Here is a 144179-nt window from a genome sequence, read left to right as displayed (position 1 = left end):
TATTGTTTTTGTTTTTTTTCATACACCGGGCTGAATTTTTTAACTTAATAAAAACATCCTACGGCTTCGCTAGCAGCGGGAGCGGGAACCTAGTAGCTTCGCTAGCACGCTGAACATAAAGACTGTGTGAATAACAGAAACAGTACATAACCAAAAGAAAAGAAAAAACGGAGAAAGAAGCAATCGGAACATTATATATACAAAATTTCAAACAAACATCCTTTTCCCAACTGCATCAACTCGTAAAAAAATATATTCCACTCACCCTTCATCCATTTAAATATTTTCTGTTCATATTCACATTAAAAAAAAGAAAGAAGAAAATAACTATTAATTATAAGCGTAACTTTCTTTATTTAATAAATTTTAATTATAATAAAGAGCAAAATTGAAATCTTTAATCGATATTTTTTTAATATTTTTAATTTAACATTTTTTATAATATAGTTGTAGTTTATGTAAAACTCAACCATTGCAAAAAGTGGTAAACAAAACAGCATTAGGGTTGCTAGAAAAGCATTCCGATATTGGCGACAAACTCGGGTGCACACAAATCTTCACTTAATCCAAAATAGTATATGGTATTGAATCTGCATTTTCATTTACATTTAATTCTAATAGTACGTGAATTTAGAATTTTGTATTTTAAAATATATTGCAAATATTTTTGATCATCAAAGATGCCAACTGGTGAATAAGATAATAGAAACAGAATGCTGGAGATCTTAACATGAGAACAGCACTTCTGGAACTTATATTATTATATGATTGCAGCATATGACTTTGATATAAGCCATCATAAATTTGTCAGAAATTATTAAAGATTTGTAAGAAAAACATAAAATTAAAATCTAAAATTATCCACATAAAAAAGATTATATTATGTTTGTATCAATTAGTTATTAAATTATTCGTTGTTTAAAGAAATTACTTATACGAACTCGTCCATCAATATTCATTTCTTAAAAAAGTACCAACTATTTCGTAAAATGTTGTATTTATCTTAAAAATTAATAACAATTATTTTTCAATCACTTACTTAAAGATTCCTGCTTAAAATCTTTGAAAAATTAACTTCGTTCATTGCTGTTTATGTATTTAAAATATGCACGTGTGTTCAGTGTACTATAAAATAAATCATACTACATAAAGAGCCACTTCCTGCCCTGCATTTCGGCAAATTTGGCCTTTCAAGTTCAGAGCGATTCCCCTATAACGATCTACCATCATGTCGTTATTTATCTTTAGCACTAACTGCACATGGAGGAAATTCGTATTTTGCAAAAACCTGCATCTAAGTCGGTGAAAGTAGCAATTAACTTCCGGTATAGCCAATATATAATATAAATCTGAAATCTTTTGGCTTTCCGTTGAATAATATTAATCCATATTAATAATAGTTTTTTGTATAATTAGCTAACTTTTCAAAAATTGTACACCGTCATTAACCGCACAAAAATTGGTGTATTAAAAATTAATTACAGTTGAAATGCATAAATTTACGCTTCTTCATATCTTGACCTATAAATTCCAAGTCGCCATTGCAATTTTTCGTTATAGAATTGGTGATTTACCTTTCGATTTGGAATCATAATATATTTTCGGAATTTATGAAATGGCTCTTAATGACAAGGCTAGAGGTCAAAAGTTTATATAAACCTGTGAAATTGGACCCAGGGTCGGTCTAGGCGACTACTTCATTCGCTGTCTTTATTATTTTAGATCTATAGTTCAGGGAAAAATTGTGTACGAAAATAAAATTGTTTTATATGGACAGTTTTTTTCTTTTCATTTCAGGGAATTGAAAATGATTTTATTGCAATAATATTCGCCAAAGTAAACAAGAAGAAAGTTTACATTTTAAATGGTTTCTAATTGAAAAAAAATCATTAAAATATCAAAAGAAAATCCTTTTTATTGGGCACTAAACGGTAATTACATGCTCTTTGATAGGCTAATTTGATAAATACGCCTTATAGGACAAATCAAACGATCTGTTCTATAATGCGTACTCAGCCGTATTTTCAATCATGTATCTGCTTATTTATACATAGTATGGAAGCTTATAAACATTACATGTTATCAAAAATTTGTTTAAAAGTTTTGTTTATCGAATATTATTACAATATTGATTAGTGATTCATATTTATTAAACTGAGACAGAAAAGCTTCCTTTATCGAATCTGTTTTTAACTATGCACAGAATATTTAAGGGGTATGGACAAAAAAAGACAAATAGAACATATATTTAAGAAAAGGATCATTTTTGAAAAATTAAAGCTATTAAGGCATTAAATAAAATAATTTTTTTTTTTTTTTTTGCTTCACCCAGCAGATTTTTCTATGCATTAGAAAATCTTTTAATCCTACATAACAAAGTTCATTTTAACACTTTAAAATTTTAGTGTATTTAAAAAGTAAAGAAATCTTTAAGAAGAATCTGTCGATATAAAGATACTACATTACTAGTTTTTCTTTTTCTTACACAAAAACAAGATATTGTTGCGAATCTGTTATATTGCTTCCCTGCGCGGTAAGTCTTATACTAATAAAGAGAGTTTTACAGATATCTATGACGGATAATGAATGGATATCGAGTTAACGACTCTCGGCCTTCGTGTGTCAAGCTTAGTCGACTGTTGAGCGGAAAATGTGACAACATTGTCAAAAATAATGAGGAATCTCGAATTTGTTAGAATTTTAGCAGTATTCTTTATTAGGAATCAAAATACGGGATCCTTATAGCAATGTAATATCACGGGAGCTATAAAAGCGTAGCACAGACGCTAGAATGAATCGGGTGAATTCTCATTTGTGTCTGTTTTCCATTGAGCACTTTGTGGCCATTTAATAAAAAATGGTAATTTCTGTATACTTATTTAATTTTGAAAATACTGTTCTTCTGGGCGTATTCCTGATGTGTTTTGCTATCTGTGTTTCATGTGTTCCTTTGGAATACTTGAAATACAGATATCAAAACGCTTCGTAATGCGTTATTGAACCTGTTGGACTTAAATGTCCTATTCCCAGCGAATGGGTTTACCGTAATAATATGGTAATAATAATCAAAACCTTTGATCTCGTAATTTGGATGAATTTCATATTTTATATCTTCCTTTGTTCGAAACACACATTTTTGGAATTATATATGAATGCCTGTATGCAACACAGTATTTCATTGAACTAGAATAATGAAATTTGGTCAGCAATCATAACACAAATTTGTAGGGTTTTTTAAAATTTTGGAGGGAACTTTGGAAAACCGACGTCTGTTAGTGTATCTGTTCACAAATGAACAGCCTTGCCAAATTGCGATGCAGAAGTGGGGGAGGGGCTTAGATGTAGAAGTGGGGGAAGGGCACTCATACCAACAGACGAGCAGAACTTTTATAGTTTCCCGTACCCTCCATAATACTATAATTTCATTAAATGATCAGAAAATGCAGAGTATGATAATAGGTGAGCAAGAAAGGTGATGCTAGATTGTCTTAGTAAACGCCAATTGGTTTAAAGTTTGAATTGATTTTTCATTGAACTCAGAAAGGAGGACTGAAAAAACTTTTCTATATTTACTCTGAGTTTAATTTTCTACTAATTAAAACTTATATTATCGAAGTATTTATAGATAAAAGTAATATAGATTTTGTGAATTATTACCACGGCTTTATCGTATATTCAATATAAAGAAATATGAACCATATATACATACGCTCATAGTCATTGCAATTATATACGATAATTTTCTTTGAGACATTGGATCCCAAATGTGATAAACACCCTCCAATATTGGTATCAAAAACATCGAATAAATTTCACTTTTTCTTGCTGCTCATGTTTCTAAGTTATAGCACATGGTTAGAAAAATCGTCTGTAAACAGTAACCATTTACCAGAGTAGATTCAAATTTAGATACAAATTGGTATTTTGGTGCTGATACTTAATAAAAAACTTCATAAACCTAGATCATTTTATTTTCAATATGCGCATGCATAGGGAAGGACAGATACAGCTCCAGTTGACTGATTTCGTCTGTAAAGACGACGTATATATTTCAATCATCCAAATATTTTAGTATACCTCGTTCAAAGAAAAACGTTTTTCATACAAAGAATTGATTCCAAATAGATTTTTGTAGTTCAAGGAAGTTTAACCTTAAATATAACTTGCTGCCAATTGTCTACATCCAGTCCCACTTTATTTTATTCAAAAACCCTTTCCGAATGCACGCTGATAACCATATACCTATATCATGTGTGAAAAGTTGACATTACTTTTGGCGGATAAGTTATATCGTTTTTTTTTTTTTTTTTTTTTTTTTTTTTTTTTTTTTTTTTACACACTTGAATGTGGTGGATGATGAAGTTCAGTGCGTTACTTGAAGAGTTATTTTTATTATCGTGTTCCCTATAAAAGCTTAATCTATCTAATTGTTAAAAAAATGATTTATCACTTGTTGTCAGATAAGCTATCAATATTTGGTGTTGAATTTGAAAATTATATTAGATACAAGCGAGATTTTCGGAAATACTATAAGTTGCCAAAAGTCTACATACAACTTTTTTTCAAAATAAATATATTATATTATTACCTAGGCTTTTTTTTTTACGTAACCTATGACTATTTTCCTATAATAAACGATTTTTTTAAATAAAAAATAAATAATCATGCATTTAAGGATTAAAAAGTGAAAATTCATGAAAACTTGCTTTGGGTTTTTATAACGATTCGATTACTTTTTATATTCTTCCAATTTGGTAAAGTAAAATGATAATGATAATAAATCTTGTTCTACCAATCTCATAAAAAACTGTCAAACTCAAAAAAAGAATTAAATAAAAATTCCCAAAATCTAATAAGTTAGCAATGACATAAGAAAAAAAAACCTCAAATGGCAATACTGCATTTTATTTAATTCATCGTTTTCGCTATTTACTTGACAACAAACTATCAAAACTAATATCGCCCAGTCATGCCCTTTTAACTAGCTAGCTCTTCCAATTGGATGAAAACATTGCCAAATCTTTATTTCCCAGCTAAAGGCCAGAAGGATATCAGGTCACGAATGGAGATAAACCCACAAACAGTGACAAAACGAAGCACAAAACCGAACAGTAATGAAAGCGAAAAGAAAAAAAAAACCGCATCATCTAAAGTAAATAATCGTACCCCGACGAATGTCAGATAAACAATCAGATCCCAGCCCGCAAAATGGAATGCAGGCTGGTGGGGAAGAAGGTGAAGGGTAGGGACTTCAATACAGATCATTCCTTTGGTCAGAAAGGGAAAGTGTCAAAGAGACGACCGGACACAAGAGAATGATTCATGGTAGCAAAGTCGGGCCATCACTGTACAAATAGTGGCCGGCACACAGAAAGGCACCGGGTGCAGACATAACAGATGATTATTTTGTGGCTAATTCGTTAAAGCGATAACGCTGACTGTTGCTGCAAAATTGGAGCGCCGTCGTTTAAACACTTTCCTAATCAGATTGCAAGTATTTAATTTGTTTGTTTAACAATGATGGAGTGGTGTGTTTCATCCGCTAAAAGCCCGTTTGATATCAGCGAGTGCAGGATGCTCGGAAAATCAACAAGGGGATTGTTTAACAAGGATGCTGAGTTATTTAAAATAAATATTTTGGAACCAGGTTCCTGAACCGTAAAAGGGGATTACAGCCACAATTTTATTATTAAGAGTGCGAAACATATTTATAGATCCAGAATTTTCAAAAGCTATATTCAAACTTATTTTAGCTAATAAGAAATTTGGATTGATTCTTCCAATTCCATGCCTTATTGATTTTACCGAATGTTGTTATAATTATTGAAAAATGAAATAAGAGTCCACTTTTATTTTAAATATTATATGCTTAGTTCTTCAATTCCCTTATGTAATAAAAGATACTGTACTTTGACGAAAAACCATCTCTTTCTTGGTCAAAGGCATGCTAATTTTGAGATCTGATTCCATGAAACCTCCCCTTGTCGACTTGGTGTATATTAACCTTATGATGGTAGATTGAACCTTTCGGGAGATAAGATACTTATCATTTAGAGACAATACAACTGTTATTATTCAGATGTCATTTATATAGAGGCTATTTTGTAGTTAAAAGCTAAATTTGGCAATTAGAGTCAAGCAATCTCTAGGTAGTATTTAAGCAATCTCTAGCTAACTATTTTGGAACCAAGTTTATGAATCATAAAAGGAGTTTACAACCACAATTTTATTATTTAGAGTGCTAAACATATTTAAGGAACCGAAATGTTCAAAAGCGATGTTTGATCTTATTTTAGTAAGAAGAAATTTGGATTGATTCTTTCAATCCCTTGCCTCATTGATTTGTCTATGTGGCTTTTACAGAAATTGCTTATGTATTGGAAAATGAAGTAAGTGCTCCTTTATATTTTAACCTTTTGCACTCGGATAGTGAATTATTTTACCGTTTTATTTGCTTATTCTTTAATTTAAATTATTAAAAATACCTACAAAATGGTAAGAAGTTGTGGAAAATATAAATTAAAACAATTATATATGTTTTTCGAAGCAACCAACTTCTTGTCTTAAATGAACAAATATGCATCGAATTACTTTTCCTAGTGAAAAAGGTTAATCATTGTATGCGTAATTCTTTAATTCCCTTATGCAATATAAAATACTATGACCGGAAGAAATGTCCTTACTTAAGTGGCCAAGAAGTACTAGTTTTGAATCCAGTTCCAAGAAACCTCTCATATATCGATTTGACCTTATGATGATGATTCAGACAATTTCGGGAGATAATTATCATTTAGAGGCAATACGACGCTTATCATTCAGATGTCATTCACGTAGAGCCCATTTTGTTAGTTAAAAGGCTAAATCTGGTACCTAATCAAGTAATCTCTATTAAACTATAGAGGAAATTTAAATAGGTGATTAGTAAGGCTATTAATCATTTTCGTCTTCTGCCTATAGTTTAAAAATTATGAGATTTCAATTGAAATGGGACATGGATTCGTGGTAAAATTAGACAGAATGCAATTAAATTAAAAAGCACAGTTTTTAAGAAAAATGTTATTTGATTATCTAATTCAAAAAAATGTCAAAACAACATTTGCTTTGATTTCTATACTTAGACTATTCAATAGAAAAATAAATTTGTGTATTTTCTTTCTTTTTATCAAAATAATATTCTTTCTTATCAATTTTATTTTAATACCTAGAGGTCTATTACTTTATATGACGTGGAAGTGATAAAATCAAATGTCCTTCTAAAACATTTATTTTAACCCTGTCCACTGGAATGTCTTCTCTCAGGCACCATTGAAGATGGCGTGGTGAATGAGATCCAGGATAAGATGAATCACTTAAGTTGTCAGTATGAGGAAAGTGGTATGGAAATTGGTACCAATATTGGCTTTTATATATACGCAGATACATATTACAGTTACAGCTAAGATATGGGTATGAAAACTTTAGATGGAATGCTGGTGGAAAACAGGTGGTAAATCATTAAGATTCGAATCCAAAGTCCGAAACTGTAGATCCCTTCAACAGTTAACCGTTTTGACGTTTTATTTATTTCTTGAATTATGATTGATAAAAATATCTATAGAATGGTAAGAAAATGTAGATTAATTCTTCCGGGAAATTCAACTTAAAACAATTAGTATATATTCGTTTTTCGGAGCAATAAACAAGTCCTTAAATAGCGTTCATACGAGGCCAACTAATGCGCGCAATTGAAGGAACAACTATTTGCCACTGTCCCATTGCGATCACGTGATCTTTCTGAAGTAGGTGTGGCTTTTGATTGCGCACAATAATTGACCTCCTGTGAAACTTGCTTTATATTAGGTGATTAATTATGAATCTATTTAGTTTTCTGAGTGAAAAGAGGGTTAACCAGTTGTGGTGGCAACTGGTTAACCCTGCAAGAAAGTCACATTAAAGGTGGGTTTTCACGAGGCTAACAGTTGCGCGCAATTGTTGTCTCTCTGCTGTTGTCCCTGAATTGTCCCCGTGTGAACTTTTGAGACAACGTCGATGGGACAACGGCTAATAGTTGTCTCTACGGGACAACCATTTGCCACTGCCCCGTTGCAGTCACGTGATTTTTCTGAAGTAGGCGTGACCTTCTATTGCGCGCAATAGTTGGCTTCGTGTGAACCCACCTTTAGTATTCGGTATCTTACGGAAATCGTGAAACGTTTTATATGTTCTAAATCGACATTTATCAGCATTATTGGAACATTCTGCTTTTATTTCTATTTGGATTCCTTGGGTGCATGTTTGGAATTAGGTAAGTAATTTGGATTTGAATGATTGAAAATTGTATTTATTAGACTAAAATTGTATAAGTATCAAGATGTCGACTTTTAATACTATTAACGCTTAATATTTGCATGTTCAGCTCTCAAGCTATTCAAGTTTTATTTTATGTCATTAACATATTTAAAGCTGTTTCAATGTGAGATGTGAAAATAATACGGATGTTGTTGTTCAGTTAATCCTAAACCTCAAATATTTTGCGTTTCTATCAAAACCTCGCCTGTTTCGGAAACTTAATTTCGTGGTTTGGGGAGTTTATTCAAAGTATAGCCTTAAACCCAGAAACCTATGATATGTAATTATAGTATTCTGAATAATGGTATTGAAAAGTTCTTGTTGAAACTTTATTCGTTACTTCAGAAAATTACGTGCGGTGCTCACTGATCATATATTTTATTAAATTTTGTTATTTAAAAATTGTTTATTTATAAATTGTTATTTAAAAATTGCTTATTTATAAATTGTTATTTAAAAATAGTTTATTTATAAATTGTTATTTAAAATTGTTTATTTATAAATTGTTATTTAAAAATTGCTTATTTATAAATTGTTATTTAAAAATTGCTTATTTATAAATTGTTATTTAAAAATAGTTTATTTATAAATTGTTATTTATAAATTGTTATTTAAAAATTGTTTATTTATAAATTGTTATTTAAAAATTGCTTATTTATAAATTGTTATTTAAAAATTGCTTATTTATAAATTGTTATTTAAAAATAGTTTATTTATAAATTGTTATTTAAAATTGTTTATTTATAAATTGTTATTTAAAACTGTTTATTTATAAATTGTTTATTCATAAATTGTTTATTCATAAATTATTTAAATTGTTTAAAAGTGAAATTTTTTATGACTGACTAATTTAAATCATCTTGGATTGTAAGAATCACCTGCGAACATTTAAATAATTTCAATGAATCAAGAAATGATGTAAATAATTCGGTCATTATGGCACGCAAGATTATTGAATTCGTTCCCTTACCGTTTGTAAACTACTGATATTATAATGAAATATCCAAAAATTTAAATTGGGAACAAGAAGTTTTAGATTCAAGCCAAAAAGTTTTAAGGTGTACGTACACACTAGCAGATTTTTTTTAAAATTTTAACTTTAAAAATCCAGTTTTTTCACAGTAGGTCATGAATATAGGTTTAAACTCATTTCAGTGAGAAAAAACCATATTACACTCATTATTAATTAAATAATATTTAATGAGCTAATTAGCCTATTTTTTGAAACATGATGTCTTAAATTCTAATTTGTACAGACACACAATTCTAATTGGAAATCATGCCTAATATTTGTCTTCATGTTGTCTGCCTCAATCAAGTTATAAAAATATATAGTTTTTTTAAACAATTTTTTCATCACCGATGAATAGAAAAAGCGAGATTTTTTCTGTCATTTTAACTTTTAAATGGCTATTAAAAATTTATTTCTATAAATATAACTTTGATTGAGGCACAAAACATCCGCTATTTCATACAAATTATTTTTATATATAAATAACTGTATTTGATTAATTTTTGTTGAGTTATGATTGTTTGAATGAAGCAACATAATGGTAAAATATCATTCTTCTTAATATGAGTTTTAAAAACACCGTAACTAGAGTTTTTAATGAAAGTACCACAAGAAAAATAATTATAACTCGAGAAATATTTCGAATATTGACAACATCTTGGTATCGTTTGAAAGCTAAAGGATCAGAGAACATTATTAAGCAATAAAAAAATATTCGATATTTTGAACGATTTTCGAAGTTTCAAGTGTGTACATATACCTTAAGCTTCTAATATTGTCTGAAGAATTTGGAATCAAGTTAGATATACATTTGGTGCCACCTGACTTTTTATGTTATTGTTCACATCATAAAAGAAGAATGTGAAACCATAGTATAGATTTTAGAGCAGCTGATTAGAAGCTTATTTAAGAATTTAAAAGGTAAGAAAGCATGTCACAATTCAGTTGATGTAAATTTCGTATATCATTGGATCACGTATATGTTTTTAAGTTTTCATATATTATTCGATTTTATATATGTTTTATTTGAGTTTAAAAAGTAAGAAAGTATATCATAAATCAGTTAGTGATCATAATTTTCATATATTAGTTAATCTTCTATATGCTTTTATTTACCTTAATTAAAGGTCAAACTTTATGTTGATCCATTTCGATATGTTACCAGTAATTGAACTGAATTTTTTTAAATGCAAAATTTAAATAAATTGATAAAAGTATGTTTTTACATTGTTGCTTGTTAGTAGAAGGATTTATTTTGGTATGGTCATGACATTTTATAGAAATGGTCATATTTTCGGTAAAAGTGTAGTTTAGTGCCCCTACTTTGCCAAGTCACTAAAAAACATGGCTGACAAAATAAACAAACACTTCTGCAAAACAGTTACGGTTTCCACTTTCTACATTAAAATTATGATCTTTACTGATAAGTATTGTTTTATCAATTTTTTTAATCCTTGGGATCACTATTGTTGCTTATCTTAACAATTTTGAAATAAAGAAGTTTTTCAAACCGGTTGCGCCGGTCTGTTGTGTAGAGTAAAATATAGAGCATGTGATGCCTTCGGCATTTGGAGAAGGCACCAGGCAGAATTTTTGAACTTAAAAGAACGTCCTACGGCTTCGCTAATAGCGAGAACGGGATCCTTCGCTAGCTCATTGAACATAAGTACTGTGTGGATAACAGGAACAGTACATAATCAAAAGAAAAGAAAGAACGGAGAAAGAAGCAATCAAATCATTCTCCATACAAACTTTCAAAAGAGCATCCTTTTCCCAACTTCATCATCCCGCAAATATATATATATATATATATATATATATATATATATAACAGGTTCAAAATATTTCCTGCCATCCCATTCACCACACATCCGTTCTTGAACAATGAGTGACATAACGAGTTATCAATAAAACCGTCAGATCAGAAAAAGAATTACGAAAGGTCCAAGGAATTCCACTGCAGATGATTTCTTAAATTCGTAATTCAAACGATTTCTAAAGCGCATAGCACACCGGCAGTTAAGTATTGCAAAAGAATACATATTATCTGTTAGTATTCACATGAAAAATAATATTTGTCTTATTAGCATTACAAAACTAAATTGAAATCTTTGGCATTTATTATTTTTAATTTAACATCTTTGATAAAATAGTCGTAGTTCATGTACAACTTAACTACTGTAAAAAGTAGTAAACAAAACAGCATTAAGGTTGCTATACGATTGTGGTGACAAACTCGGAGGCACACTAAACTAAATTTTTACCACAGTTTCATATACATTAGTCATGTATTTGTTTCCTTTTCAAATGTGTATGATATTTGGATATTCGTATAAAGAATTATTAAAAGTTCCACTAATGAATTAAAAGTTGTTACACCAGTAACATAATAAGCTACGTACATTTATTTCTGAGGCACAATCTTTTGCAAATAGACACATCATTTGAAAATGTATTAAATCTACAGGCCACACGGAGCTGCATATGAGGCACTTTGGTACGGAATTTGCATTGATATGAAATTTTTAAGGGATAAGAATTTTTTGATTTTTTTTTATCCTTTCCTATGTATTGAGAAACGCATCTAAGTAATAATACTTTATATATAATAATAATATCTTCATTTGTAATAAATAACTTTTCCATTTAGTCGACTACTTTCCTTTCCTTGTTTATATTTCTAATTTTCACACACACTACATGAACACTAAATAACAAAGCTTTTTAAGTTCAGCCGATCAAAAAAAAAAAAAAAAAATATTCCCTTATTTCGTCATGCCAAAAATACCAATTTAATCAAATCCGAACAGCCGCGGCGAGGATTCAAAAGTTGATATCCAATACCTCAAGCGAAAGCTGATGGCAGAAGCATCTGCGCCGACTGACTCACCAATCAAAAGATTCAAAAGAGGGAGGGTTCTTTCATAACCTCGCGAAAACAATCCCCTGATGAGGAGTTATAATCTTTTGGATCAATAAAGGACAGCGTTGTCGGGGAGGACACAATTCATAATCCATGTTCAGCAACGTGTAATATCTGTCAGTCAATGCTATCGGAGCGGACCTTTGGCTCAAACATGTTTGACTAGCCCAGTTCGCCACTATCCTTCCTCGGCTCGATTAGATCTGTTGCTCACCATCTATAACGCATCAGGAGTTGGCGTTTGTTATTTATTGCCTGGGTCAAAAGGAATAGAGGGGATTCATGACTTGCTTGGTGCCAGACAAGACCTAGACGGGAAGCAGAAGTAGACAATCAGAGAAGAAATATTATGTGCAGCTATTGGGCAGTGCCGAATAAAAATGGATAACCCGAAATTGATTATGTTCATTTGAGTTGAAGTCATATCCAATTAAATTACAGAAATTTATAGTTTTAAGCCTACCTTTAAGCTTTTCTAATGCTATATTCTTTTCGCATCTTATTATTGTCTCGGAGCTAAATTTGTCAAGTCACTTTTTTTTTCACTTACTTATCCATTAACATGATGCATTGGTGTTTATCAATGTAGTGAAGAAAGCTGGATTTTTATTGGATATTGGGTATTAATGCATTTATTTCTTGGGTCAAAAAGAATGGAGGGGATTCATGACTTGCTTGATGCCAAGAAAGACCTAGACGGGAAGCAGAAGTAGACAATCAGAGAAGAAATATTATGTTCAGCTATTGGCAGTGCCAAATGAAAGTGGATAACTCGAAATTGATTATTATGTTCATTTGAATTGAGATTGTATTCAGTTAAACTAAGGAATTTCAGTTTTAATCTTTCCTTTGTTAATTTTTTTTTAAATGTTATAGTATACTTTCGTTTCTTTCCATCATCTGTAGAGCTAAATCTATGAAAGAGTCTTTCATAGATTTCGATATTTTCCTATTTTTCGATATTTTTATTTCATATTTTTCATATTTTGATATTTTTTCGATATTTTCATTTACTTAACCATCAACATATCTCTTTTTATTTTCTTCTTCAAAATTTAAAGTTGACTATTTATTGAATACTGGATATTAATGTATTTGTTTGGATTAAACGAAATGGGAAGGAAATCCATGACTTGCTTGACGCCAAACAAATCCTAGACGGGATTCAGAAGTAGACAGCCAGAGAAAAAAAATGTTATGTTTATCTATTAGGCAAAATCAAATAAAAATGCATAACCCGACACTGGTTAATATGTTCATTTGATACAAAATTGTATCCAAGGATATTTATATTTCAAACATACCTTTAAAATATAAAAAGACTAAATAATCTCCTTTACTTAATTGTTCTATAATGTTATACTCTTTTCAGAGCTAATTCTATGAATATCACTCTCTTCTAAATTCTCATTTACTTTTCAACGGACATGTTCATTTTATATTTATCCTCAAAGTGTTTTCCACCGGTGAGGGGGGGCACTTCAGATATGAAAATGAGAACCTTCCAGTATGGTGTTTAATTCTCTCCACCCAGATGAGCACAGAAATGATATGGGGTCGGCTATCACCTACGATGACGAGACGTATCTCCCGTGAAAGAGTTATACCATAGCAGTTAGGGCCCTTAGGACTCAACCTTAGTTCCCACTAATGATGTCGTGGCGGACCGGTCATTCAGTTTTTTCCTTGTACCTTATTGAAGGGGTTGGAGTAGCCAATGTGTGATTATCCTCAAAGTATAGCGAAGGAAGTTGACTATGTCTTTCGATTCCTCCCTTCCGATCTATTAGGTAAATAATTTCACATAAATGAATAGTTGTATAAATTATATGTCAAATTTCGTATACTTAGTTTTTTTTTTTTTTTTTTTTTTTTTTTTTTGTTGATTAGAGTTATTGCTGCCATAGACAGATAGACGTAATTGCAAAAATGAGTTTTCAAAACCCGAAAAAAATAAAATTAAATAGCTATAAAATGCAAATTAACTTGATAAGGATGGAAAATATAATTTAGAAATATGCATTCTTCATTAGTTCAGATACACATTTTTTTAAATATAGTTTTTTAAATATATGCATTGAGCCATCCTATAATATTTGGAATTATATTTTCTGCCATTTGTTTAAGAGAGGATTGAAAATTTAATGTAATCCAAAAAAGATGTGCAACACTATGCAATAAAACACGAAGATTACTCATTCAAATTCATTATTCATTCAAATTATGATATATTCTATTGTTATTACTTTAAGCATTTTATATTTCCTCATTATAAATTTCTAGTAACAAGAAAAGGTTCTTTCCTAAAGTAACAATATTTTTTTCGAATTTTCAGCTTGAATTTTTCATCAGATGAAATCTTTCAGAAAATTAGAAATTAATATCCTCACTTTCGGAATAAAATTATAATTTCAAACAATAATGAACAGACAAAATGCATAAGAAATTAAAATAATTTACGGGAAAACTTTTGAATTCATAAACATGGTTTGAGACAGTAAGTATTATCCTGGTGCAAGATCCATTTTTTTAGATGGCTTTGGAACTAGATGAAAACTTGAACGTTACGTCTTAAAACTATACAAATATATAAAAAAATTATAATTATATATTAGAAATGCTGTTATAAATTAAGAGCAATGATAAGAAGGTATAAACGTATCAAATTTCTGTGACAAATATGCTTTCTTTAAATAAAGGAAAATGTTAAAATGTGATTTATGTCTAATTAAAAACTGAACATAAGGAACCACTGGGTCAAAATATTTGAGACGCAATGAGTTCAGAGATTGACATTCAATAAAAACATGTCGGAAAGTTAAAGCATGATTTGAAATATTATGTCTTTAATATCAACGTTAAACTTATTTTTTTTTATTTAAACAATATTATAGCCTCGTGTTCTGAATTATTACATTTCAAATAATAAACAAAATTAATTTTGATAAAATTTTTTCTTAAAAGCAGCGATTTAATTAAATGAGAATTATAGCATTTACATAAATATACCAATAATGTACACTGCAATAAGAATTTAAAAAAAAAATCTATTAGCATATTATATAAATATTTTCTATTACAATTAGACGTTTCTACATGGCCATTGCATCTGCTTACTTTTGTATAGCGCAGGACATTTCGTTTAACAAATGTTCTTTACCTAAGTAAGCCCCCATTAAACATCCAGCACTTCAGCTGCTTGTGGAGTAATAAGAAAGTTAACAGCCTAGAAACTAAATTCAGGAGGCACACACACACCACACCCGGAAGAAATTAACTAGACGTCCCCTTACTTAAATATATTTATCCCTTCCCCTTTTTTTATCGTTTGGACCCGCATATGGAAGTCCCATAACTCGAACCCTACAATCCCCTGAATAGCACACCTCTTCCTCCCACCCCCACCGGATAAATGGGGTGGTTGAAGTCCCTACCATGGCCATTACGGGTCTAAGGTGGCAAACGATAAAACACAGGCCATTCCAAGCCGAAGGGAGAGCAAAAGAAAAGGAAATTGATAGAAGGATAAAATCATTGCATGAATGGACCAACAGGAGAAATGGGGTCCGAATGAGGAAAGAAAACTAAAAAAGGAAAGAAATAGAAAGAAAAAAAGAAAAAAAAAATTGCCAGTGGAGATAAATAGAAGAGAAAGAACAGTAAAGAAAAAAAAAAAGGAATCGTAAAGGGGGGATAGGGCGTGCTGCCGAAAAAGAAAGCCCCAACTAGCGGTCAATCACTGTTTCCATTAGTTTGGTAACTTAGAGGATGAGAAAAAAACTATGAATTAAAGAAATGGTTTTCTTGGAAGGTAATAGTTTCCTTTTCTTCCTTAACTATGTCTACTTAATGTAGCTTTTTGAATAAAATTCATGCATTTGTTCGGGTTTTTTTTCTTCTTTTTATTTTTGCTGTTGCAAAGTGAGTTTTCTTAAAATTGGATTTGGAGCTTTATTTTTTTTTTCCTCTGTTCATTGTGAAGTTGTTTATCTGATTCAGGATTAAAGTAGTTTTTAACAAAGGGTGAGGTTTTTTTATAAGAGTGAGGTAAGTATAAACTAAAACATGCTTTATTTTAAATGGGGGATACATGTAATAAATGTTAAGTTCTCTTTAATCACAGACATAAAAATGCCTGTAAGTATGCTTTTGATTTAAGAAAATGACTTTTAGATTAATATACTCATTATATATAATGTGCAAATGCATGATAAAAATTGAAGGTGAAAATTCAATTTAGATTTAATAAAAGTTGATCTTATCAATATTTTTAGCTAAACTGACGTTACAAAGAAATTAGTTTTATAAATTCAGTCCGAATAAATACTCCTTATGCGGTAGAAAAGAGCGCATTATGAAACACAAATATATACATTACGTTTGATTAAAAAAAGAAATGCTAGTTTTAAGTTTAAATATTTTTATTTTGGGTAACCCCTAATAAATCTTATAAATGTTTGTATACATTATTACTTTATAAGACGGCGAAGTCTAGATTGGTTGCTATTCTGATAACAAAAGCTTGGATATGATTGCCAGAGATTAACTAACAGAGGTTTTAGAACAAAATCTCGCGCATTTTGGTCGAGTGTTTAAGAAATAAAAAAAACACATTATTTGTAGTACATTTTAGCTGTAAATATAAAATAATATTAGAAATTTTGATTTTTTTTCTGTGGATTCTTTTCTAGCCTTATGACATAGCTTCACCAATACTGGCCCTTTAGTCGTAAAAAAATCAATCAATCGCTATCTACAAAGCAATATTCACGCACCCTCAAATCAAAAGTGATAACTAAAATTGGTTTAAAACAATAGTGATCCACTAATAAAAAATGCAATACCAAACATAAAATCATAATGCTTAAAAAAATATTAAAAGTAACCTCGAAATGAAGTGAACATATTATGAATCAGCAGACATTAGCTCATTGATTTTTGCTACAATTCAACATTTAGAAAATGTAAATAAAACTTTCGATCCCCAGAATAGTTCATATTTATTATTTACCCTTATAAAAAGAAGTGAATATCATTAGACGCCAAAGCAGCGAAGCAGACATTGGTTAACAATTATATGTTGATATATCTTCCTTATTTTCTGAAATTGAGTTGATATTCGTATTTCTTTCACATGGTAGAATTAAGCATGTAGCAATAACAAATTATACAGTCTATTAAATATAAATATAAATATATCTATAAAATAATGCAGTTTATTGAACGCCTTCCTGTTTAGCCTTTGAAATGTATTAATAGTTGTAATGGCAACGTGGCCATCGATTAACTTAAATTATGAAATAAAATTTGTATTTTACAGCCAGTGACTGCAATAAGACTTCATTGACTTTTAAGGTAATATTTAAAGAAAATTGTTTTTATTTTATCTGTTTTTACGAGTGACAATACATTGTTTTTCTTTTCTAAGTTTCCTTAAAATAAAATCTGCAGAATGTTGGATTTGGGTCATGTTTGTCTCTGCCATTGTGGATATTAATCTAATATTTAATTAACATATATTAGTTGAGAATTTAGAATTATAATTATTTAAATAACTGCCAAATTCTTTCCCTTTAGTTAAATGAAATTGAAAAACCATGGCGCGTGCTTTGTACGTTAGATAGACTGGTTCATACAGGTTTAGTTGGTAGGGAGATTTTCTAAGATCACTCAAAGTATATCCTGTTTGTCAGCCTTTTTTTATATTCACCCCTTCAGATCCAGGCTGCAATGACGGTTTTTTAAGAGGGGGGAGTAAAAATCTTTTTAGGAGAAACTTGGGCGTTCCAATATTCAAAGGCATCTAGATTAAGATGATCTTAAGAATGTGAGGGTTAATTGTCATTTGACAACAGCTCACACATTCAGGTCTCTACATGTTTACCTCGACGGAAAATCTGAGACAAAGCTGTATTTTTTTTTGGGGGGGGGATAGTACGAGAAAAAATGATTTAAAACAGAACAGTTGTATGATATAAAGAATTTTTTTTAACAAATTTAAACAGATCCAATCTGAAATGCAGGAAATAAGAGTAAAGCAATTTTGTTTGAGAGAAGTTCTCGAACTATAGGAAAGTGGTTGTTGAACTGTGACACACAATTCGGTATTCTATGCTTGGCAGATGTATTGGAAAAAGAATTAAAATCAAGTGGAAAATACATGAAATGTTATTACCATAAAATAATTGTTTTGGAAAATCTGTTGAACCCGTTGAAAATATTGAAGGATTTAATAATAAGTGTTTAATTCAAATAAAAAGAAATTTTCTTATGTGCATAAATAAATATAACTTTGCTTTAACATTTTCTTCCATGTGTTTAAAAACTAAATCTTCTCCTGAAAGTGGTCCAAATTTCAAAAAGATTCACGTCATTTGTACCATAGGGTTTCCTTTTTATGCAGTGGATATAATGAACCAGAGTCTGATCAATTTAAGCTTTCAATGCTACTAAAAAAACGCATGAAGTAAAAGGAACAATGTTTACTCTTTGATATGGGAAAATTGGGTTCTACTTTGAGGGCATTAACTCCATTCATAAAAAAAATTACCTTCAGGTTCAACTGGTAATTGAATCAAATCTAGCTATAAATATCTGAATTGAATTTAAGAACACATAACTATATGGCAAGAGAGCTGAGATCACGCTGTGATTTCAAAAGAAACGCGACACTATTCTTTGATATTGTTGAGCGGAGAGAGCAGGAAGTGTAAACCCATAGTAGGTTTATATTCTAAGAAGCAAAAGGTTTCGTATTATCTGCGGGTAAACCCGAGTTGAACATCTGCAGTGGAAAATGTTTCCTCTTCCACAAATTTTTCTATTCTTTTGCTGGGAATTCGAATTAAATACTTCACGAGTAATATTCATAACATAAAAGGGACTTTTTATGCGACAGTATTTATAATCTACTTCTTTATAGGCAATATTTGATATCAAAATGCCATCTTCTTTGCATTTTATGGTCTACAGATAATCCATTTCGGTAATTGTCTGAAGATAATTTTCAATGACGATGATTTCACTATGAAATTATGTTGTAATGAAATGATTTTTATTTTATTTCCATAATCACATTTATTTATTTACTTAAACTAACATACATTTATTTATTTACTTAAACTAACATACATTTTTTGCATATAAACGAAAAGAAACATGATAAATTTATTATTTTGATTTCTGTTAGAAAATGGTATAGTAAAACGCATAGTAAAACGTATAATGATCTTTTATTTGGTCCTTTGATTTCGACTTGGCCTCAACATATTTTAAACATCTTGAAATTTATGAATATTTTTGAATTTTTACTAAAATTGTAATTCAAACTGCAATTTGCCACTATTTATTACTCATGACGAATAAATTCATCACAGTGCAAAATGTTGTACTTTTCCCATTACGAGTATACTCATCAAAAACAATTAACTCTTTAGGTACATTTGACATATCACAACGTAATGCATTTTTTTAAAATTTGTTTTCTAAAAAAATTTTTTTAATACTAAATACTCTAAGTTATTTCAATATCATGAATAGTATGAAATAAATGAATTTTGATATAAAATGTACTGCTATTGAATGTCCAATATATTCTGCTCTAATTGCAAAAGAAAAGATAAGAATGTGTACCCACAGGGCTAACTGGTTAAAAAATAAAAATTTTAAGTTCATGGAAAGATAAAAGTATACCTCTTGTAGGTGTCTATATTTATCACATGATAAATATTATTGTGGAAACACCATTGTTATCTGTATTGACAAACCACCAAGGCATTATTAGCTCCCCCCAAATACCTGCAGTGTGATAAATTCGCCAATCTGTCAGCCAGCGCAGTGGAGAGATGCACCAGCTCGCGTGCAAAGGGACGTGTGAATACGCGGTAGGTGGTGTTCTACGACACGATGTATCTGAAACACGCAAACGACCGCACCCTCAGAAACATCGATAGATAGGCATTATTTTTTTTTCTTTCTCCCTCTCACACACAGCGTTCTCTTTTCCCATTGATTACATAATGAATGTTAAAGCAATGAATAGGTGTTGCCTTGATTTTCGTTTGTAATCACCCACCCCCCATTCCCCTAGCTTTGTTTAGATTTTAAGTGATGTTCTCGTGAGGGCAGATGAGTGGTCTGGGGGTGTGGGAGGAGATTGTGGTGATGGGCACTCTTCACGCGCGCCGAGGGTGGGATGAAAAAAATTGACCCGCACCTGTTCCAGAGAGGGAATGTTGCGAGCAATCCAACAAGTTACGTTCTGATTGATTCTTGTCGTGCGAGAATGGTAAAGGGACAGTGAATGTATGTCCTGAGGGTTGTTGTTTGAGTTGTTGATTTTGGTTTTCAACATTGTGCCTCTATGCACGCACGCACTGTTTAAATCAGTTTGCTTATTGTCGTGACAGATATATATACTATAAAGCAAATGTGGAATATCTATTGTTTTGTTAAATCTGTTGGTTTTCAATGAGATAAAGAGAATTACAAAGATTTATTTCAATTTTTTAATTCTATTAAATGCTATAATACGAGATTTTTTAATTCAAAGTATTCAATATAATATATGGTATACGTCATAAATTTGAATATCGAGATTTTCACGCATTTCCATGTTATGAGTAATGGGATTCGAAAAAAAATCGTTTGTGTCTGTGGGGTGGGGATTTTGTTTGTTTATAGGTCTCGGTGAGATATAAATCAACAATCAGTCAAATTGGTATCAAAAATTTAAATCTGTACCATAGTTTGTAAAATCATTTAAGAGAATAATCAATCGTCTGTTAGCTCATGTATCTATCAAAATTGTAATTTTGTATTTTTATTTTTTGTATACAGTAAAATTGTAATTTTTAATCAAGTCATTTAATGGTGTAATCATCCGTCTGTTGGTTCATGTATATACGAACGCAATTAGGTAAACACAACGAGTTGTACGGATGAATTTTGGTATTCCATTTTTGCATCCTAACTATAAATCTACGCTAAATCTAGAATCTAAAAATATAGTTACAAATGGCAAACCGAATCCTCCTATTTCATGATAATTTATCAGAATATGCATGAGTTAGTGAAGATAATTAGAAAATGTTAAGAAATAAATGAACAAAACTCATTGATGTTCACAATTGATTTTGCAATTAAGTTAGGAAAAGATGTTTGTTTTATATTAGCCATAAGCTGATTTGACATTAAAAACGATTAAATTTTCGATTATTTTTGGTTGGAATGCATTGAGACGACAAAATTCGAAATTGTCTGAGGTTAAAATTACAAATATTATCTCATTGATTTCATTAAAATACATGATTACAAAATATTACATCACTCAAATCATTACAGTTTAGCATTTACCATATTAAAGATATCAGTAACTTGATTCTATTTAGCAAATAAAATGAAAAAAATCATAAATCCTAAAATAGAATTTTAGAACTTTATTCTTCAAGAAATGTTCTCTATGACGGCCAATAAAAAACTGGAGAGAATATGATTACTGCTGTTCTTGCATTCTTTCTTCGGAATATTATATGTAAAGAAAACATTTAAAATACTTTTGCAAATAATAATTTTATTTATTAAATGAAACTTTTTTAATAATTTATATTTACAATGCTAATCAAAATTCTGAAGGATTAACTGCAACGAGAAATATCTTTATCTTGTATATACAAGTAATGATGCTTTGTGTAATATTTCAATAGCTTTTCACACATTATCAATTTTTTTAAAAAAATGCGGCATTATTACGAAATATGTATCAATAATCTTCATTTTTACTTTTCTGTTTTTATGAAAAAAGAATTTTTTTTTCATAAAAAATATCGTGTAGCTTTGGAACGAGTCATCAAAATTCAATCGAAAATATATTTTTAGCATATGATTCTACAATAGTTATAACAAAAGCATCGTATTAGGAAGAGTATATAATGTTGCGACATTTTTCTGTGCATTCTTATCTATTCATTATCTATTCCTCGTTATATAATATCGCATTAAATCTTTTTAGCATGCAAAACTGAAGGAACATTATTTTATATTATAAACTCCATTTCAACAAATATGTATCTATGACTTTAACATTAATATATCATTCGTTCCTCTAATTTTACATTCAATGCATTATTTTATAAATAGTATTGAGTCTATTACTTAATTCTTCTCAAAGAACAATATTTAAATGAAAATATTAAAACAGGAAACTATAAAAATTTAAAATAATGTATTTCATTCTAAACATGAGTATGAAATCAATCTTTCACTTCAACATTTTTCCAGATTTGAAATGGTGCTAGTCTGTACCTGTTTCTTTCTTTTTTCCCTGTCCTAAGTTGGGGAAATTCTCTTCTTATTCTCTCGTTGAAAATAATTTAAAACAAACTCTTTTTAGAGAATTCAAATTGGCAAAGCAGCACCGTGAATTTTTCTGTGCTATAATAAAGATAAAAATGAGTATTCAATGTATTAAGGAATTAGGTTTTTAAAAAATTCAAGTTTCTGTCAAATAAATACAGGAAATATGGAATTTACTTTTGTCAAATTGCTATAAAGTCTTTACATCCTTTCATGCAGTGATAATTCTGAAATTACTATCAAATGTCTTATTCTTTTATTTATAAGTTAGTATTTCCATCAAAGTAAAGTATCATTAGTAAATGCATCATTCTAAAGTTTTTGATGTTTATAGTTCCTCAAGTGTAACATACATCATTTTTAAATCAAATTCATTATTATTTGCATGAATTAATATATCTAGGTTCTTTAACCAACTTGGACGTGCCAAGATTTTGTTCTATCTAAAATCAATATTCTTGCATCATATAATCTTTTACATATAGCATTTTTGATAAAAATCATTTTATTGAAATTTCCAGTTCCACATTCCCATTTGATTTATTGTTGATTCTTTCTTGCAAATCCAAAATATATTATACATGAACCATACAAACATCAATTCAAATTGCCTGGCATTAAGTCCATTCTTACAAGTATTGTGGATGTGTAACATCCATTCACCAAATATCATATTCTTTAAGTCATTTATGGGTAAATATTTCAGTTTCTACTCCCTACTGATTCTCCCACAAACCTGTTCAAATAAAGCACCCCGAAGAAAAATAACAAGCATTGTTCATCCATTCCCATCAGGGTCAGTGGTAAATCGGCCCTTTACTTCAACAGTTCCCCAGATCTGAACCCATGCCAAACTCTACCCATCTTCTTGTTGGAAAACCCTGACCCCACCCTGCAAAAACCCCTCATTGCGTGCAGTCTTCGAGACGATCAAAAATGGATGATCTCTGCCGACCATTGGGCGAGACTTGGAGAGAAGAGATAGAGCTTCGGCAGGTGTTAGACAACCTCCGGGTCCAACCTGCAGTGGAGGATTTTTTTTTCTTCCTCCTTTATTTTTTTGTATTTTCCTTTAATTTTTTTTCTCCTCCTTTTGTTCCTGTGGCGGGATATTATTTTTTTATTTCCCGAAAACCGCGAGCGTTTTATCTAAGTCAGGGAGACGCGCCAAAAAACTTTATCGCTTAGGGCTTTAGCGAAGGAATTTCTTCTCTCTGGTCTTTTATTTTTTTTTTTCAACTTTTTGTTTGTTTGTTTTACAACTCTCGATTTGTTCAGCCAGAGGAAGTGGTTGTTTTTATGGTTACTTTTCATTCTTTCTTTCTTCTGGATTTTTTCGTCCCCTTCTTTTATCTTTCCAGCCCTTCCGTCAGCTTAGGATAAGAAGGAACGTTGGTAATAAAAGTCAAAGGCTTATTCTCCCCCACATATTTGTACATGATGTCTTGTATTGTTTTGAAATTTGACAACTTTTGATGCCGAAAATTCAACCCTGTGGATTTTCAATAAATAAACGAGCACACTCGCATATTCTTTTTTTTGTTAGCTTATATTTTCTGGGTAATAGTCTATATTTTGTTGTGCTTCTTGTAAAGATGGGGAAACAGAAATCGCGTGTACGGATTTGCATCATGTCTATACTACAAAACAAAATCGTAGCTGATGTGACTTTTCATCCTGTACAAAATGTTATTTCCTTCTATAATAACAATTGTAATGTCCTCAGAATTGGTTTGCAACATTTTTCAAAGCTGATTTTATAGCTGAAGATGAAATATTTCTATTCACAATTGAAATAGCACTATATTGATATAATTCAGAATCGTATAAGTTTTGTATCCAATATTAAATGAAAAAAATGAATTCGAAACATGTATTTCTTAAAACGCAGTATAAAACCAATGGTTTTTACATGTATTACACTATCTAGAGACTATTTTCTCAAATAAAGATGGCAAATGTGTTTTGAATTTGATAAGATAAGCAGAATTGGATACAATATTAGGACTAAAATGTTCTTTGACTTAATATCGATATTATGCATTTTATTATTTGGCATATATATTTGAAAATCAATGCAAATGGTTACAATAATAGTTGTAATTTAACTTTAGAATTTCTTTATAGCAACTTCAAAAGAATTAGCATTCAGATTCAATGAAGCATTCGATTGAAAAAAAGAACTTAATTGGTTTCATTAAATCTCGGATATATTAAATACAAGAACACAAATATTTTGTTTAATATTTTTAAATTGTGGCTATATAGAGTTTCCATACACTATTGTAATATTAAATGTCGGGAAATATTATTGATTGTGGTATCCTAAAGGTAGGATTTTGTCTTTTGAAATCAAAGGGTTTCGAGTTCCAAACATATATACATTAGATATGTAATGCATGTTGACCAGTACGAGCTCAGTCTTTAAATCGTGAGGCAAGCTTTCCCTCGCTGCTATGGTGAGGAATATGGAGACCGAGGTATCAGCTCAAATGTCAATTTCGTTGTTTGACTGCGGCTCAAAACTATGAACTCCGTCCTAAAATAATCCTTGGATTGATTAAAAATTTGATGTTGATATAACTATACTTGGAAAAGTATTCTTCGCGTTTTCAAAATAATAGTATTTCTCTGCCGATATATTTTTATAATTCTAAAGAGCATCATAGTTTAAAAATTTGTCCAAATTAAGGAGATTTACAATTCTAATTCATTCATTTTCATCATTTCCAAAAATTAACATATTTTTTATATTTTATATATAATGTTAAATGCTATCGTGAAATCTCTATAATAATGAAAATCAATACTATTTAAATCGAAAGGCAGAGATACTACTAATGCAATGCCATTATTTCATTGATATAGCAATAAGTCACAACGGTAAATCCCAATTACTTCAGAAAAGAGTCCGCATATATTATTTAAAGCTTTCAAGTTTCATAAGTCCTAATATTTATAAGAATAATCAATAAGCAATCACTTTTAGAACCCACTAATGATAAAAATGGATTTACTTATCATTTATGTACCATAAAGAGTGCTGAAGGGTTCCCTTAATGATAAAATCCTACTATATGAATATTTTGATAAAAATGATAGATGATTTAATGGAGGGTTAATACTGATTAATGGTAGAAATGCAATAACTCTAAATATGCAATCGCAGAAAATCTGCATTATATATAAATGAATACGTTCTTGTTATTACCTTAAATATTTAGTAATACGTAATCGTATAATGTACATTTTATTAATAAAAAATAGGAAGCCCCTATGTTTAGCATCAAATGCTTAAGAGCATTTATTTCTAAAGAATGTAGTAATTTTTTATACTATATAGCAAATTCAGAAATTTAAAATATTGCAATAAGCAGCTATTGGTGATAAAATTGTTGGAATGAAGATTGATTCTGGTATGTAAAATTATTCATCAAGTTAATATTTAATCGTTTTATATTTGGAAAAACTTAAAACATGGATTTAATGTAATTGGTTTAAAACAAATTACAGTGAGCGCAAATTAAAAATAAATGCATACATAGCGAAATGAATATGAAACTATAATCCTATGTCAGAACAAATGCTGAAATAAAGCAATTTATATAAATTTGGACACAATTGAATGATTGATGAAATTACTTTGAACTTCATTATCATAATAAAAGCATTGTTATAAATTGTTTATTAAGTAGAAGTTTTTAAATATCTTAAAAATAGCTATTAAATATATCATTAAATGTAAAATTTTTATAAGGAAATTTTTTAGGCAGAGATAACTGAAAACTGAGTAAAATGTATTTAATTTAATTAAACATATTTTATTTAAATTTTGGACTTTGAAAATATTAACAATAATCTTCCTCTTGGATTTTTTTTTTTTTTTAAATTTTACTAAAAATTTAGATTTGTGAAAAAGACACACAAACATTCTACTTTATAATTACCTAAAGATTATTTATACAAAAGGCATACTAGAAGTTTTTATATGCTTTTTATATACATGCGAACTGAAATTAATTATTAGAAAACTATAGTCAATAAAGCCTTTTTTTTTCACAAATTATCTATCACTAAATTCAATCACTGTGATTTCAGATTTAATTTTAAAAATTACTCCTGAAATATGTGTCATTTAAAAAGAAAATTACTCCTTGAATTCAAAATGTCTTGTTTCAAAGATATTGAAGATTTTTATGTATTATAGCGATAAAAAAGTAGATTCAATGAAATAAAATGTCACTGCGATCAGCATATTATAAAACTTTGGTTTAGATTGATATAGCAAATAAATTAATAAGCAAATTCCTGAATAATAAAATCATAAGGGTAATTCGAAAATTGAATAAAACAAATTATTTGTAAGGCATTAAAGCTTATTGACAAAACAGATGAAGAAATGAAATTTGTAATATTGGTGACATAAATATCTCTTACGAAATTAGCATATTTCATGTCTACAAATTGCATTTAAACTTGCTATACTAGCTCAAAATTCATTTATTAATGAATATAGGCTATGTAGAAAAGGAACACAAACATTAAAGTTTCAAATTTATAAAATTTTAACAATTTAAAAATTGAAAAGTCATAAATCAAATATAAAATGTTAATAATTATAAGGTGTAAATAATTTAATAATTATAAAATTTGAAAAAAATTATCATTATTAACCCATTAATGTTTGTGTCCTTGAGATTCATGGCCATTGTATTATAACTTCTCAAACTCATTAGATGAAAATAATTTAGTTAAAGGCCCTATAATGCGATACAAATGTCACTTACTGTAATCCATACACACTTCTCAAACACTTGATTCAACTTCTTAATTGAATCATTAAGATAGATGACATCTTTCCTTTAAGGAATATGCTAATTTAATTACGAAAAAAAAAACAACTTAATTGAAGGGTAAAATATTTATATAAAAAACAGTTGTATGTGTCTTATTTATAAAATTCGATTCTAGTTAGGGCATCTGAATACCAATAAATTACTAACATGTCCGAATAAACCACGAATATCTCTCATTTCATTCAAAAATATTCTTCTCATAAGTATTTTAAACACTATCAACAATTTGCAGTTTTAGAACTCGTAATCAAACTTGGTTCTTTTCTGCTTGATTTGGAATTCCAAAGAATAAATCACGAATGCAATTGTTCCACTTCTAAGAGCTTGAATTGATCAAACACAGAGAATCCCTTGGGCTGTAGATCCCTTTATTAGCCCAAATTCTAATCGTAAGGGACATGCAGCCCGATGCATTGAATTCATTGGACAAAGACTAACGATTTATCTTGTAGCAGTTCGATGGGGAAAGTGCTAGATGACGCTATCTTCATTAGAATAATTAATTTCTACGAAATCATTGCCGGACGTAAAGAAATGAAATCCTCTACCAATGAAAGATATAATTTGTTTTTTGGTCTATTTTAGTTCATTAGGCCAAATTCGAATCGAAATAGACATGTAGCTCGATGCATTAAATTCGTTTGGCAGAAACTAACGATTTATTTTTGGCGGGAAAAACCGCAATGCGATGCCATCTTCATTAGAATAATTAATTTCCACGAAGTTACAGCAAAATTTGACGAAATGAAATTCGGGACATTGTTTTAATTGAGAGTTTGACGAATGTTTTTGGTCGATTCTCTTGAATTCTATTATATGATGTTTGATTAGAAGATTTTTTATAACTATTTGATAAGAGAAAGGGAACGGTAAATAAGGCAGTTGTTATTCATATTTTTGCTGTGATAGTTCCAGGAACAAATAAAAAAATGAATTCTATCAAGTTAAGATAACATTATAACATTTCCTTCTACTTTATTTTAGTATTCTACATCTCAGAGTAGATTACTATTTTATTACTCTTTTTAAAGCTGAATAAAGGATTTTATAAAAATTTTATCGAGAAAAACGATTTGTAGAATAATGAAAATATTAAAAAATTGGTTATTGACGCATATTGGAGGAAAGATTGGCATTAATTGTTTCTTATTTATTTTATTTTTACAAAAAAAATGATTTATGAAATGAAACTCGGATATAATTTTACGTTGCAAATAGTGCTCATGATAATGAAAATCGTTTCCATACCCAATATAATGCACAAATTTGTAAATTATCGTATGATATTAGACTATTCAATATTCAACAATATTTAATATTGTGCAATATAAGTGGACTACTGGCGATAATTAATAACCAAAGAATTGAATTGCGTTATGAAAAATTGATAATTTAATTTTTGGTATCAGGTGTTAATAAATGCATCAACAATAGGTTTGACAGTCTAACGACCAGTAACTTTCATACTTATACAAAAGGCTTTCTGAAGTTGATAATTTGTTATAAATTAATATAAATTTCTTTTTAAATAGGTCAGGATCATAAAAAAATAACTTCTTATTTTTAAATGTATAAAATGTATATAAACAACGAAATCATAAAATATTAAACACTGTTTCCTTCCAAAAAAAATAATAACATCCCTCTTTAGCACCTTGTTTATATAAATTTGATTTATATTACTCTTTTTTATGTTAAGTTTGAATATTCTTTATGAGTTTAATTTAAATAAACAATTGAAAAGTTTTTAGTCATTAATTTCTACGATTTACAACGAATTTTTATGTTTATCTCCCTTGGATTGAACACCAATTCAAACTAAGACAAGGGATCGAAGAAAGAAGGGGGCAGTAGCTTCTGGGGGTAAAGACCCCTTAACACCCGAGGGCAGAAGTCTGACTTTATCTCATATGAAGATGACACTCATACACTCGCTTGCACAACCCATTTCACAAGGGGGCTCTTTCACACACCTCGCAGATAGAACACAGGGTAGAGAACAACCATGTCTGAACCCGGGCTCGAACCCGGGACGACAAGCCAGGATTAATTTTCAGAATATGAAATGGACATTGACATGAAAGCTGTAGTTTTAATAAAGGATATAAAGTGTTAATAACTATGTATTTCAGCATACTTAAATTTTTCATTACAGTGATATGAAATTTTAAAATATGCATCCGAATTCTAATTACCGATGAATTTATTGAACTATTGATAACATTTTAAAATATATCGGAAAGCACATGCTAAACTTTGACAGATTCACCAAATGCATACTTTTTGAATTGATTTCTGTAAACGTCAAAAGTAAATAAAACCTTACATAAATTGAAAAATTAACACACATAAAGTTCTTGCTGCCAACATTTAATTTCAATTTGCTGGAAATGAGTTTCATAACAATTTTTAAATAATCCAATGGAAAGATTTGAAAGCTTCAACATAAAACGGCATAGATCCGATTCAGCCAATTTTTAGTGATTGATTATTCACAGTGTTTCTAATTTGTACAAATTTTCTTATCATATATAGGAAAAAGAGCCAATAAAAGGCCGAATTTTCTTCATATCTCCTCCAAGATTCATTAAAATTTATTATCTAGTCATGAACCAACAATAACAATGCGTTTGGGTATTCACTGAGATGAATATTAATCGAATCAATTCGTCTTTTATTTATTTGTATCTAAATGAATTTTGAAGAGTTATTCTGATTTTTAGAATTTCGTAAAAAAGGATGAAAATGTCCGAACGAAGTAAAATCTCTAGATTGACTCGTAATTATAAACTTGAATCAAGCGAAAAAAAACCCATAAAATTGACTCTTCTTAGAACTTTGAGATTGTAAAATCGTGTAATTGTGTTCATTTTCATTCTGCTAAATTAATAAATAAGAAATTAAAGCCTCTTATAATACAAATATTCTTAGTCTTTCTCTTAAATACTCTCTCCTTCATCATTGATGTGATCTTACAGTACGAGGAATAAATATCTGAACAAATATTATTTGTTGGTTGTAATAAGTGAATTCAAAGTACGAGTCACAAGTAGAAATTTAATTTTTATTTGCGACTCTCATTTTAATGCATATAAAGATACACAGCTTTTTAATCAAGGTAATTAAAAGATTTGATTTGATTAATGTAAGATTATTATTTTGTCGTGTTTAAATTTAAATTGTTATAGTTCGGAGATTGTGATCCCTCGAGGTCATGCCCTCCACAGACTCTCTTCCTCATCATAATGTGATCTTGCGGAACAAAGAATAAATATATGAATTTTTATATATAAATTTTAGGAAAATATATTTACTTTATGAAATTTTCATGGAAAAAAGGAGTATCTCGCCTTTTATATTAAAACTTTGTAGATTTTTTTTGTTATTATAGTTTAAATAATTTAGTATCAATGAATGTTCATTATCCTTTTTCATTAAAAACTGGAATCGAAATCTACACACCATCCGAGAATACCTTATATTGAAATTTGCTCCTTTAATCTGTTACAAGTTAATATATCGCTTAGTGAATATTCCTTATTAGCCATCGTATAATGTCTTCACAATGTTATTCGACAATCTGAATGGAATAAAATATAATGAAGATATCGTAATAATATTGTGGAACCTTTTGTGTTGATAGGAATTGTTGAAGTTGGACATTTTGTATTGATTGTCTTGATCATAGAGTAAGAAGACATGATTTTCAAAGGAATAGCTCTAGAATGACTCTAGAATGGCTTAATAAGACTCATAAACAATTTTTGTTTCAATGACTGTAAATTTTGCTGCTAATCCTGTTGACTGACTGCGTAAAGACTGTCAAATACTATGTAGACTAAGCCAAAATGGGAACTATTCTGCAAACTAATCTACAGAATCGCTTTGTTTTTGAAAAGCTGACACTCACTGAAGGTGTAGTGGGATATGATTTTGTGTTATACGCGTTATAGACCACACGCACATTTGAATATGCTTCATAGTGCCAAAGTTAACCAGTACCTGGAGACAGGAGCTTAAATGATTCCGCGTTGTTCATTAGCTCCAATTATCATGTGGTATTTTGTCCTTGAATATTATAACCTCCTCAGTACCTTCAGGTTGCTCTTTCAGCAGTATTTTGGCAAAAGTCTAAGTATGAACACTTGCATTTAACGGAGTGATTCTTTTTCAAAGTTTTTGTTTCTATTTATCGAGTCTCTGAAACTGCTTTTAATTTGAATAATGCAAAAAAAAATAAAGAATTATTCACAATGATAATTTAAAATATTGCATTCTTCATTTTTGTTTGTTGAATTATGTCAGTTATTAAAATTAGTGTAATTCCGTAATAACTAAACGAAGTAAATAGTCATTAAAAGATTGTTTAGGTTTTTTTCTTACAATATCTTTCCGACATTTAATATTATAACATTTAACATTTTAAATATTAATATTTTTGGTAACTACAAGATTTTCAGTATGTATTGTGGTTCCAAAATAAATTCCAATGCTGTTTGCAAAAGACAAAAGGAAAAAATAACTATGGAGTCATTTTGACTCCATGTCTCTGGCCGCGTGTGGAAATTCTTGTTAAGTTAGGGGTTAAGGATAGCCACAGCTGAAGTATATCAATGTCATTAGTGGTAAGCACATATAATTGTCCTTAATTTTTAGTTTAAAGTTAATTAAAATGGAGGACACAATCTCTTGCTTTCCTAGCTGGAAGCCCCCGAATCCTTTCATCCATACAGTCACTTAACTAATTCATTACAAACCCCGGATCTTAATCAAGCAACCATCTACCAATCAGAATTGGGGGGGAGGACTAGATCTCACCTGGTGATCAAAGTGGGTGATCACGCCTGATTTAAAATCAAAGCTACCGCAAATTTCTGCAAAAAGTGATTTCTAAGAAAGGAAGGAAGAAGTAAAAGTAAAAAGAAAAAAAAAGAAACTTTCATTACTTTAATGACAATGGTTGAAGAAATGGGTGGACCGAAAAAGTCTGTCTTTTGCACCCTTCCTTCCGGCTCCCCCCCTCCCCATCTTCCCTACGTACCCACATTCCACCATCCTTTCACATCAAACCCCCTGTTCAACAGTTGCAGAGGCAGCAAGTCTCCATGGGAGAAAGATTCAAGGGAAGCAAGCGAAAAAAAAAAAAAAAAAGACAGCAGTTCCCCTGAAAAATAAGAGATAAAGTAGAAAGAGGAGTAGCCAAAAAGACGTGTTAGAGAAGGGTGTTTAAATTTACAGCGCTCTAGTGAAATTCATTTACTTAAGTGAAAAGAACTTTTTTCTTGACCTTATTTTATTCCACGTGCTGTTTTTTTTTATTTTTGTCCTCCCCCTACCCTTTTTGTTCACTTGTTCCTGTATTTTAAGAGGAAAACGTTGGCAACGTGGGAGTTTAAGAACGGGTCTACCAGATGGAGAGTCGATTCCGGATCAACACAAGAGCAAGTGGTGACATTTGATCTGCTAATACTCGAATGTCAACAGGGCTCTTCGAGAATTTTCTAGATCTCTGTATTAAAAGAGTAAACAGACTTAAAAGAGCGAATGCGATATCGTTTTCTCTGGGTCGGATTTGGTAGGTTAAGTGAGTGGAAAAGGAATTCTGAATTTTATATATAAAATACTAGATATTTTAAATAATCCATTATGATCGATAGCACAGTATATTTAAAAAAAAAAAAACTTGTTTTGATTCTTATGTAAATTATATTAAATACTATTTTTAACACGTGCTTTTTTTTTCTCTCTAAGTTTATCAAAGAAATCAAATGTTATTTTTCTGGGTTTCTTTTTTAAGTTAAAACTAATTGTTATGAAAAGACATAAATTTCAATTCTTCCTCACTTTTAGCCATTTAATGAGGAAACAGAAAATTATTTTATTACAAACATTATGTTTATTATAAATATTCTTATACCGCTTACAATCGAAGTAATTCCAGCTCGCATATTGTGCGATAAATGCGTCTTGTTAATTTAAATTTTGAAAAGGGAAACAGTTACTTGGAAAAAGAACACTACGTTCCAGCATAGCGTCTTAAGTCAATACTAAAAAATTCTAAATATTACTTACATGTATAACAGGCATAATTTACTATCGAAGCAATTTATAACACGGTATTTTCATGTTATGAATCAATTATTTTCATTTTAGAAAAAAAGATAATCCTGAAAAAAATTATTTCTCGAAAGCTTTGGTATATAGTTTATAATAAATATGTTTTTGTATTATTAATCGCATTCCGTTGGTGAAAAATAATTTCGAAAGTGCCTATTAGTGTGCTATCTTTGAAGATTAACCGCTGGGATACGGTTAATACGCAAGCATAGGAAAACTAAATGGTTATTTTTGGACGGCTTTTGCATGATTGATTAAAACCAAAATTCAACTCAGAACTAAAGTTGGAGTCGCAAAATTGATTATTAAATTTTATATATTTGATTTAATGTTTACGAGCTTGTGAAAACAGACTGAAAAAAGCAAGATAAGAAAAGTAGCTTAATGGACAGATCACAAATCCTTTTTTTATAACATTCGAATGAATTTTCATATCACAATGTGTGATTTTGCTTGATATCTGTAAAGAAAAAAAGTCGTATCGTGGGGAGATTTTCAGGGATATTTAAGTTCTGATTTTATAAAAACTGCAGGGAAATTTTAAGCAATAACAGTTTAGGAATTTGAAATTTATCAATACCATAGCATGTACAATTTCTTAATGAATGATGAATGAACAAATTATATTCGTTTCATTAATTATTTGAATTGATTTAAAGATCTTGCTCTTGATAGTCGATTCAAAGAAAGATTTGCTGTGTATATGGATTTTTGTAGCCTTTGATCAATTCCAAATGTTAGTAAAGAGCTTATCAGCATGCTGTCTTTAATGATATTTTATAATTAATCGCTGGGATGCTGTTGATAGTCAAATATAAGAAAACTCATTCGTATTTTTGACGCTTTTTAACCGATAGAAATATACATTTGGCACGGAAACGCAATTCTAGATACACAATGATTTGTATATGGATCTTTTGTAGCCTTTGATTAAATGCAAATGTTAGTTAGTAAAGAGCTTATCAGCATGAAGTCTTTAATGATATTTTATAATTAATCACTGAGATGCTGTTGATAGTCAAATATCAGAAAACTCATTCGGATTTTTGACGCTTTTTAACCAATATAAATATGCATTTGACACGGAAACAAAGTTGCAGATACAAATTGATTACCAAATTTCATATATTCAAGTCGTTGCGTTTTTTTATTTAGCATATTAACAAGCTCCTGAAAATACAGATTGACAAAAAATCCTCTGATTAAATTAAATCCAAATTTACACTTGACATGCTAAATGTATGCACGAAATATTATTTATCTAGTTCTGTTCGTTTGTATTTGTCGTGTTAACTGGCATTCAAGTATCCAGACAGATATTTTTTTTTAATGTATTACCTTCAAACTTTAATAGATGTCTACAAGTTTGCTGTTTTGACCTTGAGTCAAATTTTTTGTCATCAAAGTATTGTTTGAGTTATTGTACAAAGAGACATAATTCCAAAAATGTTTTTCCCATTGAGAGTTTCAAAAGATAGATTCAAATCTTAATTCGAACATTTTGAAAATTGCAATAATTTCATATACTTCATAGATGAGGAAATAAAATTGGAAATGATAACTCAAGATTTTAGGCTTATCTAAATAAAGTTTGCGTTCTACATTAATAGCGATGTCTTCAGTATCAAAATTTTTGTAAATTCTTCTGTTTCCACGCTCAAGTGAGACTCATCATGAAATGCGATGGAGTTAATATCTCTTTTCAAAGATATTCATAGAATGTATTTGGGATGAATGAAATAACTTTGAACTGTCTTCTGACTATGAGGCATAATTATATTTATGATAAATTTTTGGGAAAATGGTTATATGATCCGAAGAAATAGTAAATCCCTCAAATAAAATGTGTTATACAATTAAGAAAATTAAAACTTTACGTTAAGAGGTTGATCTTGCAAATTATTGTAGGTACAGATTTTTTTGCATGAGTTTCACCCATTTAGCCTATTTGCACAATGGATTCCAAATTAATAATGATTGAAAGGTTTTGACAGATAATGAATTAAACTTTATTTGGTATTCACAGGAGTATTAAATAATCTGAGTCATCTGTTAGTATTCCATCTGAAAAAACTTCAGATATAAAATTTAGGGGAAATCTGGGAATCACTCTTCAAAATTTAAATTCTGGAGCAATTATAAAAAAATTATTATTATTATTATTATTTTACTTTTTTTTTATCCATAGGCAACCACTCTCAACTATATGATCCACCCCGGATACTTAATACATTTTAGTCTTAATCTGGCAATGTACATACTAACTGTAAGAGAAATGCAGTACACTGATAGAATACAAGCTCGCAACTATAAGATCCACCCCGGATACTTAATAAATCTTATTCCTAATCTGGCAATGTATACCTTGATATTGGAGCAAATTCCGAGTGATATAAAAGTTACTAAGCATCTTCATTAAAAGGGCAAAACGAAAAGAAGTATGAAATGTTACTTCACAATCTTAGTATAAATCTTTTTTAACTCTTCTTTTTCACAACATTCTAGAACACACGAAAGAATCCCCATCTCGCAATATGATTTTCCACAAACTCAGCAAAAAAGAGAGTGGATGGGAGGGGAGGGGGAGGGCGAAAGTATCATCCCTGAAATCTTGACGTGACACACTACATACAAGAGACACGGGGGGAATTTTCTGTCCGAAATGTCAAACGTTACGTTTGGGGATCAGATTTCGGGTAATCCGCCCTATATGGAATGCCTGGAAATCAAAGGAAAGGCATTTTATTGGAGACTGGTCGATCGGCACTCATATCCCTTTCAAGCAGCAACACTTTTCCTTTCAATATCGCTCCACTCGTTTCGGGAGATCGCTCCGGGATGAAAGGGTTGCAATTCTTGGCTGATTATCGCCCTTCTGATCTATAGAACTAGAATGTGATTGCAGCTTTTATTTCCTTGCATTTCCAATAGCCACCATCTATTTACACAAAATGCCCATATAATAATCTGTTTCTGTTAATAATATAGGGGAATACGTGTTTGTCTGTGCATGGGTGTTCGTTACGCTAGGCATGGAAGCCCTTTCGACATACAACTTGGCATTTAATGCCGAGGTGATGGGAACATGCAGTTTGGGACGAATTAAATGCAAATTTTAATTAACTGAAAATTAAGTGAGATATTCGGAATAACTTTTGAAAATATTGTAGAGCATTTTTTTACATCTTAAAACTCTAAAAATGATCCTTTTATTGATATCAGTTGAAATAATCTGTAATTTTTCCTTAATTTGGCAGTTTGCGAAAAATATTTTTTGCCTGATTTCCAACAATAAATGACATCATTCTACCAAAATTGAAACTTTCATTGTTTCATCAAATATATAATCATGTTGATTCCTTCTATTACTGAAAACTCGGAAAGAAGGACTTTGTTCAATACTTATAATAAAAATCATAATTAAACAATATTATAATTAAAATTTTGTTCATTATTTATATGAAAATAAAAAATGTACCTAGAAAGTTAGAGCAATTACATTTTTAAGAGTTATGTTGTCATGGGACTTGATTCTGTGTCGATGGTTAAACAGATAAGAAAAAGAACAAATATTAGTCCATTAAACATACATAGCGTTAATTTAACAATTTCATTCTTCAAAACGTCTTCCTGAGGAAATCATGAATGTTAAATTATGCATGTAATTTAATTAAAAGCAAATAAAAAAATTCTTCAAATCCCTATCGAGGCGGTCAATCTTCAAAAGTGACAAAAAATTAATAATAAAGAAAAATGTGTGTCTGTATTTTGGACGTTTGGTATAAAATTACCAAAATTGGTTCACAAATATATTAGAAGACGATAATTGCATTTTGGTGTATTTTTATTTTTAATAAATTAAAAATTATTCAGGGTCGTGCCAATTAACAAAGTACCTTTGTCCAAAAATTGTTTTTACTTTTTTTTTAATTTTAAAATATATTTCTTTATTATACTAATTTAGTTAACAACAATGTTGTCAAATTTTCAAAAAAAATATTAGCTTAACTTGTTTTGTCATAATACTTTTCATTATTGTGATATAATTTAAACTGTTTTTGTTGTTCCAACAAATATTTCAATCTCAAAAGTGCATAAAATTACTATCGGATATATATACACATTTGGCGACCACTATACCTAATAATACATTAAAAACATGAGTCGCCTGTAAAAGTATTTAAGTTTACAATCTAGCTTAGATGTATTTTTTAAAATTATTTTGTTATCATTCTAAACTTAGTAACTGGCTAAAATGAAAGCTACAGTCTTCTAACAACAAATGACGACTTCCCTCCATAAAAATCATAATCTAGATTTCGAGATAATTAAAATAATTTGAAACAAATACATGTACTTGATTAGCAATGTAAACTCCATTTTATATGTAACCACACAATAAAGTTGCCGATTAATTTTGTAATATGAATTTACGGTTTCAAAGCATCCTTAACGTAAAACATTTTTTAATGCCTATGTTTATTACAGAACTAAAAATTAGAATTTTATTTTCGTTATATTCTACATTTTAGGCTTTAATTTCTAATTCCTCATTATAAATATTATATAAAATAATATTTTAGATTTTTCTAAAATATGATCTCTTTCTTCGGAAATTTGATTTGATTATTCAACAATGGGTCTAAAGATATTAAATTAATATTTTATCTTCTAAAATACATGAGTGTACAAAGTTTCAAATCGTTAGTACATCAGTAAGACAGTGAAATTCTATTAAGATTCCTTCATCACAAACATGAAACAAGACAAGTTAAATAAAATAAAAAAAAGCCACATCCAATTTTTTATGTTGCCATGACAAGATAGCAAAATAAGTGTTTGAAGCATTTAATGAATTGCTGTGAACTATGATTTTTTTTCAATTTTAGTGGGAGTTTAGACATTTTAATAAAAGTATATAAGCCTGAAATGTTCTATGGGTAAGTCATCGATTTCAGAATACACAAGAACCAGGATTCGAAAACAGATTCCGTTTAGATCTGCGATATATATGGATCAACTGTTATGGTATTTCAAAATTGTTGATTGTTGTCCGAAAATCACGCTTTTATATAACTAAATTATATATACTTCTGTTACAGACAAGACCTTTGTTAAATTATATTCTATTTGGGTATTAAAAAACCATAATTCTTATAATAACCTTATATTAATCCTTATATTATTATAGAAGAAAACGGATTTCGCTGATAATACTGCTTATGAAGGAGCTGCTACTGAATGATAGACTAAAATTCTTGTGTGGGATTTTAGCGGGTCATAGAGTGATCCAGTTACACCAGGGATGACTAAAGAATTCAGTAAAACTTTTCTCAAGTTATTAATGCCTAATGAACACATTTACAAATCATATGTACAGTTACAGCATCGTCAAATTAGAGGCGATGTCCACCCTACTATGCCTATAGTAATAGCAATGTCCACAGGCACAATAACATACATAGCCTAAAGATACATAGTAAAGACAAGCGCATGCACTCTGATAAAATTCAGTAGATCTACATCTCATTTGTAATTATCATATAGACAAAATCACATGATTTCAAATAAATATTATAGATTTAGAATCAGGTGAAGTGATAATTCAAAGTAAAGACGTAAAACCTTGAGAAAAGAGTTCTTAGAAGCTTATAATAAAAAGTAGGAGTGGAAATATGAATTTAGAAATAAAAGTAAGCTATATCATAATTTAATTGAAAAAAATTCCTAATAATTTCTTTTGCTCTCTGAATTTTATCTTTTCGAATCCATCATTTACTCAAAATCTTGTAAAAAATGATGTTGATGGAATGATGTAATATAAGTAAGGAATAATGTAGATAGAAACAAATTCACGCACTCATACTTTTGGTTTTTATAAGGAAATCAAATGTTTGCTGAAAATCTGTTATATCGTAATGTTCCATAAAGCATAAATAAAAAGTAATGATTTATAGATAATGATTATTTTTTATTTTTTTCATATTAGGGGAATTGAATGATATTGAGGGAAATAACCAAAAATGCCTTTAATTTATTAGCATCAGCCACTATCAGTATTTCTTGAAATAATAAAAGTCTACCAATTCATTTTTAGATGATAATATAAAGTGGATGAAATAAGAATGATGATTACTTATTTTTCCAAAACTCAAGAATTATTCATTTAAAAAAAAGTATCTCAAGTCATTTTTCTGGTTTTATTCTTGGACAGCTAATGACTTAAAATAGCAATTCTCTTACATCTTAAGAATAATGATAAAATAAACTCGGGAAAAGTGTTCTTTTCACTTTTTACATCTGAATTTTCTTCAATAAATTTTAAATTGAATGGTAATTTTACCAATCTAATCAAACTTTAGTAATTAATTTGTAATGCCAATTAATCATCATTAATTATCATATTTCAGAAATGACTGCAGTCGTAAATAAGCAATTCGAAACATTATTGCCGTCAGAAATAATTAAAAAGCTCAATTATGAGGTGAAACAAATTATCCTTCCGACAAATTATCTGCATAACCATGGTAACTGTGGTATTGGCAGTAAGTCATGGAAAAAATATTGAAATTTCCCCTTATGTTTAACTTTGTAATATTTTGACATTATAAATTTTTTTTTTATCATACAAACATTTCATATTGAGCATTAATAATTTGAAATGTCCTTTGTCGAATTGTCTTTAAAAGCATTAGGTCTTAAGAAAAAAGTATTTCCTAAATAAGGACTAAATTCAATTACTACATAAACTCAGTTTTAAAAAGGGGAGAGGGTAAACAAGAAGTTATTACATTTTAAATAATTTATTTTAAATTATGTTCACTTTTTCTTGTTTTTATCAATATACCGACTTTTAAATGGGGCTGTTGTTTTATATTGCTTAAATGCCAATTTTTTCCAGAATTGAAAATGTGAAACTTTTAATTATCTTACTTTGGACATTTTCAAAGTATACACGTATACAACTAAGCAAGAATCAACTTGAAACAGCTAATAACATTAATCTTTTTTCCATTTCTGAATTTTTGAAATGTAAATCTATGGATATTTTCTAAAGATTAATAGTTCGATTTTTTCTGAATTTTCCTTTTAATTTTTAAACTGTAAATCAATCTAAAATTTTCAAGAATGTGCTTAGTCAAATTATAGGAAGTGCGCGGACTAGCATAAACTTCGGTAATTGAAAGATTTCCTAATTATGAGTCGTATTCAACTGACCTAAGCTAACAGTTACAACATCACATTTTTTCTTCAAAATCATAACAAAGTGTTTAACTGGATAAACTTATTAAGCAACTTCTTTCAGACTCATCTTTCGCCAGCGCATAACTAATATGATGTTATGTGGTAAATTTTAAAGTCTTATATTTAAAAGACAGAGAATTATATCATAAAATGTTTTAGGGTCTACTGTGATGTTCAACATATAACAATGTTCACCTTAATGCGATGTTTAAATATGCAATCATATGAAAACGAATAGCATTTGATTTTCGTCTTCATCAATAGCACTGAAAAAAATTTATTTTTCACCACAATTTTAGAATAAATTATGTAATCTTGCATTATTGACTACCAAATCAATCCTCCAACCTACAATTAGTCTTTAACCTCCTTTTATATGTCCCTTTCATTCCTACTTAAATATCTTCTTATTAAGGATTGTGCAAAAATAAAGTCTGAATTCCATGTCATTTTTAAGCAGAAATATAATATTTTATGTCGTAATTAATATAATAATTATAATTAAGCACATGGAATTCCTCTGTCGAATTATTGTGTTTTTTAGGTTGAATAAGGTTTTTATATCGAACGACATTTGATTTATCTAGTTCCAAGCTATACGTTTAAAAATGCGGTATTCAGGCTCCTGAATAATGCACAGACACGACATTTAAAGATTTAAATATACCTCTTGAGGAAAGGTTATTGAAGTTATCTACATGATAGTGAACAGATTTTTTTTTTATTTACGCATATTAACATGATAAAAAAGAATATATCATTTATCTACATTGGTGTGCAAAACTTAAGCAACAATATAATTTTTAAGCAGGTAGCAATGAAATTGCAGAAAAGGGGTTATTACGATCAGTACAATGAACCCCCGATTCAGTAGAAAGGTGATGTGTATGCAAATGTCAGGAACAAAACATCATAGGCGTCCTGAGTGTACGCGTACATTCGGCCCGCGCAGCTCACAATTACAAGGAAAGGAAGAACGGAGGCGGAATTAAAGACATTCGCTGAAAGTGCAAGTGAGTTCTTTCATGAAATATGGGTAGAAGAAATCACCTGAACGTCCTCACACGTGCAAGAATGATCGGAAAGCTGGAGGAAGGGCGCAGTTGGACCAGTTTAACTGAAGAGTTCGGAATCGACAAAAGTGTTATTTCGCGTTGGAAAGCCTTCCAAATCATAGGTGCAGTTTTTTAGAAAGGTTGGTGGTGGCCACTCTCGGTAAACAACTGCAGTGTATGACCGATATATCGTCCTGCAGATGAAACGATCCTGATACCATTCAGCAAGTGCCCTTGCTCAGCAACTGTGTACAGCAACAGGACAAGTGTCGCGGTTTACTGTAGCCAAACGCCTTCACAAAGGTGGCATATTCGCCCACCGTCCTGAACGCTACATCCCTTAGAAGGTGACCATTGGTGGCACCGTTTAGAGTGGTGTAAGGAGCTCAAAAACTGGATATCTAATCAATGGAGTCGCGTTCTCTTTACGGATGAGTCATTTCAGCACCACAAGTGATTTTGAATGCCAGTTGATTTAGAGAGAGGTCTGGACACTGTTTAACCCAGTAATGTCACGTAAAGAGACTACTATGGTGGTCCTGGAGTTATCAGCGGGGAGGCATTATGCTGAACAAGCGGACTGAGCTCCACGTTTTAGACAGAAGTTCTGTAACCGGAGATCGTTATTGTAAGGAGGTGCTCCTTCCCCATGCGCATCTGTTCCGAGGTGCTATTGGACCGCACTTCGTTTTTATGGACGACAATGCATGGTCACACCGAACTACTGATGTTCGGCAGCTACTGGAAAGTGAAAATATCATTCGAATGGATTGGCCAGAATTATCTCCGGGTTTAAATCCCATAGAACATGTATGGGATGCTTTGGGGAGACGTCTTGCGGCACGATTACATCCTCCTGGGAGCAGCCAATAACTGAAACAGATGCTTATTGAGAAACGGGCTCTCTTACCTTAAGAATTGTTGGTCAATCTGGTGTTTAGTATGGAGAGACGATGCGAAGCAATCATTGCAGAATGGGAGGGCATATTCTATACTAAGGAACATCTGCTTACTGTTCTTCTTCTTGGACAGACAATTATTTATAGCGATACTATGAGTTGAATAAAGCCCCCCCCTTTTTTTTTAGTCTATACTATATGCATTGTATTAATTTTTGCGCAACTATGCTTTCGTCATCGTTTAAGTACAAAATGTTGTTTCTCAATTGAATTCTCATGGAGTTATGGCAAGAAACGCACCTGTTGCATAAGTTTTGCACACCAGTGTATATTGTATCAACTTACTGTTGCGAATCTGTGCTTTTGTTTTCTTGAGATGTTAAAAAGATTTGCAAATACAATTAATGGATATTTTTTTATTTAATTATTAATGGATACCAGATCAATGTCCCCTACTTTACCATCGAGTTTGGTAATTGAATTCCCCTACTTTATCAACGATTTTGGTAATTTTGACGATAAAAATAAAGATTTTACAAAATATAAGATTTATCACGATATCTATATTCAAAACCAAGATCTAGAGATTCTTATTGAAAATTCAGTGCCCTCTGCTGAACTATAAAATGCTAAGAGTACACACGAGGAGTTAATTCTCTCCTTGGAGTATTGTTTGCAGTTCCAGTTTCTCTAACTGTGCACTATTGTCTTTTTCTAATTAGATGTTTTCTGCCTGCCTGTGTTTCAAGTTTGTATTATTGTGTTCTTTGTGAACGCGTCTTTGTTTTATTTGCTAGCCAGATTTTTTTCTAGAATAAAACGTCATCATCCATTAACAAACTTGTACGTTTTGTACCTTATATATCTGTTCAATTATTACAGAAACAATATAAGAGCTTTAATTTCACAACCTACACTGACATACCTGATCAAATTGAAGAAATTTCATATTTAAATTGCAGTTGACTCAAAATAACAATCAATTTAAATGAAAAATTAAGTATCGCTGGTGCTATTTTTGATTCTATTTTTCGATTTTTTTTTTTTATTTCTATTCTTGTATTCTTTTAGAACCGAAAAAAATACTGAAGCTGGATCATCTGGTAAAATGGTTAAATTTATATTAAATGAATAAGCTCCTCTAATGAATATAGAATTTCCAAAAAATATTTGTATTATGTTCTGTTTAAAGAGTTTGTCTGAAGATAATTAAAGTCAGACAAAATACGGCCTATTATTTTTATTCAAGAATTTAAGAAAATTTTATTTAAAAGAAATTGCTTGTTGAAATTCATAATCCCATTTTTCTTTTCTTCAGTAGTCATAGTTAAATGCCAGTTCTTCCTGCTGAGAAATTTCAACATCCAATTAAATTGAAGAAAGTGTTGATTTCAGTATCTCTTAATTGCATTGAAAATCTCCACACAAAAGAGGGGAATAAAGAAGCGCCATTTCCAGACAGTAAATAAACATGAATTTTCAAAAATTTTGGTTATTAATATCTTTATATATTTGTCTTAAGCTATATTTGCTTTTTACAGATTTATATATTATTAGAACAAATTTTTGCCAAAAAAATTGTCTTGAGTTTAACTTCTTTGGTTTCAACCTTCTTTTTTTAAATAAATCATTTACACTATAAGATCCTGTCTAAATAATATAAATTTAAAAAATATATATAGGGTTTTTTTTTAATTTCTGAAAGAAATTGAATTTTTCTTTTAAAGGTATTATTTAAAATAATTTAATCGCTTTTCTTCGCTCCAACAGGTAAATTTAAATTCTAGTTTTTTTTTTCTAGTGAGGAATTTAAATAAGCACCTAATTTAAAGAAAGTATTTTTTAATTCTGCATTTTACATTGAATATCTACTAAATATGGCATTTCCGCTCATTCAATCAATCACAAAGTTTGGTATAAAGCTTTTATATATTGACTCCGAATGTGTTTGTATACTTACAGGTTATAATAAAATACTGTTCCGTCTATCATTAAAAATTGCCATTTGAGAATGAGAATTTTTGAAAATAATATTTTAACAGTTTCTTCACAAGACTTCATTTAAATATTCAAAGGATGTAGAAAAATATTTCTATTTAAATATTCAAAGAATGTAGAAAAATATTTCTTTTGAATATAAAAAAAATTATGTCACAAAAATTTTCTACATTTTAAACAAATTGATACATATTATAAATATTTGGATGCTTTTGGCAATTAGTAATAGGATACCCAACATTATCCACAACATTTTTAAAGGATTGGAAATAGCGTACACTTGTTTTGTTTTGCATCTGAATTCTACCTTTCTTCCATCATTAGTATTTTTAAATAGATTTCATATTAATATTGTATCTTCGTACTCTAATTCCTAACTCACTTCGGACATGCACTACTGAGTTTATATCCGACGACTGAATGGTGTTTTCAGAATTCGAAGAGAATTTGAGGCCCCAAAAGCGGATGTTGAGAGGGGTGTGCTCAGGATTTTCAACCTGATTGAGGGAAAAAGTGTCATTTTCAATATCCAAAATTTGGATTAGTAATTCAATGTTTTTAGATATTTAAATAAAGAGCAAAATTCATTATCCCATCAATATATACCAAATTACATAGTATACAAATATAAATACAATATACAAATATACTGATATACAAATTCACATAAGGTCACCTTCGCCTTTTACTAATTACTAATTTTACTAATTACTTTTTACTAATTACGGTTTTTCTTCTCCATACAATTATAAGCCGATCAGAACTAAAAATTTTAGGTTCATTTTTATCTCCAATTAAGACGGACTTCAATACACTTATAGATTATTTATAATTGATTTTGCGAGGGGAAGTCTAACCTGTAACCTTTTCGCAATAATAAAAGATATCACAAATGAACAACTGCGCAATCCAGCTGATTTGAACAATCCTCAAACAATTTTTGGTATTTAAATAAATCATTCACTGGGGAACCTTTTCTTACTTTAATTTCAATTCGATTTTCTTTAGAGCTCTTCACCACATGGTGTTTTATATAATTAGATACATTTTCTAATATAGTAATTTGGCGAATTGTTTTAAAATTACTATGATGATTAAAAAAATCACTTTTAGAATACTTTTTTTTACGACTACGCGCCATTTTTAAATAATAAACAGAACGCGAAGATGTAAGCAAGCAAAGAGTCAAGCCAAACTATTTTCAAAATGTCACCAAAATACAAAAATTAAAAAAAAAAAGACAGACGATAATTTTATTTTTGAACTAATCCCGAATTTTTTTCCGTGAAAGGACACTTATGTGACATGCGTTAATCCTAAATTCTTATTTTTATAATTTATAATTTAAATAATTATTTTTATTAAATATAAAGTTTATTAAATTAGAATAAAATTATTTGCTTTTTAGAAGTATGTAAAATATCACCTCGAAATGATATAGAAAAAATATTGAATTTCATATTCGAAATTAAATCCAGATTACAGTAATTTTTTTTTTCACATTTTGAAACAATTGAGGTCCACTAAGTATATGTTTCCATAAATAGTCGATTTTGAAGCATACTTACAAGTACAGATGTAAAATATCTTCTGACAATTTCACATCTTTACTATTAATTGTGCTTCAAAATGGACAATGGACTAATTAGTTAATAGATAATATTTAAGTAAGATTTATTTCTTTTGCATCTTTCAGTGCTTATCTGAATATCTTTTTCTAAAATATATCTTATTAAGTTTCATTCTTAGCTTTAATTTTTATCTGATAAATTTTATTTTCTTAAAAGGAATTCTGATGCCGAATTTGTCTATCTGAATAATATAAATAAAAAAATACTCATTCTTTTATTCATTTCTGGAAGAATTTCAGAAAATTTCATTTAAAAGGAATTATTTCAAATCGAGCACGCTCTTTCCTTCCCGCCAGCAGGCAAATTTGAATGCTGGTTCTTCCCTCTGCGAAACGTAAACATCCAAATAAATTGAAGAAAGCATGTTTTTCGCTCTCCCCTTATTGCATTGAACATCTCCAGAGCGTGCACACATACAAGAAGCGAATCAAACGTGCACCCTCTCCAGACAGTCAATAAAATTTCCTTTTTTCGGAGAAATCGAGAATTCGAAACATCGATTTTTCCTGCCTCCTGGATTTAGAATTCGAAGAATAGACAGTGAAGAACACCAACAGGTGTTCTGCCCAAGTTAAAAATATCCTCAGCAAGTGTGCGCTAAAAGTCGATATTTTTTACTGTGAACTCTTCCATGCTTTTTGATTCGTACAGAATAGGCCTTTTGTATGTAAGGGTTGCTTTCACTGTGATCTATTGGTGTGTAAATTTTTCAGTGCAAAAAAACAGGTTTGTATTGTACAGGGTTTTTTTCCTCGAGGGAAAACTTTTGGAAAGTTTTAAGCTTGTTTTTTTCCAGTGATTTTTCTCAGTATTGAAAAAGTTTTTTTTTTTTCTTTCAACAATGATGTATTTTTGGAAAAAAAAATAGGAACTATTTTTGAGGAAAATTAAAATTTCTTTTTATGTGAATATAATTTCACATTTCCTCAGCCTCTTTTATCAACAATATTTTAGTGTGAAATAAATATATGTATATTTTTTACAAAAAATAATAAAAAAGAGAAAAAAATCAACTTTTTAAGAGAAATTAAACTAAGGGCAAGAATTACATTTGATAAAAATAAGGAATAATATTCTATTGTCTTTATTCATTAGGTTTCTGTTTTATTCAATTTTCACATTAATTTTTGTGTATTTTGCAGAAGAATTAATGCGTTTAGAAAAAAAAATTAATTTTGAATTTCATTTTTTTTAAAATTACAAATCCGTTTTTCCAAAACTATTAAATTATTACTAAAACATTACCTTATTTATAAAAAAATATAACAAACATAAAAATTTCAAAAACTTAAAATAAATCTTATAAAAACAACATAAAATATTAATGGAATCTTATTTTTTTTAATTCGTTGAATTTATATCTAATTTTGATTTGTTTTTGTTAGATTACATTGGAAGACAAATGATGAATGCTGGTGATAATAACTTGATTTTTGTCATGAATGAAAATAAAAAAAAGAATCACTCTAAGAAAGATTGGATTTCTGAATACAAATATTTTACTTTAAAATAAAAAAAATATTCTATTAAATAAAAAATTTTGAATTTTATAATTGACATTTTAAATCCAAACGAACCAAAGTACCAAAGATTTTTCATATCCCTTGTAATTAAAAATGTTTTACATAGATTTAAATCAAAATAACATGAAAAAAATTATGAAAATATTTCATCATTTTTTTTTTCAAATTTGGTGTCGAAATGGAAATATACGAATGAAAATGACATAATGGAATAGTTTTTATCAGGATTGACCTTAATGACATAATTTAAAAAGCCTTTGTAAATTAGCAATATAAATTCTTTTCTGAACACATATTTAATGGAGTTTTGAAGTTGACTGGAAAATTGATAAAATCTTTCACCTATGAAAACTTGAAAATAATTTGTATAATCAGCCCTTATATAAATATGGAAATTTTTTTAAATATAGATAAAGTTGCATGTTGGTTTTGAATAAATGAAAATTTATATTAAAATATGTATTGAAAATCCCTTGGACTAAATAGTTTATTAGTCAACAAAAATAAACTAGTTATAACTGGTATTACAAAATATTTGTATAGTGTAACTTTCTTTTGTGTTAAAGATAAGAAATTTGAAGGAAAATAAATTAAAATCGTCAAATTTATTATATATAGTTTGTTAAAGTTATATTTTTTAAATATAACTTTAACAAAAGGTAAAAGCAATTTTTGAATTATGAGATCAAGAATTAAAATTATCCGTAAAGTTTTGTTTGTTTTACCGATTAGAGGAGTTAAATCTGTTGTTAAAACTGTTTTAAAATAACGCTACGAGAACTTCTAACAATAAAAATTCTTTGAATTTTAAACTATCATTTTTCTTTCTCATATGCGACAATGAGAAAATATTATAATTCTAGGAAAGTTTTAACACTTAAGTTTTGAAGAATCTCCATATTTCTGACCTTTCTGAACCCGAAAAAATACATTTTTGAGATTATGTCAATTTATGTACACGATAATTGAAAAACGATTTCAGTCAAACCGATGAATCTAATAGCTGTATTCCAGTGGCGTATCCTGTTGTTCGTGTTCAGCAAATATTGTATTATACATGTTGCATATTATCTAAATTATAAACATTACATATTAAAAGAAAGGTTTTTCTTTCATTTGATAAAACTGCGTATGTCTCGTATTTGTTTTCAAATCTGCTAATGAAATGCTTCGTACAATAATTTAAAAATATTACTAATATCTTATCTAAAATGCAATTTAAAGTTCGAGTAAATTTGCTTAAAAGAATATATATTGTCCATGAATTTCAAATGTAAAAGCTACAATAGTTACTTAGAAAACTGCTTCTATAAAAGGTTTAATTAAGCATTTCTTTCACAATGAAGGAACAGCGGGAGATTGCAAAAGCAAGTCCACATCCTGTTGAGATCGTGCTGCCATCTGGTAGGGAAGTTGATAGCGGAGCAATCTTTTTTTTATGTTTTTAGTTTTTTTTTTTTCATATAAAAAAAGTGATTGAAATAACAAATGGTAGTTATATTTCCTAAAATAAATTCTACTCCTCTTTAAGAAACTATTTCTCAGTAAAAGAGAGCTAAATGGAAAATCAATTTCTGTTGAAAGCTTAGTAACTTTATCATAAAACTAAGATATCGAGCTCTCTTTTCAGAGATGAACTCATAGCATTTATAATATTAATAAAGCTTTCTCTTGATTGCAGCATAATTCATTATTTATTAATGGTTTTTTTCTTTTTATTAAATATTGATGCCAAATATATGCTTTAATATAAGTTAATTTTTTTTTTCTAAATAGTTAGGAAATAATGGAAATCATAATTTTTCCATTCATACTATTATTTCGTATAAGACATGCTGGATATATTTCATGTAAACAGAAAAAAAAATGTTTAAATATTTTTTTTTCAGCTTCCGTGATGTTTTTTTTTTTAATTGATTTTAAAAATATTCATGTTTTACAGAATGCATAATTTTACAAATGAATTGTTAGAACTTCATGTAAAGTTGATTTAATCACTTTTCTAATTTATTAATTAATCTTAATCATCATTAACATTTATTTACAGGAAGAATATATAATACAAATTAATTCAACGTCACTTGTGCAGTTTATGTCAAAATATTTAATACTTCGGAACTCTAGAATATATACACATAATCTTCATAATCTTATTAATCATTTAAGATTTAAAATTTCTCTTTGCATTTCCACAATTGAATGTTTTATTTAAAGCATTTTGTGTTTCATTTCTGCGGTTATCCTTCAAATCAGATGAAATGTAATATGTAAACTGATATCTTTATGTAAACAGAAACTTTTTTTATATAATGCGTAAAACTTTCGATTTTCGTTCCTGTTTGTGGATTTTCTAATGAGTGTGAATTTTCTAATTTCCTGTTTGTGAATTTTCAAATGAGTGTGAATTTTCTAATTTCCTGTTTGTGAATTTTATAATTTTCTAATAATTTCTAATGAAAATCATTTCCTCACTTCTGACTTATTTTGTATGAAATTAATATATTAGTTTTTGATACAAACAATAATCTAAATAATAAATAATTCTATGCTCACATCATAAAAATAACGAATGCAATAAGATTCAGCTACTTATTTTAACAATGAAATATACTAAAATATTTGAGACTATACATTTTAAATAAGCATCTTTAGAGATAATTGTGCCTTTTATTGAATAGTAATTTTTTTAAAAAATTCTGTAGAAAAAGCATTTAGCAAAATTTTTGCATTTGCTTTTAACTATTTTATATATTCGACATCCAGAACAAAAAATAGTGGAAAATTTTCTACCTTTTTTTCTAATTTTCCAATCAAATTTTAGCATATACGAAGTAGATATATAACCAGAAATTGCATTTCAGAAAGAAATATAACTAAAATGAGAAGTTTTTTATCTCTAGGAAGAATTCGCGATTCAGGATCTAACGTTTTGCAACTAAAATGCCTATTTTTATAGTTACAATTATCCTATATATTATCTAATATGACCTAAATATTTTTAAATCAGTTTTAATAGTAGTAATTTTTATAAGATATGAATATAATCAAAAAAAAATTTTCATAAGCAAACAAATTAGGATCAAAATATTTCATTATCTTCTATTCTTATATTATAATTGAGAATCTGTAGTTTCTCATGTACCATAAGAATAAATATTTGTATATTTTCCTTACTTTTTGTCTTGAATTGGTTGGAGAGTATATCGTAACAAAATCCCAACAATGCTACAATTCATTTTTGTAATTTAACTAATCTTATTTCCAACATTAGCTAGAATTACAGAGAAACACTCAACTCACGGAGGAATCGTATTTCGGAAATATTTTAACAAATACAAACTTCAAGAGAAGCCAAATCACATGCCTTAAGTATTATCTGTACTCACGCAATAATCTTATTTTCTTCCCATTGAATACAGTTCCTCTTTAAGATGATAATAGAATTCTGGTAACAGGGACTTAATTTCTGAAGGATCGACTCTGTTGCTTTAACTTGATGCATCCAACGGAGGAAAAGTCTGGCCACCGAGACTTTATAAAAGAATTAAATTTAGTTTTTCATTGTTTGCGCAAATTTCTTTCCATACTTAAAGCAGTCAAATCGAATTTTATGTATTAAATCTGCGATAGAGCAATGCAAAGTGAGAAGCAATTTCCAAATTTAAATCCACTAAACCTGATTTTTATCGAAAACGTCTTCTCTAAAGAGGATTTTTGCAATTCTAATTTTTGGGTGGGGTTTGAGGAAGGTATTGATGAAAAATGGAGTAAGTCAGTAGCTTGCTCCCTGATGTATCGGGATTAATTTTGGAATTATCATGAATTTCGGTGGATTTAAATATAAATATTTCTATTTGTGTTTCTAATGTTTACTTACTTCTTTCAATTTAAAAAATAATTCTAAATATTTTCCTCAGAAAATATATTTTATTAAAAATTATTCCTTTGGTTTTTATTTTAAATTTTTTGAATGGTTTTATTTTCTTAAAATAATTCTGTAAGAATTAGATTATGATTTAGCTTAAAAAGGTTTGTCAGTCAACGAAGTATACTAAATACAGCATTAAAAAAAATATTCAATTCTGTTTACCGGTATTGAAGTCACTAAATAAAATCCTTCTTTTGAAAGTGTGTTGTTCCTTAAATTAACATATTGACTGCCACGTCAATCGCATGCAATTCACAATTACTTTGTAATTTGAAAACACTTTTTCTACTTCAGTTAGAAGATAGCAAAAATTCTGGAATGTAATTAGATAAATTGGTCGAAAAGCAAACATAAATCGTAGCAGCGACATATTAATATTATTTAAGATATTGTACATACAATTCAAGATTATATGTATATCATTGATAACAATACTTAAATTTTATTCTCTTTGAATCCTATTATGAACTCATGTTTCATTTTTAACTTATTCTTTAAAAACTGTTTCATATTTAAACAAAACTTCTTAGTTTGAAATTTGCAAATCAGTTCATGGCAATAACACAAAGAATTTCTATTAGAGTTTAAAAGAAATTTTATAATTTGTGCAGTTGATGTTCATAATAAGAAAATCAAAATATGTAACAAGAAATGAATTTTAAATTGTGATATTATTGCTAAACCCTTTCTTGAACTTATATTACAAAAATTGTTTTACAATGGCATCCATAAAATTAAAATATAAGTAAAATAATAAATTTTCACAAAAATAAATGTTTTAAGCATAATTATCGCATACAGATTTCATAATTTATTAAATTTTTCAAAAATATTTATATTAATAATTATAATGTGTCATTAATAGAATGTAATATACATATATTATTATGAATTTAGATTATTAATGTTATAAAATGTTCTAATAAATTAGAAACTTTGGTATTTAAATTTAAAGGAAGAAAGTATTTTTTTTTTCATTGTTGACGATAAATTAAAAATTTTCTAATTTCGGTTATTAGTAAAAACAAATACTTGCAGACGACAATTTTTCACTTTATCTGTGCATGTTTGTTATGAATATATTTATATACCGATGAAAGAACATAAAAAAAAGGAAAAGAAATATCGGCTGGTGAATTTTTTTTTTAATAATTTAGAATTTTTAGTATAAGCCGTGTTAGCAATTAACAAATGAACCTGCATTATCCGGACGCTTATTGTCACACTATAGTTGAGTTGAACTACATTCCAAGAATATATAGCAAATTGAACTGGATGTTTATTAAAACAAAATTCTATTTTATCTTGTTTAATTGTTTACACACTATTAGAATATTCGTTCGAATATTTAATGATTTAACTACTTTTTTAATAAATTATAAGATATAAAAGCTTTTCTTTGCTTAATTTCATTTTGCTTGACTCAATGTACTTTTCTCCAAAGAATATTCGAAGCTTTGTCTCTTACAGAGAATGATAAACACAACTTAATGCTGCATACGCTTGTTGAAGAAAACGATATTCAATACCTCCTATAATAAAATATAGCGCAAAGTGCCTCCAAGTTGCCGCAATGCAAGATTTAACTTAACTCTTAAAGTAACACAACCTCCTTGCCTCCCGGGAGGAATGCAGCATGCTAAGCTCTTGATGTATTTCAAAAACGCTAAAAATTAAATCAGCATCTTTTCACCCAAACTTTATACATACGAGGGAAATCGATAGCATCTTATAGGCCTAATGTATGCAGATTTGTAAAAAGCATCCACGGATAATATTTTCCGCTATTGATTTTTTTTTTGTTGTTGTTGCTGCTGGTGTTTGTTTATCCGCCGTTGCTTGAAATATTTTAATGCTAACTTTTTCATATTAAATATAAACAATTGGTTTATCTAGAAGAAAACTGAATTTGGTTTTGAAAAATCCCTTTATAATTAGGATTGCCTCTGCTTAGCAAAGAGAAAATAAATTTTTGTTCGCAAATAACTGAATTAAGATTATGTTTCAGGTCAAATGTTTTTATTCATAGAAAAACTAATAAAGATTTTCTTAAGTTTCATTTTGAGAAATTCGCTGAATTCACTTTTACTTTCTCGTATATGTAGTAAAGAGACTTTATAATAATCGTCAAATAATTCGAACTCGAGAATTTGCCGAATCGCTACATTTAGATCTTACTGAGTTCAAAAAACACACTTATGGAAATTGTCCGTCTGTCTGTCTGCGACAAAGGTAAATTTAAAAAAACCGCTTTAAGTTAGATGGTTAAAATTTGGTATATAGTCTTTATACCGAATTTGTAGACTTTTTTTTTAAATCAAATTTTGAGCAAACTCCGTTCAGAAATAGTCTATCTGTACGGCTGTTTGAATATAATTTAACACGATAAAAACGAAACGAAGAGAGCTAGATAGAAAAAAATTCAATGCACAGATTTAACATCTATAGTTTAGACAGCCATCAAACTTTGAGCCGAATACAACTAGATTGACTGTCTGTCTGTCTGTACTTTTAGAAATATATGAATGTAATAACTCAAAAACATAATGACTTCAATATATGAAATTTGGTATGTGATTTTGTGATAATAAGTACAGTTTTGTGTCAGTCGATTGGTAAAAACTCATCTGAAATACAAATTTAATTTTCGAATGCTAGATTCAATAAAAATGCTACATTAATCTCAAAGGTCAGCATTTGCGTACAATAATTACTAAATACTATGGAAGACATTTTCTGGGATAAAATATTTATTATTGTACTTGAGAGAAAGTTTTGGGGAAATCACTTGCGCTGATTTAACCCTTTAAAGGGCCATTTTTTTCTAGTCGTATTATGTTAAAATATTTTTAGGCTTGAAATTAGAATAAGAAAAGGGATTCAGTTAGCTTATTAGATAAAATTAATTAATTAATTTGGTTAACTAATAATTAAGTGACAAACCAAGACACATTTTGTGTGAGATAAAGAACTGAAGCATATAAATTTCTGTCTTTTAAAAAAAAATTCTCAGAACTTATGCCAACCTACATAATATTATACAAAGATTGATAAATTTGGTGGGAAGCATACTTCCCACGGCCTTAGAAAGGGTTAAAAGTGTAACTGGTTGAAGATTTTTGGAATTAAAAATATTTGTGTAAATTTCGAAATCCATATTAAAGTTATTTTTCCTCATATTTGTTGTGTCATAAGACACACAGTTTTAATAATCATAATATAACATTTTATTCATGGATTTTTAATAAGAATTTGTAAACTATTTATCATCAAAATATTTTGCATCATTTTTCTATAACTTTTAGGAAACACAACGATAAATTTCAAGTATATCTAAAAAGATATGTTTGGTTTGATTATGAAATCTCAGTTTTTCTTCTTCTGCTGGTGTATTTGATCAAATTACTTTTGCTAAAATGTGTAAGAACGTTCTAAAACCATTTCATACATTCATGAAACAGAAAAATATAGATAGAATTAAAAAAGATCCATAGAATATTTCGTTTAGATGATATTATTTAGCGAATAATTCATATTTGTAGCTGCCATACAGGTAGAAGTAGAAATATGGGTAAAAATCACAATTTTGTTGCTTTTGGTGAAAAAATAGAACTTGCAAAGTCTTAACAAATGAGATGGATCTAGACAATTTTTACACAGTTGATAAAAGTTCTCAACAAAATAGTAACTTTAAAAACTGAAAGTTAATCTAATTAAACTAAAATCTAGTCTTTATTAATAAATTCAGAGTTGTCACATTTGATAGTTACAATGTATATTATTCAAATAGTAATATGATATCATGAGAAGTGACAGAAAGCAAAAAATCCATAAGAATGCTGCTTATAGGTTAAGACAACCGTCTATGTCTAAGGATTTGCATTTTGTAATTTGTCCTAAAGAAAATATCAAACATCTCAATTTCAAATGGAAATAATATTATAGAAATATCATTTTTAATTGTTTGCTGCAGTAAAATTGAAAAGGCTTTTAAAGTCAGTAAAGCTGATTTCCAAGAACGTTTTATTTAGTGCTAAACTTGGTTCTTCCATAATGAGTATGGTGTATGCCCTATGTTATTACTCTTAAAAAACACACCAGAATGTAATTCTAGAGTTTTTTTAAGTATTTGATGTACTTGAGTATTTAATTTGGATAATTAATCGACATTTAGGGATGTTCATCTTCTACTAATTTCATAATATAGTACTATATACTAAATTCATAATATAGAATATAGACGAGCAAAACAACTTTATTTTTTTATGATTTGGATTATAATAGTTTTATATTTCTGAAAACTTCAGTTGACATTGATTATAGTCCTTTATATACAGGGTGTTTATAAAGTCCCGGACCCATTTTGATGTTCATTTGTATGCATGCCAGGTAGCCCGGTCCATTTTGATAACTCATAAAATAATAAAGATATAAACACACTTATGACATTTATTGATGGAATAACTCATATATTTTCCTTTTCAGGTTTGAATATTTTTACTTTTGTAAATATCGTCTGCGCGTGTGGTTAATTTCAGATAATTTCATTTTCCAGTCTAAATATCTGTACTTTTCTAAATATTGTCTGCTTATTAATTGCATTTTTCTCTCTTTTGTTTTTGTCAACTATTGCAATGTTATGTTTACTTTTGATGTGTTTGTTCTATGTAGTACTTTTGTATGTGATGTTTTATTCGAGCGGATATTAAGGAGAATGCATACACCACAAGAGAAAGCACAGATTTTATGGTGGTTCATAGAAATGAAATCGATAGTGCAAGCACAGAGAAATTTCAGAAGAATTTACCAAAAAGATCCTCCATCCAAAAACAGCATCTTGCGGTGGAAAAAGAATTTTCTAGAAATTGGAAGTATCGAAGATAAGAAACGTTCCAGACGTCCTTGCACAAGTGATTTTGATGTTGAGCGTGTCAGAGAGACATTTTTACACAATCCTAGAATATCTGTGAGATCAGCGGCAACAGAATTGGATATGCCAATTTCGACGGTGTACAAGGTTATTAAGAAAAAATTAAGACTGCATGCATACAAAGTTCAAATTGTTCAAGTTTTGGAACCGAACGATAGACCTAGGAGGATGGCCTTTGCAACAGATATGCTAAGGAGGATAGAAGATGCTGCTGATTTTCTGAAGAGCATAATGTTCTCCGATGAAGCATCCTTTCATGTTTCTGGCATTGTTAATCGCCATAAAGTGCGCAAATGGCTCTGTGGATGCCGACATGCTTGTCGCTACCTGGCGTGAAATTGACTATCGACTTGATATTCTCCGTACGACGAAGGGGGCACACGTGGAAGTTCATTGACAAGGGTCATGAAACTTTTTGAGTCTATTTAACCATTTATGTTATTAATTTAAATCTATCTTTATTATTTTATGAGTTATTAAACATCAAAATGGGTCCGGGACTTTATAAACACCCTGTATATTCGTGCAAACACTCTGTAGAATATTTATACACTGTTCAATATTTAATGTCTTCTAGAATTTCGTAATGGATTAAAAATTAGCTTGCGATAAATTGATGAGAAAGTGAATCGGAATGAATTAAGAGCGGAAATTTAAAACGCTTATCATTGTGTAAATAGACTGCATTAGCTCGGTAGTAGGATTAAATGGATAACAGTGAAATTTCCAATCGATCTTTCTGTTTGTAATCGGATAACCGAAAAATTAGTTAAAATCCCTCAGATTTCACGCTTAATCGAGTAGAAATCATTTTTAAACTGTCATGATTTCGATTTAAAGAGCCATTATAGTAATGATTGATTAAATAATTCGGGGATTAAGACTAATTTAAAGAAAGATTAATAAATAAAACAGTTCTGATTTGTTGATTTGGCTAATTAATAGTTCATTAACAAATCAAGAACACTTCATTATTGTTGCTAGATATGAAAATTTTGAGCATCAAGATTTTTATCTCATAAATCCACTTTAGCGTGAATTTGTATGAATCTGAATAATTACTTATAAAAAAATTGGTGAATTTTTTATAAAGGTTTTTATATTCCCAGAAAATATTAATCATAATTACTGATATTACTTTGATGTGAAATTCGGAACAGCAATTTTAAAGCTGAGATAATTTCTTAATGTCAAAATCAAAATTATTGACTCCAATTTTAGTAATCAATTTTTAGTTTTAATCAAAGCATTCTTATAAATAAAATATTAAATTGACTAATTAAAATTCATTAAAAAATCCAAAACACTTCATTATTGTTGCTAGATGCAAGATGTAAAATCTATATTTTTGTTCCATAAAAACCATTTTAGCGGGAATTTGTATGAATCTACATAATTACTTATAAAAAATGGTTAATTTTGTACAAAGAATGATTAATTTTGCACTTTTATAATCCAAGAAAGTATTAATCAAAATCACTACTATTCTTCTGGTGTGAAGACTTGTATATCAATTGCAATCTGATACATTAACTTAATGTCAAATCAAAATTATTAACTGCAATTTTAATAATTGATTTTTAGCTTTAATAAAAGTATTCCTTTGAATAGAAAATTGAATTGACTTGTTAATAATTCATTAACAAATCAAAACCACTTCATTATTGTTGCGAGATATTATGTAGCATTTAGACTTTTGTTTCATAATAACCGTTTTAGTGTGAATTTGTATGAATCTGCATATTTACCTATTAAAAAAATAACGAATTTTTAAGTACATTTTTATGGTTTCAGAAAGTATGAGTAAAAATTACTATTATTCTATTGTTATAAAGATATGGACAGCAATTGCAAGCTGATATATTATCTTTATATCAAATCAAAATTATTGGCTACACTTTTCATAATCGATTTTTTGTTTTAATAAAAGCACACTATTAATTAGTCAATTCAATATAAATAAAATATGGAATTGAATAATTAATAATTCATTAAAAAATCAAGAACACTTCAATATTGTTGCGAGATACAAAAATGTAGCATCTAGATTTTTGTTTCATAATTCCGTTTTAGCATGATTTTATATGAATCTGCATAATTACTTACAAAAAAAAATGATGAATTTTGAGCAAAGTATATCTTTTATGCTCCCAAAAAGTATTAATGAAAATCAGTACTATTCTATAGATGTTAAGATTTGTAGGGAAATTTCAATCTGGGTCATTAACTTAATGTCAAATCACTTTTATTAATTCGAATTTTAATAATCAATTTTTACGCTTAATAAAAGCCTTTTTTTATAAACAGAATAAATTACAAAAAAAAAAAATGTTTTCTTTATTCTAGGCCGTTACATACTCGTGCCTCAAATACTGATACAATACTCATACTTTAAATTAAGAATTTAAGTGTATTTTGAAATATCAGTTCCAGCTTTAAATAGTACAAGAAACTGTAGGCTTCAATCAACATAACTTAAAGAACTCTCTTAATTCCTGTATAATTCGAGAATATATTTCAAAATCAGGATTTACTTATAAAGACCATCATTCAGTTAAGAGTACTTATATCCCTTTTAAACTCTTTTTTCCACCCGCTGATCATTTTCCACTCTGAGAGAGGAAAAGAAAAAAGAAAAGAAATATTTTATCCTTGAAGAAAGCGGTGCTTAAAATTGATGAGGGATGTAATACTAAATGCCTATCCATAAAAAACGCAGCGTCATTTTCTACTGACCCACCAGAAAATAATATCAGATATATCAAGGAGATGCGGTAAGAAAAATCGCCCCCATGAATATTTAGTAGGACACGCATAAAGTGCAGCTGCATCTTATTAAAGTGAGGGATAGTGATGTGGTCCTGTTGTACGCGAACCACTAAATGAAAGTGATAATAATAAAATTGGAATTTAGTACTCAGGACAATGTTCAATTTTTTTTATCAGCATTAAGTGTCGATCAATATTTCTTGTGGATTTCGAAGCTGTGCTTCTTTTCTACCCACCAAAGAAGAATATGAAATATTAGTTTGAAAGGATTTTAAATATATGAAAGCAATCTATTTCTTCGAACTTATTTGTGTGGCAATTTTTTAGATGTTGCACACAATGAATCTTGTTTCTGCATTAACAATGAACATGATTTGAATGCCGCTTCACTCGAGTTACTTACTTGCAAATTTAGTGCAGAAATAGTAACTTTAGAAGGTCAACAAGTGCATTACTAGATGCAACTATCCTTTAACTTTCCTCATTGCTTTATAGGGCAATTAATTTTTATCCTAAACATAAGCATCCAATTTATTATGTTTGAGAATCATAGAAAGAATAAAAGAATTATGGGTTTTCAAAGTGGGAAATTTTTTAACCAATACTATTCAAAAATTGCTAGACCGAATTTCTTGCAGCATTTATGTCAGTGGTGTTTCTTCAAATAAAGAAAAATATGCTGTACTTCTTTCTGAAATTATTCCTGATAGACAACTAATTCCTATAATTAAATAACATAAAACATTTTAAGAGCCAAGTTAAACTGTTGCATCGTGTGGTAAGACCAGTAAAGGCAAAGTGAAATTAGAATCACAGTCATGATAAATAATCTGACTTGAGATACTGTAATTTTTATTTTTGGGATCGAAAAGATTGTTGGAGACGGACTTCCATGATAATATTGTTTATTTTCCCACTTTGTAGGAAAATAAACAAGCAATTCGACACTATAGCCTACAAAAACTGACACAATTAGATAAATTCGTAAAAAAAGATTTATAATTGGAAATTGTTATGAATTCACTCCAGATTCTTTTATGTAGCAGACTTTTTTTAAAATTAGGTCTTAAACAAATTATACTATTTCTCTAATGAGAAGGTTCTGTCTTTGTTCTGAACAAATCAGACGACGCTAGATGACGTTATATTGTATGTCACAACAATATAAGAAGCTGTATTGTATTTTGCAATATTATACATTGCTAGAAAATCTTATGATACTTAACAATTAGATTTTATGAATAGTTTAATGCAATATTGTACAATATATGTTGAAGTTGAATATGGCCTTGAGTATAAAATTTACGAACAATATATAAAAAATAATCTTGCATCAATTTATCTCGTTCTCTTCAGATATGAAATATGCAAAGAGAAAATACTGGAAACAACATGAAACGATACCAACTCGAAATTTTAAACCTCTTTTAAATCCAAAAGCTTCAAACACTTTAAATCCGTAATATTAAATATGTGAATTCTTTGTGAACACGATTTAGCAAATGGGTTTCTTCTTAAAAACCGTAGAGTTCTATTAAATTTTAAGCATAATACTATTAAGAAAATCTGTTTGTCCGACTGTACTAATTTAATACTATAACTAAAAAAACAGATTGAGCTATATGGACAACATTTGGTACACGGTTTGTAATATATATGCTTAGATATAATCCAATTTCAAACCAAATCCATCGATCAATTGACCTATTGTCTGTCTATACTTTCAAAAGCATGTAAATGTATTGTTTTAAATAAATATGTGATGTTTGGTATGTTATTTATGAGCACAAAACATCAAGTTTATGTTTTATTCGATCTTAATAAAGACGCCCAAAATACCCATTCGTTTTTTGGCTACTCGTGTATTAACAGCATTCCAAAGATTAATCACCCAAGATATGATACTCTAAAAGGCTCGTTCATAACTACTGTTTACCAATGAATTAATAAAATACATCTATAGAGAGTAAGCGAGAAAGTTCCGGTGTGACATGCTCATTCTGGCAAATTTATGATTTTAATTCAATTATTTTTGTTTTAACAAATTAAAACAGATCAAGGGGGAAAAAACCCATTTTATTTCGATATTTTCATTAATTAATCGATATTTTCGATTCTCAGTGATAATAAATCAGGAGAGATTTTCAAAAAAATTTCTAATTCGTATAGAATGAGAAATATTATCTTTGCCTGAATTCATAAGGAACATTTATTTAAAAGTATATAAATTTTTAATTGATTTCTACATGGTATACAGATTAATATTTTTTTACAGAATTTGATACTATTTTAACTTGCACGTTAACTGAGGACATTTCATGCAAACACTAATTTAAATATAAGAAGCAATTCTTTTGGAACTTATTCGCTTGACAAGTTTTAATGTTTTGTAATTCAAAAATATACATTTTCTATGTGCATCTTATTATCTCTACAATTACGAGTAAACTTTAAAAATAAAATATAATCGAATCAAGCCAAAAGTTTCAATTTTACGGGCTAGTCTTCGAAATATCTTTTAAATCTCTTTAAATAATGCCTTGCAAATATATGCAAATAAACTTAAAGGAAAGTAAGAACAATTTCAAGAATCAGAGATGGAAATACTCCAGATAAAATAATTTGAAATCTGTGATTCTTGATAAAAAAATTTAGCTTACAAATTTTTATCTTGAAATTTGAAATATATTAAATAACTATTTTATCAAATTAGATATTTTTAGGGCATTGTTATTCAAAATGAAAAAAATTATAATGTTACAAATATAAAACATAATTTAAGATTAAATATAGAAGTAAAAGCCGTCATAAAACTGTTGATATTCCTTGATAATTTGATAACTTCTTGTCCGATTTTAAAATGAAGTAGAAGTTGGTCAAGTTATGTTACTTTGAAACCGTGAATCAAATATCTTTTGTATAAGTGTAGAAATATTTTTTTAAATTTTTATTATATATTGCATCACTTATATATACCAGTGTATGCATATAATATGTACTGAGATGATTAACTCATATAAGTTATATTATGTTAAGGAATGTCTGATTTGATATTGTTTTATTTATGAATATCTGAAATAATATAAAATGGACTTCAAATACATTTTATAATTTTTTTATTATATCATGAACAAAAATTATGGTTAATAAAATTAATAAAATGTGGTTAATAAAATTAAAATTAAAGTATTCTACTACAAAAGGCTCTGTGGATTGAGATAATGAGACAAAGGTTGGTTTATTAAGATAATATTTCATTAGTTAAAGGCTTGTTAAGATGATATGATGTAATTTGAACAAAAGATTCATTTGACTGAGATAATGAGTATTATTATAAATAAAAATATGAAGCTGTACTAAATGAAAATACACTTAAAAAATAGTTTTGCATTTATTTTATTTTAGTACGACTAATGAATTCAACGATTAATTAAATGTTTTAAACTCTTTTTCTTTCATTAATTTCACATATAAAATTCATTATTTTCATGTATTCTTCAATTTTTAGTTTTAAACCCAAATTGTCAATTTTGATTTCTCTCATAATATTTTACTTTACTTACACTTATTTAGTTTGTACCTATGAAGATAAAATCGAACCTTTACGTTTTGTACTACTTTGAGAAGAAGAAATAGAAGTATTTTACTACAAAAAAAATTCCAAGTATATTTACTCAATATGGAAAGATCTTTTTTTAATCTTCGAAATATACAGGGTGTTTATAAAGTCCCGGACCCATTTTGATGTTTAATAACTCGTAAAATAATAAAGATATAAACAAACTTATGGCATTTATTGATGGAATAACTCATAAATTTTCCTTTTCAGGTTTGAATATTTTTACTTTTGTAAATATCGTCAGCACGTGTGGTTATTTTCAGATAATTTCATTTTCCAGTCTAAATATCTGTACTTTTCTAAATATTGTCTGCTTATTAATTGCATTTTTCTCTCTTTTGTTTTTGGCAACTATTGCAATGTTATGTTTACTTTTGATGTGTTTGTTCTATGTAGTACTTTTGTATGTGATGTTTTATTCGAGTGGATATTAAGGAGAATGAAAACACCACAAGAGAAAGCACAGATTTTATGGTGGTTCATAGAAATGAAATCGATAGTGCAAGTACAGAGAAATTTCAGAAGAATTTACCAAAGAGATCCTCCATCCAAAAACAGCATCTTGCAGTGGAAAAAGAATTTTCTAGAAATTGGAAGTATCGAAGATAAGAAACGTTCGAGACGTCCTTGCACAAGTGATTGTGATGTTGAGCGTGTCAGAGAGACATTTTTACACAATCCTAGAATATCTGTGAGATCAGCGGCAACAGAATTGGATATTCCAATTTCGACGGTGTACAAGGTTATTAAGAAAAAATTAAGACAGCATGCATACAAAGTTCAAATTGTTCAAGTTTTGGAACCGAACGATAGGCCTAGGAGGATGGCCTTTGCAACAGATATGCTAAGTAGGACAGAAGATGCTGCTGATTTTCTGAAGAGCATAATGTTCTCCGATGAAGCATCCTTTCAGGTTTCTGGCATTGTTAATCGCCATAATGTGCGCAAATGGCTCTGTGGATGCCGACATGCTTGTCGCTACCTGGCGTGAATCTGACTATCGACTTGATATTCTCCGTGCGACGAAGGGGGCACACGTGGAAGTTCATTGACAAGGGTCAAGAAACTTTTTGAGTCTATTTAACCATTTATGTTATTAATTTTAATCTATCTTTATTATTTTATGAGTTATTAAACATCAAAATGGGTCCGGGACTTTATAAACACCCTGTATTATTATTTATTGAAGAAAATCAAGAATGCTTTTTTGTATTTTTTTTTCTTTTGAGTGGTTGAATCTAAAATTTAATATTAATCTTTAAAAAATTGTTACAATTATACATAGAATTCCATTTATGTAATTAGTGCGTTCTAGAGTCGCTGTGTAAGCATTCATTTAGGTTGATAAATTGAAACAAATTTGCAATACTGGTATTAAAGCAACTTACTGAATATTTTCAACCGTCTAAAATTTTGATCTTCATCCTCGCACCATTTGCGAATGGTGAGACAGATAGCCTTTTAGTTAACCAATTTCTTTCATTTTAATATATATATGCAAAGTTCATGTAAAGATTACATGTTAAAATTGGCTTCTCTTGCTCAGTTTCGTATTGTTACAAAATTTTTTTCTGCTACAACTACCGCCACTCAATTGTAATTACTCAGAGCATTTATCACTAATCATTAGTTCAGCAGCTCTCTTGCTGTCTAATCCTCCAAGACCTCTTATTTGTCGGCGACTCCGACTCCTCGCTCACACACACAACTTTTTACGATCCACACAACTTCTTCGTCGCTTCAGAGTTCCCGTCTTTTATAGTTCCGGGAGGCGGGGCTAGAATCTTCAGACCAATCAGGGCGTACCTATCTGTATCTCGGGTCTTAGTGGATGGATCGTGAAAGTTCTCGAACTTTCCAGTAGTATCCATTTAGTCGCCAAACTCGCCAAATTCGTCGCCAAATGGTCGCCAAGCTCTCAGGTCATTTACGTGGCAGCCGCTCAGCACAGATCTTACAATGGTCTTTCCCCACGATGACACTACTCATGGCTGAGCAGCAAAATTACAGATTTGTAACAGTATTTTATTTAACACACCCCAAGGTAAAAGGACACAGATAATTCCAGGAGCGTGTTTTTCAAAATAATTCCAGAAGTGGGTGTTCCGAATTTAAAAAAAAGTCCAGAAGGTGAGAAATCGTTGTAATACTGAATTTTTGCTGGGTAATAACTCTTTTTTTATGTATATTAAGAAATAGAAATATGCTTCTGAAAACGGAAATTGAGTTTCTTCTGAATCATTATTTCCCCACTTTATGGATATAATAGTTTTCAGTTATTTACAATCAAATGTATATTTATGTAAATATAAACTGTAAGCAAGTGTAAAATATAAGGATAGAAATAAAGAACACAAACACATCTTCGGAAACAAAACTTTATTATTTCATCATTGCCTTTCCTGTAGAATGGCAACATTTCCAGAAGAACAGTATCTGCATATCTACAATAGTTATTCCTCAAATATCAGTTCAAATAGCAAAAAGTATCTGCATATGTAATATATAAATTCACGGGAAACTCGCTTCAACTAGAGATGAGAAAATGGCAAGATAACTAAATATACTTTATATACAGATATATATCTGAATAGAGAATATCATTCGTAACAAATGCCACTGTTGTCTTCTGCAGCATCTTATTGCTTTTTGTAAGAAATGCATGAAATGTTATTGCTGAATATTTGTTTGAAGCAGTATTTCGCTTCAAACGTTTTATTGCTTTGATAATAACAACATGATTTTATTGCTTATGACTGAAATGATTGTATTGCTCTCAAGCTGAAATAGCTTATCCATCTCGTTGTGCAGGAAGTCTTTCCTTTCAATAATGTTCCAAATTAAAATTGTTCAGCTAAATGAAAGTTCAACTACTTTAGTAACTTAATAAATGGAATTGATTAGTTTGTAAACAGTTAGTGAAACTAAAATTTGTAGATTACTGATTATCACAGAATATGCATTATTACACTCGGAGAAATAATCTTGAATAAGAAATAAAGCTTAATTCTAAATACAAATTATTCATATATATGAAGAATGTTTGCTCGCATATAACTGACACAAAACAAATAACTGATATATTTGGAGATAAAATTTGAATTTTGAACATAAAAACATAACTAATTGATATATTTGAATACAATTTATTTTTGGACACAAATGACAGATATATATGCTTAATTTTCTTTTAAACACAAGTAGATGATACATTTGAATAATTTATTTTATAAATCCTTTTTTAAATGTTTCATCTATTGTAACAGAATTTACTTTAATGTTTAAGCGACTATTATATCAGAACAGTTTAGTTTTTATTATTAATAACTGACATTTTTGAACAAAGTTTGTTTTCAAGCATTAATGATTATTATATTTGAACAAGATTTATAACATCCCTACATTAATAATCCATATTTTAAGCACAAATGGGTGCTATATTTGAACACAATTTATTGTTAGGCACAAATGGGAGCTATAATTGAACATAATTTATTTTTAAGCAGAAACGAATGATGTATTTATTTTTAAATAAAAGTGGATGCTATATTTGAACAATACTTTCAATGAACACGTATTTAATTGAACAGAGATTATTTTGAACACAAATAGTTGATATATTTAAACAAACTAATCTGTCTGCTTGAGACGAGTTAACTTAAAATACAAATAATTTAGATTCTCAGAAATAAAATTATATTTAAAATGAATGTTTATTAATGTATCATGAACTCTTTTTGCACTTTTAGGGCTCCTAATAATACATGTTATTTCATTCATTTGTGATTCAGTTATATGTTGGCAATTTGAGTTGTCCAGATGATAATTCTATTGAAAGAATATTCTGCAAAAATTTACACAGTTCATTTCAAATATGATAAATCCATTGCGATACGACACAAAAGATAGACTGTTCAGTATTTAGATATTTATTTTAAGGAATAAAATATTTCTATTTTCCATAATTCAAGTTTGTTTTACATCTTTCAAAAATATTCTTAAGTATAAAACCATAAAACATTGAGGACAGTTTTAATAAATTTTTTATACACATTTAATAAATAAAGAATGTAATAAATATTACGTCACACAATTAATATTGCGTATTTCCTTCCATATTTCTGAAACTTCAAACTAATTATTCTTTGTAGTATACGAAGATATTTTATTTCCTTTCAGTAACTTTCATTTCTTGTGGAAATTGGTGATTATCACTGCTCATCTTTTAAATTACTCTGCGATGTTTAAAGTGCCTTATTCATCATTTATTGCAGAGTGATAATATTATGTAATATTGGCGTTTGTCTGTATTACTATTGCATCTCATGAGACTTGTATTTAAGTTTCTTTCATATCTAACTTCAAAAAGTAAAAATATAATCTAAATACTACATTTCTCAGATCAATTGAAATGCTTTGTTTCGCTTTCAAAAAATTGCACTTCAGACTTTTTTTATTAAAGGATGAGCGATAAAAGAGAAGTCTTTGAAATATGAAAGTTATTTATTTACATAATTATACTAACAATAAAAGCATCAAGCCTAATAAGTTATTAAAACTAGCACTAGAAAATAGATTATTATTTTTAAAAATCTACATCTATGAAGCTTTTAACGTGCTTAAAGTGATCATAAATTTATTTTAATATGATCACTTTCAAACTATAAATAATTTGCAATTATGTTAACTTATAAACGAAAATACAAATATGGTGACTTTTTTAAATTCAATGTTCATAAAATGTTAATTAAACATACAGAAGGGAAATATTTTTGAATTTCTCATTTAATTTCTTAATTGAATAAATTGCAATAAAAATATAAATCGATAGTATTACCGTGAAGTATATTTATAATAATAATATCATCATTAATATAGTTTATTTCGTTCAGGGTAATATTTAATGTACACCACAAATAAATATCAAAGATGCTTTGATACTTATATATTGATTTGATTTGATATCAAACCAAACCACAAAATTATTATTAAGTACATAAGTATATTTATTTATTATTAAGTTTAAGTGTTACGCTTTATGCTTATAATTTTAAATTTATTTGTGATTGTGTTTATAATTTTTCCATTTCATTGAAAAGAATTGCATATTTAGATTAAACAATTGAAAATTGTACAATCTGTATAATCAATCGGGTTTTTTTTTAATTTAGGGCCTTTTAGAATATTTGTCTGCGAACATTTATTTCAATTTCATTCCAAAATATCAAAATGGATGAATGCATATATACCAATAAATTACACACGGCTTTGTTTTTAAAATGGTAAAAGAAATCCTAAAACATTTTTTCCTATCACATATACTCGTAAATTTCCCTTGTTGTCAATAAAAATACATTTTCCCCCTCATCATTTTAAAATGTCTTTCATTTCAAACGCATTTCCCTTCTCAATGCATTTCAAAGCAAGAATGCTGTGTGATACAGATAAATCACTGTAAACATCTTTGGAAAGATTATACTAAGCTTTAAGTAAAATCTTAAAAGAGCCTTGTGAATAAGTATGTAGTTGTAAGATAAAAACCTGCTGCGCTTTGGAAATTGAGAGGTTTATGCTGTATTCTTACTGTTTTAAGGATAAATATTGTTTCTATCCTTTAAAAAGGCTTACAAATGGATTGTGCAGAATGCTTGGATTTGTACCATTATGCTTTGTTTTGCATCATATGTCATGCTAAGGATTTGAATATCATGTTGCATTTTGTATTTGCATTTTTAGCATTATTTTGTTGAAGATTTACTGCTGTTTACATAAAATTCAAATCCGTATTTTATGGAGGTAAGATAGAACAAAATACTTTTAAATGCAATTCAGTATTTACGATAATATGTAGTCGTGTGCTTTAAATATCTTTGAAAAATTATTCAAACAACAGATTTTGCATCGCTTTTGGTATAAAGAGCTAATTTTAAATCAATCTGTGCTTATATTGTTTTTTTTTCTTTATTTAATTTAAAGAATTTTGCTCTCGGCATTAAAACTATCTTTTATTTTGACATGATCGAATATTTTCGTAGAAAAATTCGCACATTTATTTTATGAGTGAAAACATCATTTCTATTTATTTGTACCTGAATATTGAGTTCGAATACTAATTTTTCAAGAATAAATCGAGTTTTATGTCGCCTCAGACTTAAAGTTAATATGATGTTTACAAACCAAGCAAATAAATGCGAAAATGGTGAAATTTTATTTAGTTTTAAAATAAGATTATTTGTATATATCTAACAAGAATAAATCTTCAGAACAGAAAAATCTGGTTAACATAAATCATTGCTTATGTATGTTGAAAAATGCATTTAACAAAATTATCATAAGGATTATTTTCATCAGATTTCATCTGAAAATATATGTGGCAAATATAAGCCATTTATTTTTAATACTGTTTATAATGCATTTATTAAGGCTTATAGCTTGCTCGATGAAAGATAATTCCAGATGTTTAGATATAACATTTTGAAAGGAACTGAAACTATTTGAGATCTAGTCACTTATAAACAACTTGAAAATGAAATCAACTAGCAATTCATGAACGACGCTTCATATGAAATTGTTTTCTAAACTACTGATTTGAACTAAATGAAAAGAGAATATGTACATTTGTTTTCAACAATTGAGAAATATAAGTTTCATTAAATGATTTGGACGCAATCAACAATTCATGATTTTGGTTCCCTGTTAACATTAGCTTTAGCAGTCTCAAAATAGTATTTGTGACTTCTACGTTAGCAGTTTTCAGACGCATTAAATGGGTTTATTAGAAGAATTTTCTCTTGAATGAGAAAAAGATAACATTATCCAAGCTTGAAAAATTCAAAGGAGGCAATTGCAACTTGTAAGTCATTGGCTACAAGCATCATATTCATAAATAACTTCTTGCCAATTACTTGCCATGTTACTGCCTGGATGCATAATTCCCAATGATTGCTTAACAGACCTTTTATAAAACCATGGACAGTTACCACTATTTCCAGTGACAAATGCTTGCAAAATGTTTATGAACCAATCAGAAGAATCATCGTCTCCATGTACAAGTGCTTGCAAAATGTTCTTTGACCCATTTCCAACAATAAGTTCTTATTGGATATTCTTTGAGCTCTTTGCAAGCAACAGCAGCAAGTTCTCAGCAATACGTTCTTATCAGATATTTCTTGAAACATTGGCAAAGAGCATTATTTTCTGTGATGAACTCTTTCCTGAAGTTTTTCAACAATGAATTTAGTCTAAACTATAAATCAGTAGCATCTCCCTGCATTAAACTTCAGAAATGAATCAGATGCTGCTATTTAAGTTCTCAGCAACAATCTCGAATCGGGCGTCATTGACTGTGGAGGTGGGCTCAAGGGAATAGTTCCAAGTACTGGATCTTTCAGGCAGGAGGATTCATAGTGCTTATTGAGATAAGACTTGAGGGCAAAGGACTTGTTGCATCTCGCACAAGCATAGTGTTTGAAGGCCGAGTGTGTTTGCATGTGTGCCCGTAGATTTGACCTGTCTGCGAAGGCCTTCCCGCAGTGGGCACATCCGAATGGTTTCTCACCGGTGTGTGACCTCATGTGTCCTTGGAGCAGCCATGGTCTGGAGAAGGCCTTTCCGCAGACAGCGCACTTATGGCTGAGGTTGTGTGTGAGGAGGTGCATGGCTAGTGCTGGCATGCTAACATACACTTTGCCGCAGGTTTCGCATTTCTTGGCTTGCTGCGAGTCGGGACTTCGATGGGTCTGTTTGTGCCTGGACAGATTGGAGGAAGTCGCGTAGTGTTTGCCACATTCCCCGCATGTGTATCGGGGTCTGTCACGCGTTGTCTGTTCTGGAAGTCCCAAAGCATTTCGACGTCTGGAGCGGCCATCGGAAACGAAGAAGGCGTCGTAAGTATAACTGACAGTAACGCCATTCGTGAACACGTGAAATTGTGGATCCAGGCTATTGGAACTAACTGCAATAAAAATTTCTGAATCAATAATTTAATTAAATAGGTAAAAAAAGAATATAATAATTCGGATATTTCAAAGAAATTTGACTAAGTATGTTTATATATAAGTAATAAGTATCTGAATATTTTGTCATTACTTGTTAATTACAAAGAAACGCATAAAGCTTTAAAACAAAGAAGTAAGACTGCTCATCGCTCGGATTACTAAATACATTTATTTATCAGGAAATATATCCGGTAATACGATATACATTTTTTATTAAGAAATTATATGTATGCTAAATCATTATAATTGTATTTCTTTAATTTTACAAGTATACTTGGATTTCACTAATCGCATTTCTTCCATGAAATGCATAGTTATATTTTAATTTTCCAGTCAATAACATGTTTTATTAGAAGTACAAGAAAGTGAATTTAGAGCTCCGTATTTTGAAAGCAATTTGACTTCACTCTATTAGAGAAACTTATATGTCGAACGATAAGGAGCATACATTTTAAAATACATAATACGGCATGGATATTCAAACCAAGTGAAAACTTTAAAATATATTATTGAGATAGCCATGAATATCGTATAATGTGTAAGAATTTATTAATTGAAGTTAAGTTCTCCTAGTATTCTTGGCGATAAAGTTGGTTTCCAAAGTTACGAACAATAATAAGCTCATCAAAGAATATCATATTCCTTACTTCAAAATGATGATTCGTTTTGATTTAAATTAGGTATATTTATAAAAAAAAGAGATCCATGGTTCTTGCAACGGTTATTCATATGATATATATCAATGGTGTCAAATTCTCAGCCAGAAGGCCTCATATGGCCATGCAAATAACTTGACAAACAAAAGTTTTGTGTATCACTGCAAAATAAAAGGAGCTGAACTTTATAACTCATTCAAGATTTACCATCTCTATAATATTTATTTCATGAAGTATTATGTAGAAAGGTAAAAAAGTTACCAGTTTGACACGATCCTATGGTTTAAATTAGCTGCAGTTATTCGCCTTTTTAGGGAATGCAACAAGATATCCTTCTACGAAGGAAAGATTACAGCAGAGAAAACTAACCAATTATCAAGAAGACAACATGTTTAACTATTATTTTGTCCCACAGTCATGTTAGATTTTTTAAATAAATCTATGTGTATATAAAAATTGAAGGGTTTCATGTGATCCACATAATCTCAAATCTCGTTTATCTTGCCTTTGATAATAATTAATTTTGATATTCTTTGTGTATAAGTTCAGTTTCATTCCTCTACAAAGTTTGTCCTTTAACTAAATGGCAGCTTTGGAGACATTTTTTGTTTCTTGATTTTCTTATAACATATAAAATATGTAAGAAGTCAAAACTTTGCACTCCAAAAATGATGGATGAACAAATGGATATCTCACCTCTGCTTACAGTGGAAGGAATTGCAGGTGACGTCGGTGCAGAAGGTGCAACAAGTCCAGGGCTCAAGCTGCTCTCGGACACCCGACTACAAAATGAGGATGAGTCGCTGACGTCCGGATCTCGACTTCGTTCTCTGGTTCGGTTGCTGAGGTCCAGCTCTTTGTCAAAAACGCCATCCCTGGAATTGTCAAATGAGAATCTGTCGCAACCTCGATCGTAACCCAGAAGACTAGAAGGAGGCAGAACATCATGGATGTAACCTGCAAGACAAGACAATTTGTTTCGTGGTTAAAATAGAAATTGATGCATTAATGGTAATTTATTGGCGATGAACTACCATTTTCAGTTATTATATGCAGAAATATAATTTGCTTAAATCCTATAGTGAACACTCTTGACTTCATTATGGACAATGTATTTCCCTCTTGGAAGGTCCGAAAAAAGATTTAAAATATGGAATTAATGCTTTTAAATGAAATATTGATTTCTAGATCTTTAATTGAAAGTAAATAAAGAGTTTCTAATGATAGAAAATGGATAAGAACCTGTATATAGTTGCTAAAATTCGCAAATATAGTTATATATTAGTGTTTTAACTATAGTTTCACTTTTAAAATACAAAGCGTGTCGCATTTTAGTCAACTTGTCTATGTGTAATACTATTAACCCCATATCCGCATATTCCATTGATAGAATAGTCATATTTTAGAAAGTTTCAAAGTTACGATTAATCTTTTAGACGCTTATAGATTTCTAAAGATGGAAATTTTATTTTATAACATTATTGCTGTTTTTTAATGATAATATCCATAAGCTTAATACCAAAGAAAAAATGTAAAATGCTTAAAATTGCAGACCGTTGACCATATAGCCGCCTACTTCTTGGGCTGTAATTGTTTCCTAAGAAAGGGTATTCCAAATCTTATTTATATCTTGATTTAAGGTAGCCGACTACGTTCGAAGCAATATTTTTGAAAAATTGGATTTTTTAAAAACTATTTATGGTTTTTAGATGTATTGTCAATTATAAACACTATATATACAAAAAATTATTTGGAAATATAATATATTTTGAGAAATAGGAAAATTTGTAGTAAATTTTAATGAAATTTAACCTAAACGGCTAACATTCTACACAAAATTGTAATGCAGCTATCCTATTTTTCTTTGTACACAAGTTATAGAATATAATGATGAATGAAATGAACCAAAATCTAAGAAACATTTTGAGATGCAAAGAAATTATGGGTGAAACTGTACGTATATATACATTTTTTAAATAAATTTACAACTTAATTTTTCTTAAAACACCTATAAATAAAAAAAGTATTTCACCAACAATAAAACTTTTGGTTCATTTCATTGCCCACAGTATTTAAAACACACTCTGAAATTTTTATGTAAATACTTCAATTAATTTTTGAGATATCATGTTAACGGTGGAAATTTTTTATAAAAATTAAAGTTTAAGAAAATTGAAGTTAAAAAAATATTTTAGCTAAAAAATTGTTTAAAATTATCCTGGATGATAGATCAGACCTTCCTTTTCCTAGAAAATACTATTTTGGAAAGAGGAAAGCCTGAACTACAAGAAATAATAATAAAAGAAGAATTCGCCAATGTAGTCGAAAACCAGTGTTTTTAACGTAGTCGGACCCCTTAAATTGATCAAAACTTTAATGTTTTTCTTCAGTAACTTTGGAATATATTAATAGAAGAAAAACACGTTTTAAAGTACTTTAAAATTAAAATATACGTATGTTTTCAAATTAGGATAATATTATTTTCGTTCAATATTTCCCAATTTCGTTCACTATTTATATAATTTAAAAGGTATATTGTAAGGTTTTACATTCCTTTGTGTACATACTATAGTTGCTGTATAGTTAATTTCAAAAATACAATAAAGATAGATGATATAATCCTAAAACAATACCATGCCCTTATGATTTTTAAGTGAAAATTATCTTTAATTCTTTTTGCTTTAAAATTAAAATTCAAGTAACCTAGATAACTGACATTAAAATTCTTTCCTTTAAAGATCTCGTGCAAACTTCACTGCTAGTTTGATATTTGTGCTTTAAAATGGAATTATTTATGATCTAAATAAAAATTAATATAGTCATTTACATTTTAATTCCAATTACATAGTAATAGAATTTTAATAATAAAAAAGTTTTTTATTCCATCTTTTATTGAGTTTCGAAATGGCATCAACATTTTCGTGCTCTAATTTTTATGCGCATTCATATATAGCAACTTCCGCCACGAATACCAGGACCTGTTTAACTGCAAAAGTATCAGTGTATTTAACATTCGTTATGTTCAAGCAGGTATGACGTCACTTAAGATAACATCTAGCGGACCGTACACGGAATATATAATCAGGTACAGAACTGTACAAACCTTGAACTCAATCACAGAAATTTGATTCAGTTAATTCTCTGATGGAGATAGCCGAACTTTTCCAAACTATGGCTGACATGAATAATTCAGGCGACAGTCTTTCACCATTAGTACATTTTAAGCCTCTATTTCCATGAAAGATAAGAAAACCCATTGACGAAATCCAAACGTTTCCCATTTCGATATAATATGAAACAAAAACCCAAGTAAAAACCACCAGTTCCACAAAATCCTGTTCCACGGCACAGCCCCAGAGACAATGTCATCCTCACAAAGAATCCAAGGCATGATAAAACGGGCAATTACGTAAAACAAATGAAAGTACTTAATGACGATGTAAAGGGGGAGGAGGGGGACTTTGCCGACCGAAGGGGGGGGCGAGTATTGAAGCAGTAAAGGGTATCCCTTACCTTTTTAACGGCGTTACAAATGATCGCGCAGAAAACCCTGTTCAGAGCGAAATGACATTTCGGGTTGTTGAAAAACTAAGCACGCAGTATTTTTCCACCGAAGAAAAACGAGTTCGGTTCTAGCATTGATAATAGGGAACCGTTCATTTCATTTTCAGTTCTGAATGTGTGGAATGTACATGAGGAATGTATTGATTTATGTCACAAACAGATCATATTCAATAAAGTAGAATGGTTTTCTGCAGAGAAAAATTATAATTTGTTCTATTTTTGCTAGATTATAATTTGGTGCTATATGAAATAAATATTACTTTTAATTTGTTTTAGGATTCGAAATTCCTCATTAAAGAACAAGGATAAAATCGGTTAAGGTTATCGTTAATCGTTAGAATAAAGGAATGATGGAAAAATTAGAACAACGTTAAGGAACTCTTTTATGGTAGTGTCGTTAAGAAATAAGGAATCATTCATCTCTTTTCTAATTCTGAATATTTAGATGTACATCAGAACATATAAGGGGGATTTATGCCACAACTTGACCATGTTGATTAAAGAAGAATGGGATTATACAGAAAAGAAATTATAGCTTATTCTAATTGTATTGGACAACAATTTAATGTTGTATGAAATAAATATTATTTTTAAATTATTTTATGAAAATAAAATGGCGCGTAAAAGTTTTTATGTTGTTTAGTCGTAGCAGAGACGAAGATATTGTATTAAATCAGGACTTTCTTTAACCCTTTATTTACTGACGGTACTTAAAAGTACCATTTAAATCTGGCTTATATCTTCGTAATATGACTGTTTGCTGATGGTATTCTAAAGAACACGAAGAATGCAACCGAAATAGCAAAAAGTACATATAAGCTATTAAGTAGGAATTAAAAATATTAAATTAATAATTAAATTAAGATATTTCTATTTTTTTTCTTCGGTTCCCTGGGATTATTCTGCAAGGAAACTTGCCTACTAGTGCAAAAATGAAGTTGAAAAATTGATGGCAACATAATTCGGTAAATAAAGGGTTAATCGTAAAATTCAAAGAATAAGGGGAAATTAAGAAGTCATCGTTAATGAATCATTTTTAGTTACCATCGTTAATAAATAAGGGACTATTAATTTCTTTCCGAAATCCAAAGCTTCGATTTACATGGGAATATATAAAGGTAATTTATGCCTCAACTTGTTCATGTTGAGTAAAGAAGAATGGGATTATAAAGAAAAGAAATTATAGCTTATTCTAATTGTATTGGATTATAATTTAATGTTGTGAGGAATAAATATTGTTTTTAATTCATTTTATGAAAAAAAAGATCATATGTAAAAGTTTTTATGCCGTTTTGTTTGTAGTAGAGGCGAAGATACCTTGGGTAAAATCAGAGCTTCTAAAAATATTGTAATTATCATACAACCTGATCATGTTGAATAATGTGGAATGGAATTCAAACACAGAAAAATTATTCGGTTCTATTATTAATGTTCTAATAAAAATGTTCTATTATTGCTAAATCATTATAATGTATGTGAAATAAATATTTTTATTTTAATTTACAAAAGAAAATAGCTTGAAAAGTTTTAATGCCATTTGTATGGCGTGGAGACAAAGATACTTTATGTTTAATCAGAGTTTCTTAGAAAAAGATTATTACATAGCCTATTCATATTAGACATAGCAGAATACAACTAATAAGTTATCATATTCTTAAGAAAATAATTTTAAATGTATAATAGTTTGACATTGTGTATAGTTGTCACATTGGCTGCCGCAAGAGTCGCTTATAATTTACACTTATTTTCTATTCTGGTTAAAAAAAATCGTAATAAAGGTTTTACTACATTTGTCTTCCACAGAGACATCTCTCTGCTTTAAATATTGTTTTTAACGTTATGATTAGAAAATCGTCTGAAGCATTTATAAGACTTGAAGAAGATAACCTTCATTAGATCCTTAACTATGAACATCATAAAGGAAGAAATGGGCGTTTCTATTTCCATAGTTCATTTATGTGTAGGAGTTTTGATGTCCTAAAAGATAGACAAACCATACGTTTACAAAAAGCTTCAGCATTTTAAAGCAAAGATTAAACAGAAAATTTCCTTGATTAAAAATTACAAACCAAATTAAATTTTCAGTTTTTCATTAGTAAAATGCTTAACATTTTTTATGATATCGTTTTAAATAATTTTAGATTCCATTTCTATGTTTTGAGATTGCGATTAATGTTTTGTCTCTAGCTGGTGTCGTGAAATTTATTAAACTGCTGCAATATTCATGGAAAGAGGATAAGAAGGGAAATATCAAACAGGCATTTTTCCATTTTGTTTGAAATAAATAAAATAATTAGTTTTTGTACTCAACATTTAGTTTTCAGATTTTTGTGTGCTTAGTATTAATTTAGAAAATATGATTACAATAATTCATATATAAATAATATATTAAATTTCCTGCTTATTGTAAAATGCCTTTATTTAAGAAATTTGTATGCTTCTTCGAAAAAAACTTATTTTAAAAATATATATTGACAAAATATTGAGAATATGGTGCTTAATTTGCTGTAACATTCTACAAAATTATTTTACATTTTTGTTCTGCATTAATTTCTGTAAGTGATTTTAAAGATTATTTCTCTATGTGAAACTAAAATAATCACGAAGTATTTATCGATTAGGGGAAGATTTCGAAAACTGGAACTTATTTCTTGCATATCTTATTAATATTTTTAAGTTAAATTATTTTCGAAATAATATAATCAACGATAGACAATAGAAATTTCACAAAAATTAATGACAAATCAAACAAAAAATAAATGAAATTTGAATCGTAGGATTTCAAGTTTTAAACCTGATTTCTGTCATTCTTGTATGGTTAAATTTTCATGTTTTCTGAAGTATGAAAAATCTATTACTGAGAAAATGTCTTTTCTTATTGAATATTCCATATGTAGAAACATAAAATAAATGATTAAAACTAAAGGAATTCAATTTCAATACCCAATTTTACACCTGTTACATTACTTTTTGTGTATAAACATTCATTAAGTTTTCAATTAAATTTTACTTCAATTATTTTTAAGCCTACAATCTAAATACATTTTTTAACGAATTCATGCAAAATCATCAATAAAATAATATCATTTACGTAAATAAGCCTAATTAAATTGCCTAATTACGGCATTTCTATCTGAAATCTCTCAAGAATGCAATAAAGACGCTAACTCTGTATAATCACTAAAGAATGCAACGAAGACTGTATTATCACTAAAGAATGCTACGAAGACTGTAACTCTGTATTATCACTAAAGAATGCAACGAAGACTTTAGCTCTCTGTTATCTCTAAAGAATATAACAAAAAATGATATTAAGATATTTCTGCAAGGCTAACATCCTGAATTTCTTACAGAATATCTGAGTGTTTTGTTTTAATTACATATAAGGATATGATAATCTTTTTCCATCTATTTCACTACTTAAAATTCACAATAATTTATTTTCCAAAATGTAATATGCATCTGCAAGTAAAATTCAATCATTTTAATATTGAAACAAAGTATTACCTTAATTGAGAATTTATTATTAATCTTGTCACAGTGATACACCCTATCCGAAGGACATAATCTCTCGACTATTTCAACCAGTGCTTGACACTAAAGCGGAATCCACGCCAACCCGTAATCAATTTTTCAAAATTGTCGAACGTGCCTCTCCAGCAACAGTATTCCATGAAAGGGTCCGAAGAAGGGGGTAAGAGGGGGACGTCGTCACAGACATCTAAACGATGGGAAAGAGCTCAACACAACGAACCATGCCAAGTCAAACGATTTGTGACGAATGACATTAACTGGCAGCATGAATTCCAATTCGATTTCCAAATGGCTGAAGCGAGGGAAAAGGACTAATGTTTGCTGAGACCTTGAAATGCTTTTTATTTTTTTTCCTTCCCTCTCATCCAAGCTGCACGAAATGAGGGGAAAATTATAATACGCCTACGTAATAGATTATGTTCCCAAAAAGTGTATGCGGTTCTAATCAGAACTAAAGCGAAATCCTTGTCTGTCCATTCTTTTGGTGTGGTAATGAGGCTAGCCAAAACCATCAGGTAGAAATCGTTATGGCGAATCTGAGAGACGCCTAGCTCAACATGTAACTCGTATGTAACTAAAGTTTTTAATTTTTCCGCTTTGGTCACTGCCTGGTAAGTGTTGTAAAGTGTCTAGGAAATGATTAAGTAGCTCTGAAATCATGGATGGAAATTACTTTTATGCTGATTTGCAGATGTAACGTGTGCTTTGAATATCCATCAGTTGTATTGGGAAGTCTTTAACCTGCAAAATATCGTTCTTGCTGCTCTAACTTCAATGATTCTGTCTACAGTTTCTGTGGCGATATAAATACAATTTATAGTTATGCGAAAAGCAATTATTCCAATAACAAATAATATTACGAGGGGAAAATATCGGAGATTATCCTACAAAAAATGAAAGAAGAATGTAGAATTGTTTGATTGTATGCAACAAATGAAATAATTTCACATACAATAAATTGTATTTGACCACATTAAGATATGTTTCAAAACCTGACTAATTCGTAAATTCACAACAAAACATATTTCTTTACATAATTAAATATCGTATAAGAAATAATTATATGAATAATATTAACTGAAAGCATGCTCAAAGAAAAAAAATGTATAGTTTTTCTTGAGCATGCTTGTTAATTAAAACAAAACTATAGAAAATTAAATCTATGATGCTCAAATTATTAAAATGAATTTTTATTGAAGTGTGTGTACTTCTAAACAAAATGGCAGCACTTTTTAAATGATTTTATCAATTAATAAAATTGTGTGATTTAACTATTAAATATTACTAAAATTCTTTTCATTTTAAAAAAATAAAATAACCGAAAGGCTCTTAGAAAAGCAATCTATCAGCATTTTCTGGCTTGCTGTCAGGAGTTTTTATATATAAATCCACTGGCTTTAGTTCTAAGAACTAAAAACCAGTACTTTCACGTTTTAGTTACGAGAATGATTTGTTGCCATGGTAATGAAATGAAATATATTAAAAATAATTAAAGGATATTCTAGTCATTTGTAAGAAATACAGTAGCATGAATAAAGGTTCAGGCTTGATCCGTTTGTCATTTTATTTTGTTTTTAATTTTGCAAGAAAAAAAATGTGTGTTTGGAAATTATATCCGATGACAACGCAACACTCTTGTGTCTAAACCCAGTATTTTAAAGAGTTAAAAGTATCGTCATGTGAAAAGTACTTTTAGAAATTGTTAAAACTAAAGAAAACATTGCATTGAAACAAAATTAAGTATTGTCGGAAAGACATTTCTTTTTTCCACTTTTAATGTGGTATGAAAATAGTTTTGGATCATTAATGTATTCCAAATTTATTGATGGTAAGCATTAAATATTTGATTAAATTTTGATTTCAAATTTATACAAGTTTCGAAAATCCCTTTTGGAAGTGTTCATGTTATGTTCAAGAAGTAAATATATACTGAGTTTTCCCAATATAAATGGAAAGATTACCCTCTAGAAAATTTCTAAAAGTTTTTCATTATTTTTTAACATATAAAATTTACAAATTTATTATGTTAAAATATATCTATATTATTATTATTATAACGTTGTCTCTTAGTTTAATAAAAAAGAATTATTCAAAATTTATTCATCATGCTGAATTTCGGAGATACAGATGTAAATTTCGTAGAAATAAATCGTCGTTCATGAAGCAGCAGTTATTTTTCAATTTTAGAAATCTTTTAATAGAAATGAAAACCTGAATTTTCCCCACCAATAAGAAATATTTCTGATTTTTCTTCACGTACTTTTATAAACATGAAATATCATGTTGATACTCATTGTGACATGAAAAAATCAGATATATCTATTATTGGCTCCAAAAAATTATTTTTCCTCGCTTTATAAAATGTGTAAAATTGTAAAAGAAAATTATGATTTTTGGTAACGAAATAATATTAACAATTCAATTGTTTAATTTTTAAAAGTGATTTCCATAGAGAACCCCTACGGGTATACATTGATGAGAAATGGCCGTATAAGTAAGTTGGTTCTTGCGTTCCTAACGAAATAGTAATATTTAGGAGTCGAATTATTTATATTCAAATTACGAGTTGTATCTTCTGTAGATGTTTCGCCTTGTCAGTGTATATATATATATAATATAATATATATATATATATATATATATATATATATATATAATGTTTTAATTATGACCTTAAAAATTCAATATTCAAATCCAACTCCTGCGGCATACATATCAGAATGGACGTACCAGCTCACCTTGCTTAAGGAAGTTGGAAGTAACAAACATCTGGTTATCTGGAAAGCATCGTGTATTGATTTAAATTCATGTGTAAAAGGCAGAAAAATAATTAATTACTTTACTCTTACGATGAATATTAAGATGATTTATTTATAGATCGAGACAATTAATGAGAAAATTTGATAACTGATTTCTCACTTTTCTTGTTAACATTTATAACAAAAAGATAATAAAAGCTTATAGTTATAAGAAATTTATCCACATTTTTAACAGTCATAAAAACGATATTAATGCATATTTTCATACTCTTAAAATACTACTTAATTACCTTATATGAAGAATGTTAGAGAGCATTGAGTTAAAGTTAAAATTAAAATTTTTCCTTCAATCCCTTAAAAGGCAATCCAAGAAAGAGCCATAATGTTAATCTTCTTAGATTCCAAACATTTTTTAATTTCAAAAATAAACTATAATACTATTATTGTTGTACACCTGAGAAATCATGAGTAACAATAAAATGGAAAGAAGTCCGCGGTTTCTTAGTTCTCGAAAGCCAGTACTCGATATTTCTCTTTCTCCTCTTTAAAATTACATGATAATAAACTTTTGCACATTTCTGACGGAAAAAAAAACATAAATTATAAATTTATTAGATTTGAAACGTTTCGGCAAGACAAAATATCTTTTCTGTCATATAATATTTCGCCTGTATCCTCTAACCAAAAACACATTAACGGCCAATTCTTTCTAACACGGTTAATGCGTTCTGTGCTCTATTGACACCGTGATAAGCAAAACTGTTATCAAATATTTAATGGAGATATTTATGATGCATGCTTTAGTTAATTAAAGTGTGTTGTTTGTAAACCGTACAAAAAAATTTGTATTTGAATAATTAAAAATAGTTCAGATGCAAGTCCTTATTACTTCAAACCATAAGGTGTGCTAACAAATTTAATCTCTATTTTTATCTTTTATAAGAAAATCAGATATCACGAATAGTGTTTACAGAAAATGAAATAATATTTCGAAAAATACCAAGATCTTTATAAGTATTCTTTCAAAGAGAGATATTTTTTTACCCAATTTTATCTAAATTATGATATCATTTAGAAACAAATTATAAACAGAAAATAATTCACACGTTCGGAATCGAAAACATCCATGAGATTGCAGCTACCTAAAACATTTACAATGACATCTCTACCAATTTCTTATAAGCATCGTGAATTTAGACACATGCGTGAGTAAATGTTAATTAAAATAAAACTGTAGTGAAGATAAGGCCATTGAAACAACCGAGAATCGGAAGAAATAAAACACTAGGCATATAATGTAGGTATTCCTATAACAATGTATTCCTGGTCCAATAATGCGATTTTCATAAACAAATTGAAAAATTTTGACAGTACGTATAACAACATGGTAATTTTCAAAATAATTTATTACAAATTATTTTATAACGCAATAACAGTACAACAGTATAACAACACAGATATAGACTTCAGTTATATATAACTCTACATTCTGACATTTCGTCAAAAGACCGATGTCAATGCAAAAAGAAAAAAAATATAAACAGTATCATCGAGGAATTTATAATTTACTTTCTTACTTTATTTTAACTTCCGTACTTACTTTTATTGGAGTTAATTTATAAGTAAAATTTGATTTATTTAGATATTTTTTCTTAAAAAAATTAATGACAATTCCTATTTTTAATTCCCTTTCTATAATTTTTTATGCAGATTTTTCCAGTTTAACAATTTTCAGTTATAAAATTCTTAAAAGCTAAACATCCATTAAATACATAATTTCTCAAAAACCTAAAAAAAAATTCCTCGATAATGTTGTAAGTTTGATTAAAATGTTAAAATTTTCATTTGCATCTTGCATTACAGATTGGAATTGGATAAGTCCCTTTTATAATTAACCTTTTGCATTGATTCTACCTTTCTATTATAATTAATATTATATGCACCATATTCAATATATTACTAAATTAGAATACTCTGTAGCGAAGCTTCATATAAATTTTAATAGACCAATAGATTTTTAATGTGTAATCCCTCCTTCTTTCAATGTAAATTTTAATGATGTCATTCTCTCATCAATGAAGATTGGCAGATGTTTCCAAATTAGGCGTTCCTGCCCTTTTAGCATGACAGCATTTCAAAATGGATTTTGATTCCTATTAATCCTTTCACCATATTCTATTTCCATAATTAATTGGAACATGTTAGGGGGCGACCTGATGCCCGAGGGTGCAAAGAAGGGGGCCCACTGATAAGGAGGTTAGTGACGTCACAGCTTACGTGGAATTATTCGACTCGGATCCCTGGGTTGTGGGGTACCGCTGATAACGTCCAAGAATAAAAAGGCATCCCCCCAAGGGATTAGAGGGATTGACAAGTGGGAGGGGTGTGGAAGGATTTGATATCGATGAATTTCCGTGCTATAGCAGAGAGAAGAAGTACCGGGTAGGGCTTCTGGTAGAATTTCCCATACCTTGGTAGAAGCGATTTGACTACCTTCTTCAATATAATGCAATTTATTTAGATCCGAAGTAAATATGAGCTCTTCATCCTAAAGGAAAATTCAAATCATGAAATTTTAAGCCACTTTTCTTTTCTCGTACATTATTATTATTATTTTGAATACTGATAATTATACGCAGTTGAAAAAACTGAACAATCTACAGAATATTCGCATATTTCTTTATTAATTGTACTTAAAGTTGTAGTATCATGATAAATTTAGATGCCAAAAGTTATAAAATGGTAAAATAAGGGACAGTATTGGAAAAATATCGATAGATTTTTGTATGAAAATGCAAAGAAGGTTTTTTTTTTGTTTGTTTAGGGTATATACATATTCTGGTGAAATGTTTGCAGTGAAATGGTAGGGATTTCACCGAAATATAGTTTCGTAAGACATAAAATAATGTTTTTCATGTCTTTCGTAAATACGAATATAGGGTGTTCATTAATTATTGTCGGGGTTTCCGTACCTGATAACTTTTGAATAAAAAATATTACGCAAAACCCGATTACGTATTCGTAAATTACAACTCAAAGAATTTTATTAATGATATTAAAATGTAAAGCTTGCACAAGTTGCACTTTGTAGGCATTCAGCTGAAGGCGATTATGTATTCGTAAATTCGCTGAACAAATTTTGACTTTTGATAATCGTGCGGGTTCTCTGAGCCCCATATTCTACAGTTATGTTTATTCACTTTTTCTGACACATGAAAAGTGGATTCGTCACTGAAGAACCATTTCCGAAGGTAATTTTCATCATCCTCAATTCGAGTCAAAATTTGTTCAGCTAATTTACGAATACATAATCGCCTTCAGCTGAATGCCTACAAAGTGCAAATTGTGCAAGCTTTACACTTTAATATCGTTAATAAAATTCTTTGAGTTGTAATTTACGAATACGTAATCGGGTTTTGCGTAATATTTTTTATTCGAAAGGTATCAGGTACGGAAACCCCGACAATAATTAATGAACACCCTGTATTTTAGTACCTATTTAAAGACAAGTAACAAGATATTTTCTATTATCTAGATTTCTTTTTACTTTTTCATATAGCATCAAGATATTAAACTGATCAATGGCATGATAATAAAAAAAAAATTGGAGCAATCAGTGCTTTGTGTAGAACGCACATTATCTTGTGAAATATTTGTAGAGAAATAATAGAGATTTCAATAATGTTTCATGTCTTACGTAAATATGAATATTTCAATATCTAGTTCAAGACAAATAACAAGATATTTTCTATTATTTGGAAATTTCTATTTTCTTTTTCTACTTTCACATAACATCAAGATATTTACGTGATCAATAGCTGATAATAATGAAATTTACAGTAATCAAATCTTACTGAATTTGCTTTAGAGATAAATGAATTTATTTGTAAGGAGGAAGCTTTTGATTTTTTGATTCTTGTAGTATAATGCAGGGTTGAAAGTGCATTGTTTGGTTTTCAGACGAACTTATCACGTATAATTAACGATAGTTTGATTATCTTCTTGAAATTTATTTAAAAAAAAAACAGAAATGATAATTTTCTTTGCTTTCACATTTTTCATATTTTATTCCTATAATTAAATATGATTCAAAATTTATCAGTTTAAAACATTTATCACTATTAAATTCAATTATTAGCATAATAGTTACGTGATTAGTGAAATAATTGAAGGATGTGTCCTCATGAAGATGTATGGCTTCTAACATGTTTTTTATAAGTAGGATGAATTAATTTGCTTTTTTCCTTTCGATAGAAAAAAAAACCTGTTTGAAAAAATTGTTATTTATACCTCAAACCCTTATGGTTTGGAAAAGATTCAGGAGATAAGTAGTTCTGAACTGGTTTTTGTCTTATCGCTCTCACTTTTTTATATTTAAGAAATAATCAGCTTTCAGATATTAATTATTGGCAGGTTTACTTTAGCTTTGAATATTTTTAAACGCATCATTTGCAGAACTGTGTAACTTTTTTTAATAATATTTATAAGATCAAATAGTCACGATGAAATTACCCTCGATCTTCAGAAGTACTCCGAATGACCATCATCACGATAAAATGGAAGCAGGAATTAAATATCCTTAGAGCTAGCATTTATTACTGTACAACCCACTTATAGAAACAAACTGTCTGATGATACGACTCGTACTAAACTTGTCTCATTGGAGTGCAAGTTATTCGGACTCGCAACTTTTCTATGCCCCAGATGAGAAACGAGAAACACCCAATAGGCATGCTAAGCTAGACTAGCAGTAGCTAACTGAAATCCGTTATCTGAGAAGCAAGACAATGCAAAGTACTTTAAATACTTTACTTTAAAATCGCTAATAATATTTTAATATCGTTATAATTATACTTTAAAATCGTTAGGATAGTTAATTCAGTTTTGTGAACATATTTGAATATCGAAAATTAACTAGGAATACGGTCTCCTCATCCTTTTGGAAAGATTTCATTTTTCTTTGTATTGTAAGGCTGAATATAACCAGGTATTATATGTCTTTATTAATTTTAAATTCTTTTGTCACAAATAAATAAATATTAAACCATCTGCAGAGCTTCATTTAAAATTATTACAGCACATTTATTTAAAATAATGTACTTTACGTAGGCCGTAATGCACTTGTAAAGATGGGCATCAAAAACCAATTTCTTTCATTATTTCAAGTGTTAATTGGGAATTTGGCTATAATATTCAATTTTTTAATACTTTATCAGTGATTCAGGAAGAATAAATAATAAATCTGAAACAAATTTTCCAGTTGCCCTAAAAAATGTCCTTACATTTTAGATACATTTACCAAGAATAAAAAATTAATAATTTTCAACTAACTTAAAAAATGACTTTTCTATAAATCTAATTTTTAAAATTTTATGGTATTTGCTTTTAAAGTTTTGGAACTGCCATTTCCAGCAACTTTAAGAATATACTCCGATACTTAGATATATATAATGAGAGGGCAATTTCACCGAAATTATACTCAAGTGCATCTTAACATCAAGTGTCATATCATTTAGTAATCATGATTGATAACGAAGCAAAGTAGCATCATAATTAATCATATTTATATATTAATGGGAATTTAATTTTCTAATAAAATAAAGTTTGACATAATTACCATTTCAATCAATGGGTACTTTCCTCTGGATATTATAACCTGATTGGTAATAACTAGAAACAATATTTTACAATTTGATAAAATAGCAAAATTTCCTGTGTTTCTTAGATAGTATTTGTTTATTTATTACAACAAAAGTTTCCAGTTTACAGGCAATGCTCAATTCCAGTATCCCATGCCATCAAGTGCATTATAACTTCATCAACCTCAACTAAAATTGATACCCCATCCTTCTCTAATCTGTCATCACAAGCCAGCGAACTGATCATTTCGCGACGTCCGCTATTATCGACACAACAACAAAAACAAGCCGTGTCACATAACCCATTCCCCTGTCTTCATCCCCTTCATCCGGGCACCGGGCTCATTCATTTATCCCTGACCAGAGCCGCCGCAAATTGGGAAGCGCTGTTTTGGCCCTTCAGAGATCCCCCAATAGAAAGCATCAGCTTATAGAGGCTCGGGCCCCGTCTTATTAGCCGTCGTGGTTTGGGCCCTTGTTAGCGCAGCATTAGAGTGAGCCGCTGCCTCTGATAATCCCTTTAATCAGCGCTCATCGCACCTTGCTCCCGGTGCTCCTTTTCCTTCATCATCTGTTGCTCCTCCGCATCCGACGAGGAAAAGGGAGAGGAGGGGCTTAAGATCTTGTGGCTTCGGGCTTCACTCTAAGGAGTATGGGAGTAAATATGACGTGTGTTTATTTGTAAATGAAGTTCGAATTTAAAGTTAGTTTTTTGAATATAAAAAAAACTATAATACATACTGTTGAGTATATCTAATAACAAGTTTAAATTGTGTTCGCTCAATGTCATCAAACGCAACTATTGTTTCTAGATAAAATATATCTTCAATACTGCATATATTCCACAATAATAATAAAGTCGTCAAATGGAACTATTATTTCTAAATAAAATATATCTTCAGTACTGCATATATTCCACAATAATAATGAAGTCGTCAAACGCAATTATTGTTTCTAGATAGCTAATTGTAATGTGTAAAGATCTAGATGTCATATGAATGGAAAGCGTTTTTATTTCTAATAGGGTTCTAGTGGACGATTTTAAGCTGTTAAAAATAAGTATACATTTTTAATTTTAAAAAGGCTCTAAATGATATATAAATTATTTGCTATGTTTTAGAATCAATATATATTATATTGAAAAAATCTGTGCAATGTCTGAATTTTTATGCAATATCTTTCTTACATTATTCTTACATTATTGAAATATAAATATTTTAATAAAAATATCCATTTTTCTGCTACCCAAACTGACCGAATTATACATCGTTATTTCATTATTTTAGCTACCTTGAACAAGCACTGCATATTGATAGATATTCTTCATTGAATAGATAATTGAAATGGTCTAAATTCGTGTAAACAATAATTTTAATTTCAACGACTCAACTCAAAGCTTCAACTTAAAAAAATTGTAGTTTTAGTCAGAGCAATAGGAAATACTTTTTTCTTAAATATGTCACTGTCTCTCTCTCTCTGTTATTAAACTCGATTAATTGGCCCTGTTGACTGTAAAAAAATTTATGCATAATAATTTTTTAAGAATATATTCACTGACACAAATAATGTCTTTTATATTATTTAGAATATTTATTCCGATAATGTATATGTATTTCTCTTATAGTATTGGGAAGGTAGGAAGGAAGGATTACTACAAGGAAATGTTTAATATGTGCTCCTACACGTGTAGAAAGATGTGCAAATTTAAAGTTATTTTTTGTTAACAAAATGTAGAACCAAATAAGGTTGTTTAACGAATTTGAATCATTTTAAGATTTGAAAGATGGGTTTAAGTTACATTCGTATTCAAGTTATTCAAGATTATTATTAAATTATTATTATTAATTTCTTGTGCATATCTTAAATTATGCACAGGGAATTATAAATTACGACACCAACTGTTTTGTAACGGAAAAACAAATATATAATACACTTTTTTTACTTGATCGTTTAATAACGAAAATTCGATTTTGAGAGTCTACCATTATCCAATAACGTTCTAACGTGCTGCTTTTTCCTGTTATTTAAAAACAGAATAATGCTTATGAAGAGAAGGGAATTGACACAAACATTTGCCTTATATATGGAAAAAAATTACATCGGGGGGGGGGGGGCACATAGTGTTTGAAAATGCGAAACATTTAGTTTTATGGTTGATTTTAACTTCCGGGGTAGCTTATTAAAATTGTGAGGTCAAGGTGCTTCCTCTTCCATGTATTTCCTACTAGAGTGGTTAACCGTCACCAGTGATGACAATTAAAACATAACCTTATATTCTCTATACTACTAGGTTATATTTAAATTTGTCTAGATTCTTTGGCAGGGTGGGGATGGAGATCGATTCGTCGTGATTATATAAGCAACAAAATAATTGAAAGTCAATTGCTATTATATTCGAAGTGTATCGGAAGCACTTCAAATGTAATTTTCTTATGAAAGAAGTTCAATTCTTTTATTTAAAATGATTTACAAGCTTTATGAGATAGCTTCTGTTTTAACGTCGTCAAAAGAACATAGATCAGAAGTAATAGTAGGTTGCAGATTATTCCAATAATAAGAGGCGCCATAACACTGCTAAACATTATTATCGGATTTATATCACTTTAAAAATTGCAATGCCAAGCGGGAACTAAAACTTTCTCCATTTACATTTGTTGAATAACCTAAAAAAAGTTACACTATCCGCGGATGCAAAAAATCTTAACTTCGTCACTGACTTGTTTCCGATATGTACAAATTTTTCGAAAATATATCATTTCCTGTTCATGAAACAATTGGTCATGCGTTTCATAGCGGTGAGATTTTCAAAATTTAAAGGGAAAAATGTGCTGAATAGAAAGTAATTCTTTTGGAATTCGGAGAATAATTGTTATGAAAAAGGAATAATTAATTCATTACTTAGCTGTAAAGAAGGAATATTGAAAAAATTTACAATGCTCAAGTAGTTTTTTTTAGAAAAGCGTTTAACTTTCGGTTTTTGATGTATTCATGCAGTCTGATTATTATTTTGCATATTTCCCCATGTGTCAGTAAGACTGAATCCTGATATCTTGCTAGCGTTTAAGAATAAAACGTAGGCAAGGTAAATAATTATGATTTTACACGCTAAAAATTTATTACATCAAAAATGCATGTTTCATTACATCAAATTTATTACGTCAAATTGCTTCCAATTGCAAAATTGCGAGTAAAATAAAATTTATAATACTCAAGTAAGTCACAAAACTGACTCTCCGACCCGTCCGAAGGCATACGGATACTGAATGTTACTGAAAACTGAATGGTCGGACCGCCGCAATAGAAACACTGGCGGGGACTGTGGTTGAGTCCTAAGGGCCATCGCCGGCCACGGTACAACCCTTCCCGAAGGAAGTGCGTCCTGTCATCGATGGAAGGAGCCAGATCTCCCACCTTTTTGTGTACCCTCCAGGGTGGCTAGATACAACCACCATACCGGAAGCATCTCATCCTCATTTCGAGGTCCCCCCCTGGGTTTTCTTCATTTACTCGATGTCCCCCCCCGGGTATACTCAAGTAAATAATAAAAAAGCGTTAGCTATCGGTTTTTGACGTATTCATGCAAACTGGTTATATTTTGCATATTTCGTCAGGTGTCAGTAATACTCAATCCACATATCTTGCTAGCGTTTGAGAATAAAACTTAGGTAGTGTAAATAAAGTAAAATTTTACATGCTAAAAATGTTATTAATTAAAATGTATCTTTATTATATTTACTTGAATTTAACATAATAAAAACATACATACGATGCAAAATTTTGCATAAAACGGTACGAACAGAATAAATGGTAAAAAAAAAGTATTATGAAGCTGCTTCTTTTTAATATTAGCGTAAAATTAATATTTACATATATATTTAAGTGCGTGATATATTATATATAATATATTTACGTGAGTAATATATCAATAAGTGTTACATAAATTCGCATGAAATCCATGACATGGTTTATCATGAATTTTTTCATATAATGCTTTATAAATTAGTTAATTAACATGATTCATGAATTCTATTTTAATCATCGAAAATAAATTTGAAAACCTGAAATATCGAAAATGATAAATACTTTGATTCATATTATTCAATCATAGTTTAATATGCAGTTTAAATTTTAATACTTTTAATAAATTAACTTTAACGATTATTATAAATCATTCCGCAATTAATATATGAAATGACACATTGCGAAAAATTGTTTCTTATTATATTAGTCTCAAATATCTCAAACGTAATAAAACTGTAACGGTATGGCCTCCAAAGCTTTATTTAATAGCCTGTTTACGAGTTATTTGGGAGACATTCACAATATGGGGGAGAAAAGTTTTACAATTCCCCTAAGATCCAAATTCTTAATTCCAAGAGGTCACCACTTCATGTTATGGAATCATAAATTGGCGTTGTACAGTGCTCAAATTATATTTTCACACTCCATGGCATAAAATTCAAATTATTACTGCCCCCCATATCCCTAGCAAGATAGTCGCCACTCAAATCGCAACTTACGACTTCATCAAACAAAATTTCAAGCAAAGCAAATCACTCAAACTGATACACGAGGCAATACTCAGCACGTTTATAAAGCATCGAGAATTTGTCCCAGTTGCTCGAGAGGGCCATAACACAAACCCCAAACCCAATTTGTCGACCGATTTCCAGACATAGCCACTTTATGGTGATCATCACAGATGAAAATTAGTCCCGCCCCGATATTTTCACGTACCTCACCCTTCACCCCCTAAAGTCTGAAGGCGCAGAAATCAGATATTTAAAGGCACGAACTCGGCCGCCCCGGCCGTGTTTATTCTGGGTGATTATGACGGGAGTACAAACAGTTAGTACAACACTGCCGCGCCAAAACATAAAACGGGGCTAGCATAAAGTTAGGCCTAACTCTAATAAAGTTCTGCAAGACCTGCCAGAACCCCTTCCTTCGGTCGTAAGTGCGGGGGGCATAACGGAAAGTTTTACGCCCTCGCTCGTAACAAGAGAAGTAGGCAGAACGAGCCATAAATATTATAATACATATAAACAAAGGAGACGTTTTGATGATTTGCAACGCTTTCTGGTTTATCTTTTACAAGGCTGGCTTTATGTCGTCTTATAGCAGCGCACCTGATGTAAATCAGAAAGTGATGATGTACTTCATTAGTTGCATAAACGTGGATTATGGGAAGGAGATGTATCAAATCATGTATTATGGGACAATCTATGGATGGGGAGGGGGGGGGGGCTGATGTCTCGTGGATGATTTCGTTGGTGCTTCTAGGATTAAAGGAAATTTATCCCGGGAATTAGATATAAAAGAAAGGTTTTGTGCTGAATTTCATGGATTAAAATTCTTGAAAATCGTTTCATGTCTATTTGAATGCAAAGTTAATTTTAAAGTTTAACCAGTTAAATGTTTTCGACGAGTTTACTTGTCATGGAAAAAGGACAAAATTTTGCACTATGACGAGTTTATTCGTCAGGAGTAATAAATAGTAAATATAGCTAAATTTTCGCGACACAATTTAGATACGCATTTTCCGAAGAGGTCGAAATAGTTAATTGATTAAAAGTTATTTGAGAAGTTTTGGTCATATTATTTGGGAAATATTTGTTCTCTAGCTGGAGGGATTAATCTCCTTTAGAAGTTACATGCAAAGAATAATTTTAGCACTAAATAAATGACGAATTAAATTTGCGGAATACATTTTATGGCATTTTAGAAATTTAAATAATCATAATATATGGATTGATGAAAACACTGCTGAAATAGATGGAAAAAATATGTAAAATTTAAAAACTAAATAAATATAAAAGAAGGTATTAGGTATTAAACTAAATAAATTATAATAATATATGAGGTTAATATCTTTTTTATAATTTGTATTATTGCTTATCTTTAAAAAAAATGGATTCATGTTTAATAATTCATTACTAAATTTAACATCATATTATAAAATAGATTTTCGTATTTTTTAGATTAATTTAATAATGATTCAAAGATTATTTTTATCATATACAAAATTAAATAAAATGCAGTGAAGCGATAAGTTTGAAGAGTATTATCTAAAAAACTTATACTTCACTATATAATTTCATGCAAACCGCTGTTGTAATTATTCATTTTCAAATTAAACTTACGATTTTCCCCTCTTGAATACAGAAACATTATTTATAACAAACTCGCCTATAATATTTGTAAACTCATTTCTAAATGAATTTTACTGGTGAATGAAAATTGCCCTATTAAAATTCCTCAAAATTCGTCCAAGAATTAAAGAGTTTTTTTAATCTACAACTAACTATTATGGGTTAAAAAAAAGGTAACGTTAAAGAGAGTGAACCATTTTGAAGAATCGAAAACAATTCCTCCAGCGAGTTATTTACATTGTATTTTAAACTATTTGGAGGTCTGTCTACTAAACCTTCTTCACGTTCTTATTATAAAGCATTTTTCGTTTTATATTTAAACGTGAAAAATTGTGTTGGATAATTTTCGCAGTTACTTTTACTTTACGCAGTAAAAATGTAAACTTACCTTTGAAAATAAAACTAAGAATTATTTTTGAATTATAATAAATTTATCATAAATTTCATTTATGTCAGTTGATTGACGTTCAATTTTTCAATTATTCTAGTCTTCTCACGTTTAATTTTTTTCTATAACTTATTCATTTTTGTTTCATTATTCTTTTAAAACTTTAATTAGTTTCTACCGGACAGATTGAGAAAGCGAAATAATTTTGCTCAGTACATTCAGATTCAATATTTTATCTTGAGTATAAAAAACAAAAAACAAATTTCATTGTTAATTAGCGTACAAAATTTATTTCATGTAAAGGAACATGTTATTAATTATAAAATCTAATAATGTAAGTTATTTATACTAATCCATAAATTCATTGGAATGGGAATCAAAAATTCCTAATTTAAAATAATATTATTTCTATTGTAATCTTGCATAAGCAGGAGTTTCTATTGTATCTCAATTTTGGAATTATATTTGTTAAATGTCAACGTTTTGAAGAAGAAAATGAAATAAACTTATTTTCCCATTAAAATATTAAAAATCAATTAATGTAATGCATTGCACGTTTTTCCAATTTGTTTCTAACCATGTTACATAATTATTTATTGAGAAACAAATTAATATTAAGATATTTTTTTTATCACTATAATTTAAATTTTATTTCAATGAATTCTTTTCCAGAAATTGGCCCATTTATTCTCAATATATTTATGCACCTACAATACCTTCTATCACTTGTAGCAAGTCCCAGAGGTGCTACCTATAGCCATAGACAAAAACCACCTGAAGATTTCAGGCATCCTGAAGCGATCATTCCCTTAATGCCCTTGAGGGTTTATACAGTCCCCTCCCCCCTGCCGTGTCTTCCCTCCGCTAAATCCACCGAATAGAAAATCCTTTATAAATCCGGCCGACATCCGGAATTATTTATTCAAAGAGTTATCCCGGATTTGGGAACAGCTCCGGAATTTCAAGCTGAGAGAAAAATCACTTTTCTGAAGACAGGGGGTATGTATTTTTTTTAGTCTACCCCCTGTAGTATGTATGGATAGATAGATATCCCACCGTACGCATTTGGAAGTCAGATATGCCCGGGAATGGAATAGAAGGGAAAAAAAGAGGAAAAAGGCAAGACTTGCAGGGAACTGTAGGTCAGAAAGGGAAAAGTGAAAGAAGTTATGGTTTATTTTATTTATGTATTTCTTACCTTGCTCTTTCTGGAGAAAGAGTTTTTCTCGGTATGGATATCGTCAGCTTAAGCCGCATACAAACGATATTGGGAAACCCATAGGGGGTGTTTTTTGGTGCTTCCAGAAATTGTATTGGATAGAAGAGCTTTAGTGCGAGACTGACACGTTCTGTTCAGATACAGTGGGTAAACAAACACTGGATACACACCTTATAGAACAGCACTTTCTCTCAAACATGAAGTTTGAATCAATGTGTTTTCAGCGGGTAATTTTCTGTTGTATAGCGATATCTAATATTAAATAAAACTAGAGAAATCCTAATTTTCATCAAAAAATTACATTTATGTCAAATCAAGATGCAACTTCTTATAATAAGTTTTCTTTTTTCTTCTAGTCCTCAGCCGTAAAAGGAACGCAGTGGCCTGATGATAAGGCCTCGACTCGTGAACTGTAGGGTTTCAGGTTCGAGACTCGATTTCTACCGAAGAACCGTCGTGTAAGGGAGTCTGTTACATGTTAAATCCGTCAGGACCAAACTTCCTCCTGCTGGTGTGGTGTGGAGAGGGGGTGCAAGCTCAAGTGTCGTCCTCGTCATCTGACCGCGGTTCAAAATTAAGAGGTCCGGCACAAAATAGCCTAGTGTTGCTTTACAACGGGACATTAATATAACTAAACTAAATCTCAGTCGTAAAAAAATACAATGATCTTCTTGATAGAAAAAATTTTCAGAGCCTCAATATCCCTGAAATTCAGATAAAAATACCATGGATGTATTATTTACTGCAAAACACCCACACATACGCACGAACAAATATATTCAGAATTAATTGCGTTTCTGCTTTTGCACGATTATTACAAATATCTGATATAGTGTTTAAACGCCTTCGCTTCTATTTGCAATTACGTCTCCATTTAATAAACTCTGAACATGGATTAGCTTGTATTGGTTAAATTAGGGAAACTAATATAAAGATTGTTTTGGGGTCGGATAATTATGAAACGCAATCCATTAAAGAGAGCCATACCTTACTATATAGACAATGCATAGGAATCTATATGGGAATATAGGCAAAGGACGACGGTTTGTGCATCTTTTTGTTAAAAACAGGAAATTGAAAATAAATATCTAGTATAGTGTTTATGTACCTTCGCTTCTATTTGTGATTCCGTTTCATTTTAAGAAACTCTGGACGATAGTTTCCTTTTGTTAGTTGAATTCGGGAAGTTAATATAAAGATTATTTTTGGATCGGGCCTCATTATTTTGAACCACAGTTCAACACATTTCCTTGTTTTATCAGTAGAAAAATACCATAATTCTTTCCAGAAATCAAGCCAGAATGATATCAGACTACCATCTAGTCATTTAAGATTGTTAGTAACTATTTAATCTGTCTTCAAATTATTAAATTTTGCTAGACACCATTTCGATTGCAATGACTTAAAATTTTAAAGCATTCTAAGCTCTTTACTATTTAGTATGATCTCAGTGATGATTGTTATGATGATTGATGCAAGCGTAGGATCCAGTTTTGCCCTCCAAAATTTCAATATAAAATATTTTAATAGTTTTAATTTATCCTTTATACGTATAAGTAGTTCAAAACATCAAACTTTGAAAAAGTGAAGTAGCAAAACGCTTAAATGAAGATCACTTTCTAAAAAGGTGGTTTCCATCCATAATGCATAGGTAAATGCGCATTTGAAATTCAAAAATAATTTTAAATATATTAGTACTAACATTTTAACAACTTTAAATATTTTTTAGAAAGAGTATCGGGCATTTTTTTCCATTCTAAAGTACCACATTTTATTAGAATTATAAAGTAATAAAACATAGAATTTCCCAACTAAAATTAATTATGAATGTAACTAGAATTCCAAAAATAATTTAATTCCTATTTGATATTTATTTGTATAAATTCAATTAAATGACTTTTTTAATTTCACAAAAACACATAATCAAAACTTTTAAAATACTGCAAAAAAATTGAGAACTAACTCGGATCCCCTGAAGACCTAAGATTCCGATGAAATTGATTGCATTGCCTATTCAATTAGACGTTCCTTTTAGTAGGTTCCAACTTGCAATACAGAATAGAAAAACTTTATGATGCGGAATTTAATACCCTAGAATTATCAATATTTTTAATACTTCAAGTAAAATAATCGTTTAAGATCTATCAAGGAAAAAATGTCTAGACAAACATGAATTACTAAATTTTTCATGTGATTAAAAAATGTTGGATAAAATTAAATAACTAGAATACATTATTTAGTAATATTTATGATCAATACGACATTTACTGTTAAAAATAATAATGGTAGGCATTCGAATATTCTTATTATTTGTCACAATTCTTCTTCGAATAATAAGATTCAGACGAACTTCTGAGAAATACTCGTTAATATTAAAAATATCTAATCACTGATTTTATTCATTACGTGAATACATAAAAACACTCAAGATTATTTGTAAATATGAGTTTCATTGTTTTATGAGTAATTAAATGCAGTTCCACCATAGAGAAATAAGGAATCTTAAATTCCAATGGCTAAATCCACTCTAAATTTTTTTAAACAAAAATTTAATTTAAAAACTTGCTTGCATAATTATATTACTTCACCGAGCTTTATCGGAACGTTTAAAAATACTTAGAAGTCGATTTAATGGTCTTTTGCCGTTTCAAAAAACATGATGACGCTTTCATTTTAAGAATTATTTATTACTAGAGAATTCTGTAATCTCGATTTTTGACGATGTTTTATTTTATTTTTATTTTTACTAATACGAAGATATATTTTGAATTTTTAAATTAAATTATAAATTTTGCGAATGAAATTTCAGTTTTTAAGTTCCTGAATATGATGAAATGATACAAATATGTGGCATGATCAATTTGTTTCTGTTATTATCTTTTAGCAGGATAATCACAGCTGCTTTCAGATTTCGACTAGATATTTGTAAAAGATAACGTAGGTAATAGGAATGATCACACCAAATTATTAATCTTTTAACAATAAAATTTATTCTTTGTCCGTGAAATAATAATAAATTGACGGACACAATTAAAAAATTTTCATGCAAACTTCATTATAGAATTAGTTCAATTTTTACGCAGCTTCTATTTTTACATGCATTCTTATTAATTTTGAATTAATTAATTTTTAGTGCAAATTAACAAATTGACTATTTATAAAAACAATTTTTTTTTGTAATTAGCCCTTTAAGATACGATCACTCTGACAATACATTTGCATTAATTAGTAATTTACAAGAAAACTTCATTTATTTACTTCATTCTAAGATAAATTTTATGGATTAAATATTTACAACATCTTATGTTTGATGCTGTATAATTAAAGATGGGTTTTACATCAGAAAGCCCCATCCAATCAGTAAATAAATGATTTTAGAATTAAATTTTAAGCGACAAACATTTTGGCGCCCTTACCGTCTAGCCCGCGATATTAGATTTCTTGTATATGCTTACAACCAGAGACCTATGTAAAGATAAGACGGCATACATTTAGATGCAATATTTTGTGATCTCCAAATTAAAATTTATTTATAAAATACAATTTTTTAAAATTTATATTGCCATTCAACAATGATTATTGCAGCCTTGAACGAAAAGTATACAGTCAGTCACTACTGTACAAAATAAAAGTATACTATCAAGTATACTATCGGTGACTAATGTGGTTCGAACGAAAAGTTCAGCGTCAGTCACCGGTGACTGATATAACACTTAACACTTTTACACCTGTTAAAATACAAGACAGAAAGAACCGAGTCATTCTAAATATTGGCAGAGTAGAAAAAGAAGTGTTGCTGCACACTTATTTGAATCATATGACTTGTCGGTAGGATTTCGGCTTCGGATTCGATATACTGAGTCATACCTGACATATGGCCTGGTTATCTGTCAAATTATTTGAGTTTTAAACGCTTCCTCCCATACTTATTTTGTGAGAGGTTTTTAATCTAGTTTCATCTTCATCTGTTACTAATTGAAAATTACGAAGTATTTCAAAAGATTGTGTGTTGCTTCTAAGTGGAAGATATATATTTAATTAAATTTTCAAGAATTTTAGATTCATTTTTCGAGCAATCGCACAAAGAGCAAATTTTGAGTAGAAAAAAGCTAACGTTAACAATTCAATTTGAAGGAAAACAAATCACCATTTACTTCAGTTATTTTGGCAATGGTGTTTACTCGCTGGGATTTTCTTGACCGTGAACATAGCCCTTTTTATGTGATTTTTTAAAACAAAATCGAAACAGTTACATGAACGTGCATTCTGTATTTTGAGCTTGCCAAGTCTCGTCCATAAGAACCTTGTTCCTTTTACTTTTACGATTAAAATGTAAGGAAATATATTTTAAAAAATTATACAATGGATAAAGAAGTAAATTCAAAAGAAAATCACACCTAAAATTTAAGACAAGGAAACATATTGTAAGCTTTCGTCAGAAATCTTAGGAAGCACATTTTTCATATAACTGGGCAATTTATACCATGCATGAATTACGTTGTTTCAATGAACCTTGTAAGTCACAAATTATTCTATTTATTTCTATATATGTTATATATTATTAGATGCTATATTTGTATTTCTTATAACAAGTTTAATTTTGATAGTTTCACTATAAATCTTATATAAGAATTAAATGTTAAAAGTTTTCAGAGTATGGTTGTAATTGTAGCTGAACTTGTTCCTTCTTTGTATATAAAGGGCTAACATAAATAACAACAATGATTAAAAAGCGATACGATCCAACGTATAATCATTCAAATTAAACAATCATAATCTAGTTATAAATTCATTTCAATGGTGTTAGTTATTTCAGAAGAAGGAAAATTAATAAAGTATTAAAATTGTACAATAAAAGCAAGGTATCGGTTATATTATCTGCTAAATGTATTCGTGCTATTTGATATCAAAACGAAAAATGTATTCGTGCTATTTGATATCAAACCGTAAAATGTATTCGTGCTGTTTGATATCAAAACGAAAAATGTATGCGTGCTATTTGATACCAAAACGAAAAATGTATGCGTGCTATTTGATGTCAAAACGAAAAATGTATGCGTGCTATTTGATGTCAAAACGAAAAATGTATGCGTGCTATTTGATATCAAAACGAAAAATGTATGCGTGCTATTTGGTATCAAACCGTAAAATGTATGTCGCTAAATAAGCAGGAAAAACCCGATTCCTTTATTCGGTAAAACGCAACCAACAAATCATAGTTTTTTAAAAAAAACAAAAAAAACAACCCTAAATCTTAATAATTGGATGTTGCCATTTAATATTTTAGGAGCAGAATAATTCTATATTGTATTTTCGGTTTTAAAATTGTTAGGGAATTGCAAAATTATTCGGTGTTTTAACTCAAAAAATGGTGAGCATAAGAAAATATATAATGCATCATAAACGCAGAAATGATTCAAGTTGACTTTGACATTGGGACAAAAAAAATCTCAGCTTCTCTTTTTGTTATGTGACATACACCTGCATGACAGTTCAATCCTATTAACCCAATATGCCACAACACGTGTTCACCAATATATTCCCGTTTTTGAGAAAATTATAATAATGTGATATGCGGTAGGGCTTCAAACTAAATTGGCTATATGAAATCTTCCTAATAGTTGGAAGAGAAAGTTTCAATTGTGAATGATAGAATGCAGGGTTTCTGAATAAATTCAATAGATTACATACTAAAGTAACCTTAATTCCATTCACAGAATCCGATAAAAAATTTGATCTTTTATTCTAATTTTGGCCTTAAATTAGAAATGTCTTTATGATCCACCACTTCTTTTTCTAGCTTGCCAGTCACTTGTTATTTGTTATCATATATATATATAACGTCGAAAATAAATATTTTCTTCCGTTTCACGGCTTAATTAATAAATAGATTTGCGCTTTTTACTTCCAATTATACGTCGTACAGAGAAAGTACAGTAACCGTCGAAAAATTCGAACTCTAGAATTTGACGAATCTTTACATTTTAGACAACTAAGTTCGAAAAACACATTTTTGGCAAATGTCTGTCATATAGCTAACTCCAAACCGCTTTGATACACAGTTGAACTTCGGTATAAGCTTTATGCGCTAAATTTGTACAGTTCTATCAAATTTTGGGAACAGTCTGCTCAGAAGTCCTTCTATTCGGCTTCTCTAATATAAGTTAACGTGATAGCTACAAAACGAAGAGAGCTAGATAGATAAAATTCAGTACTCAGTTTTAAAATCTATAGTATATAGCAAAATTTTTCGCCAAATCCAAACTGATTTATATGTGTCTATCTGTATTTTCAGAAAGGTGTAAATGAAATAACTCAAAACGTAATAACTTAAAAATATAATATTTGGTGCGGTATTTTCTGACTTCAAGTGTAGTTTTGTATGAAATTTTGGTTTCAATTGGTTCAGAAAAACTTATATAAAACACAAATTTGATTTTCGGATATTATTAACAACTTGCCGTGAATTAATTTCCTAAGATGACTCGAAAATTTTCCTAAGATGACTCGAAAAATTTAGTCAAAACACTAAATTAACGCCAAATATTAATATTTCGTGACAATTCTACGCCAATGCCAAGTAAGGCATTCTCCGAGATGATACCAATATGAGTGAGTGTACGAGAACGTTTTAAGGAGACCTTTCCCGTTGGTTTTTAGGGCCTTCTAACTGAAAGTGAACGTAGGAATATAAAAAATTTAGTATTAATTTCTTCCTATCAAGTTTAACACCGAAGAGTAATGTTAAAAAAAGCATTATACTTATCTCAATATCTGATGTATTGTCTCAAGATGTCTGATGTCTTACGGAGTTCACTATTTCAAGTTATTTGTTCATTTTTATCGAAGCAAAATTATTGTGATAAGAAATGAAACAAGCGTTCGGTAACCTGTCCAGTAATCAGTGATACGAAAGTTGGTTAGTAATTTGGATCATTATATAAAAACGGCACAATGGATCAAAAAATTTCTGACCACATTTTGTAGACTTGGTCATACGTTCAAACTGATCAGCTGCCGTTTCTATGAAATTTTAAGTAGATAAAATAATATTTCTTAAATGTTCTTCGTAAAAAAAAATCGTATATTTTGTATATGACATTACGAATCGTATAATCATATATGACAAATTTGTTTTCATCAAAAGGTGCTATTATGATAAATTAATCATAAAACAGCTCATTGATTTAAACGGGATTGTTTAATTTCTTATAAGGTCGTCTTGATTCCAAAGATATAATTTCAGGAAATGAACGATCGTACTTTCAAAACAATTTCGAAACAGGAAAGTTGTTCTACATTTAGATTCATTTCTTATAAAATTTGACATGGTAAACTAATAATTATGTGAATTTTTCAACTCTAAAAAGTGGGAAAGCTATTCAATCACCTCAAAACAGTATGATTAAATTCCTCTAGAGTTTTAGAGTAATTTATATAAAAGATACGAAACTTACGGCTAATTATCAGATTCTAAAGATTTAATTAGAAAACAAAACAATAGCTGTACAAATTCAAAACAGCGAAAATAGAAATTTATTTCATTGTATTTTCTATTAATTTCTGTTGGGTTTCATTGCATAAAGTTGTGCGAACTCTCAATTTGAAAACAATTGTAGCTCTAAAACCCATTGAGAAAATTTATACAGTCAGTTGGGTACTTATATGCATTTTATTTAAATTTACTTCAAAATTTGTTACACATACTTCAAATCTGAAATCAAATAATATTCTCTAGAGGCATAAAGAATATTATGATAAAAATGTGGTATTTTATTATATCTCTGAAAATCGTATGCTGTAATTATAAAAATTAATAATGGAAAAAGACATCATCAAAGCATATGTAGATTCAACTGAAAAGTTAGGAAATTAAATATGCATACAAAACTTGATTCTTGAGCCATTGAAAACATTCCTGCTTTTTGAAACTTTTGATAACATATTTTTTAAAAAAAAGGTTTTCCAATTTCATATGAGAGTTATTAAATTCAACACAATCTTTTTTCTATTCAAAATGGATTAAACGAGTTTCTTTTAAGATATTAATCTTAAATGAAGTTTTATACATATTTTCCGATACTTATGTTTTTCTTTCTATGTTAACTTTAATACTATAACAATATGAATTACATTCTATGTAATTTTACATTTCCGGTATTAGTTATTTAACATCATCTAGTTGCTAAATGATAAATACTTTAATAATAGTTTGAACTTTTTAATCATCCAAAAATACCTTTACGATTACACAAACTGAAATTCAATATTATATTAACTTAGTTAGGCTTAATTTTATGAATTTACTGCTTTTGAGCAGTAAGAGGAATATTTTGGGATGAATCTCTGTAATTGCTTTCTCTTATACAAAGAGAAAGTATCGAAACCATCAAAAACTTAGAACTCGAGATTTCGACAAATCTACGTGTGTCTGACTTCTCTGAATTCGAAAAACAGTTTTTCAGAATTATGTCTGCTTGTCTGGAAACACGATATTTCGTTTCAAGCTAGGCGCATGAAATTTTATATATTCTTTTTGCACTAAATTTCGATATCTCTATTGATTTTTTAGCCGAATCCATTCTAGGGAAATCTGTTTGTCTGGCTATCTGAATGCAAGGTAACAAGATAATTGCCAAATGAGATGGACGAATAAAATTTGATACACATATTATGCCTTTTAAGTGTTAATATATATCAAATTTGAAAATGAATCCGTCTATTGAACTTATTTGCGGTTGATTGTTTATCGTTTTGTGCTATTAATGTGCATTTAAATAAAATTAAAATAAGTGAAATTCGATATGTGATCTTGTGAATTTAATTGTAGTTATGTGTCACATTGTGACATCGGTTGGAAAAAAAGACGTGCGAAAATACATATTCGCTTTTATAATACATGCGTATTAACCTATATCAGTGACTGATAGCCAAATATAAAGAAATCACCGAAGAACCACACGTAAGTCAGCTCTTTTGTAACTATTGTTCGGCAGTAGTATGTGGTTAAAAATATATATGTAGCATTTTTTTACCATAGGGAGAAGGTATGTAATTCTCAAGTACTGGACTCTGAAGATGGAATTGTGAGCACTGACGGGCTTGCCAAATGCTCATTACTTTCATTCAGCCTTGGGGAGGGGAAGAGTACCTTTATTAAAAAGTATCCGAGAGTATTTTGGTGAGACCACTTTCACTGATCAGAAATGAAGTCAAATGAAGGAAACGCCATTTCTATCAACCAGAGTTAAAATTTCACCCTTTGTGGTTGTATTAAATTTGGACGTAAGTGTCATGCTAGTCAGAGTTCATTTCCGTTGAACGAGCAGTTATACATAGTGTGCAAGATTAGGAAGAAAAAACACAATTGATTCATTCTTTTGTAAACTTTGATACTGTAAACACAATAATATGTTTTAATGCAATGTTTTATTGTAAAAAATTACAGTTTATAATTCGACATCTTGTGGTATGTTTCAAAAGGGTCTCCATAGTGAAGGCCTGGTTTTCGATTACAAGTATCGGGAAAATAATTCGTATGGCGTCTTCCGCCCTTGATTTTTCATGCGAGTCAGAAGCGGCTCTATTATTATTAGGTTTCGTTGTCATTAAGTGGTAGAAGCATCGTATTGGTTCGTGAATAAGTTCCTTGGCCGTTTCTGTTCTTTCATATAAAGTGTAAACTGATATATCCTAAATGGAGATCAAAATACGAAGAATACAATATAAGTTTAATATGTTTCTTTGCTGTGGTGGCTGAGAGCAGACATGCTACTGTAACGGTAAAATTCTTTGGTGACTGAGAGTGGACATACGACCGCAAGGGGTTAATCTTCGATATCAATTTTAACGCATACCAGATTAACATACAAGGATCTTCATATAGGCGTGTCTTCTGGTGAAAATGGATTTCGAACGAACTTAGGCTCAAATACCGAATTTTTAACAACATGAAATAAAATCTTATTTATATGTATGGGTCGATATTAAAATATACAATAAAATTAAATCAACCTTTTAACATATTTTTTTTTATTAAATCATTTCTAAAATTTTTATCATTTAATTTTTGAAAAAAAATTAAACTCAGAAACAATTCAGAATATTATAACTACTCAGAAACAATTTTGGAATATTCTTTGTCTCAAAATTGCCTTTGTGTGTCATTTAAACACCAATTTAGCACAAGGTCGGTACTTAGCCAGTATACTTTCTCAAAACTTCTACAATACACCAACTATAGAATGCTACATAATTGCTACCAAATTTATCTTGCACCAAAAATCAATATATATAGTATATATTTAATTGATTTAGAATCTTCGATTTTCTGATCATAAATTTTACCCAACGTTAATGAACATGCGTGATCAGTGCTTCGATATAAAGAAAATTATGATAAATCTTCTAAATATGCAAAAGATATTTTTAAATCATTTTTTTTATATATAGTATGTAGCAATTACGTTTACTAATATAAAAACTTTAACGTTTTATTAATAAAAAAAACTTAAATATTAGAAAAACGTTTTAAGATTTTTCATAAATTTAAACTTATTTTATAAATATATAAAACTTAGAATGTTTTTTTTTGAATATCATTTAGTTGTAATACTAGAAAGAGAATGCAACAAAAGATTTCTATGACAAATTTATAACGAAAATAAAGCAATCATATACTGTAAAGTCAAATGCTATTTCGATTCATATAAAAGATAAAGGCTACTAATATTTATAATCATTAGTGGCTAGTGTCCGAGTACTAATATTTACAATCATTAGTGACTACTGTCGTGAAAACCACTGAATTGTGATAAACTTTTGGATGATTTTCATTGAGAGTTAAGTAATTATTTGAAGAAGACTGATCGCTGCAAATAACTTTCTCTGGCGATTTGGAAGTGTGATTAGCATGATTTAATCAAAGAAAAATCTTTAAATATAATATAAAAACCTCAGTAAACTAACAGATCTGTTAAAATATTGAAATTTTTTCTAGTTTAGAAACGTAGAATTTATAGACATACATTTGCTTGGTGAAAAACTTAATCTGTCGAATGGGTATTTTTTGTTTTTGACGATGCAATTCTCTGAAATTCAAGATGGATCCAGTAAAAAGCATGGTCTTGTCCAAACATATCTGATTGCAGAAAAATAATATTGAATCAATCCACCTAATCATATTAAATACTTATTAAGGACTTATTATATGATCATGATAGATAAATTTATCAAAATGTGAACCATTTTTTTCATTTCCTGCTGGTTCCACTGTTGTAGATAAATGATATCAAAGCAGTCTGCTGTATATTTACGTGGATTTATTAAATGTAAAATTAGTTTTCGTTGCCAAATTTTTAAATCCTGCGTTTTATTATATTTGGAATATGAGCTCGTATATCATCTGAAAACTATTCATAATTATACTTCAAAATTGTTTTGCTTAACACGACATCATTCTAAGTTTAATTTTGTGCAATAAAAACCATTTCTAAGCATTCTTTCATGATAAAATCCTCAGGCCAGCCCCGAATCATCGATTTGTTTTATAATAAAACCTTAATAATGTGACATATTAACACAACTTCACTTTGTATGATTCCATTATATAGGATAATGTTTCGATTATTTTTATGGAACTTCTTGGAATTTTGAAAGAAAATAGGGTTTTACGATTTGTGGATATGTTCCTATGGAGTTTTTCAATTAATATGTGTCGGCAGGTTGAATATTGTACTGGCCTAAAAAAAGATCCCGCCTGTGAGATCACCATAATAATTCGTTCTTTTATAGCTACCAGGAACAATCATTTGTATGCACATTTACAAAATCAATTTTACTATGAAGATGGCTAACCGAATTTTTAGAAATAGTTTCTTGAATTATGTTCTAGGCCATACGATAAAGGTTGCTTACCAAAGGAAAAGACGTGGTATAAAAATTTGAATTTTATTCAGCGGATTAAATTGAAAAAATTGATGAATTGAATTAATTGAAGAAGCAAAAATTATTTTCTAAAATATGCATACAAAGAATTACATACAAAAATATTTTATTTTTAAAAAGTTACTTTCATCTCAGGAATTATACTATAAATCATATATTTTTTGATCATCCAAGGATTTATGATATATCAAATCAAAACGCAAGAAATGTTATCAGCCTAATAGGATTTCAAAACCTAGACTCTGCTGTTAGATAGCCTTGATCTTTATTATCTTGATCAGAACGATAAGTATTCTGATGATTAATCAGTAAGATTTATAGCAGTCTGAACTTCCCTGGAACAAAATGAAAATCGAATTATTTGGGATCTTCTTTATTTACTGACTATATATTCAAGACGCAACAAATCCAAATGTATGGAGTGCTGACAATAGAATAAGGCAACGGAAACATAAATATAAAACTCTTTCAACAAGTAACTTGGACAAGGAAACCGAAGTGTCTGGCAATTGAATATCATTCTGAACTTTTAGGAAACATCGGAAATTTTGAACGTCCGGAGTGTTCTTTTTCAAATTTTTTTAAAGAATTTATTCGTTAAAGCTTCTTTAAAGTTTTGGATGATATACTTTCTATCACATTTTTATTATTATTTCTGTAATAAAAGTTATTTATGATTCATAAAATTTTAGTTTCAAAGAAATATTTAATTAACACTGAGGTCATATAAGGAAAATTTCTTCACGGAAAAGTTTTTAAAGAGTATCGAAGAGAGTATATAGTTACATAAATAAGAAAGACATATTAGTGATAATTAAAAAAACGAAAAGTTTTGAATTTTTTTCCATTAGACAAAAACAATATAGCCAATATTAATTAACTTATATGAGAAGAAACCACTTCGTATAATGAGTATTCAATAGTTAGAACTCTAATTCCCAATCATTGTTCCCATAATATACGGGTCCTATATCTTAGAAACCAAAGAAAATAATTCTTCAATAATAAATCTACACTATGTATTTATGTTTGCCAAGAGTAGCAAATGTTGATTACAAGGATTTAACCCTTTCTTAGGCAGTGGGAAGTATGTTTCCAACCAAATTTATCAATCTTGGTATGAAATTATGTAGGTTGGCATAAGTTCTGACAATTTTTTTTAGTAAGTCAGAAACTTAGATGCTACAGTTCTTTATCTTACACAAAATGTGTCTTGATTTGTTACTTAATTATTAATTAACCAAATTAATTAATTAATCAAATTAAATTTATCTAATAAGTTAAATGAATCCCTTTTTTTATTCTAATTTCAAGCCTAAAAATATTTTAATAGGAAAAAATGGCCCTTTAAAGTGTTAAACAGTATGATTATATTAGATAGGGAGTGATGTTAACATATTCCATTTAATCTACCTAATTAATGAGCTCAAAAATCTGTGCAAAGTTAATTGTGTGGCGCCTGTACAACAAAATGCAAAGTATTATTAATTCTTAACAATGAATTCTTACTTATACCTGCTTCGGAATCGAATATGCTGATTTTCCAAATTTTTTAATTATCTCTTCGTATGATATTATAAAAATTCGAAACATCTTCAAACAAACTCTGAAATAGCTCCCTCAAAATGTTTTCTATCACAAAATCAAAGTGATAAAATTTTAATCTGTTTGCTTTCATAGACCACCATGTGTTCGTGTTTAATCTAAGTACTCATCTGCAACGATAAGATATCCAAATATTGGGATTAAAAGCATGTTATAATATCGAAAGTATTATATTCATTAGCTAATCTAAAGATCAATAATTAATTTGACTTGTAGAATTTTGCGCAAATTCGGTATCTCACTCTCAAGTAAAAATGCATGAATATAAACTGTTTCCAATCTTGAAAACATATTACATAAAAAAAATTCGGTTTATGAACAAAAAGATATAACAACATATGATATCTCTAAATTTGATTTAAATATGAGAAAACGCTAAAATAAATAATATCGTGAACTTTGGTGCATTTGGATGAAACCGAAATGTAATTGATAATATTCGTTGAATATTGTGAATGTTAAATGTTTTAAACACAGAAAAGCATCACTTAACAATCTTAGATTAAATGTTAACCAACTAACATAGCATGTAATTATAAATTTACTTCTCTCGCGCCATTTTTTTAAAATTGATACTGTCTGTCTGTCTGTGAGTATAAGAAATCAATAAAGGAAACAGCTAGACGACTGTAATTCGGTATAGGAGCGTTGCACAAAAATAGTAGCGTGTGTAGATAGCCCGCAAAGAGTATCCATTACGTTCTATGTTGTCATTTTGTTTTGCCCGTCATGTAAAAAAGTCTGTTTAAACAACGAAATAGATAAATGGATATAATTTTGCATATAATTTTAAAATTGGAAATGTAGAATTTTCAGGAATTTCGGTCCAAATGTATTGTTATCTATTATTGGGTTATTTATTTTTGTGTATAAATCAAAATTAGACTATAAGAAACAAAAGAGCTGACCAGCACATTGGAGGGATAAATTTCAGTATGTGGCATAAAACCAAATTATCAGATATGAACAAAACTTTGACCCAGGTCGATAAAAGTTCGGAAATGTATATTTTAATTGAATTATTGTGTTTCAAAACGTATCATAAAACGTACCAAAGCGTGAATTCATTCGAAGAAATCAAGTGCAAGCGAACACTTTTCTAGTTAAAAAAAAAAAAAAATTGTTCTCTTTAACACAGCCTGACTCTGACGAGTTAACAATTGACCTTCAATCTCAGCTGCGAATCAAACGGGACGTTAATATAACCAAACCAAACCAAACCTCAGCTGCGAAAGCAAAAGGTATGCTGTGGAAAAAAGATTGAAATGAAATAATTTTATTTTAATAAATACGATTGTGTTGCATTTTTTACATTTTTTTTTCCTTATATTTCATTATCGATGTATCTTCAATTGCGTCTTACGAAGAAGAGAAATCCAGCTAAATCTGGTAAAGCTTTATCTACATTCGTTTCCTAAATAATCAAAATAAATTCTTCTGTTATCACACAATTGTTACGTCACATCCACAAACTCATCCGAACCAGGATATAAAGATTCAGTAGATTTCTTATCTCATTGTGGAATATATAATATTTTATTTCTAGGATTATTAAAAACAAAAGATTTTATTAAAATATGTATAACTTAGTTTTTCTTCCTTTGTTGAATTGGATTGTTAAATTTGAATCCTGTTTTGAAATAGAACCTCATTTATGTATAGACCTAATAGAACTGAAACGTGAAAGCTAATGAGTAAATAATATCATACAAGTATAATGATGCAATTTCGTGAAAATAATATTTCATTGACCATTCAAAAATGCGATTAAAGTAAATTTTACTCAAAGCACGTTCTAACTTTAGTTTTAAAACTGCGTCTTGTTAACACTCATAATATTGAAGTCTTGAGACTTTTGCAAGATTTTATCTTTTCAGAAATTTTCAATATTTTCGAACGAAATTGAGTGAAAAAATATTTTTGCAATTGAAATTTCCGCAGAACTGATTTAGTATCAGTTTTTTTTAAATATAATAATTTCTGTTTTATATTTTCAGTAGTTTTCAATATTGTCAAACTAAATTGCGCAAAAAATAAATCTCGAAATTAAAAATTTCTACAAAACTGATGAGTATTTGTGTTTTTAAATACAATTTTCTCTGACTTTCTTCAATTGCTACTTCATCTTCTTATTTAATTCCAACTGATATATTTTGCTGAGATTTTCTAGGTTGGAAATAGTGCCGCACAATTTCTTTTCATACCTGAAATGGTTTGCGAGTATAAAAACTTGAAACCCCAAACTTGAATAAATATTTAATAAATTGAAATACTTAATTTTTAGAAAAATTTCTTGTGTCAGAAGAACATTTCAGCCTCGTAATATTTTTGTGGTCCCTAATATATATTTTTTTAAATAGTGAACGATAAATTTTTTATTAAATTCTTTTTTCACTTAAAAGTTTCCTAAAATATTTTTTTTTTATCAAAGAAGAATTTTTATTTAATATTACTTAAATTTTAATTAACAGCAAAAAATACATTAACGAAAATCGAATAATTTTCTTATTTATTTTATTTTATTTACTTTTAAATTCAAAAATTCGTTTCAGAGCTCTACAAGATTAACCCCGCAGAAGTATCTACATGATTAATTACTTTTCTAATTGAAGTACAATACTGAAATTATGTAAAAATAAGAATTACGGCCGTTGCTTATTGTCGTACTGGTTTTTTTTTCAAGGTCCATAAAATGTCAATTGTAATTATGTTTAATCCGTCTTTTATCAATTCTTTTGTTTTAGAAAAATATTCTTATTCTAATCTTTAAAAATTTTAAGAGGAATGAAATCATAAAATAATTTCTAATACACCTTTCAAACATTTTATCATGAAAATTGGAAATATTTCTATACCAATAAAGTATTTCTTATATATAATTTCAAATTGCTTTGAAGTATTTACTTTTTTATGAAAAAGTTTCAATAAAAATCAAGAAAAAAAAACATTTCATAAAATTTAAAACCAAAAAAATCATATTTCGTATAATGTATAAAAGCTCATAAAATTTACATTTTGTTGAAACGTTTTAATGAAAATATTTCGGAAATTTAAATTTTATTTCAGCGCATATTTTGCCCAAAAAGTTATTATTGCATTTATATAACTATCAATATATTTTGATAAATCTAATAAATTTCACGAATTTATCACTGCATAATAAACAACAAAATCGCTATTTTTATGTAATAATATCAATCATATGTACAAATAATTAATTGCTCTGTGTGAATAATCATTCGCTTTGCTTTCGCATGGATTGAGTATAGTACAGCTATATTGCATTTGTTTTAAACATGTATTGAAAAAAATTAAATATCATGTTTATACAAAATTCTGCTTTCAGAAATTACCCCAAATTATGACATGTAAGCAAGTATTGGGTTGTTGATACTGTGTTTAAACCCTGATAAAGAAAAATCATTTTTATAAAAATTAAATAAGAAATGAATTTTAATCTTTTTCAGTTAACAATCCAAAAACATTTCTTGTCTGATATCTCAAACAAAATAGCTTTTGTCATTTTTCACTAATTTTATTAAGGAAAATATAATATATCCGACTATAATAAAAGAGATTGTAAAATAATACAAGATTAAACAATAAAATTCTGGCAGTAAAAAAATTGTGATTAAATAGTAATAATTCGAAAATTTTCAATTCATCTTTTTTTATTTGCCTTTTTTTAGAAATATGACACTTTTCAAGCCATTTAATACATTGAAATTTTTTGATAAATTAATGTTCCATATTTTTCGAAGTATTTTTAAAATATTATTAGCATTAAACTGTTTTGAAAATTCACCATTTGAAAATAATATAGTTTTTGTCAATTCACTTAATTTTCTAGATCAACAATCTGGTTACAGTACTTAAGCAATGAAATCCATAAATTTTGATGGTATCATAAATTTTATCAAGAATTTTAAAATTCAAATTCTTCACTCATAACATAAAAGTGCTTGAGTTTAATATATAACATCAGTTTTTCATATAATATTCAGGGCCATGCAAATCTTTTAGGAAAAATAAATATTTTAATGTATTAATTAATAAAAAAAGACAATCTTTCTGAAAATTTTAAGTGCCTTTCAAAAATGTGCGGAAAAGTGTTGCAGAAGTTGGTTTATTTATTTTGCATCACATACCACTGACATGCACACCAAATTTTAGGCTTTAAAAATAGTTAAGTCAAAGAGCTAAAGCGCAATGTCTCAATAAAAATTTATTTCAAAACTTCAATAAACATTTCTAATACTTGGGATGTAAATGAGTAGGATGTATAACATAGGATCCTACATCAGTGCAATTAGTCTACCTTTTTTAAAATACATTTAAATCTCTGAATTTTCGGATACCCTGCATTGTGTATATTTAAAAATAAATAATTTGACTTACTACTTGTGTATCGGACGCTCAGGCACTGGTGAGATGGTGGCGAGGGTGGACAGGGTGGTGCAGGTTCCGCTTCAGAAGGACTGGAAGGCTCCCGGTATGCCCACCGGTTGGCATGGTCAGTGGGATGCTTCACTTTCTTCACGAGGAATGACCGAGGCATGCTCTTTAAGATGCAGAGGACGGCCTTTTATTTAAATGTCCTCGAAATTTCCAATGTCCATAAAAGTTTATACACAGTTTCAAAAGATATTAAAATTTGTCTTCAAATCCTTTTATGTATATCGATGAAGTTTAAAACTTGTATTTTATTATTGCTTTAGCAAGGCGAGTTTTCTTATGAAAAAGTTTTACGTCAACAGTCTTTGGTCATTTATAAGGCAATGTCGTAAGTTTGTATATTTCGTTGTAAAGTTATCTATTGCAGCTCACAATATTTGTCTTCCAGATGGTGTGTTCATTCGCAATGAAAGAATGAATGAATATTCAAATAAGTGCTGTCATTCACACTTCGAGTTCTAAAGTGTTGTCTACAGTGTCTGCTTTTAAAATTTCTGAAGAATGTCTGAAATGGCATAAAATCTCACACCTTTCCATCAACAAGTCAGGAACATGTGCTTTTGTTTACAATAGTAAATCAGCACACTTAACTCTTGGAAATGTCAGAATAAAGTTATTGTATAAAGTGCCAGGATGATGAGAGTCTAGGAAAAGTTTATAACAGAAAGAATTTTAAATATTAATGTTCATTTCTAGCCTTTTCCTGTTTTCTTAATAATGTCTTTTTGTTCTAAAATATTCTCTCACATCAATAGTTTTAGCATAATTTCGCCTTTTGTGCCATAAAATCGAGCAATCGCACATCAGACAATGTCACAGGTGTTGTCATGTCCATCTTTTTATTACTCGATGTTTGAAGACAAATTAATTAAAACTGTAATTGAAAAATATTTCATCATCTCAAATGAATTAATATTCTGGATGACAACCACATAAAGCTCATGAGGAACTAGCACCGAATGTTTTTTAGCCTTTATAAAGTTAGTTAAAACCCAACTGATTGACCTGCAGGGGTGCACCTGTGGGGTCTAGCGAGCGCTACAAGGTCGCAACAGCATGGACGGGTGTCTAGTGCTTCACTGCTGAGCTTCACAGCGTGGCAGGAAAGCTACATTCTGTCAACCTACTTTCAACCACGCGGCCTTACACTAGGGTGCCCTCTGTCGGAAAAATGAGGAATGAGATGAGAGGGAGGAATTTGTGTTGTTTTTCTTACCATCGGAGACTTTTGATTGGCTGAAAGGCTGACAAGCATGCCTTCTCTGGGGGAGGTGCCAGATAAAACAACTGGTTGCGGAGTTCGGAGAACGCCGAGGGTTCTTGCACGCGGAATGGCTGAGTGGATGATTTCAAACAAGAAACTTTTTAGCTTTTGCATGATTTGTTTTAGGGACACCGTTAGCTATAAGCAATTAAATTTTCACAAACCTGCGGATAACATGATTGAGCAGTAATTGAATTTATAAATTATAATTCTTTCAAAGGGTAAAAATGTATAATAAATTTCTATTAAGAGAAACAAAGTCTTAATAAATATCAAAATATAGAATTTTTAAAAAAATCCTAAAATGAAAAATCTTTGGATGTAAGCAAATGGGGACTCTTTTGTTGTTAAAGTTCTTACAAAATTTAAAATATCTATTTAATTTCTTTTTAATGATTATTGTATTTTAATTCGAAGTTGTATTTCAAAAGAAATTTCATATAATAAGATGCACACCATATTTACCAGAATACTGTAGATATGTAAATGAAAATTTGAATGTAAATGAAAATTTCAATTAGCTAAGGATTATTTCTCTAAAACATTTTTCATTGCTCTCTCTCTCTCTCTCTCTCTCTCTCTCACACACACACACACACACACACACACAGAGAGAGAGAGAGAGAGAGATATGAAAAAAATTCGTCACTTCTCTTTGTTATTTCAAACTTTTTGACAGAGCAATCTCTGAATCAAAAGTAAAATTAATAAAAAAAAAGTTTATGATAAAAAAAATTATTTCAAATAAAAATTCTGTAAATTGTGTGATGTATCAAAATAAAATTTTGATGCTTTTCACTTTTTATTATAAATATTGAGAATTTTAAAAAAAAGACAGGGATGTAAAATGTTCAACTCATATAACTTTCCCGATCGAATATGATCGGTAGTAAAAAAATATTTATAATTTACCTTAATTGATTGTCATGATTTTACGTATTTCAGTTTTTAATTCTGATATTTATATACTAAATTCCATCTATAAATTGCGTATTCGGCATCCACGATGCAAAATTCATTCAAAGCACTTTAATTACAAAATCAATATTTACCAAATTTGCTTCAAAACAGGAAGTCAGTATAGCCAAACCAAACACGAAATGATCACATCCTTTAGTTTCGGAAAGAATATTTGTTCAACGCATCACAGTAGCAGCATCTTTTTTTCTATTATTAGCATATTTATCATAACTTTCGAGCATTTGTAGAATAAATTATTAGTAAAATTAAGTAGATTAAGGAAACCGAGGATTAATCCTGCATAACATAGCAGGTTCACTTGAGGTCAGGTCAATAAATGGCAGGTCAGAAGCCACTTTGCAATGGTAATAATTTGTAATCCTAAGTCTTAAGTATCTGTTGTTAAATAAATAATAAAAGTTAATTCATTAAAAAAGTAATATTTAGGTAAATTAAATCTACCACTGACATGCTAACCTCAAAAACTTCAATATAATACCGCCATTAGATCAGACTACAGCTTTTACAAGCAAACCCCTGTGTGCCCATTTTTTTTAGCATTCTACAGTGATTCTACTAATAGTGAAACTTTTTTCCACCTTACTATATTTACGAACTAAGATGATTAAAATTAATTCTTAAAAAAAAATTTACTTTCAATTATTTTCTTGTATTTTTCATATGAATAGTATGTCAATAGTTTAAATGCACATTAATTATGAAGTCAATTCAATAAATCTGGAAACATGAAAACAAATATTCAGACTTAGACAACTAATAATTACTGATTAAACGTATCTCCATGAATTTAGTAAGTAGTTCTATATTCTAATAAAAATCATTTCCTCTCTTTCCTATACCAGAAGTAACTAATATCATTAATTTTGAATATGAAATATATTCAAATGACTATTTCCAATTCATGTGAATTATAACTAAATATCGGAATTAAAAAACAGACTTTATTATTATTATTCAAAAAACATTAACATAATAAAACTAAATTTTTAATAAATATTCAAAAGAAAACTGCAATATTAATGATTACCATTTGATGTTCCTGTTAATTTAAGCTACATAATGTAACAAACCCAAGACTTTCCTTTAAATTTTTTTAAATGATTGAACTTTAGAAATCACCTATTTCTGTTATTTAATTATTCCACATCAAGTGTTCTGTATAAAAGTGTTTATAATTTTCTTAAAAAAACCAGTTACTTTACATTGTTGAAATTACTCAGAATATACTTATTTTTTTTCTTAAATTTCCGTTTCGATAGACATTTTTGACTGGTAGTAAATTTAGCTGTCTTTCACCGTTATTCCAATTAAAATATTTTATTAAATTCAAAAAACAAAAAGAACCAAAAATAAAATTTATATAAAAGCGTTGGGTGGTTTTTTTATTATTATTTTTTGTATTTCTCTTCAAATGATAATTCCATTGATTTACGTTGATTTTACTGTATCGTCAGTGTCATAAATTTGATATGCTTTCATAATCCTAAGAGGCCATATTTTGCCTTTAATTTCTTTACTTTTGAATTATTTCTATTTGCTACATTCTGAAATTTATTCTTGACAAATTATTTATTTAAATCTTTTTTAAACGTAAATCACTGGTTGCGTTTGTATATTTTATGGTTAATGTGATTAATAAGTTATTGATTATAATATCCGCGGTAAGTATTAATAATATTTGTTCAAGATGTTAAATAGATTAACTTTTACCATCATTATTAATAATAAAATATCATTTACATTAACCGGAATATGAATATTTATTGCTAACCGAGTTTTAATAAAAACCAATTTCGATGCTTCTATGTTTTCTCTCTCTTAAAGGCTTTTGTACTTTTGAAGTTCGATAATTTTATTTGTGAATATTTTTTTTTATTTGTAAGTATTTAATTAAGTTGTAATTGTTCTTTTATTATACAATACTATTCTATTAATTAAAGAACAATTATAACATTTTTTTCAAAACTTTTTTTATCTGATTATAGCAAAGCTTTACGTTTCATATTATTATTTTCTGTTAGTCATTGGGTTACAGTCAAATGAACGACGTTGAATAGACAGAAGTGATTATATACGAACAACTACGAACGTTTAACTTTTTATAAAAACGAATTCAAATTTCATACATATATCTTAATTTCTGTCAATTGTTTTATTAATTAGATACCTAAAAATTACGATTTTAGTGTTGACTCTACTCTTTTTCTAAAAAAAAATATTTATGCTGTTATATAAGTGGATGTTTATATGCAATTTGAAATGTTATTGAATTTTAGAAACACACGAGCCAGCGAAAAATTGCTTGATCTTCTGCTTTGTATTTTAAATTCCACGATGTATTTCAGTGTGTTTATCTATCTATACATTGCCCAAAACATAGCTTTCGGGGAAAAGAATACAAATAAGAAAATAGTCTTGAATCGTGTTGAATTGCATGTTGATGATGAATGAATTTATGAAACATTTTAGCCCTATTTTTTTTATCCATGAACAAATTTCTGTAATTTATATTTTTAGAGGGTAGTATTGATTATTAGATTATGTCAAATTTAGCCGACATTTGGTTATCTGCACTAAACATTGCCTATGATGTATAATAATTTTCTTTCTATTGAGGTCTATAATTACCAATTTATATTATTATGGAATACCGAAGTATTCTTCTGAGTGCTTTTATAAATGATTACCTACATTTTCGTAATTTCACTTTAAAGTTTAGTAACTTCTTGTTTATTATCTTCTACATTTTCTGGAATTATCGTATATATTTCTAGATAATACAGTGTGTTGAACAATATTGTACAATACTGTGCGATATTAGATTATATTATTAATCAGTATTTAACAATATTGTGCGATGTTAGATTACATTATTAATCAATACTTAACAATATTATACAATATTGCGAATATTGTACAATTCATACATGTTATAGGGATATTGAGTGATATGCCAAAGCATTCCTTTGTGTACGACTCAGCGTTCTGTCTATGAAATGTTGACTAAGGTTTCATAATGTACTTCAGAATAATTTTGCTGATATTATTTTCGCCAGATAAGAAGACAAACAGACCTTTTTTGCGGTGAAGTGATACAGTCACCTTTCTTTGAAATCAATGAGCTACCCATTAACCAAAAATCCATCCCACAGGGAAAATCCAGTCTATGCAGACAAGAAAATGCCCCTGAAATTAGCTGCGGCCATTGTCTGCCTGAACCTTCATCCCTTCTCAACAAGTTTCGCTTTGAGTCTGAATAATTCACATCCAATCCTGAAGCCTGCTGAATGCCTCTATTCAGGCCTTCACACAGCTGCATTCCTCAGGCAAAAGGAGGAGGAGGGAGGAGGGTCAATGAGCCAAAGGGAGGAAATACAAAGGATTACCGCGAGATCTCGCGAGAAAGGATCAATTTGGGGGGGGGCTCTCAATGAACGAAGGACGATCTCCTTAATTAATTTCAATGCATTAATTAGCGTAATCCCTTGTAAGGCAATTAAATGTCGGACCGTCCACTTGATTTTGTCGTCGGCACTCTTTTAATTCTGGGGGGTGGGAGGGAGTCTCCTCTGAAAGTGAAAAGTGGCGTACATTTGTGTGGGGAGGGAGTGTTAATTTAGAAGCGTTAGAAATTAAGACGAGTGAAGAAGGAAATGTTCGGTTTCTTGGAAAAGATGAAAGTATTGTTCTGGTTTCCCATTAAAATTGCAATTTCTGTAGCGGAGATGAGGTCCATTTCTAGTCTCAAGTGAGAAAATTGTTCACTTTTTTTAATGGAAATTTGTTTAATGTCTGCTTTATTATAACAATATTAAATAAAATCTGATATATGTTTAATAAGGAAGTGTTAGTTATATAAAATAGTTTTGGGTTTTAATGCTTTTACCATTTTATAATAATGAATAAAATATACAAGCCATAATTTTTCGAAATAAGTACAATCCTTCGATCTCATTTGCATATCGTAAACAAGTAAACATTTACTATTAGAGAAAATTAGTAAACTTCATACATTTAAAGCAAACGAAAAGTAAAGTACGCCTGTTTTTTAAATTTATTGCATTAGTACACTCTAAAGTCAGTGAGCCGGAGTCCTGACATAGGAGTAGAACGTCTTTCCCGTGATCTGGGCGTCCTGGGTTCGAGTCCCGGTCTGTGCATGTTTGTTCTTCCGTTGTTCTATCTGTGAGATGTGTGAATGTACTCTCCTGTAAAAAGGAGTTGTGCAAGCGAATGAGTTATGCGTGAGTAGCCAAGTCGTACTCTTATCCCTAGTTGGCGCTACTAAAAAAACAAGAGACGCTCCCCCTTTGACTTAAAATCGCTGTCTTCGTAACAGCGGGCTTGTCCATGGCAAGTGCCGTAAGAAACAACAACAACAACGAAGTCAATGGAAATATATTTTTTTATTCTTTTTTAGATTTTTCTTAATCTTATGCATAAATATTATCATTTAGGAAGGAGAGCTAAGTATTTGCTTTCAGGAAACGAACCTTAATTTAGGATTAAAAAAATTGGAATAATATATTCATAAAGAGAGTGGAAAAATATTTTACAATAAATATATTTCAATTATCCCTCAAGCAAGTTTTAACATAAAAGTATATCTCATTTTTTAAAAAATGTTTCATTTAAAATTAGCAAATATTTCTTTTTATGAATACGAAGTACAATATATTAAAATTAATGCTATTTGTTTTAGCATAAAATGTTAATTAGCAGCTATTAATAGCTGTTTGTAGCTATCTATGCATTTGGCATTTCTTTTAGTAATGTAGAGTGATGGAAAATGCCGTTTCTTTAAATATAAAAGAAAAAATATATAAAATTATCAAAAAATTATTATGTATCATAAAATCATAAAATGAGCGTTAATAAATTTATTTCATTTTATGGAGTTCGTTGAAAGAAAGAAATATATTACAATATATAAATTCTTTTTCAAGAATGCAGCTTCTTTAATTACAAAAAAAAATATTTTGTATGATATGATGCTATTGTTTTTAACATTGAAAATATGATATAATTTTTAATATAATTTTTTTATATATAATATATAATTTTATAGTTTTAGATATAATTTTTTTCAAGCTATGTATAGTATAATGATGAATTTTTAATATTGTAAAAGATTATTTACTGTGTGCTACGGAGGTATGTCGGGTTTCCTGAAATAGAAATAAATAAAACATTATAGGGTTAACATAAAAAAAATTGAAAAGAAATTGATTATTTGCATTTTTTTTAAGTTATCGTTGTTGTTTTTTTCTGTACATTATTGGATGTGAAAACCTAAATTATTCATACAAATCCTACAAAAAAGTAAGTATTTTTAACAAATTGCTTAAATTTAGAAATTAAAAATTTAATTTTTTATATTTTCGCAATTAGTAGAACTTCAAGCTTTTATTTTGCAAAGAAATAGCATTTAAAAATAATAGCTGTATTGAAAAGATAGTTTTTTTTTCTTCATTATCTTACAGGTATTCTCTCTGATAAAATTAACTGATATCCTTTTTATTAACCTTAAACATGGTATGGGAGGTTCTCTTCTATGTTCTTTCATTGTTTAAACATTATTTTTTTTTACCTCAGTTAAAAGAAGGTACGTTGACTAAAGAAACGTGTTGAATATATGGAGGAAAGACAAATTGATAAAGAAGATGTCATTAAAAAAAAAATCTTCGTTTATTGACGACTGTTGCGGAAAAAACTATTTTTAAGGAAAGTTAGCTGAAAAATTTCATTTAAAATAAAAGATTTCATCTGCTTATAAATGGAAGAAGATGATTATTTCCGTTTTTATAAACATTAAATTGTTTTTCTTCATAATTCAAAAGTATACGATTTAGCTTGAACTATACCTTAATATATAATAATTAGAATAATTACAAGTTATTTAAAGATTCTATAAAAAGGCAAAACCATTTGCATTTTTTAAATTTTTATATTTGATGAATTCTTAATTTGTTAAATTTTTATATTTGATGAATTTTTAACTTTACTAAGATGTTTGATTTTCAGTATACCATAATATAGTTTACCATAATGAAGTTAAAAGTTCTGAAGAGTAAATTATAAGTAAAATATATAAAAATAGAAAAAAAAAATTACAAAATTTGATAAAAAGATTTAGCTATTCATTTTAAAGTCATCAGTTAAAAAATTTTCATTTTTCATTTTCGTTTGTAATTAATTACTTTTTCTTTGCATTTTAATCTTTAATAAATTATTAGGAATTATTACTTCGTAAATTAGGGTATATATTCTTAATACACGACATATATTTATTTTTTGTACAATGAATAATGATTGATAATTCACCCTTGAACTGAATTAATAATTTTAATATTTCATTCATTATCCTCAATGAATCTTTAAAAAAAATTATTTTTTTTAAAATAAACGTAGATTATTGTTAGTTTATCATCGGTGTGCCATTTAAATGTGACCAAAACAAAAAAGTTGTTAATGTGTTCTTGTTTTAAAATGTAATATCAGAAAACTATAAAAACAAGTATATCAATTAATCATTCAGTATATATTATATAAAGCACCTACATTGATATGCATATTTTTTTTTCTTTTATAGAAATGGATTTTTCAAATAACAAATACATACTAACTCATTTTTTTGGCTGGTCATTTTTGGTTATATGCCGATTATATGAGTACAGATGTTAAAATTATACTGTAGAAGCAGAGTTATATATTGAAATGTCTTAATTTTATCTTTGAAGTTATTAAGAGATATAAGTATTTTTCAAATTTATTCGTAAATAACATACCGATAAAAGAAATACATTTAATTTGACTGTCTTATTTCTTGTTAATTAATCTCATTGCCATGCTATTATTGTATTACTATCCGGAGGTTAAGAACCTTGAGTTCAAGTACTCGTGACACTCCCTTCAAATCAGCAAATCTTATTTCTTATTTAACTTTAATTTTCGTAAAAAGCAGGATACGATCTCAAGTAATTGCTCACAACTAAATATCATTTAGACATTTTCTATAAGTTTATTTTGCTTTGTTCTTAAAAATATTTAATGCTGACACAACAGCATCGTTCAGTTAATGTTCGCGTATATGATAGATATCTACTGAATGCTTTTGTTAAAAAATTTTGGAAGACTCCTTGGGTGTCAACATGTATAAGTGTGTTTTAAACAAGTCTAAATGTTACATAGTTTACAGGTGCAAGTAAACGTTCAATCAAAATTGAAAGGAAGTTTCAAAACAAAGTAAACAGGAAAATATTAAAATATTTATATAAAAATATGTGAAATAAATAATTTCTTACATCTCCTTCTGATGACAAATTTAGTAAATATAACCGATATCGAAAATGGCAGCTTCGAATCCAATTTCGGTACACAGTGTTCTGTAAAACTTGTTTCATGGCTAATATAATCTTTTCTCGGAAAAAGCAGCTTTACTGCATCGAAGAGAAATCAACTGATCTATATTCATTCATGCTGTTTAAATAAATCACAATCAAACTGAATCAAATGCATATTAAGATATTAATGTTTAATTGATATCAAAGTCATATGATTCATTTTTTTTCTGATTTTAAACATTTTTCCTGCATAGTTCTGTATGTAAATGAAATTATAATAACGCGGGAGAAATGTATGAATACGTTGCACGTAGCCATGCATATTCTTACATACAGCATATTCATTCAGATGCATTAACATAAAGAAAATATCAGGCATGGATTCTTATAAATATAGCAAAGAGCATAAAAGTATCGAAATTTAACCATTAAAATATTTTATTTATGTATATTTTCAAGCTTATTAAAAGAAAATTCTGTAGGATTATATAGAGATCCCGACGGTAATTACATGTTTTTATTATTATTATTTCATCTTATTTATTTATTTATTGTAGTTGATTTCGAAAACAGATTACATCTCGCATTCATTCAATTGCAATGACATTTAAAAAATCCTGTAGTTTTTTCAAATATATTTTTATCATATGCTAGAATGTATTCTTAACAATATTGATATAAAACATATGGATGTCCCGTTCTACCAAAAGGATATATATTTACAAAAAAAATTTAAAAAAAATAATCGAGGAAAATTAATTCATTAAAATTAGTATATTGACAAACAATAAAGTTTTTCATTGCTGTTACTAATAAACAAATAATGATTTTGGAAAAAAAATCATTCAAAAAGTCTAGGCGTCTATAAATTTTATGGCAACAATTCAATGACATTGCTCATTTACAATACAAAAGAAATTGTTGCATGTATTTTATTACAAATAACAGAAAAAAAGGAATGTAAAATGTGTGGAAATAAAAAGAAAATCACATCATTAAAATAACATATATATACTTAGTTACTTTGTAACATTTTGTTTAGCATATTTTCAAACATTTCATTCCATGAATAAAGTCTACAGGATTTATTTTTATTCAGCAAAAGAACAAAAGCAGGAATTACTTGGAGTTCAAATGCACTCAAAAGACAATTTCCTTTAGAAGGTGTTGGTCTTTGGTATTGCAAGAGAAACGCTGACTTAAGGTGCTAATAAAGGATTCCAAGCCACATCCATTCAAATATTTTTCCACGAAGGCACGTAGCGGAGTCGGTTATTAGGACTTTTCCTCGTAATCATCGCCTTCAATCACGCAAAAGTAAGCAATAGCGTGCTTCCCTTTTTGCGCACAATGCACGGTTTCCATCAAAAACGCATTAGATCTTCAGTCACCATTTCCTACACTCGGGCATTTTTCGGCCTTAGCTTTCACCCACCTCTTTCATTTCTCTCTCTCTTTTTTCATACATTCTTTTATTTTTGGAGGCTTAATCGCGAGGACCAAGGAAAAATTGATTCCCTCTATTGAGGAAGATAGATACTTTGTTCGCTAATCGGGCCGATTGTGTGGACGTCACTTTGCGGTCGCGACGTCACTTCCGGGCAGAGCAACTTCCGGTTGACGGTGAGCGTGGCACGTGAGGTTTCCGGCAGGCATGCAGAGGGGTTTGTCACGTGACAGCGATGTCTTAATGCAGCAGCTTGTGGTTGGAGGGTCAGATGCTTAATGAATGACAACACCACGTGATGTGTTGGGGAGTAGAGTAACCTAATGATGATGAAATTGATAAGTCTGCTTTAAACAGTGATTGATTTGCTTACAGTTTGATTTAATAAAATATCGTAATATAAAAAAAGTAATCAGCTAGTAAAAAAAACCCTTTTGAATGAATAATATTTAATGAATTAATTTTTAAAAAATATTTGGAATTTTATAGCTATTTCTTACTTTTACAATGGAAATATGATTACAATGAAAATATGATATTTAAAACTTCAAAATCAAATAATACTGTTGATACTGTTCATTCACGAATTTGAAAACGTTCCACGCTTTTGCACATGCGTCAGGGTGTATTTATTGAATCAAAAAAGCGTGATAGGAAAGTGGAAAGGGAGAGATAAAAAGTGAAAAGGATAAAAAAATAAAATGAACTCGAATTATTGACGAACTTAGAATGAGTAATATCTGCGTATATATCATAATACTGTGGAATCAATAATTGGTGGGATTACTAATCCACCATAGAATAGTTAAGGACAACTTTTATTTACTAAACATTAAATTATGATGCAAAAATGGAAGATATCTGTTCTTAAAATTTGATAATTCACTTATTTTACATAATAATTTTTTATGTTAAAATTTTTTTATTTGTTTTTGAATTTTTAATATTAATTTCAATTTAATAACGGTTGATAATCTCGGTCACATTGATGATATTATATAAAATATTCTTTGTTCCATTCTGGAAAGCTTTTTCGCCACTTAAATTAGCCATATAAGCAATCAGTATGCAATTTTGAGTTAAAGTAAAATGGTACTGTGAGAAACGACGCTGCACTCGCATATATGTGACTGAAAAAAAGCATTCAATAAGAACCTTGAAAGTATTTAATGGGGCAGAAATTAAGGTTAGATAATGACTAATTCCGAAAAGGCGCTCATCCATCCGTGTTTCACCTCTTAGAATCGTCATAAAGTAGTAGTCCCGAGATATTAAACTCAACAGTACTTGAAATTGTAATATAAAATTTAAGAATTAGTCATTAGCAACGCAAATTACAAAAAAAAAAAAAAAAAAAAAAAAAAAAATAGCTGTACAAGTTTCATAATTGTGACGTAAAAATCAGGTTTATATGAAACACAAAAATATCTCTCTAAAAATAAGATGAACATTATAAATGGCATAGGTAATACACATTTCTAAAAGACTAGAACAAGACAGAAGGGGTAAAAATACAAAAAATATAAAAAGACAGAAGACAAACGCAACGATAGAATAATATCGCAATATTAGCACAACCTTAGGACTTATCGAAGAATTCTATTTCCTCATTGTTCTTTTTCATGCTTATTCTGAAACAGCATTGAATACAATCCAATGTAATTTTACACAACAATTTTTAAAAATACTTGAATAGTCATATCATCAATTGAAGTCTATATGAACTACTCTAGAGAATCATTTATATATGCGAGCGCGTCTTCAAATATGCAAAGAAGTTTTTAAAATATTTAAAAAGAACTTTAAAATTTAATGCTTTTTAAATTATATTTCTTCCTTGATTCCATGATTTTTTTAGAAAGAACTATTATGACATATTTCACCGGAGTTGGGAAGCTCTCCACATTGAAAACGCACTTTAGTTGAAGATCTGTAAATGATCTGTAAATGACATGATCTGTAAATGATACTTTCACGCTGAGGTTGTTTGATTGCTGGAAATCAGTAAAACGCAGACAGATAGGTAACTAGACTTAGCCGATATCGGAGGGTTATTGAAATTTATGAGGTCAAAGAATCCTCTTTACCGCATATTGTCATGGCTTGGAAAAAAGTGTCATTACAAAAATAATTACTTGATGAATCTCAGCGTTCAGTGCAATTTTATTATACTAAAAATCATATATAATTTTCAAGTTCAATAATAAGTACGAAAAGAAATAAAGAAAAAAAAAAGAAGAGATTATCTGAATTTGCTTTATATTTTTAATATTGTGCTTGTATATAAGAACCACAATTGTGAGTTAAGAATTCTAGTCTGTCACTATGCCGTTTAGTAAAATCATACTATTTCGATATGCTAATGTAAACTAGAAAATGGTATTGGAAACAAAATTCAAATTTCTGCAAAAGTTTGAAATCCTTTCCCCGGAGTTGAGACAAATATAGTCTGTAAATTTTGCTTTTTTGTTGTTGTTTATTTATATTTTTTTCTTTGCTTTTTTCATTTTTTTCTGTTTTTTAAATTTAAATTACCTCTCTTCGGTAAATTTTATTATTTATTGTTTCAATGATGCTGTTGGAATATTATGTAGACTTTTCTGCTTGGGCTATTTAGACCTCTCCACTTTTTCTTTTTATGCCTGCTTCCTTTTTTTCCCTTTTTTTTTAATTTGGCTGTTTTTAGCTTCTAGTACTCAAAATTATGAGAAAAAAATTGGAATAGCTTGTCCTTTGATAGCTATTTAAATTCTATTTTTTTTTAAATTTTATTCATGAGCTTTTACCAGTGTAATGCCACTTTTGGCGCACACCAAATTATCATCAGAATACTTCAGAATAGTCTGTAAATGATGGTTCCTAGTTAAAAATTTACTATTATTCGAAATCTTTAAATCTCTGAATTAAAATGAGAACTAAACCATTTATTGAAACTCCTTGCCGTATAAGAAATTGTAAATTATCGGTTTTTTTCTCATACTCCACTTTCACCCATTAGATAAACTTTCCAAATCAAAATAAATTCGCAGAAAGTTTTTAAACAGTAAAGGAAATAAAAAAATAAATAAGGAAGAAAAAATAGAAAACCTTAAGAAATTTCATTCAAAATATAAAAATGACATGGCTACATAACAATGAGGACAAAGTTCGTTCTTTGAAATAGAAATGTTGATATCAATTCATGTGAGAATAAATTTTCATAAACATTTTATAAAAGAATTTTCTTTACAATGTATTATGTTCCTCAGTTATAAGAAGTTTTTTTCTAAAATTTGTAACTAACCTAATTGATATTAATGGTGGAAATATTTTTAATAACAAGCGAACTTTATAAAAAAAATCGTAAAGAAACTTCGAACAAAAAAAAATCAATTCTTTAAAAAAAATAAAACATGCATTCCAGCAAATATTTATCATTGTCATTTGATACAAAATTCTACTTTTTTTTATACAAAAGTTACATATTTTTCTGTCAAGTATCCTTACTCTTTAAACGAAGTAGGCTTATTTTATCTTTTCATCACCATTTATCTCCATATTTATAACGTTCACAAAAAAAAAAAAAAAAAAAAAAAAAAAAAAAAAAGCTACGCAGCAGAAGTCACCCAAGCCAAACTTCTCCACGTCTCTCCAGTAATAACAATGCCACCCCAGCACGGTAGTGCTCCTTAACATACACTCTTTCGCCCTTTTTTTCCTCCTCCTTCTCCTCAACATACTGCAGGCGCTAAACTGGCCATTACAGATTCAGAAGGACATAAAATATATGCAGTGGCTCTAAACGCCCGTTTCACAACAAACGTCCTCCCTTTTCTGTGACAAAAGAGGTCCGGTCTTCTTTTCCACCTCCTCTTATTCAAGTTCTTTCTATATTCACGCGAAGACGTTTTCTCAACAGTGCATGAAGGCGCCTCCTTGGCCTTCCGCATTGTTGCCCGACGACACTGCCTCCCGCATTGTTGTCCTGGGATATAGGTCTATGCGACGAATTGTTAATGGGGATGCAAAACAAAAAAAAAAAAAAAAAAGACCAACCGGCTCTATTTCAATGTCTTCTGTTTAATGAGATACATTATGCAAGGCGGTAGAAGTTCGTGACGTTGGAGCTAGGTTGGGATTTTTTTTCTCTTCAGCTTTACTTTCTCGTGTCGAAATGTCAAAAAAAAAAATTGATTTCGTGATTTTTATGAATTTTCGCGTTTCTTCCTCCTCCCCCCAGAGCACACAATGTATTTTCTCTTTTCCGTATTCAAAATATAGAATAAGTATTGCAATCGCCAAAAAATTCGTCATAGAGATTTTGACATATCTCCACTCTTCATACATTTCTGAGTCCGAAAAACGCATTTTTACTTTATCGTATTCAAAGTATAAAAGAAGCATTGTAATCATCCAAAAATTCGAATTCAAGATCCTGACTATTCACCACCTTTCATATCTTCTTAAGTCCAAACCACGCATTTTTATTTTCTCGTATATTTAAAGTATAGTGAAAGAATTGTAATCGCAACAAAAAAAAATAGATATCGAGATTTTTATGAATTTTCGCGTTTCTTCCTCCTCCCCCCAGAGCACACAATGTATTTTCTCTTTTCCGTATTCAAAATATAGAATAAGTATTGCAATCGCCAAAAAATTCGTCAGAGAGATTTTGACATATCTCCACTCTTCATACATTTCTGAGTCCGAAAAACGCATTTTTACTTTATCGTATTCAAAGTATAAAAGAAGTATTGTAATCATCCAAAAATTCGAATTCAAGATCCTGACTATTCTCCACCTTTCATATCTTCTTAAGTCCAAACCACGCATTTTTATTTTCTCGTATATTTAAAGTATAGTAAAAGAATTGTAATCGCAAAAAAAAAAAAAAAAAAAAAAAAAAAAAAGATCTCGAGATTTTTATGAATTTCCACTTCTCAGATCTCCCTCAGTCAAAAAACATGTTTTTATTTTCTTGTATTCAAAGTATAGAAGAAGTATTGTAATCATCCAAAAATTCGAAATCAAGATCCTGACTATTCTCTACCTTTCATATCGTCTTAAGTCCAAACCACGCATTTTTATTTTCTCGTATATTTAAAGTATAGTGAAAGAATTGTAATCGCCAAAAAAAAAAAAATTCGATCTCGAGATTTTGATGAATTTTCACTTCTCAGATCTCCCTCAGTCAAAAAACATGTTTTTATTTTCTTGTATTCAAAGTATAGAAGAAGTATTGTAATCATCCAAAAATTCGAAATCAAGATCCTGACTATTCTCTACCTTTCATATCGTCTTAAGTCCAAACCACGCATTTTTATTTTCTCGTATATTTAAAGTATAGTGAAAGAATTGTAATCGCCAAAAAAAAAAAAAAAAAAAAAAAATTCGATCTCGAGATTTTGATGAATTTTCACTTCTCAGATCTCCCTCAGTCAAAAAACATGTTTTTATTTTCTTGTATTCAAAGTATAGAAGAAGTATTGTAATCATCCAAAAATTCGAAATCAAGATCCTGACTATTCTCTACCTTTCATATCGTCTTAAGTCCAAACCACGCATTTTTATTTTCTCGTATATTTAAAGTATAGTGAAAGAATTGTAATCGCCAAAAAAAAAAAAATTCGATCTCGAGATTTTGATGAATTTTCACTTCTCAGATCTCCCTCAGTCAAAAAACATGTTTTTATTTTCTTGTATTCAAAGTATAGAAGAAGTATTGTAATCATCCAAAAATTCGAAATCAAGATCCTGACTATTCTCTACCTTTCATATCGTCTTAAGTCCAAACCACGCATTTTTATTTTCTCGTATATTTAAAGTATAGTGAAAGAATTGTAATCGCCAAAAAAAAAAAAAAAAAAAAAAAATTCGATCTCGAGATTTTGATGAATTTTCACTTCTCAGATCTCCCTCAGTCAAAAAACATGTTTTTATTTTCTTGTATTCAAAGTATAGAAGAAGTATTTTTAATCGTCCAAAAATTCGAAATCAAGCTTTTGACGAATCGTCACCTTTCAGACCTCACTGACTCCTAGAAACATATTTTTTTAGTTATGTCTGTCGGTGAGTAGAGTAATTCAAAAACTCATTGATTTATATGGATGGAATTCGTACGCATTCTTACAAGCAAATCTGCAGATTTCTATAAAAATTTGAATGAAATCCATTGACAGAAAATCTTTCTGTCTGGATGTTCTTGTACAAGGGAACTAAATAAATACAAAAGGCGAAGAGATAAGTAAATAAAATTTGGAACACAGATTTAGCATCAAAATTATGCATTGATTAATATCAAATAGCCTATTCTGTAAATGATTGACCCTTCGTCGATCTTTACTTTCGCATAAATTTAAACGCAATGTGTTAAATCGATGAAATTATGCATTTTATATGTTACTACATTTGAAGCTTTGTGTCAAATTTGGTTTCAATTGACCAGCAAAAAAGTCTCCAAAATGCATATTCGCTTGATAAATTCAGTAGAAAGTGCTAGATTTACTTCATAGATCTTTAACCACCGTTCATCAATGCAATACTAGTTTTTCTCAGCCTTCTTAAGGTCTACAATTTTATTTGCAAGAAAGGGAGAAATTGGAGAGTGAGCAAGAAAGTTTGGAGGGGGGAGGATACTCGCTGGTTGTCTTTTACTCTATCTGTCTGTGAGCACGATAGCTTTGAACTATTTGAGCTATAAAGTTGAAATGTGGTTTACGGTCCTTGAAACAAATTTGTAGATTTCTTTTAAATTTTAAACTAAATGCATTCAGATGACATTTGTTTGTTCAAATGTCCGAATACAAATGAAGATGCTAACAATGAAGTATCTAAAGTATTAATTTAAGGTGTAAGTACACACTAGAAGATTTTTTTTTTAATTTTAATTTTTAAAATCCATTTCTTTCACAATAGGTCATTAATATATGTTTAAACTCATTTCAGTGAGAAAAAACCATATTACACTAATTATTAATTAATTAAATAATATTTAATAATTAGCATATTTTTTGAAACATGATATCTTAAATTCTAATTTGTACAGACACACAATTCTAGTTGGAAATTATGCCTAATATTAGTCTTCATTTTGTCTGCCTCAATCAAGTTATAACAATATATATATATATATATACCAATTATTACAAATAGAAAAAATGAGATTTTTTCTGTGATTTTAACTTTTAAATAGTTATTAAAAATTTATTTCTTTATTTCTATAAATATAACTTTGATTAAAGCACAAAATATCCACTGATTCTTACAAATTATTTTGATTTATAAATAATTGTACTTGGTTAATTTCTTGTTGAGTTATGATTGTTTGAATGAATCAACATAGTGAAAAAATATCATTCTTCATAAAATGAGTTTAAAAAACCGAAACTAGAGTTTTTAGTTAAAGTACCTCAAGAAAAATAATTATAACTCGAGAAATATTCTGAACATTGACAACGTCTTGGTATTGTTTGAAAGATAAAGGATCAGAAAACATTTTAAAGCAATAAAAAAAAATTCGATATTTTAAACGATTTTCGAAGTTTCAAGTGTGTACGTGCACCCTAATATCTAAAACCTTGAGTAACTAACACCATTTAAATTTTAAACGATTTTGTCAAAAGAAATATTATCTTTAGGTCGGTACTTTCGCATTCATATAAACGCAATAACTTAAATAAATGAAATTTGGTATTCGTTCTATTTCTAATTTTATTTTAATCGGCCAGAAAAAAGACGTAAAAAATACGTATTCAATTTTTGTGTACTTGTGCACCCCAGCTGCATTAGCTGCCAAAATTCACACAAAAATACTAGTTTCATGACAAAACTCAGTATTGTACGCCTATGCATGGGATTCGACAATTTTTGAAATAAATTAAAATTGCTTGTTTTTTATATCGTGGTTAAATTATCTTTACTTACTTTATTCTTATAAAATGGGGACAATTATTAATTGTACATTGAGTGAGTTTCTAGATCATGCTGTTTAATAATTGTGAATTGAGTTTCTAGATCATGCTGTTTAATAATTGTGAATTGAGTTTCTAGGTCATGCTGTTTAATAATTGTGAATTGAGTTTCTAGATTATGCTGTTTAATAATTGTGAATTGAGTTTCTAGATCATGCTGTTTAATAATTGTGAATTGAGTTTCTAGATCATGCTGTTTAATAAGTATGAATTGAGTTTCGACATCATGTTATTTATTAATTGGGAATTGAGTTTCGACTCGACATCATGCTGTTTACTAATTGTGAATTGATTTTCGACATCATGCTGTTTATCGGATGTGTTTCGTATTGAGCACTCAAATAATGCTCAAATGTGAAGGAGTTGCTGAGTACATCAAATTAAGTATGTTTCGTTATTGTCTGTCGAATAGGAAATGAAATCTATTGATTGAAGCATACATATAATGCTAAATTAATGAGGCGAATAAAAACTCAAAAAAAAATCTAGAAATAATAAATTCGCATTTATTAGGTTGTACATTTTGCAAAAAAATATTCTCAGCAGTGTTACTTCGAACCTCAATTTTTGCGGCAGAGAAAGATGGAATGGCATACTCTCTCAAACGCACCATACTATCAGTTGCGGTTGAAAAAGCTTTCACGGATTCCATGGAGACTTGAGCATTTCTTGAGTGATCTCACAATAAAAAAATAAACGTGGATTTAAAGGTTTTATACAATTTTGTATTATATACTATTTTCCTCCCCTTTCACCTTCTGTAGTTTTTAATTTGCTGACCAGGAAACAATTATGAAGCTTTCTTTGTTTGATGTATATAAACACTTTATTTTTGGTCTATGTTTTTCTTGTTTCAATCACCTGGAAGAGTCCAGTATTGTTTTAACTATTTATAGAAGAAGTAAAACCTGAAACTATAATTTAAACCAGGCCATAGTTTAAGCAATGGAAGTTAAGAAGGAAACCAGTACACTTAAGCGATTGAAAAATTACAGAAAATTGATTATTCCAAATTTTATTAATATTCGAGTAATTAAAACAATTACACATATGATTGACATGCAGAAGGAAACTGCGAAATGTGTCTCTTATTAACCAATATTCGGTTTGCAGCATTGTGGCCTTATCTTTTTGCATAAGATATTACAACGATGTTTCGTGTTTTGTTTTTTCTTCCTTTTTTAAGGAATTTATATCCGTATTTCTTTCAAAGATCTGCATATGAAATGAATACTGTTTCTTACTTTTTATCTGTAGTTGCTTCCAAATATGAAAACTTATTTTATGATCACACTATCTTATTTTGAAACAGATTTTTAGTTTAATAAATTTGGTATCAGTGCATAACTTTAAAAATATTATTGCTCATAGTTATACATTTTCAAATCAGAGAAAATAAACTAATTTGTTTCGAGTATATAATAGCATTGAGTGCTTAATTTCATACATTGATATATTTGCTATAAAGTAGAATTGAAAATATTCACTTGTATTTTTTTAGATTAGCTTGAGGCACTTTGATAAAGTTGTTAATGTATTATATTTGAGTGATTATATTTTAAATTTAATTTTTTTTTAATTTCATAATAATCTGAAAGTGATTCCCAACTATGATATTAACTATTTTTTATTAATTTATCCTATCTTTTACAGTTTTTGGTCATATTTTGCCATTAAATTCAAACATTACTCATATGCAATGAAATATAAGATTCCTCCAACAAATTGCAGAATTTTAAATAGCAAAAAAATAATATTTTGTAAAAAGAAAAAAAATATTTTATTAAACTTTAAGCTCTTATGTGAGTTGTGATATCATTATGTAATTTAAAAAAGAATGTATCATGGTATCAAATAGTTAAATGAGTTTTTAGGTTAGGTTTGGGTAGTTTACTGGCGTAAGAGCCGTCTGCACATCGTAGAATTAGATATTAATCAATGATCAATAAAACTAAATTATGTTCACATGATGATAATATTTGGGAATCTATTACACATCTTATAGTCGTAGAATCTCCATATACAATTAAAATACGTGAAACCAAATATTCGATGACGTGTATTATTACATTTGCCATGGTATTGTAGCATCACGTGCATAAATAACATTCTCACTACATTTTTTTTATGTACGTTGCTCACAAAAGCATCTTCAGATCTCGCTTCACATTTGATGCAGATTCATCAATGCATCCCCCCCCTACAGGCCACAAAATGTCCATCCCTCGGGTGACCCCCGATATCCTGTTCTCAGCCAGCCCTGCGGAACGGCACACGACCCACACGTGGTGCCATTGCCAGCTATTCAGAAGTCATTCGTCCACCATCAAGTCATTACACATCGTTGATGGCACTTTGTACATAAATCATAGTCTGGAATTATCTGCAATCAGTATGGCTCAAAATATGAATCAATGTAATATTTTTCACTAGATATGGCATTAAAAAGTTAAATCTAAATATCTGTTAATGAGTATCTAGATTTGTTGTTGTTTTCTTATAAATATGATTTCAAAAACAGATTTTTAGTTGATTTATTTAGTTCATTTTATCGGAAGCTTATTATGAATAATTCTCCCTTTACTGTCGAAATGCATTAAATCATTCACCTGTTCATATATAATGATTTTATTTTACTCATTTACTTATTATTACTTTGTATCTAATAAAAATGAATACTAGCAGAAACGGAAAGAGAAGCAATGCAGACATTGAATTTTAAATCTTATTATACACTTCTTTTTTTTTCTTTTTGCATTTGGCCGGCGTCCTGGCATAGGGGTAGCGCGTCCTCCCATGATCTGGGCGTTCCGGGTTCGAGTCCCGGTTTGTGCATGGTTGTTCTTCCTGTTCTATCTGTGAAATGAGTGAATGTGCCCTCCTGTAAAAAGGGGTTGTGCAAGCGAATGAGTGATGCGTGAGTAGTCAAGTCGCACTCTTGGCCCAAGATGGCTCTACGATAAAAACAAGAGGCGCTCCCCCTGAGGCTTAAATCGGCTGTCTTCGAACAGCGGGCTTTCCCGTGGCAAGTGCCATTAGAAACAACAACATTTTTCTTGTATTAGATTTTAAAATTTCACTGTAAAGTTGGCAATAGAGTAAAAGTGAAAATGCATGCAAAAATTTCAAATTGATACAATAATAATGAAAATCAGAAAGATGCACCTTGGGTTTGAATACTCAATAATCTTGAAGTTCATAAATGAAAAGGAAAAGAAATTACAGTATTTTCATTTGACAGACGAATTGTTTCAATATTTACTATGCAAACAATAGAATGTTTAAATAAATAGTTGCAAATATTTTAAATGTAAAATTACTGCCCATAATTTAAAAAGCTGAAGAACGCAAAGCGTTTGAAAGAGAAAGCTCAACATCTGAATGAATAAAGAAACTAGAAGAATACTAAACCATTCATGAATCACCAGTTTATATTGATAAGTGATGTAATACTATTCTGTACTATTGATCTTACAACTTGATGTCAACTCTATGCCATCCCATTAATCCATACTTACCATAAGGAAGCAAAAAGCAGATAAATCAAAATCACTTAGTGAACTGACATATTAACGCAGCCGGCGTCCTGGCATAGGGATAGCGCTTCTTCCCAGTGATCTGAGCGTCCTGGGTTCGAGTCCCGGTTCGGGCATGGCTGTTCATTTGTTCTATCTGTGAAGTGTGTCAATGTGCCCCCCTGTAAAAATGGGTTGTGCAAGCGAATGTGATGCGTAAGTAGCTAAGACGTACTCTTGGCCCTAGTTGGCACTACTAAGAAACAAGAGACGCATCCTCGGCTTAAAATCATTGACTTTGTCAGCGAGCTTGTCCATGGCAAGCGCCATTAGAAACAACAACAATATTTTAACGCATACAATAAGGAAATAGAAGTGGTAAAAACAAAGTTTCACAGAATGATCTAATAATAGATCCATACATACCTAAGGAAAGGGTTCTGAGAACTTGAAAGGATCACAGAAGGAGTTAATAATAGACAATAACTGCAATCCCCGCCAGTTTCCCTGCAAAAAAAAAAAAAAAAAAAAAAAACATTTATTCAAGTTGTATCACTATCACTTAATACTGAGACGATTTCGGTTCGAATAACCAGTGACGGTCTCATCTCGTATGAAAACCTCTGCAAGCATCAATTGGCTTCCTACTTAATTTCATACTCCCCATTTAACTTATTATAAAATTTAGCATTAGATTTGATTCGATAAATGAATGAATTGTATTTTAATAACATTTCTTGAATGTTATCTTACTTGTCCTTTGAACTTTTTTTTTTCTTTTCTAGCCTTCGATGTTCTTCCTTTGAAAATTCCATGACCTAGGTATGAGAAAAATGACCAACGCTCTTCGCCAAAATTAGGAAGGAATAGAGAATTGCTCTTCAATACACTTCACCAAAATTTTTAAGATGACTGTACCCCAATTCAGCGTCTTGATCTAAGCAGAGTTGGTAACCTTTAATCGAAATTGAAGTAGAGTAAAGTTTCTGTCTTGGTGACAAATGTGTTTTAAGTATTAAAACCCTTAATGTTTCTACTCTTGAAATTGAGATGGATTGGAAACATTTCCAGTTAAACTTCTCCATTTCGGCATTCAAACTGAAGTGATCATAGCTCTATCCAGTTTGCAAATACTGCGTTTTATAACGATGGCAAATGCCGAAGATTGATATTTAATTTAGATTTGGACTAATGTTTACTATAGAAAGGAATTCGACTGCGATTGCCTTTTATTCGTTAATGAACTGGAGACTCGACATGAACTGTTCATTATTCATTGCATGGTCTACTATGTTTTGGAAGTACAAACAACAGCCAAATAAAGGTAAGCTTGTTTCTTATCCAAATATTTGTTTTCAATTTAGCTATATTAATGTGTCTTAGAACTGCTTGACTCCTTTCCTAGCCGATGTTGACTTGGCATCGCATAGTAATGTTTTACTCCTACTTCAAGTATTCGTCTTTAAGTTGAACATACAAACATTAATTTAATATAATATGTCACTCAAGAGAGGAAACACGATTTTTATGGTCATAATTAGGGTGATGAATCAAACGAAATCAGAATCATCCAAAAAAAGACGCAAAGAGTGATACATGAATGTTCTCGCTAGTTTTTTATATAAGACACCATAAATTTAAAGTTGAATGCATATGCATATCTATCTTTTAAATTATAATTACGCATCATAATATAAATTCCAACCGATAATTCATTATATGCGTTAAGAAAATTTACATCTTTATATAAGTTTTTTTATGAAACAAATAAAGGTTGTTGCCATTATCATTGTTAGCAAAAATTTTCAAAATCAAAGTTATTTTTCCGCTGATTCTGAACATCGAAAGCAGCTGTGTATAATTTATCATAAATCTTAATGAAATAATTTATCAGTAGCAGAAGTCATACAGTCAGCTGTATAGTAAATAAAAACAAATACCAATAAATGGAAACGATAAGTATGTATAAATAATATGTTATTTCATAAATACACGTTACAAGAGAAAAGGAACGAAAATAACACTAAAACATGAACACTGAGTTAAGAAATATCACTTGAAAATTTGGATAAAAATCTCTCTTGTATCAGTCTCATTACTTAAAAAGCGTGCTTAAATTATTAAAGAAACTTTAAAATCACCCAGTATTTTTCCAATTTTGCTCCCACAAATCTTCATCATCAAATATTCTCATCAACAACTGTGCTCAATCTCCTCCTCCCCTACCACCTGCAGGAATATCCCACAACTACATCCACCATCCCTTTTACCCTCCCTCGACTCATTAGACGAGAACCAATTCCAAAGTTTTGCTGAACAATTAATCGACAGGCAGGGAAAAAAAAACTCCTAGAAATGAAACTAGATTCCACTCCCTGACTTATTTCCTGATCTTCTCTGCAGGACACAACCCACCAGTAGTTGACATCATCGTTAAACGTAAATGCGGAAATGCAGACCCATACGCGCGCGGGTCTGCTGCTGATAGTGCGCCTTTGTCAACAGTTCCCCCATCCTTCCCGAACACACACTTGGTTCTATCTGTGTGCACTACCCCCCTCCCTCCGGGGGTATTGGTGCACGTCATGCCGTCACGATTCCATGTACTAATTAAGTTGCGATGTTCCGTACGGCCGCTTTTTGGCTTAAGTGAAATGTTGGAGGCCAAGCAACGAGTTTCCACTTAGTTCGATGACTCATTCGGGGTTGCAGAAAATTGTGCTCTAATGAATGGATCTGTCGTCATGTTCTCATATTGCACATGCTTAAGTTTTTTTTTTTTTTTTTTTTTTTTTTTTTTGGAAACATCTTTTCAAATCAGGAAAATGTGCTGTAGAGGTTTTGTTAAAAACCCTGTTTGGACAATATTTGTCTTGTCTAACTCTTTTCCTGGAGCGATAACTCGAAGCATTAAAGCACCAGGGTTTAATCTTTTCGACACTGATTTTTGTTAATATTTTGTTCCCCATTAATGTTCTCGTTTGAATCTTTGTTAGTTTTTCGTAGCTATACATGTTTTTTCTTTAATATTTTGCCTTTAAATAACGCGGAAATATTGCATAATCTTTTCTAATTATTATTTCGACAATATTTGTCTGAACTTTCCTCTGTAAGTGGAACGCTGTGAACGGATTTAAATACCAAAATGTATTCATTCGAGAAGTGATTTAGTGACGTTATAGTCTTAATTGCTAAATTTAACCCTTAATTGGAGACATGAATTTCCTCACGCGGCCAGAGACATGGAGTCAAAAATGACTTCATTGTTATTTTTCTGTTTTGTCTTTTGTAAACAGCATTGGAATTTATTTTGGAAGCACAATACATTCTGGGAATCATGTAGTTTCCAAAAATATTAATAATAAAAACGTCAAATGTTATAATATTGGAAAGATGTTATAAGAAAAACCTAAGCAATCCTTTAATGAGTATTTACTTCGGTCACACATTACAGAATTACACTAATGTTAATGACTGTTAAAATTTAACAAACAAAAATGAAGAATACATTATTTTAAAAAATTATTTTAAGAATATTTCTTTATTCCTTTTACATTATTCAAATTGAAAGCAGTTTCAGGGACATGGAGTCAATGATTCCAAAAACAGCAACTAAACTTTGAAAAAGAATAAATCGGTTATACGCACGTGTTCATATTTAGACTTTTGCCGACATAATGCTGAAATATCAGCTTGAAGATACTGAGGAGATGATTGTATTCAAGGACAAAGTACCATGTGATTATCAGAACTAACGAACAACGGATAGTCATTTTGACTCCCGTTTCCAGTTACGGGTTAAAGTTTAAATTTAAATATTCTATCAATTTATCATAGCTATATAAGTTTTTTTCTCTAATATCTTGCCTTCAAATGATGCGGAAATACTGCATAATCTTTTTTTTAATTGTTATTTGACAATATTTGTCCGAACTTTTCCCTGTAAGTGGAACGCTGAGAGGGTGTGTGAAATATCAAAATGTATTCATTTGAGGGGACTACTTTACTGACACTTTATAGTTGTAATTGCTAAGCTTAACATCAAATGTCTCTATAAAAAATATTTTAAAACTGCAAATAATGCTATAGAACATGTAGGAAGGCAAAAACTTTTGGATGATCTCCGCTTGATAACTTACTTAATTGTATTTATTTATTTATTTGTATTTTATCAATCTTTTTTTTTTGATTAATTGCCTCTGGTAGTACTAAATAATCTTTCCCTATTTTTGAAATCTACTCTGATGTACTAATTTGAGATCATTTTTAAGTCTCAGAAAAGTGCTTGCTTTTTCAATTCAAAGGATGAGTTGAATTTAAAATCTCAAAGTAAGATGACAGAATTATACAAAATTTTTATTTTGAAAAATTGATCAAGCATAAAAATACGTTGAAATTTGCTTGTGAGTTGAAGCATTCGAAGAGACAGTATTACATTGAATATATTCCCTTTTTTAAATTCTGAATTTAAATGGTATAAAGCAGAATTTTCAGCAATAACACATTTTGAGCAATTCGTATTTTAAATATATCTTTCTTTAATTTTACATTAGTTATATGTGATGTATCAATAATAAAATATTAATAGTATTACTCACGTGCTTACTTAAACATCTTATCAACACTTATTTTCACTTGTTAAATTGCACTTTGATGTTAATTTGAATTTATTATAATTAAAAACGTATTATTATCTCTCTATATGCCATTTTGCAATTTGGTTGTTGAAATATTCAACTGCCAAGCAATGTGCATGTATTTTTATTGATAATATTATGTTTGTTTTTCTCCATTTGAAATAAAAACACAAGCTATTCGTTGAAAATCATCAAGAAATTCAACATTTTCTGTCTACGCTGTACAAAAATAAAAATCAGAACTTAACTGTAAGAAGACATCTTGCGAAAGGTTATGTAGCATGTAGCTTAGTTCGCACTTTTTAGAACTCTGAAAGCAGATTCCTTTTTAATCCAATTTTTCTTCCTTTTCCTTTTAAAAGAAAAAAAAATGAGTACAATAAAAAAAGAAAAAGTGCGTCCATTTAGAAAATCTCTCTAAGCAACTATTTTACGGATATATATCGAAAAAAGTTCGTATCTTGCATTCAAGACACCTTTCAACCAACTTCTATTTGATCCATTGGAGCCCAACGGCCGTGAATTTTTTGGACTTAACGCAAAAACGCATTAAACCCTCCACCCTGCTACAACCGAAGTCAGCAGCACTAGTGCAACACAACTCAACTCAACTCGTCTAGAGCGACTGCGTACTACGGGGGTCTTCTTTCCATATGAGGGGATCGAGATATGGCAAATGGCGAAGTTTGGGCACGTAGGAATTGGGGTGTAGAAGGGAATTGTGGGAAGGGGTGGGAAGGGGTGGGGGTCTGAGTCGAAAATCGTGCTTAATGTTTCGTGTGTTCGACTGTGCTTTGATCAGCATGCAAAGTGTCACCTTCGAACGGCAGCAACAACTTCAGTAATGTTCTTTGTTTTTGGTTTCTCAACACTTTTCGATTCGCATTTTTTTTTTTCTTTTTGATTTTTGCACGGGAAATATGTGAAGTAGCTTCACTTTGAGGGATCTGGTAAAATTACTAAGGTGCATGTTGCGAAAAAAATGTGTTCATTATTCATTAAATAATTCCTTAATAGCATAATGAAAATTTATTCATTAAATAGCTTCAATTTTTAACAAGAAAAACCCTACAGTTTAAAAAATTCTTTTAACACTGATTTACCCGCTTTCCACTTCTATATATCTTACTATATTACGAAGAATATTTTCTGGGTTTGAATACAAAATAAAATTATGAAATAATAATATCAAAGAACTCACTTCAGCATATTTAGATTTTTTTAAATAGTTATAATAATACAATAGTTTAAATGAATATATATATATATATATATATATATATATATATATATACTACGTTTTTAAAATGTACTAAAAAGTACAAAATAATTTTTCTTAACCCCATACAGATTGTCAATTTTTGAAATCCATAATAACAAATTTATAAGGCAATCCATATGGCGTTAGGAATCTTTATGGTGTTTTAAATTTGTTCCGGATTCCTAGAAATCATTTAATACTTTCTAATCCTTTTAAAAAAACTTTATATATTAGTTTTTTACTATTTAAATAATTATCATCCGCTTTTTTATTGTGTGTGCAAGAAGTTTGGCAATTGATTTTAAACTAACTTCAAGATGAGCTACACTCTATAATAAAATTTGCACTTAAGACTTTTTATTAGTTTAAAAAAGACTTTTTATTAATTACTTAATATTGCATTATCAATCAGTTACGAATTATATTAAAAGCTTCAAGAGTTTAGCTGATCAGGTTAAGAGAATAATATTGTATATGAACATTCTAAAAAGATTACATGTACAGGGAATTTGAATATAAAATTGAGTAGATTTATATTCTGTTACTTCTTTTTTCAAATCTAAATCTTGTGAAATAAATGACATTGGAAAGACTGCAATTTTCTGACGAACATAAGTTAATGTAAAAACGCTGGTTTTGTTCAAAATGATTTTGCGTATAGCGTGAAACTTTGAAAATAATAAACAGAATGTAAAGTCTAATGAAGGCCAGTAGCAAAATTCAAATACTTTAAACATATGATATCAGCTTGGAAAAACTATAAATGATGGAGGTCTATGGTTTGTGTTGTTTATGTCAATAAATTTGAACATAATGATTTCCGGATTTTTTTATACACTGATCCAATAATATTAGTTATATTTAGTAAAATATTTTTGACATCTTACCATATGAAACAAAAAAAGTTCCACTCTCTTTCAACAAAAATTGATTGAAATTCTGAAGCTTGGACATCATTATTTTAGATGGTTTTATGCCATTGAAGCAGATTCTTTAAAAGAGATAGCTGTAACGTTCCGTGGTTCATCGAGACTGCCATTGATGGACTTAACAAACAGTTTTTCTTTTCTATATATTAAAATATCTTCTATTGTGTAATGGCTCAAAATTTCTATTCAAATGAGAATTCTGGAATATTTGAACAATTTATTTACTTCAAGTAGTTTTTACATTTAATTATTTTATTTATTAACGTTTTCACTGTTGTTTGAAAATAAATTCAAAAAAGTCTGATGAATTCGGTGTGATGTAGTATATATATTAAATATCCTTTATTGAAATACAAAATGGTGCTTTAATTTTCAAATATTGCAAATAATCTTTGATTTATAGAAGTATTTATCTCGCTCTTTCTCTCGGACCGCGGTGGCCTGGTGGTAAGGTCTCGGCTTCGGAACTGGTGGGTTCCAGGTTCGTGACCCGATTCCACCGAAGAACCGTCGTGTAAGGGGGTGTGTTGCACGTTAAATCCGTTATGACCAAATGTCCTCCCGCTGGTGTGGCGTGGAGAGGGGGGTGCCAGCTCAGGTGTCGTCCTCGTCATCTGACCGCGGTTCCAAATTACGAGGTCCGTCCCAAAATAACCAAACCAAACCAAACCAAACCTCGCTCTTTCTCTCAGTATAAAAAGTTGAGTTTTGTCATTTTATTTTGTATTCATCAAATCTTATCATTATCATCAGATTTTGTTTCCGTAATTTGTATAATTGTAGATGTTTTCCACAGAGCATATACATAAATTACAGCTTGATCAAACTCCAATTTCCTTTCCTTTTCACTGCATATACAATTTTGATAAACAAACTGTTTAAGTGAGCATTATTTTGAAGCTTATAAAACTGCATATAATAAAAAGGAACAACGTTTGATAAATAATATTCCTTGAAATTCATCATTAAAGAAAATTGTGCGAAAACAGGAAGAGAAATTGTTTTGGAAAGGAACCGTTGTAAACTCAAAACAATGCAAATAACTTTTTGCGAATACCCCTCTAATGCCATCAACTTCTGCAGTATCAAAGGAATGCAAAAATAAAATAAACATAAATAAAAATAAAAACAGATGGAGCAGTGGTCTCGAGCCTTAACGTCTGTGCTACAACGAAATCGGCATCGCCATTTGACAATGCGTCGAGATTTCCCTTTCCTGAAGTGGCAACGTCAACTAGTTGTCGTTCGACCGGAAAATCTCCCTTGTAAGTGTCGCCAAACGACAATTTATGTCATCTAACCTCCTCTTCACCCCCCCCCCTTCCATCTTGTTTTTTGCGATATTTTCGCATACAAGAACCACTTCGGAATATAAACACATATATGTATACCAAGTCCTTTCCTCTCCCCCCTTCCTTCACACCCCTTTATTCTCTCACACCCTTCACTTGATTTCACCCACCCCTTTACAACTTTTCGCCTGCTCTCAACCTTCAATTTTGAACATTCCTGCTCTCGAAAAAAATTCGAAAAGAATTCTACTTTTATGATCGAGAAAACGCATGAATGCCTAAATTTTGCTGTTTCAGCATTTTGGATTTTTACTACGGAATATAAGAAGTTCCACTCCTTTTCCTCCCTTCTCTTCGCTTCTTCTCCACCCTCCGATCCCTTCTCCATTTACAAAATTCTAATGTGCAGATATTTTCGCTCAACAAGCAGACAGCAGAGTAAAATGTGCAAGTAAAGTTGA

The 144179-nt window shown here is 29.4% G+C and overlaps 1 protein-coding gene across 1 annotated transcript; it reads right to left on the bottom strand.

Annotated features, from left to right (window-relative positions):
• Positions 1-70111: 70111 nt before the first annotated feature.
• On the bottom strand, positions 70112-114166 carry LOC129965972 (transcriptional repressor scratch 2-like). Its single transcript, XM_056080288.1, has 3 exons — positions 113044-114166; positions 72536-72796; positions 70112-71140 (listed from the first exon to the last, which is right to left on the bottom strand). Exons 1-3 carry the CDS (start codon positions 113201-113203, stop codon positions 70491-70493), a joined length of 1071 nt encoding a protein of 356 aa, XP_055936263.1. The 5' UTR covers positions 113204-114166; the 3' UTR covers positions 70112-70490.
• Between the last annotated feature and the right edge of the window lie 30013 nt (positions 114167-144179).

The sequence above is a fragment of the Argiope bruennichi genome, chromosome 4 (genome assembly GCF_947563725.1).
Source record: "Argiope bruennichi chromosome 4, qqArgBrue1.1, whole genome shotgun sequence".
Lineage (NCBI taxonomy): Eukaryota > Metazoa > Arthropoda > Arachnida > Araneae > Araneidae > Argiope > Argiope bruennichi.
This window is presented reverse-complemented; position numbering and strand designations above follow the sequence as displayed.

Bases quoted from the DNA above. Each gene is read 5' to 3' on its own strand.
- LOC129965972 (XM_056080288.1), bottom strand. From the start codon at position 113,203: ATGCCTCGGTCATTCCTCGTGAAGAAAGTGAAGCATCCCACTGACCAT. The intron at 72,797-113,043 runs GTAAGTCAAATT...CTTGTCTTGCAG, and splicing joins GAGCGTCCGATACACAAGTA to GTTACATCCATGATGTTCTG. The intron at 71,141-72,535 runs GTGAGATATCCA...TTTTTATTGCAG, and splicing joins TCCTTCCACTGTAAGCAGAG to TTAGTTCCAATAGCCTGGAT.